The sequence below is a fragment of the Ranitomeya variabilis genome, chromosome 4, assembly GCF_051348905.1.
Source record: "Ranitomeya variabilis isolate aRanVar5 chromosome 4, aRanVar5.hap1, whole genome shotgun sequence".
Lineage (NCBI taxonomy): Eukaryota > Metazoa > Chordata > Amphibia > Anura > Dendrobatidae > Ranitomeya > Ranitomeya variabilis.
The window spans coordinates 457145441-457289619 of record NC_135235.1 but is presented as its reverse complement, the minus strand read 5'-3'; the positions used below and the strand labels follow the sequence as shown (position 1 = coordinate 457289619).

The 144179-nt window shown below is 46.9% G+C and overlaps 2 protein-coding genes across 3 annotated transcripts; one reads left to right on the top strand and one right to left on the bottom strand.

Annotated features, from left to right (window-relative positions):
• Positions 1-73891: 73891 nt before the first annotated feature.
• On the top strand, positions 73892-139842 carry LOC143765194 (bactericidal permeability-increasing protein-like). Of its 2 annotated transcripts, XM_077251625.1 has the most exons (15): positions 73894-74095; positions 95974-96088; positions 97219-97347; positions 98113-98268; positions 100132-100195; positions 102548-102611; positions 106424-106515; positions 107553-107729; positions 108610-108669; positions 109052-109219; positions 123250-123317; positions 126856-126898; positions 129606-129669; positions 136882-136958; positions 139452-139842. In XM_077251625.1, the coding sequence occupies exons 1-15, from the start codon at positions 73984-73986 to the stop codon at positions 139488-139490; spliced, it is 1428 nt and encodes a 475-aa protein (XP_077107740.1). In that variant the 5' UTR covers positions 73894-73983; the 3' UTR covers positions 139491-139842. The 2 variants fall into 2 exon arrangements, 1 of the variants encoding a protein (XP_077107740.1); XR_013213338.1 differs by lacking the exon at positions 129606-129669 and having other exon boundaries at positions 73892-74095; positions 139452-139498.
• LOC143765193 (uncharacterized) lies at positions 117614-120552 on the bottom strand. Its single transcript, XM_077251624.1, has 3 exons — positions 120200-120552; positions 119883-120045; positions 117614-119106 (listed from the first exon to the last, which is right to left on the bottom strand). The coding sequence occupies exons 1-3, from the start codon at positions 120294-120296 to the stop codon at positions 118083-118085; spliced, it is 1284 nt and encodes a 427-aa protein (XP_077107739.1). The 5' UTR covers positions 120297-120552; the 3' UTR covers positions 117614-118082.
• Positions 139843-144179: the final 4337 nt, after the last annotated feature.

Here is a 144179-nt window from a genome sequence, read left to right as displayed (position 1 = left end):
AAACCAGGAGAGGCACACACCGTTACTAGGCCTGTTGTGAAGTTGGATTTTGGGCTCCCCCGGTGGCCACTGGTGGAATTGAACTGGTGTGCATCATCCCCTCTGTTCACCTGTTTCCATCAGGATGTGGGAGTCGCTATTTAACCTTGCTCCTCTGTCACTTCCATGCCGGTCAACATTGTAATCAGAAGCCTTTCTGTGCATGTTCCTGCTGCTAGACAACTCCCAGCTAAGTTGGACTTTAGTCCTCGTTTGTTTTTGCATTTTGTTCCAGTTCACTGCTGTAGTTTCGTTTCTGTGTCTGGAAAGCTCTTGTGATCTGAAATTGCCACTCTGATGTTATGAGTTAATACTAGAGTCTTAAAGTAATTTCAGGATGGTATTTTGATAGGGTTTTCAGCTGACCATGAAAGTGCCCTTTCTGTCTTCCTGCTATCTAGTAAGCGGACCTCAATTTTGCTAAACCTATTTTCATACTACGTTTGTCATTTCATCTAAAATCACCGCCAATATATGTGGGGGCCTCTGTCTGCCTATCGGGGAAACTTCTCTAGAGGTGAGCCAGGACTATATTTTCCTCTGCCAGGATTAGTTAGTCCTCCGGCCGGCGCTGGGCGTCTAGGGATAAAACGCAGGCTACGCTACCCGGCTACTGTTAGTTGTGCGGCAGGTTAGTTCATGGTCAGTTTAGTTTCCATCCTTCCAAGAGCTAGTACGTATGTTTGCTGGGCTATGTTCTCTTGCCATTGAGAACCATAACAGTTTGACCGGCCCAAAAAAGGGTTAAATTAATTGACAGAGAAAGGAGAGAAAAGAGAAGTCTGCTGAAGATTTTTTTTTTTTTTTTTTTTAAAAGGAAAAACCTATTTATTTAGATACAGATTACGGATCTGATCCACAGAACAGAGACTTAAAACAAGCTAACAAAAGGTTAAAAAAAAAAAAGTTGGTGTTGGCTACAGGGAATCCCAGGTATTTTGGTATTTTTATTAAACTTTTTTTGCATCCTGTATGATGAAGGGGATAAAACATTCTTTGTCTGGGTCAACAGTGAAAACTTCTCCCTTCCGATTTATCTGGGTCCGGCGGGCGGAGGTCTATCTGCGGATCATGTAGGAGGCCAACATGAAGACTCCGGCCAGCGTCACTCCAGTGAGCAGCCACTTCCCGAAGCGATCCTGGCTTTTTCTGGATTTGGCTGCGGCGTCGCTCCCATAAAGGCTGACAAAAGCTTCACAACAGTACCCCCCCCTCAAGGAGGGGGCACCGAACCCTCACCAGAACCACCAGGGCGATCAGGATGAGCCCTATGAAAGGCACGGACCAGATCGGAGGCATGAACATCAGAGGCAGTCACCCAAGAATTATCCTCCTGACCGTATCCCTTCCATTTGACCAGATACTGGAGTTTCCGTCTGGAAACACGGGAGTCCAAGATTTTTTTTTTTTTTTTTTTTCCCCTTCCCTTCAGTTCTGAGTGTGCTTGTAATTGAATCTCTTGCAAGTCTGCCTATATTGCAGCCTTTCTCTCTCTCTCTCTCCTTCTAATCCTGGAATGGCTCTGTGTTCACCTGTTTAAAATGGATATTCAGAGTTTAGCTGCAGGTTTGAATAATCTCACCACGAAAGTTCAAAATTTACAAGATTTTGTTGTTCATGTTCCTATATCTGAACCTAGAATTCCTTTGCCTGAATTTTTCTCGGGGAATAGATCTTGCTTTCAAAATTTCAAAAATAATTGCAAGTTGTTTTTGTCCCTGAAATCTCGCTCTGCTGGAGATCCTGCTCAGCAGGTCAGGATTGTGATTTCCTTGCTCCGGGGCGACCCTCAGGATTGGGCTTTTGCATTGGCTCCAGGGGATCCTGCGTTGCTCAATGTGGATGCGTTTTTTCTGGCCTTGGGGTTGCTTTATGAGGAACCTCAGTTAGAGCTTCAGGCGGAAAAGGCCTTGATGTCCCTATCTCAGGGGCAAGACGAAGCTGAAATATACTGCCAGAAATTCCGTAAATGGGCTGTGCTTACTCAGTGGAATGAGTGCGCCCTGGCGGCGAATTTCAGAGAGGGTCTCTCTGATGCCATTAAGGATGTTATGGTGGGGTTCCCTGTGCCTGCGGGTCTGAATGAGTCCATGACAATGGCTATCCAGATCGATAGGCGTCTGCGGGAGCGCAAACCTGTGCACCATTTGGCGGTGTCTACTGAGAAGACGCCAGAGAATATGCAATGTGATAGAATTTTGTCCAGAAGTGAACGGCAGAATTTAAGACGAAAAAATGGGTTGTGCTTCTATTGCGGTGATTCAACTCATGTTATATCAGCATGCTCTAAGCGTACTAAGAAGCTTGATAAGTCTGTTTCAATTGGCACTTTACAGTCTAAGTTTATTCTATCTGTGACCCTGATTTGTTCTTTATCATCTATTACCGCGGATGCCTATGTCGACTCTGGCGCCGCTTTGAGTCTTATGGATTGGTCCTTTGCCAAACGCTGTGGGTATGATTTGGAGCCTCTTGAAACTCCTATGCCCCTGAAGGGGATTGACTCCACCCCATTGGCTAGTAATAAACCACAATACTGGACACAAGTAACTATGCGGATTAATCCGGATCATCAGGAGATTATTCGCTTTCTTGTGCTGTATAACCTACATGATGTGTTGGTGCTTGGATTGCCATGGCTGCAATCTCATAACCCAGTCCTTGACTGGAAAGCTATGTCTGTGTTAAGCTGGGGATGTAAGGGGAAGCATGGGGACGTACCTGTGGTTTCCATTTCATCATCTATTCCCTCTGAGATTCCTGAATTCTTGACTGAATATCGTGACGTTTTTGAAGAACCTAAGCTTGGTTCATTACCTCCGCACCGGGAGTGCGATTGTGCCATAGATTTGATTCCGGGTAGTAAATACCCTAAGGGTCGTTTATTTAATCTGTCTGTGCCTGAACATGCTGCTATGCGAGAATATATAAAGGAGTCCTTGGAAAAGGGACATATTCGTCCTTCGTCATCTCCCTTAGGAGCCGGTTTTTTCTTTGTGGCTAAGAAAGATGGCTCTTTGAGACCGTGTATTGATTATCGGCTTTTGAATAAAATCACGGTTAAATATCAATATCCGTTGCCACTGCTGACTGATTTGTTTGCTCGCATAAAGGGGGCCAAGTGGTTCTCTAAGATAGATCTCCGTGGGGCGTATAATTTGGTGCGAATTAAGCAGGGGGATGAGTGGAAGACCGCATTTAATACGCCCGAGGGCCACTTTGAGTATTTGGTGATGCCTTTTGGTCTTTCAAATGCCCCTTCAGTCTTTCAGTCCTTTATGCATGACATTTTCCGTGATTATTGGGATAAATTTATGATTGTGTATCTGGATGATATTTTGATTTTTTCGGATGACTGGGACTCTCATGTCCAGCAGGTCAGGAGGGTTTTTCAGGTTTTGCGGTCTAATTCCTTGTGTGTGAAGGGTTCTAAGTGCGTTTTTGGGGTTCAAAAGATTTCCTTTTTGGGATATATTTTTTCCCCCTCTTCCATCGAGATGGATCCTGTCAAGGTTCAGGCTATTTGTGATTGGACGCAACCCTCTTCTCTTAAGAGTCTTCAGAAATTTTTGGGCTTTGCTAACTTTTATCGTCGATTTATTGCTGGTTTTTCTGATGTTGTTAAACCATTGACTGATTTGACTAAGAAGGGTGCTGATGTTGCTGATTGGTCCCCTGCTGCTGTGGAGGCCTTTCGGGAGCTTAAGCGCCGCTTTTCTTCCGCCCCTGTGTTGCGTCAGCCTGATGTTGCTCTTCCTTTTCAGGTTGAGGTCGATGCTTCTGAAATCGGAGCTGGGGCAGTTTTGTCGCAGAGAAGTTCCGATTGTTCCGTGATGAGACCTTGTGCCTTTTTCTCGCGTAAATTTTCGCCCGCCGAGCGGAATTATGATGTTGGGAATCGGGAGCTTTTGGCCATGAAGTGGGCTTTTGAGGAGTGGCGTCATTGGCTTGAGGGGGCTAGACATCAGGTGGTGGTATTGACTGACCACAAAAATCTAATTTATCTTGAGTCCGCCAGACGCCTGAATCCTAGACAGGCGCGCTGGTCGTTGTTTTTCTCTCGGTTTAATTTTGTGGTGTCCTACCTGCCGGGTTCTAAGAATGTTAAGGCGGATGCCCTTTCTAGGAGTTTTGAGCCTGACTCCCCTGGTAACTCTGAACCTACAGGTATCCTTAAGGATGGAGTGATATTGTCTGCCGTTTCTCCAGACCTGCGGCGGGCCTTGCAGGAGTTTCAGGCGGATAGACCTGATCGTTGCCCACCTGGTAGACTGTTTGTTCCTGATGATTGGACCAGTAAAGTCATTTCTGAGGTTCATTCTTCTGCGTTGACAGGTCATCCTGGAATCTTTGGTACCAGGGATTTGGTGGCAAGGTCCTTCTGGTGGCCTTCCCTGTCTCGAGATGTGCGAGGCTTTGTGCAGTCTTGTGACGTTTGTGCTCGGGCCAAGCCTTGTTGTTCTCGGGCTAGTGGATTGTTGTTGCCCTTGCCTATCCCGAAGAGGCCCTGGACGCACATCTCGATGGATTTTATTTCGGATCTTCCTGTTTCTCAGAAGATGTCTGTCATCTGGGTGGTGTGTGACCGTTTCTCTAAGATGGTCCATTTGGTTCCCCTGCCTAAGTTGCCTTCTTCTTCCGAGTTGGTTCCTCTGTTTTTTCAAAATGTGGTCCGTTTGCATGGTATTCCGGAGAATATCGTTTCTGACAGAGGAACCCAATTCGTGTCTAGATTTTGGCGAGCATTCTGTGCTAGGATGGGCATAGATTTGTCTTTCTCGTCTGCTTTCCATCCTCAGACTAATGGCCAGACCGAGCGGACGAATCAGACCTTGGAGACATATTTGAGGTGTTTTGTGTCTGCAGATCAGGATGATTGGGTTGCTTTTTTGCCTTTAGCGGAGTTTGCCCTCAATAATCGGGCCAGCTCTGCCACCTTGGTGTCTCCTTTTTTCTGTAATTCGGGGTTTCATCCTCGATTTTCTTCTGGTCAGGTGGAATCTTCGGATTGTCCTGGAGTGGATGCTGTGGTGGAGAGGTTGCATCAGATTTGGGGGCAGGTAGTGGACAATTTGAAGTTGTCCCAGGAGAAGACTCAGCTTTTTGCCAACCGCCGGCGTCGGGTTGGTCCTCGGCTTTGTGTTGGGGACTTGGTGTGGTTGTCTTCTCGTTTTGTCCCTATGAGGGTTTCTTCTCCTAAGTTTAAGCCTCGGTTCATCGGCCCGTACAAGATATTGGAGATTCTTAACCCTGTGTCCTTCCGTTTGGACCTCCCTGCATCTTTTTCTATTCATAATGTTTTTCATCGGTCATTGTTGCGCAGGTATGAGGTACCGGTTGTGCCTTCCGCTGAGCCTCCTGCTCCGGTGTTGGTTGAGGGCGAGTTGGAGTACGTTGTGGAAAAAATCTTGGACTCCCGTGTTTCCAGACGGAAACTCCAGTATCTGGTCAAATGGAAGGGATACAGTCAGGAGGATAATTCTTGGGTGACTGCCTCTGATGTTCATGCCTCCGATCTGGTCCGTGCCTTTCATAGGGCTCATCCTGATCGCCCTGGTGGTTCTGGTGAGGGTTCGGTGCCCCCTCCTTGAGGGGGGGGTACTGTTGTGAAGTTGGATTTTGGGCTCCCCCGGTGGCCACTGGTGGAATTGAACTGGTGTGCATCATCCCCTCTGTTCACCTGTTTCCATCAGGATGTGGGAGTCGCTATTTAACCTTGCTCCTCTGTCACTTCCATGCCGGTCAACATTGTAATCAGAAGCCTTTCTGTGCATGTTCCTGCTGCTAGACAACTCCCAGCTAAGTTGGACTTTAGTCCTCGTTTGTTTTTGCATTTTGTTCCAGTTCACTGCTGTAGTTTCGTTTCTGTGTCTGGAAAGCTCTTGTCATCTGAAATTGCTACTCTGATGTTATGAGTTAATACTAGAGTCTTAAAGTAATTTCAGGATGGTATTTTGATAGGGTTTTCAGCTGACCATGAAAGTGCCCTTTCTGTCTTCCTGCTATCTAGTAAGCGGACCTCAATTTTGCTAAACCTATTTTCATACTACGTTTGTCATTTCATCTAAAATCACCGCCAATATATGTGGGGGCCTCTGTCTGCCTATCGGGGAAACTTCTCTAGAGGTGAGCCAGGACTATATTTTCCTCTGCCAGGATTAGTTAGTCCTCCGGCCGGCGCTGGGCGTCTAGGGATAAAACGCAGGCTACGCTACCCGGCTACTGTTAGTTGTGCGGCAGGTTAGTTCATGGTCAGTTTAGTTTCCATCCTTCCAAGAGCTAGTATGTATGTTTGCTGGGCTATGTTCTCTTGCCATTGAGAACCATAACATAGGCCCCAACCAAAGTAGTAGGGCAACTGCTGTCTTATATAAACAACTACTTAATGAGAGCCTGGAGGTTGAAGCTCAGACAAGGAAACCTGGAGGAGAACACCAAGGAGGAGGAGAACACCAAGGAGAAGGAGAACACCAAGGAGCGTCAGACACCGTTACTAGGCCCCAACCAAAGTAGTAGGGCAACTGGAGTGTTACATTAGCAACTACTTAATGAGAGCCTGAAGGTTGAAGCTCAGACAAGGAAACCTGGAGAACACCAAGGAGGAGGAGAACACCAAGGAGCATCAGACACCGTTACTTGGCCCCAACCAAAGTAGTAGGGCAACTGCTGTCTTATATAAACAACTACTTAATGAGAGCCTGAAGGTTGAAGCTCAGACAAGGAAACCTGGAGGAGAACACCAAGGAGGAGGAGAACACCACACCAAGGAGGAGGAGAACACCAAGGAGCCGCAGACACCATTACTAGGCCCCAACCAAAGTAGTAGGGCAACTGCAGTGTTACATTAACAACTACTTAATGAGAGCCTGAAGGTTGAAGCTCAGCTTTTTCTGTGGAGGACAGCGTGATAGAGTTGTGCAGACAGACAAAGGTAGTTTGTGTTAAGTAAAAAAAGTTTGGTCTGTGCAGTTTTAAATTGGTTACAGGGGTACAGAGGCAACATTGGTGTGTTCAGCGGGGGACAATTGGAAGGAGGGACTGCAGACAGACTTCCTAGGCCTAAAATAATAAAATAGGCTATATGGAGCTTCCATTATGTGGCAGGGGTACACAGGCAGCATTCGTATGGTCAGTGGAGGACAATTGGAAGGAGGGACCGCAGACAGACTTCCTAGGCCCAAAATAATAAAATAGTCTCTATGCAGCTTAAATTTGGCAACAGGGGGACACAGGCAGCATTGGTGTGTTCAGTGGAGGACAATTGGAAGGAGGGACCGCAGACAGACTTCCTAGGCCTAAAATAATAAAACAGGCTATATGCAGCTTCCATTATAAGGCAGGGGTACACAGGCAGCATTGGTGTGGTCAGTGGAGGACAATTGGAAGGAGGGACCGCACACAGACTTCCTAGGCCTAAAATAATATAATAGGCTATATGCAGCTTCCATTATGTGGCAGGGGTACACAGGCAGCATTGGTGTGGTCAGTGGAGGACAATTGGAAGGAGGGACCGCAGACAGACTTCCTAGGCCCAAAATAATAAAATAGTCTCTATGCAGCTTAAATTTGGCAACAGGGGGACACAGGCAGCATTGGTGTGTTCAGCGGAGGACAATTGGAAGGAGGGACCGCAGACAGACTTCCTAGGCCTAAAATAATAAAATAGGCTATATGCAGCTTCCATTATGTGGCAGGGGTACACAGGCAGCATTGGTGTGGTCAGTGGAGGACAATTGGAAGGAGGGACCGCAGACAGACTTCCTAGGCCCAAAATAATAAAATAGTCTCTATGCAGCTTAAATTTGGCAACAGGGGGACACAGGCAGCATTGGTGTGTTCAGCGGAGGACAACTGGAAGGAGGGACCGCAGAAAGACTTCCTAGGCCTAAAATAATAAAATAGGCTATATGCAGCTTCCATTATGTGGCAGGGGTACACAGGCAGCATTGGTGTGGTCAGTGGAGGACAATTGGAAGGAGGGACCGCACACAGACTTCCTAGGCCCAAAATAATAAAATAGGCTCTATGCAGCTTAAATTTGGCAACAGGGGGACACAGGCAGCATTGGTGTGGTCATCGGAGGACAATTGGAAGGAGTGTCTGACACAGTAAGTACTCACAAAAACAAAATAGATGTTAATGTCTCCCAACCCCCCCCCCCAAAAAAAAAAGGGTGGCATACTTAGGTACAGGGGTGTGCTCCTATGCTGACTTTCAGACATTGTAATTTGGCGCAAAGTATTTACTGGTGTAAATGTAGGACAGGGCCCCTGAGTATTTTAACTATTATCATACATGTCATCAAATTGTTATTGTCTGTGCCAGCCATTGAAGGATTTCAGCACATAGACTAAACAGTGGTGGAGCAGCGAGAGATAATTTTGCAAGTGGTAGAGCAGAGTTTGATCTGGGTGGGGGAAACTCTCTCCTGGACGGCGGTACAAGCCCAGGGCCCCTCATGTTACAACGGTGTGTATGACGTTGGGTGCACACCACCACCACCAGAGACACTTCATTGTACTATGAGGGACCCAGTGCCAGTGCCGTCGACCAAAAGTGGGCACACCCACCTCTTCAGACAAACGGCACTCTGACGGGTGCTTGCGCCAAATGGCAAGACCACGGCCCCGTGGGGGGAGTTAGGCCATTTAGGGAGGTGTAAACATGTCGTATGCTGGACAAACAGCAGCAGCAAATTAAGAGATTGGAACAGTCAGTAATACCAGTCCCAAAGCAAGACCTTTTTACAGGAAAGCTAGGTGTCAGCCGGGAAAGGTGGGGCAAAATAATTTGAAATCCATGAGTGGTTCATTTTAATGAAGGTTAGATCATCAACATTTTGGGTAGCCAGATGAGTCCTTTTTTCGGTCAGTATTGAACAAGCAGCACTGAATACTCTTTCTGATAGCACACTAGCTGCTGGGCAAGCAAGCTCCTGCAATGCATATTCGGCCAATTCAGGCCAGGTGTCTATTTTGGATGCCCAGTAATCAAAGGGGAATGACGGTTGAGGGAGAACATCGGTAATGGAGGAAAAATAGTTAGTAACCATACTGGACAAATGCTGTCTCCTGTCACCTTGAATTGATGCTGCAGTACCTGTCGTGTCTGCGGTCATTGCGAAATCACTCCACAACCTGGTCAGAAAACCCCTCTGTCCTACGCCACTTCTGATTTGTGAACCTCTAACACCTCTGCCCTGTTGCCCCCTGCAGCTCGTGTGAGAACCATCACCGGCGCTGTGTGCTGGGAATGCCTGAATCAAACGGTCTACAAGAGTAGCTTGTTTTGGTTGCCAATATTTGTTCGAGGTTCTCATGTGGCATGATATTTTGCAATTTGCCTTTATAGCGAGGATCAAGGAGGCAGGCCAACCAGTAATCGTCATCGGTCATCATTTTTATAATGCGTGGGTCCCTTTTGAGGATACGCAAGGCATAATCCGCCATGTGGGCCAATGTTCCAGTTGTCAAGTCTGTGCATATGCTGGGTTGAGTAGCACTTTCGGGCAAATCAACGTCACTTGTCTCCCTCAAAAACCCTGAACCCCACCTTGCACCGCCAGCACTTTCTATTGCCCCCTGAGAAGCTTCCTCATCCAAAAAATACTCATCCCCATCATCCTCCTCATCCTCCTCCTCTTCGGCCGCCACCCTCATCCTGTAGACTTCCCTGAGCCGACAATGGCTGACTGTCATCAAGGCTTCCCTCGTCCTCGGCTGCAGACGCTTGCTCCTTTATGTGCGTCAAACTTTGCATCAGCAGACGCATTAGGGGGATGCTCATGCTTATTACGGCGTTGTCTGCACTAACTAGCCGTGTGCATTCCTCAAAACACTGAAGGACTTGACACAGGTCTTGGAGCTTCGACCACTGCACAGCTGACAACTCCATGTCTGCCATCCAACTGCCTGCCCGTGTATGTGTATCCTCCCACAAACACATAACAGCACGCCTCTGTTCGCACAGTCTATGAAGCACCTTGTCGCAACGTCGATGATTAGGCGATGCTGGGGAAGGTTTAAAGACCGCTGATGGTTCTGCATACGGATGGAGTGTATGGGCGAACAGCGGATGTGAGAGCAAAGTCTGCGCACTTTCAGCAGCAGGTCGGGTAACCCCGGATAACTTTTCAGGAAGCACTGCACCACCAGGTTTAAGGTGTGAGCCAGGCAAGGAATGTGTTTCAGTTGTGAAAGGGCTATGGCAGCCATAAAATTCCTTCCGTTGTCACTCACTACCTTGCCTGCCTCAAGATGTACAGTGCCCAGCCATGACTGAGTTTCTTGCTGCAAGAACTCGGACAGAACTACCGCGGTGTGTCTGTTGTCGCCCAAACACTTCATTGCCAATACAGCCTGCTGACGCTTGCCACAAGCTGTTCCATAATTGGACACCTCGTGTGCAACAGTGGCAGCTGCGGATGGAGTGGTCGTGCGACTGCGGTCTGTGGACGAGCTCTTGCTTCTGCTAGAGGATGAGGAGGAGGAGGGACGACGAACGCCTACAGCCAACTGTTTCCTAGACCGTGGGCTAGGCAGAACTGTCCCAATATTACTGTCCCCTCTGGACCCTGCATCCACCACATTAACCCAGTGTGCCGTGATGGAGACGTAACGCCCCTGGCCATGCCTACTGGTCCATGCATCTGTTGTCAGGTGCACCTTTCTACTCACAGATTGCCTGAGCGCATGGACAATGCGGTCTTTTACATGCTGGTGGAGGGCTGGGATGGCTTTTCTCGAAAAGAAGTGTCGACTGGGTAGCTCGTAGCGTGGTACAGCGTAGTCCATCAGGGCTTTGAAAGCTTCGGTTTCAACTAACCTGTAGGGCTTCATCTCTAACGAGATTAGTCTAGCAATGTGGGTGTTCAAACCCTGTGTACACAGATGCGAGGATGAGTACTTCCTTTTCCTAACGAGAGTCTCATGTAGGGTGAGCTGGCCTGGAGAGCTGCATACGGTGGAACTAGCGGGGGTGCCGGTGGACATGGGTGACTGAGAGAGGGTTGGTGATGGTGTTCTTCATGGCACCCTACATACAGTTTTTCCGACCACGAACCTGGTAATTCCCTGACTGCTTTGGCCTTGCGACGAAACCGCCACTTTACCTGCAGGTGGTGTGGTAAACGGTGGGCTTACAGTGAGGGAAGGGATGTCGCGTTGCTGACTAGCTTCATTGTGAGAGGGTGCTACAACTTTAAGGGACGTTTGGTAGTTTGTCCAGGCTTGTCCAGGCTTGCAAGTGCATGGTGGTTAAATGTCTATGCATGCAACTTGTATTTAAATGTTTTACATTCTGACCTCTGCTGAAGGTCCTTGAGCATTTCTTACAGATGACTTTGCGCTGATCATTGGGATCTTGGTTAAAAAAATTCCAGACTGCACTCTTCCTATCGGATACCTTTTCAGGCATTGCACACTGAGCTACTTTAACCTGATGGCCATGCTGTCCTACAACTGGTTTTGGTTTTGCCACAGGGTTTTTGACCAGATACGGGCCTGCCAGATGGAACCTGTTGTGATATTGATGCCTGCTGCGGCTCCTCCTCCTCCGCTTCAGAGCTACTGCTGCCTGCACCCTGTTCCCCCAATGGCTGCCAATCGGGGTCAACAACTGGGTCATCTATGACCTCCTCTTCTATGTTCTGTGCACCTTCCTCTGGGTCACCATGAAAGCCGGTGCTATAGCATTCGTGACGGGGCTCCATAGTCTCATCGGGGTCAGATTCTGGATCAGTACACTGCGAGGGCAATGTTCTGATCTGAGTCAAAGGAACAGCATAATAATCTGGCTGTGGCTGTGCATCTGTGCACTCCATGTCCGATTCATCTTGTAATGGGCATGGCCTGTTTACAATTTCCCTTTCTAACCCAGGCACGGCATGTGTAAAGAGCTCCATGGAGTAACCAGTTGTGTCGCCTGACGCATCCTTCACTGTTGTTCTGGGTGAAGGACACAAGGAAGCGACTTGTTCCTGACTGGGAGCATCCACTGACGACGCACTGCTCTGACATTTGGCACTTTCCGAGGAGGAGGCGAAAGAGCTAGAGGCAGAGTCAGCAATGAAAGCCAATACTTGTTTCTGCTGCTCCGGCTTCAAAAGCGGTTTTCCTACTCCCAGAAAAGGGAGCCTTCGAGGCCTTGTGTAGCCAGACGATGACGCTGGCTCAGCAACTCGAGACTTAGGGGCTAGATTGCTTTTCCCACGACCACCACCACTACCATCATTACCAGCTGGCAATGAACGCCCACGGCCACGACCTCTTCCACCAGACTTCCTCATTATTGAAAAAATGTAACCTAACTAACAACCGTTAGGTGGTCCTGTAAAACCAGGTAGAAGGTGTACGTGAACTTGTTGTGAATGTAAATCTCCCTTTTTTATGTGTGGGAGAATGCAGGGAAAAATCAGGCCCACTGTTATACAGTAGGTTTTCTGTGGCAGAAAAACAAAGACAGATGCCACACACAGGACTGGCACTAATGCAGATTTGCCAATCTTAATCTCCCACTTGTTTTATTTTTTATGGGAGAATTAGGAAGAAATCAGGCCCACTGTTATACAGTAGGTTTTCTGTGGCAGAAAAACAAAGACAGATGCCACACACAGGTGTTGTGAATTCTGCTCTAGGGCTCCCGCCGGTGGTTTTAATGGTAGTGCAGTTGTCTCTGGATTGTAATCCAGGGCATGTGTTTCTGCTGATTGCAGCTCTATTAGGTATTTAGGTGTGTAGGATCCATTAGTCCCTGCCAGTTGTCCATTGTTCTTGGAGGGATTGCATCTCTGTCTGGCTCCTCATGCCCTGCTGTCAATTCAGCTAAGATAAGTGTCTGGTTTTTGGTCTCTGTAGCACGCATGCAGTGTGCTTTTCTGTGCAGTGCAATTTATTGTGTTTTTGTCCATCTTAGACTTTGTTTGGATTTTTCTGTCATGCTGGATTCTCTGGAGATGCAGATATACATTCTATGTCTTTAGTTAGATGTAGAATATTAGTATATCCTGCTGTGGATATTTTTAGGGTTTTAATACTGACCGCTTAGAATTCTGTCCTATCCTTTTCTATTTAGCTAGAAGTGCCTCTTTTGCTAAATTCTGTCTTTCTGCCTGCGTACGTATTTCCTCTTAACTCACAGTCAATATTTGTGGGGGGCTGCCTATCCTTTGAGGATCTGCTCTGAGGCAAGATAGTATTCCCATTTCCAACTTTAGGGGTATTTAGTCCTCCGGCTGTGTCGAGGTGTCTAGGCCGTGTTAGGAACACCCCACGGCTTCTTCTAGTTGCGGTGTCAGTTTAGGATTGCGGTCAGTACAGGTACCACCTACTCCAGAGATAGTCTCATGCGGCTCCAGGGTCACCGGATCATAACACACAGGACTGGCACTAATGCAGATTTGCCAATTTTAATCTGCCCCTTTTTTTTAATGGGAGAATTAGGAAGAAATCAGGCCCACTGTTATACAGTAGGTTTTCTGTGGCAGAAAAACAAAGACAGATGCCACACACAGGACTGGCACTAATGCAGATTTGCCAATCTTAATCTCCCACTTTTTTTTTTTTTATGGGAGAATTAGGAAGAAATCAGGCCCACTGTTATACAGTAGGTTTTCTGTGGCAGAAAAACAAAGACAGATGCCACACACAGGACTGGCACTACTGCAGATTTGCCAATCTTAATCTTTCACTTTTTTTTTTTTTGATGGGAGAATTAGGAAGAAATCAGGCCCACTGTTATACAGTAGGTTTTCTGTGGCAGAAAAACAAAGACAGATGCCACACACAGGACTGGCACTAATGCAGATTTGCCAATCTTAATCTCCCACTTTTCTTGGCTGAGAAATGGTGCTTTAAGCGTCATATGAAACGCGACTTTGGCGCGAAGATCGTGTACCGCATGGCCGATCCCACGCTGGGATAGGATCGGGTTTCATGAAATCCGACTTTGCCAAAATTCGGCGACTTTTGAAAATGACCGATCCATTTCGCTCAACCCTAGTTTAGTTCTCCAATTCCTGTTGTCTATTAGTTTAGTTCCCCATGTTCTGGTGTTAATTTGTTTAGATCTCCAGTCATAGCTGTTTAGTAGTTTAGTTCTCCAACCACTGTTGTCTATTAGTTTAGTTATCCATCGAATGGTGTGTAGTGGTTTAGTTCTACAACCCTAGATGTTTGGTAGTTTAGTTCTCCAACCCCTGTTGTCAGGGGTGGGATTCAGCCGGTACGACCCGGTACGGGGCAGCCGTTTACTAAAATTTCTATCTGCCAGCGTTCCGGTAATTGAAAAATGGTTACCACGCCCCCGGACCGCCTCTGGTAAGTTGCTGTGTGGTCGCTGGGGAGCTGTCACACAGACAGCTCTCTCCAGCGACCAAGCGACTTCGGCATCGCTGAAACTGTCTTCAGCGATGCCGAAGTCCCCATGTAAAAAAAAAAAAACCACTACATACGCACCTTCTGTCGTCCTTCATGTCCCTCGGCGCTTGCCGCACTGACTGTGTCTCAGCGCCGACCGGCCGTAACAGCGGTGCCCAGCGATGAACCGCTGTTACTGCAGGTTCACCGCTGGGCTCTGCTTTACGGCCGGACGGCGCTGAGACAGTCAGTACGGCAAGCTCCAGGGGACGTGACGGACAACAGACGGTGAGTATGTAGTGTTTTTTTTTTTTACTTTTAGGAGGGGGCAGAACGCTGGACACAGGAGGGGGCAGAACGCTGGACACAGGGGGGGCAGAACGCTGGACACAGGAGGGGGCAGAACGCTGGACACAGGAGGGGGGCAGAACGCTGGACACAGGAGGGGGCAGAACGCTGGACACAGGGGGGGCAGAACGCTGGACACAGGAGGGGGCAGAACGCTGGACACAGGAGGGGGGCAGAACGCTGGACACAGGAGGGGGCAGAACGCTGGACACGGGGGGGGCAGAACGCTGGACACAGGAGGGGGCAGAACGCTGGACACAGGAGGGGGCAGAACGCTGGACACAGGAGGGGGCAGAACGCTGGACACAGGAGGGGGCAGAACGCTGGACACAGGAGGGGGCAGAACGCTGGACACAGGGGGGGCAGAACGCTGGACACAGGAGGGGGCAGAACGCTGGACACAGGAGGGGGGCAGAACGCAGGACACAGGAGGGGGGCAGAACGCTGGACACAGGAGGGGGCAGAACGCTGGACACGGGGGGGGCAGAGCGCTGGACACAGGAGGGGGGCAGAACGCTGGACACAGGAGGGGGGCAGAACGCTGGACACAGGAGGGGGCAGAGCGCTGGACACAGGAGGGGGCAGAACGCTGGACACAGGAGGGGGCAGAACGCTGGACACAGGAGGGGGCAGAACGCTGGACACAGGAGGGGGCAGAACGCTGGACACAGGAGGGGGCAGAACGCTGGACACAGGAGGGGGCAGAGCGCTAGACACAGGGGGGGCAGAACGCTGGACACAGGAGGGGGGCAGAACGCTGGACACAGGAGGGGGCAGAGCGCTGGACACAGGAGGGGGCAGAGCGCTGGACACAGGAGGGGGCAGAACGCTGGACACAGGAGGGGGCAGAACGCTGGACACGGGGGGGGCAGAACGCTGGACACAGGAGGGGGCAGAACGCTGGACACAGGAGGGGGCAGAACGCTGGACACAGGAGGGGGCAGAACGCTGGACACAGGAGGGGGCAGAACGCTGGACACAGGAGGGGGCAGAACGCTGGACACAGGGGGGGCAGAACGCTGGACACAGGAGGGGGCAGAACGCTGGACACAGGAGGGGGGCAGAACGCAGGACACAGGAGGGGGGCAGAACGCTGGACACAGGAGGGGGCAGAACGCTGGACACGGGGGGGGCAGAGCGCTGGACACAGGAGGGGGGCAGAACGCTGGACACAGGAGGGGGGCAGAACGCTGGACACAGGAGGGGGCAGAGCGCTGGACACAGGAGGGGGCAGAACGCTGGACACAGGAGGGGGCAGAACGCTGGACACAGGAGGGGGCAGAACGCTGGACACAGGAGGGGGCAGAACGCTGGACACAGGAGGGGGCAGAACGCTGGACACAGGAGGGGGCAGAGCGCTAGACACAGAGGGGGCAGAACGCTGGACACAGGAGGGGGGCAGAACGCTGGACACAGGAGGGGGCAGAGCGCTGGACACAGGAGGGGGCAGAGCGCTGGACACAGGAGGGGGCAGAACGCTGGACACAGGGGGGGCAGAACGCTGGACACAGGAGGGGGCAGAACGCTGGACACAGGAGGGGGGCAGAACGCTGGACACAGGAGGGGGCAGAACGCTGGACACAGGGGGGGGCAGAACGCTGGACACAGGAGGGGGGGCAGAACGCTGGACACAGGAGGGGGCAGAACGCTGGACACAGGAGGGGGCAGAACGCTGGACACAGGGGGGGGCAGAACGCTGGACACAGGAGGGGGCAGAATGCTGGACACAGGAGGGGGCAGAACGCTGGACACAGGAGGGGGCAGAACGCTGGACACAGGAGGGGGCAGAACGCTGGACACAGGAGGGGGCAGAACGCTGGACACAGGAGGGGGCAGAACGCTGGACACAGGAGGGGGGCAGAACGCTGGACACAGGAGGGGGCAGAACGCTGGACACAGGAGGGGGCAGAACGCTGGACACAGGAGGGGGCAGAACGCTGGACACAGGAGGGGGCAGAACGCTGGACACAGGAGGGGGCAGAACGCTGGACACAGGAGGGGGCAGAACGCTGGACACAGGAGGGGGCAGAGCGCTGGACACGGGGGCAGAAAGCTGGACACGGGGGCAGAAAGCTGGACACGGGGGCAGAAAGGTGGACACGGGGGCAGAAAGGTGAAACGGCATGATTGGAGACACGGGGCAGGATGACAGACATGGCGGCATGACTGGAGACACTGGGGCATGACTGGAGACACTGGGGCAGGAATGGAAACAGATGGGGCAGAATTGAGACACAGGGGGCATGATTGCAGAAATGGGGGCCTGATTGGAGACGGGGCAGAATGGTGATACGGGCATGATTGGAGACACTGGAGGCAGGATTGGAGACAGATGGGGCAGGATCATGGGGCAGGATGGATACGATGGAGACAGATGGGGCAGGATGGGGAGATCATATGGTGCAGAAAGGATACTCATGAGGGCAGGATGGGAGAACATATGGCTGACGCCAGGAATGAGACACACGGGGGCCAGGATGGGGAATATTATTACCATAGGGACTAATTAAGGGATATTATTACTGCAGTGATGTATTTATTTTTTGAGGACACTGTTTTAAATGAGGGGGCGGTCCTGTTACTGTGTAGAGTGACACTATGTCGCCTCTTTTTCTTTATGCGGTGTAATGTAGAAGTTCGGAAAAATTAAGTAATGTGTTCTACAAGCGGAGCGCGAGATAACTCTGTTATTTCCTGCAGAGACGAGTCCTGGCTGGAAGACATGATGGTGGTCTGTGCTGGATGAAAGATGAAGGACTTAACCTAGAGATGTCACTGGTAAGTCAGTGTTACCTATACACTGACACTATACACTGTATACTATATACAGAGCTCCTGTGTATAATCTCACTAGTGATCACTGTATTACCTCTACACAGACACTGCATACTAAGTACAGATCTCCTGTGTATAATGGCACTTATGGTGATAGTGTGGTGCTTTTTTTTTATTACTGATCAGAATTGTAGTATTCAGTCACTATGTGGTGGTAATATGTGGTCTGGACATGGTGTTGCGGTATTTGTCCCTTGTATGTGATATTATTCGATCACTGTGGTGGTAATATGTCATCTGGTCATGGTGTAGCGGTATTTGTTCTTTATATGTGATATTATTCGATCACTGTGGTGGTAATATGTCATCTGGTCATGGTGTAGCGGTATTTGTTCTTTGTATGTGATATTATTCGATCACTGTGGTGGTAATATGTCATCTGGTCATGGTGTAGCGGTATTTGTTCTTTTTATGTGATATTATTGGTCATTTTAAAAATTGAAAAATAAATAAAAATATACCTAAATTGTATTGCATATTTTAACAAATATTTAATAGGTTACAGCAGAGTAGGGCCTCACCAAAAGAGTCTACCGTGTTATGGTGGCGGCTTACAAAATCTTTTGGCCAAAACAAAAGCTGCCGGCTATATGTGTGATCTGGTGATGGGAACGGTTAGGGTATGTGTCCACGTTAAGTAAACGCTGCGTGTTTGACGCTGCGTGGGGCCACAGCGTCAAACACGCAGCGTCCAGATGTTCCAGCATAGTGAAGGGGATTTTATGAAATCCCGTCTCCACTATGCGTGGTAACACGCACCCGGCGGCCCTGCGACTCCGGACATGTGGCGCTTCTTTTAAGATCGCAGCATGTCCGTGTTCCTTGCGGCAGTCTTTGAATGACTTTAATACCGTATGTCACAACGTATTCTTGTCATTAAGGGAGACAAACTGCTTCCAAAAATATGAATCGTGCCACTGGGCGTGGCTTATTAGTATGGGCGGGGTTATTGAAAATGGGCGTGGCCAAAATTCCGGCCGCCGCGACTTAGAGGACCTGTTGTTAAAAATTTGAATCCCACCCCTGCCTGTTGTATAATAGTTTAGTTATCCATCTTATGGTGTGTAGTGGTTTATTTCTACATCCCTAAGTGCCCTCCAAGCCTTGAGGATTGCAAGACTTGTGGAGCACCCTCTTCCCCGACTGCCCCTACAGTCACCAGTTACCCAGTGCCCAGTAATCTAGATGTATTTCTCGTCCAGGTGTCATTGTTAAAATGCACCCTGGCAGAAATAGTATTTTTCAGGGAACGGGTGATGTTGCATGTGAGTTCGACACAATAACATCCCACCTCATTCAAAATTTTACCACAGTCCTCATCACAAGCCTAGCCCACCTCTTCAACCTGTCATTAACAACTGGTGTCTTTCATCCTTATTGAAACATACCTCGATCATAACCATCCTAAAAAAGCCCACCCTTTGTTAGATGTCAAGTTCCCGCAGCTGCACAGGGGGAATCTCGAACCATCTCCGCTGCCGTCTCCCATTCTCCTCCAGCCACAGTGGAGCCAGCTCAGCAGAGATGTCGGTCCCAGCATCTGGCTCAAGCTGATACTGTGCAGCTGGTTACTGCTGTCCTTCCAGGCTCAGACATTAACCAGTAACAGTAACCAGTACTGATCAGCGGCGAGCAGGAGTCCCTGGGACTTAGTCCTGCTTTTCTTCTTCTGAGCATGCCCTAGGGACGACCTCTCATTGAAGGTCAGGGGTCACATGCTCAGGTCCTGTAGCAGCTCCTATTGGATGACTAGGAAGGTCCTGGAGAGCTTCTGCTATAAAAGGTTCGCATGGCCGCACGTCCATGCACTAGTATAAACTTACTAACGTGTGTGTGTGGATGTATGCCTGTTGATGAATGAAAGCTCTGAATCATTCCCCTCCCTAGTGTTGTTGACTGTTCGTGAATGGTGGAAGCTACCTAGCGCCTGACAGTGCTGTTCCGCACTGCTAGCACATGATACAGCGTCTGATAGCAGTGACCACTAGTGCGGTGCCGTGCGGTAATAGAGCACTTTCCTGGCCCAAGTCTGGGTGCTTAGTGGTGTCCACCAGAACGGCACTGCGCGCACTCTTGTGCATTAAAATATTAATTCTGTTAATCTCTGACACCCCAGTAGCGGTGTCGAGCACTCTTTGCGCGGTACCGAAGCCCTGTGACGCAACAGGGTTCGCTTCCTTCATACCGGGTGAAGCTAACCCGTGTTTGTATCCACATTATACTTCCAAATAGTCCGTCATTACTCAGCAGCAAGTTCCATCTCTGCATGGTGGACCCCGAGCTGCGAACGCACCTTATACCATCCTTCTAATTATTTGGTGAGTTCCGCTAGCCCTAATATTATACTAGCGCCAGGGTCTGGCTAGTATTGGCGGACGAACAGCGACTGCAGTGGTACATCAAGCAGCTGGAGGGCAGGTTGGTGGCTCTCGAGCGCACAACCTCGGCTGTGGATGTTACCGCAGTAGCTGTTCAGGCTGCTAGCGTGGCAGCAGCTAGTTTGTCCACTGCCACCCCTGTTCCGACCTTATCCTGTTTCCCACTGCCAGATAAGTACTCTGGCGATATTAGGTCATGCAGGGGATTCGTGAACTAGTGTGCGATACAATCTTGAACTTCTGGCTGCACATTTTCCCTCAGAGCGGGCTAAAGTGAGATTCATAATATATCTCTTGTCGGACAGGGCTTGGAGTGGGCTACACCACTGTGGGAGCGTGACGATCATGTGGTGCAGAGTGCTCTGTGGTTCCTGAGCACTCTGAAACAGGTCTTTTTGGGACCTCAAGTCACCCATGATACGGCGCTCCAACTGTTGGCACTGTCACAGGGCTCATCCTTGGTCAGCCATTTTTCCGTCCATTTCCGGAATTTAGCATCTGAGTTGGAGTGGCCGGATAAAGCCCTCATCCCTGTATTTTGGAGGGGGCTGGCTGACCATGTGAAGGATGATTTGGCCACTAGGGAGATTCCTGCCACATTGGAGGAGCTAATAGCTGTATCAACTTGCACTGACCTTCGTTTTAACGAGCGAAGGTTGGAGCAAGCCCAGTGTAGGCAGAGGTTTCGGTTGGCTCCCACCTTCGCCATACCTCTGGAATCTCCGGTCCAGGCGTCCGAGCCACATGAGGTCATGGAGATGTCAAGAGTGGGTTCTAAGTCCCGGATCACTCATGCACTCAAGGTCTGTCATGTCTGCCGGCGGTCAGGGACAATCACCTTTGGCCCATCCACTCTTACAGTCAAGCTTTGTGTGGATCCAGGGGCAGAGGAGAATTTTATGTCCTCTGCCTTCGCCCAATGCCACGCAATACCTCTGGTGATGCTCGCCAACCGGTCGACTCTGCCCTCACAAACAACACACCAGACCATCCCATTTACTTTATCCATGTCTCCATCCCATCAGGAGATTATCTCCCTGCTAGTCATTCCCGAGGGAATTGATGAGGTTCTGTTAGGGATACCATGGCTATGCTACCACTCTCCTCATATAGAGTGGTCCTCTGGGAGAATTCTAAGATGGAGTGAATCGTGTGAGGGTAGATGTCTGAGGGAGTGCATCCAGGTTGCTACTACTCAAGTACCCGCAGATCTTTCTTCTCTCCCTAAGCACTATTGGCCCTATGTTGACGTGTTCTCCAAGAGGGCTGTGGAGACCCTTCCACACCACTACCCCTATGACTGACCTATTGACCTCTTGCCTGGTGCAGTGCCTCCCCAGGGTCGGGTCTATTCCCTATCTACCCAATACATTCAGGAGAATCTGGCAAGAGGATTCATTAGGAAGTCAGCATCACCTGCAGGGGCGGGGTTCTTCTTCGTGCAGAAGAAGAATGGAGAACTACATCCATGCATAGATTACAGGAGTCTTAATGCAATCACCGTTAAGAAAAAAAAAACCTCTGCCTCTGATATCTGAGCTATTCGATAGGTTGTGGGGAGCAAGGGTATTTACTAAGCTTGATCTGTGGGATGCTTACAACCTGATTTGCATCCATGAGTGGGACGAATGGAAGACGGCATTTAACACCAGGGATGGGCACTATGAATACCTGGTGATGCCCTTCGGGCTCTGTAATGCTCCTGCTATTTTCTAAGACTTTGTGAGTTATATCTTCCGGGATATGCTCACCACCTCGCTCGTAGTCTATCTGGTGATAGTCTCATCTACTCTCCATATATAGACACCCACCGGAAAGATGTTTGCAAAGTCTTTGACCTCCTACGGGCAAACTCCCTCTATGCCAAGTTGGAGAAGTGTGTGTTTGAGCAGGAGTCCTTGACTTTCCTTGGCTATATCATCTCCGCTCAGGGATTGGGTATGGATCTTGCCAAGCTATAGGCTGTGATCGACTGGCAGGAACCCCATTCTCTCAAAGCGGCGCAGCGCTTTATGGGGTTCATTAACTATTATCGCCAGTTCATTCCTCAATTCTCAACTTTGGTAGCTCACTAGGCAGCCCTCACCAAGAAGACATCAAATCCCAAATTGTGGTCGGAGGAGGTCTCCAAGGCCTTCCTCTCTATTAAGTCCCATTTTGCTAGGTCTCCCATCCTACATCACCCCGATGTAGATAAACCATTTATAATGGAGGTGGATGCCTCATCCGTCGGTGCTGGAGCAGTCCTCTTCCAAAAAGATGCTCAAGGTCAGAAGCATCCTTGCTTCTTTTTCTCCAAGACCTTCACACCAGCGGAGAGGAATTATTCCATCGGGGACAGGGAGTTGCTAGCTATGAAGCTGGCCTTCTCGGAGTGGAGACACCTCCTGGAGGGGGCTGGTTTTCACTTCCAAGTGTATACTGACCACAAAAATGTGGTTTATTTACTGACTGCCCAGCGGCTAAACTCTCGCCAGGCTATATGGTCCTTGTTCTTCTCCCACTTCCATTTCACCCTCCATTATCTTGCCGGGGAGAAGAACATCTGTGCCGACGCTCTCTCCTGCTCCATAGTGTCATCAGTAGAGGAGGAGGAGGAGCCTTGGTTAATTGTCCCTTCAGAGAGCCTGAGGACCATGGCCCCGGTTTCGCTAGAGTCTCTGCCCCCTGGCAAGACCTTTATGCCATCTAATTTGCAACTGGAGGTTCTCTCTTGGGCTCACTTGTCCAGGGTGGGTGGACATTTTTGGACCAAGAGGACATGTGAGCTTCTGGCAAGGATGTACTGGTGGCCACATATGGCCCGTGACGTCGGAGACTATATTCGGGTGTGTGTCTCCTGCATGAAGAATAAGTCTCCTCGACAACGGCCTGCTGGGCTACTTTACCCCCTGCCCGTGGCGGACAGGCCCTGGGAAACGATTGGGATGGACTTTGTTCTGGGCTTACCCAAGTCCTGTAGCTGCACCATTATTTGGGTAGTCACCGACCATTTTCCAAAATGGTGCACTTGGTGCCTCTTCCACGACTACCTTCTGCACGGGCCTTGGCGGCATTGTTTATTAAGCACATTTTCCACCTACACGGTATGCCAGACAAAATTGTCAGTGACCGGGGTCCCCAGTTTGCATCTCGCTTCTGGAGAGAGCTTTGTCGTTTTCTCAGCATCGAGCTGAATCTCTCTTCAGCATACCATCCTGAGACGAATGGGTTGGTAGAAGACAGGGACAACCAGACCCTGGTCACATACCTGTGACATTTTGTCTCAGCCAGGCAGGATGACTGGGCATCCTTGCTACCATGGGCGGAGTTTGCACTGAACAACGCCGTAGCCGACTCCACTGGGCAGACCCCATTCCTCCTTAATTACGGCCAGCATCTGCGGGTTCCTGTACCCATGCCGTGTCTTCCGCTGACTCCAGGGTGGAAGACTGGGCTGTGGAGGCACGTGACATTTGGGACTGCACACAAGATGCTATCTGAGCCTCAAAGGAGAGAATTAGGGTCTCTGCCGATGCACATCGGCGCCCCCCGCTCCGACCTTTGCTCCTTCGATTTAGTGTGGCTCTCTGCTCGTAACATCAGGCTGCAAGTTGAGTCTACTAAGTTTGTGCCTCGCTACCTAGGTCCCTTCAAGGAACTCGAGCAGGATAATCCTGTGGTCTACCGTCTGGCCCTTCCTCCACACCTAGGCATCACCGACACCTTTCATGTGTCCCTCCTAAAGCCCATCCACATGTCCTGGCAGATGACTCGGAAAACCATGGGCGAATACGAGGTGAACGCCATCATGGAGTGTAAGGTGGTACGTGGCAAAAAATTCTGTTTGGTGGATTGGAAGGGTCATGGCCCAGAGGACAGGTCCTGGGAGCCTGCTGAGCACATTCGGGCTCCGCAGATCATTGCTGCCTTAGAGCGCAGCAAGGCCCAAGGAGGGGGGGAATCTCAAACCATCTCTGCTGCGATCTCCCATTCTCCTCCAGCCGCAGTGGAGCCTGCTCAGCAGAGACGTTGGTCCCAGTGTGTGGCTCAAGCTGATACTGTGCTGTTGGTTACTGCTGTCCTTCCAGGCTCAGCCATTGTAACCAGTACTGATCAGTGGCGAGCAGGCATCCCTGGGATAAGTCCTGCTTTTCTTCTTCTGAGCATGCCCAAAGGACGACTTCTCATTAGAGGTCGGGGGTCACATTCTCCAGTCCTACAGCAGCTCTTATTGGACAACTAGGAAGGTCCTGGAGAGCTTCCGCTATAAATGGTTCGCATAGCCGCACGGCCATGTGCTAGTATAAACTTATTAATGTGTGTGTGTGGATGTATGCCTGTTGATGGATGAAAGCTCCGAATCATTCCCATCCCTAGTGTTGTTGACTGTTCGCGAATGGTGGAAGCTACCTAGCGCCTGACAGTGCTATTCCACACAGCTAGCACACGATACAGCTTCTGATAGCAGTGACCGCCAGTGCAGCGCTGTGCGCTAATAGAGCGCTTTCCTGGCCCAAGTCTGGGTGGTTAATTGCATCCGCCAGAGTGGCACTGCGCACACTCTTGTGCATTAAAATATTATTTCTGTTAATCTCTGACACCCCAGTAGCGGTGTCGAGCACAAGAGGTCTAGAGGAACTCTTTCCCTGAGTCTTGGGACAGAGTTCTGTGACTCTTTGCTTGCGCTCTTTGTGCAGTACTGCGGCCCTGTGACGCAACAGGATTCACTTCCTTCATACCGGGTGAAGCTAACCCGTGTGTGTATCCACATTATACCGCCATATAGTCCGTCATTACTCAGCAGCAGGTTCCATCTCTGCACGGTGGACCCCGGATTGCGAACGCACCTTATACCATCCTTGTAATTATTTGGTGCTTTCCCCTATCCCTAACACACTTGACCCATCCTCTGTGTCTACCTATCGCCCCATATCATTTCTCCCCTTTGCCACCAAACTACTAGAACAACAAGTCCATTTTGAACTGTCCTCCCACCTCTCCTCTTGCTCCCTCTTTGACCGCTTACAATCTGACTGCCCTGACTAAAGTCACCAACGACCTACTAACCACCAAATGAAAGCCATGCGAGTTTGTCCTCTTTTTTTCTCCTGGACCTGGCATCTATCTTTAACACAGTGGACCATTCCCTCTTACTACAGTCTTTCTGATCAGTTGACATTACAGACTTATGTCTTTGTTGGATCTCCTCGTACCTAACAGACAGGACATTAAGTGACTCCCACTCACACACCACCTTCTTATCTCACCTCCTATGTGTCGGTGTCAAACAAGGTTCAGTTGTAGGACTAGGAACTATGCTTAGAAGCCACATGCGTGTGCTCCGTCCCTCTTAATGGGACCACCTGCATCAACCTAAGGAATTCTCAACCTATAGCTGGCAACACTTTCCATCTAAGGCTTCTCCTCCAATATGGAGGTGCCTGAGCTACATTATTAGTTTGCCTTGCATGCTTGCTAGCTGTCAGGTTCCCCAGGTCCGCAAGTCTGCTTGTCTACCCTGTACCTGTCTGCTCCTACCTGTCTGTGCCCGTCTGCTAGTACCTGTCTGTACTCTTCTGTCCATCAGCAAATCCAGATCGCACCTGCCAGCGCCCACCTGTGTAACATCTAGTCCAGCCCGCAACTGCCAGTGCTTTTCTGTTCGTCAGCCGTTCCCATCTGCACCTGTAGTTCCAGAGTCCCTACAGTGCCTGCCTGCATTTTTCATCCCTCCTTTGGGCTGTAGCAGCTTAACCGCTGTAGGGGGTCAGCTGCCAACCTTCTGAAGGTTAGCTATGGAGTAGCACCTGATGCAACCACTTTGTCCATACTTGGATCACAGTTTTTGCCTGCTGCCAATTGTCCAAGTAGGAATTTAGTAGGCCACCTAGTTGCGCCCCTTCTAGGCTTTCTGATGGATACGGAACAGTGATTCAACCACCTCCCCCATTACAGTCTCCATCTGCTGGGTTGGCTGGAGTGGAAGAGTTGTCGGTCCCCGCTATACTAATTCTACTTTATCACAATTGATGCCTCTTTGTTGGTGTCTGCCACTAATTTTTGTAAATGTGTAGACTCCTGGTTGGGTTTCCTTCATGCCTGTTGCCTGTAGCAGTAGGCGTCCAAAACCGTCAGGCCTCCACTCCCTTGGAGTCAGCAACCCATGTTACTATCCTTAGATTTTTCTGACAATAGTAGTCTACGAAATCTATATATATATATATAAGAGGCATCGTGATTACTCGCTAATCCCGCCCCCTGCACAGTAGCTCCACCCCCACCACATCACCACACACAATCCCGCCCCCCACCTCATTACCGCACACAATCCCGCCCCCACACATCACCACACATAATCCCACCCCCCACCCCATTATTACACACAATCCCACCCCCACCACATTACCACACACAATCCCGCCAACCCACCACATTACCACACATAATCCCGCCCCCCCACCACATCACCACGCATAACCCCGCCCCCCACATCACCACGCATAACCCCGCCCCCCACCACATTACCACACATAATCCCACCCCCCACCACATTACCACACATAATCCTGCTACCACATTACCACACATAATCCCACCCCCCACCACATTACCACACATAATCCCGCCCCCCACCACATTACTACTCATAATCCTGCCCCCACCACATTACCACACATATTCCCGCCCTCCCACCACATCACCACGCATAACCCCGCCCCCCACCACATTACCACACATAATCCCACCCCCCACCACATTACCACACATAATCCCCCTACCACATTACTACTCATAATCCTGCCCCCACCACATTACCAAACATAATCCCACCCCCCACCACATTACCACACATAATCCCCCCACCACATCACCACACATAATCCTGACCCCCACCACATTACCACACATAATCCCGCCCCTCACCAAATTACCACACATAATCCCACCCCCCACCACATTATCACACATAATCCCGCCCCCCACCACATTACCACACACAATCCTGCCCCCAGCACATTACCACACATAATCCCGCCCCCACCACATAACCACACACAATCCCTCCCCCACCCCATTATTACAAACAATCCCGCCCCCCCACCACATCACCACACATAATCCCGCCCCCTACCACATTACCACACATAATTCCACCCCCTGCCCAGTAGCTCCACCCCAACCCCATCGCCACACATAATCCCGCCCCCCACCACATTACCACACATAATCCCGCCCCCCACATTACCACACATAATCCCGCCCCCCACCACATTACCACACAAAATCCCGCCCCCCACCACATTACCACACATAATCCCACCCCCACCACATTACCACACATAATCCTGCCCCCACCACATTACCACACATATTCCCAGCCCCCCCCCCACATCACCACGCATAACCTCGCCCCCCACCACATTACCACACATAATCCCGCCCCCCACCACATTACCACACATAATCCCCCTACCACATTACAACACATAATCCCACCCCCCACCACATTACCACACATAATCCCCCACCACATTACCACACATAATCCTGCCCCCCACCACATTACTACTCATAATCCCGCCCCCACCACATTACCAAACATAATCCCGCCCCCCACCACATTACCACACATAATCCCCCCACCACATCACCACACATAATCCTGCCCCCACCACATTACCACACATAATCCCACCCCTCACCAAATTACCACACATAATCCCCCCCCCCCACCACATTACCACACATAATCCTGCCCCCACCACATTACCACACATAATCCCGCCCCCCACATTACCACACATAATCTTGCCCCCACCACATTACCACACAAAATCCCGCCCCCCACCACATTACCACACATAATCCCACCCCCAGCACATTACCACACATAATCCTGCCCCCACCACATTACCACACATATTCCCAGCCCCCCACCACATCACCATGCATAACCTCGCCCCCCACCACATTACCACACATAATCCCGCCCCCCACCACATTACCACACATAATCCCCCAACCACATTACAACACATAATCCCACCCCCCACCACATTACCACACATAATCCCCCACCACATTACCACACATAATCCCGCCCCCCCACCACATTACTACTCATAATCCCGCCCCACCACATTACCAAACATAATCCCGCCCCCCACCACATTACCACACATAATCCCCCCACCACATCACCACACATAATCCTGCCCCCACCACATTACCACACATAATCCCACCCCTCACCAAATTACCACACATAATCCCACCCCCCCACCACATTACCACACATAATCCCACCCCCACCACATTACCACACATAATCCCGCCCCCACCACATTACCACACATAATCCTGCCCCCCACCACATAACCACACATAATCCCGCCCCCCACCACATTACCACACATAATCCCGCCCCCCCCACCACATTACCACACATAATTCTGCCCCCCACCACTTTACCACACATAATCCCACCCCCCCACCGCTTTACCACACATAATCCTGCCCCCCACCACATTACCACACATAATCCCACCCCTCCACCACATCACAACACATAATCCCGCCCCCCAGCACATTACCACAGATAATCCTGCCTCCTGCACAGAAGCTCTGCCCCCACCCCATCACCACACATAATCCCGCCCCCCACTACATTTTCACACAATCCCACCCCCCACCAGATTACCATGCAAAATCCCGCCCCCACCACATTACCACGCATAATCCCACCCCCCACCACATTACAACACATAATCCCGCCCCCATCACATTACCACACATAATCCAGCCCCCCATCACATTACCACACATAATCCCGCCCCCACCACATTACCCCACATAATACCATCCCCCCACCACATTACCACACATAATGCCACCCCCACCACATCACCACACATAATCCTGCCCCCACCACATTACCACACATAATCCCACCCCCCACCACATTACCACACATAATCCCCCACCACATTACCACACATAATCCCGCCCCCCCACTACATTACTACACATATTCCCGCCCCCCACCACATTACCAAACATAATCCGGCCCCCCACCACATTACCACACATAATCCCCCCCACCACATCACCACACATAATCCCGCCCCTCACCAAATTACCACACATAATCCCACTCCCCACCACATTACCACACATAATCCCGCCCCCCACATTACAACACATAATCCTGCCCTCACCAAATTACCACACATAATCCCACCCCCCCACCACATTATCACACATAATCTCGCCCCCACCACATTACCACACATAATCCCGCCCCCACCACATTACCACACATAATCCTGCCCCCCACCACATAACCACACATAATCCCGCCCCCCACCACATTACCACACATAATCCCGCCCCCCCCACCACATTACCACACATAATTCTGCCCCCCACCACTTTACCACACATAATCCCACCCCCCCACCGCTTTACCACACATAATCCTGCCCCCCACCACATTACCACACATAATCCCACCCCTCCACCACATCACAACACATAATCCCGCCCCCCAGCACATTACCACAGATAATCCTGCCTCCTGCACAGAAGCTCTGCCCCCACCCCATCACCACACATAATCCCGCCCCCCACTACATTTTCACACAATCCCACCCCCCACCAGATTACCATGCAAAATCCCGCCCCCACCACATTACCACGCATAATCCCACCCCCCACCACATTACAACACATAATCCCGCCCCCATCACATTACCACACATAATCCAGCCCCCCATCACATTACCACACATAATACCGCCCCCACCACATTACCCCACATAATACCATCCCCCCACCACATTACCACACATAATGCCACCCCCACCACATCACCACACATAATCCTGCCCCAACCACATTACCACACATAATCCCACCCCCCACCACATTACCACACATAATCCCCCACCACATTACCACACATAATCCCGCCCCCCCACTACATTACTACACATATTCCCGCCCCCCACCACATTACCAAACATAATCCGGCCCCCCACCACATTACCACACATAATCCCCCCCACCACATCACCACACATAATCCCGCCCCTCACCAAATTACCACACATAATCCCACCCCCCACCACATTACCACACATAATCCCGCCCCCCACATTACAACACATAATCCTGCCCCCACCACATTACCACACATAATCCTGCCCCCCACCACATAACCACACATAATCCCGCCCCCCACCACATTACCACACATAATCCCGCCCCCACCACATTACCACACATAATTCTGCCCCCACCACTTTACCACACATAATCCCAACCCCCCACTGCTTTACCACACATAATCCTGCCCCCCACCACATTATCACACAATCCCACCCCCCGCCAGATTACCATGCATAATCCCGCCCCCCACCACATAATCCCACCCCCCACCACATTACCACACATAATCCCGCCCCCATCACATTACCACCCATAATCCAGCCCCCCATCACATTACCACACATAATCCCGCCCCCCACCACATTACCCCACATAATCCCACCCCCCACCACATTACCACACATAATCCTGCCCCCCACCACAGTACCACACATAATCCCGCCCCCCACCACATTACCACACATAATTCCACCCACCCACCATATTACCACACATAATCCCGCCCCCCTACCACATTACCACACATAATCCCACCCCCCACCACATTACCACACATAATCCCCCACCACATTACCACACATAATCCCGCCCCCCCACTACATTACTACACATATTCCCGCCCCCCACCACATTACCACACATAATCCCCCCCACCACATCACCACACAAAATCCTGCCCCTCCCCAAATTACCACACATAATCCCACCCCCCACCACATTACCACACATAATCCCGCCCCCCACATTACCACACATAATCCTGCCCCCACCACATTACCACACATAATCCTGCCCCCCACCACATAACCACACATAATCCCGCCCCCCACCACATTACCACACATAATCCCGCCCCCACCACATTACCACACATAATTCTGCCCCCCACCACTTTACCACACATAATCCCACCCCCCCACCGCTTTACCACACATAATCCCACCCCCCACCACATTACCACACATAATCCCGCCCCCCACCACATTACTACTCATAATCCTGCCCCCACCACATTACCAAACATAATCCCGCCCCCACCACATTACCACACATAATCCCCCCACCACATCACCACACATAATCCTGCCCCCCACCACATTACCACACATAATCCCGCCCCTCACCAAATTACCACACATAATCTCACCCCCCACCACATTATCACACATAATCCCGCCCCCCACCACATTACCACACATAATCCCCCAACCACATTACAACACATAATCCCACCCCCCACCACATTACCACACATAATCCCCCACCACATTACCACACATAATCCCGCCCCCCCACCACATTACTACTCATAATCCCGCCCCCACCACATTACCAAACATAATCCCGCCCCCCACCACATTACCACACATAATCCCCCCACCACATCACCACACATAATCCTGCCCCCACCACATTACCACACATAATCCCACCCCTCACCAAATTACCACACATAATCCCACCCCCCCACCACATTACCACACATAATCCCGCCCCCAACACATTACCACACATAATCCCGCCCCCACCACATTACCACACATAATCCTGCCCCCCACCACATAACCACACATAATCCCGCCCCCCACCACATTACCACACATAATCCCGCCCCCCCACCACATTACCACACATAATTCTGCCCCCCACCACTTTACCACACATAATCCCACCCCCCCACCGCTTTACCACACATAATCCTGCCCCCCACCACATTACCACAAATAATCCCACCCCTCCACCACATCACAACACATAATCCCGCCCCCAGCACATTACCACAGATAATCCTGCCTCCTGCACAGAAGCTCTGCCCCCACCCCATCACCACACATAATCCCGCCCCCCACTACATTTTCACACAATCCCACCCCCCACCAGATTACCATGCAAAATCCCGCCCCCACCACATTACCACGCATAATCCCACCCCCCACCACATTACAACACATAATCCCGCCCCCATCACATTACCACACATAATCCAGCCCCCCATCACATTACCACACATAATCCCGCCCCCACCACATTACCCCACATAATACCATCCCCCCACCACATTACCACACATAATGCCACCCCCACCACATCACCACACATAATCCTGCCCCCACCACATTACCACACATAATCCCACCCCCCACCACATTACCACACATAATCCCCCACCACATTACCACACATAATCCCGCCCCCCCACTACATTACTACACATATTCCCGCCCCCCACCACATTACCAAACATAATCCGGCCCCCCACCACATTACCACACATAATCCCCCCCACCACATCACCACACATAATCCCGCCCCTCACCAAATTACCACACATAATCCCACCCCCCACCACATTACCACACATAATCCCGCCCCCCACATTACAACACATAATCCTGCCCCACCACATTACCACACATAATCCTGCCCCCCACCACATAACCACACATAATCCCGCCCCCCACCACATTACCACACATAATCCCGCCCCCACCACATTACCACACATAATTCTGCCCCCCACCACTTTACCACACATAATCCCAACCCCCACCGCTTTACCACACATAATCCTGCCCCCCACCACATTATCACACAATCCCACCCCCCGCCAGATTACCATGCATAATCCCGCCCCCCACCACATAATCCCACCCCCCACCACATTACCACACATAATCCCGCCCCCATCACATTACCACCCATAATCCAGCCCCCCATCACATTACCACACATAATCCCGCCCCCCACCACATTACCCCACATAATCCCACCCCCCACCACATTACCACACATAATCCTGCCCCCCACCACAGTACCACACATAATCCCGCCCCCCACCACATTACCACATAATTCCACCCACCCACCATATTACCACACATAATCCCGCCCCCCTACCACATTACCACACATAATCCCACCCCCCACCACATTACCACACATAATCCCCCACCACATTACCACACATAATCCCGCCCCCCCACTACATTACTACACATATTCCCGCCCCCCACCACATTACCACACATAATCCCCCCCACCACATCACCACACAAAATCCTGCCCCTCAACAAATTACCACACATAATCCCACCCCCCACCACATTACCACACATAATCCCGCCCCCCACATTACCACACATAATCCTGCCCCCACCACATTACCACACATAATCCTGCCCCCCACCACATAACCACACATAATCCCGCCCCCCACCACATTACCACACATAATCCCGCCCCCACCACATTACCACACATAATCCCCCACCACATTACCACACATAATCCCGCCCCCCCACCACATTACTACTCATAATCCCGCCCCCACCACATTACCAAACATAATCCCGCCCCCCACCACATTACCACACATAATCCCCCCACCACATCACCACACATAATCCTGCCCCCACCACATTACCACACATAATCCCACCCCTCACCAAATTACCACACATAATCCCACCCCCCCACCACATTACCACACATAATCCCGCCCCCAACACATTACCACACATAATCCCGCCCCCACCACATTACCACACATAATCCTGCCCCCCACCACATAACCACACATAATCCCGCCCCCCACCACATTACCACACATAATCCCGCCCCCCCACCACATTACCACACATAATTCTGCCCCCCACCACTTTACCACACATAATCCCACCCCCCCACCGCTTTACCACACATAATCCTGCCCCCCACCACATTACCACACATAATCCCACCCCTCCACCACATCACAACACATAATCCCGCCCCCAGCACATTACCACAGATAATCCTGCCTCCTGCACAGAAGCTCTGCCCCCACCCCATCACCACACATAATCCCGCCCCCCACTACATTTTCACACAATCCCACCCCCCACCAGATTACCATGCAAAATCCCGCCCCCACCACATTACCACGCATAATCCCACCCCCCACCACATTACAACACATAATCCCGCCCCCATCACATTACCACACATAATCCAGCCCCCCATCACATTACCACACATAATCCCGCCCCCACCACATTACCCCACATAATACCATCCCCCCACCACATTACCACACATAATGCCACCCCCACCACATCACCACACATAATCCTGCCCCCACCACATTACCACACATAATCCCACCCCCCACCACATTACCACACATAATCCCCCACCACATTACCACACATAATCCCGCCCCCCCACTACATTACTACACATATTCCCGCCCCCCACCACATTACCAAACATAATCCGGCCCCCCACCACATTACCACACATAATCCCCCCCACCACATCACCACACATAATCCCGCCCCTCACCAAATTACCACACATAATCCCACCCCCCACCACATTACCACACATAATCCCGCCCCCCACATTACAACACATAATCCTGCCCCACCACATTACCACACATAATCCTGCCCCCCACCACATAACCACACATAATCCCGCCCCCCACCACATTACCACACATAATCCCGCCCCCACCACATTACCACACATAATTCTGCCCCCCACCACTTTACCACACATAATCCCAACCCCCACCGCTTTACCACACATAATCCTGCCCCCCACCACATTATCACACAATCCCACCCCCCGCCAGATTACCATGCATAATCCCGCCCCCCACCACATAATCCCACCCCCCACCACATTACCACACATAATCCCGCCCCCATCACATTACCACCCATAATCCAGCCCCCCATCACATTACCACACATAATCCCGCCCCCCACCACATTACCCCACATAATCCCACCCCCCACCACATTACCACACATAATCCTGCCCCCCACCACAGTACCACACATAATCCCGCCCCCCACCACATTACCACACATAATTCCACCCACCCACCATATTACCACACATAATCCCGCCCCCCTACCACATTACCACACATAATCCCACCCCCCACCACATTACCACACATAATCCCCCACCACATTACCACACATAATCCCGCCCCCCCACTACATTACTACACATATTCCCGCCCCCCACCACATTACCACACATAATCCCCCCCACCACATCACCACACAAAATCCTGCCCCTCAACAAATTACCACACATAATCCCACCCCCCACCACATTACCACACATAATCCCGCCCCCCACATTACCACACATAATCCTGCCCCCACCACATTACCACACATAATCCTGCCCCCCACCACATAACCACACATAATCCCGCCCCCCACCACATTACCACACATAATCCCGCCCCCACCACATTACCACACATAATTCTGCCCCCCACCACTTTACCACACATAATCCCACCCCCCCACCGCTTTACCACACATAATCCCACCCCCCACCACATTACCACACATAATCCCGCCCCCCACCACATTACTACTCATAATCCTGCCCCCACCACATTACCAAACATAATCCCGCCCCCCACCACATTACCACACATAATCCCCCCACCACATCACCACACATAATCCTGCCCCCCACCACATTACCACACATAATCCCGCCCCTCACCAAATTACCACACATAATCTCACCCCCCACCACATTATCACACATAATCCCGCCCCCCACCACATTACCACACACAATCCTGCCCCCACCACATTACCACACACAATCCCGCCCCCACCACATAACCACACACAATCCCTCCCCCACCCCATTATTACAAACAATCCCGCCCCCCCACCAAATTACCACACATAATTCCGCCCCCTGCCCAGTAACTCCACCCCAACCCCATCGCCACACATAATCCCGCCCCCCACCACATTACCACACATAATCCCACCCCCCACATTACCACACATAATCCTGCCCCACCACATTACCACACATATTCCCGCCCTCCCACCACATCACCACGCATAACCCCGCCCCCCACCACATTACCACACATAATCCCACCCCCCACCACATTACCACACATAATCCCCCTACCACATTACTACTCATAATCCCGCCCCCACCACATTACCAAACATAATCCCACCCCCCACCACATTACCACACATAATCCCCCCACCACATCACCACACATAATCCTGACCCCCACCACATTACCACACATAATCCCGCCCCTCACCAAATTACCACACATAATCCCACCCCCACCACATTATCACACATAATCCCGCCCCCCACCACATTACCACACACAATCCTGCCCCCAGCACATTACCACACATAATCCCGCCCCCACCACATAACCACACACAATCCCTCCCCCACCCCATTATTACAAACAATCCCGCCCCCCCACCACATCACCACACATAATCCCGCCCCCTACCACATTACCACACATAATTCCACCCCCTGCCCAGTAGCTCCACCCCAACCCCATCACCACACATAATCCCGCCCCCCACCACATTACCACACATAATCCCGCCCCCCACATTACCACACATAATCCCGCCCCCCACCACATTACCACACAAAATCCCGCCCCCCACCACATTACCACACATAATCCCACCCCCACCACATTACCACACATAATCCTGCCCCCACCACATTACCACACATATTCCCAGCCCCCCCCCCACATCACCACGCATAACCTCGCCCCCACCACATTACCACACATAATCCCGCCCCCCACCACATTACCACACATAATCCCCCTACCACATTACAACACATAATCCCACCCCCCACCACATTACCACACATAATCCCCCACCACATTACCACACATAATCCTGCCCCCCCACCACATTACTACTCATAATCCCGCCCCCACCACATTACCAAACATAATCCCGCCCCCCACCACATTACCACACATAATCCCCCCACCACATCACCACACATAATCCTGCCCCCACCACATTACCACACATAATCCCACCCCTCACCAAATTACCACACATAATCCCACCCCCCCACCACATTACCACACATAATCCCGCCCCCACCACATTACCACACATAATCCCGCCCCCCACATTATCACACATAATCCCGCCACCCACCACATTACCACACAAAATCCCGCCCCCCACCACATTACCACACATAATCCCACCCCCAGCACATTACCACACATAATCCTGCCCCCACCACATTACCACACATATTCCCAGCCCCCCCACCACATCACCACGCATAACCTCGCCCCCCACCACATTACCACACATAATCCCGCCCCCCACCACATTACCACACATAATCCCCCAACCACATTACAACACATAATCCCACCCCCCACCACATTACCACACATAATCCCCCACCACATTACCCAACATAATCCCGCCCCCCCACCACTTTACTACTCATAATCCCGCCCCCACCACATTACCAAACATAATCCCGCCCCCCACCACATTACCACACATAATCCCCCCACCACATCACCACACATAATCCTGCCCCCTCCACATTACCACACATAATCCCACCCCTCACCAAATTACCACACATAATCCCACCCCCCCACCACATTACCACACATAATCCCGCCCCCACCACATTCCCACACATAATCCCGCCCCCACCACATTACCACACATAATCCTGCCCCCCACCACATAACCACACATAATCCTGCCCCCCACCACATTACCACACATAATCCCGCCCCCCCACCACATTACCACACATAATTCTGCCCCCCACCACTTTACCACACATAATCCCACCCCCCCACCGCTTTACCACACATAATCCTGCCCCCCACCACATTACCACACATAATCCCACCCCTCCACCACATCACAACACATAATCCCGCCCCCCAGCACATTACCACAGATAATCCTGCCTCCTGCACAGAAGCTCTGCCCCCACCCCATCACCACACATAATCCCGCCCCCCACTACATTTTCACACAATCCCACCCCCCACCAGATTACCATGCAAAATCCCGCCCCCACCACATTACCACGCATAATCCCACCCCCCACCACATTACCACACATAATCCCGCCCCCATCACATTACCACACATAATCCAGCCCCCCATCACATTACCACACATAATCCCGCCCCCACCACATTACCCCACATAATACCATCCCCCCACCATATTACCACACATAATCCCGCCCCCCACCACATTACCACACATAATGCCACCCCCACCACATCACCACACATAATCCTGCCCCCACCACATTACCACACATAATCCCACCCCCAACCGCATTACCACACATAATCCCCCACCACATTACCACACATAATCCCGCCCCCCCACTACATTATTACACATATTCCCGCCCCCCACCACATTACCAAACATAATCCGGCCCCCCACCACATTACCACACATAATCCCCCCCACCACATCACCACACATAATCCCGCCCCTCACCAAATTACCACACATAATCCCACCCCCCACCACATTACCACACATAATCCCGCCCCCCACATTACAACACATAATCCTGCCCCCACCACATTACCACACATAATCCTGCCCCCCACCACATAACCACACATAATCCCGCCCCCCACCACATTACCACACATAATCCCGCCCCCACCACATTACCACACATAATTCTGCCCCCACCACTTTACCACACATAATCCCAACCCCCCACCGCTTTACCACACATAATCCTGCCCCCCACCACATTATCACACAATCCCACCCCCCGCCAGATTACCATGCATAATCCCGCCCCCCACCACATAATCCCACCCCCCACCACATTACCACACATAATCCCGCCCCCATCACATTACCACCCATAATCCAGCCCCCCATCACATTACCACACATAATCCCGCCCCCCACCACATTACCCCACATAATCCCACCCCCCACCACATTACCACACATAATCCTGCCCCCCACCACAGTACCACACATAATCCCGCCCCCCACCACATTACCACACATAATTCCACCCACCCACCATATTACCACACATAATCCCGCCCCCCTACCACATTACCACACATAATCCCACCCCCCACCACATTACCACACATAATCCCCCACCACATTACCACACATAATCCCGCCCCCCCACTACATTACTACACATATTCCCGCCCCCCACCACATTACCAAACATAATCCGGCCCCCCACCACATTACCACACATAATCCCCCCCACCACATCACCACACAAAATCCTGCCCCTCACCAAATTACCACACATAATCCCACCCCCCACCACATTACCACACATAATCCCGCCCCCCACATTACCACACATAATCCTGCCCCCACCACATTACCACACATAATCCTGCCCCCCACCACATAACCACACATAATCCCGCCCCCCACCACATTACCACACACAATCCCGCCCCCACCACATTACCACACATAATTCTGCCCCCCACCACTTTACCACACATAATCCCACCCCCCCACCGCTTTACCACACATAATCCTGCCCCCCACCACATTACCACACATAATCCCACCCCTCCACCACACATAATCCCGCCCCCCAGCACATTATCACACAATCCCACCCCCCACCAGATTACCATGCATAATCCTGCCCCCCACCACATTACCACACATAATCCCACCCCCCACCACATTACCACACATAATCCCGCCCCCCACCACATTACCCCACATAATCCCACCCCCCACCACATTACCACACATAATCCTGCCCCCACCACAGTACCACACATAATCCCGCCCCCCACCACATTACCACACATAATTCCAACCCCCCACCATATTACCACACATAATCCCGCCCCCCCACCACATTACCACACATAATGCCGCCTCCCACCACATCACCACACATAATCCTGCCCCCACCACATTACCACACATAATCCCGCCCCCCACCACATTACCACACATAATCCCACCCCCATCACATTACCACACATAATCCCCCACCACATTACCACACATAATCCCGCCCCCCACTACATTACTACACATATTCCCGCCCCCCCATCACATTACCAAACATAATCCAGCCCCCCACCACATTACCACACATAATCCCCCCCACCACATCACCACACATACTCCTGCCCCCCACCACATTACCACACATAATCCCGCCCCCCCACCACATTACCACACATAATCCTGCCCCACCAAATTACCACACCTAATCCAACCCCCCCACCACATTACCACACATAATCCCACCCCCCACCACATTACCACACATAATCCCGCCCCCCACCACATTACCACATATAATCCTGCCCCCACCACATTACCACACATAATCCCACCCCAACCGAAATACCACACATAATCCCGCCCCCCCACCACATTACCACACATAATCCCACCCCCCACCACATTACCACACATAATCCCACCTCCCACCACATTACCACACATAAACCCGCCCCCCACCACATTACCACACATAATCCCCCAACCACATTACAACACATAATCCCACCCCCCACCACATTACCACACATAATCCCCCACCACATTACCACACATAATCCCGCCCCCCCACCACATTACTACTCATAATCCTGCCCCCACCACATTACCAAACATAATCCCGCCCCCCACCACATTACCACACATAATCCCCCCACCACATCACCACACATAATCCTGCCCCCACCACATTACCACACATAATCCCACCCCTCACCAAATTACCATACATAATCCCACCCCCCCACCACATTACCACACATAATCCCGCCCCCACCACATTACCACACATAATCCCGCCCCCACCACATTACCACACATAATCCTGCCCCCCACCACATAACCACACATAATCCTGCCCCCCACCACATTACCACACATAATCCCGCCCCCCCACCACATTACCACACATAATTCTGCCCCCCACCACTTTACCACACATAATCCCACCCCCCCATTGCTTTACCACACATAATCCTGCCCCCCACCACATTACCACACATAATCCCACCCCTCCACCACATCACAACACATAATCCCGCCCCCCAGCACATTACCACAGATAATCCTGCCTCCTGCACAGAAGCTCTGCCCCCACCCCATCACCACACATAATCCCGCCCCCCACTACATTTTCACACAATCCCACCCCCCACCAGATTACCATGCAAAATCCCGCCCCCACCACATTACCACGCATAATCCCACCCCCCACCACATTACCACACATAATCCCGCCCCCATCACATTACCACACATAATCCAGCCCCCCATCACATTACCACACATAATCCCGCCCCCACCACATTACCCCACATAATACCATCCCCCCACCATATTACCACACATAATCCCGCCCCCCACCACATTACCACACATAATGCCACCCCCACCACATCACCACACATAATCCTGCCCCCACCACATTACCACACATAATCCCACCCCCAACCACATTACCACACATAATCCCCCACCACATTACCACACATAATCCCGCCCCCCCACTACATTATTACACATATTCCCGCCCCCCACCACATTACCAAACATAATCTGGCCCCCCACCACATTACCACACATAATCCCCCCCACCACATCACCACACATAATCCCGCCCCTCACCAAATTACCACACATAATCCCACCCCCCACCACATTACCACACATAATCCCGCCCCCCACATTACAACACATAATCCTGCCCCCACCACATTACCACACATAATCCTGCCCCCCACCACATAACCACACATAATCCCGCCCCCCACCACATTACCACACATAATCCCGCCCCCACCACATTACCACACATAATTCTGCCCCCCACCTATTTACCACACATAATCCCAACCCCCCACCGCTTTACCACACATAATCCTGCCCCCCACCACATTATCACACAATCCCACCCCCCGCCAGATTACCATGCATAATCCCGCCCCCCACCACATAATCCCACCCCCCACCACATTACCACACATAATCCCGCCCCCATCACATTACCACCCATAATCCAGCCCCCCATCACATTACCACACATAATCCCGCCCCCCACCACATTACCCCACATAATCCCACCCCCCACCACATTACCACAAATAATCCTGCCCCCCACCACAGTACCACACATAATCCCGCCCCCCACGACATTACCACACATAATTCCACCCACCCACCATATTACCACACATAATCCCGCCCCCCTACCACATTACCACACATAATCCCACCCCCCACCACATTACCACACATAATCCCCCACCACATTACCACACATAATCCCGCCCCCCCACTACATTACTACACATATTCCCGCCCCCCACCACATTACCAAACATAATCCGGCCCCCCACCACATTACCACACATAATCCCCCCCACCACATCACCACACAAAATCCTGCCCCTCACCAAATTACCACACATAATCCCACCCCCCACCACATTACCACACATAATCCCGCCCCCCACATTACCACACATAATCCTGCCCCCACCACATTACCACACATAATCCTGCCCCCACCACATAACCACACATAATCCCGCCCCCCACCACATTACCACACATAATCCCGCCCCCACCACATTACCACACATAATTCTGCCCCCCACCACTTTACCACACATAATCCCACCCCCCACCGCTTTACCACACATAATCCTGCCCCCCACCACATTACCACACATAATCCCACCCCTCCACCACACATAATCCCGCCCCCCAGCACATTATCACACAATCCCACCCCCCACCAGATTACCATGCATAATCCTGCCCCCCACCACATTACCACACATAATCCCACCCCCCACCACATTAGCACACATAATCCCGCCCCCCACCACATTACCCCACATAATCCCACCCCCCACCACATTACCACACATAATCCTGCCCCCACCACAGTACCACACATAATCCCGCCCCCCACCACATTACCACACATAATTCCAACCCCCCACCATATTACCACACATAATCCCGCCCCCCCACCACATTACCACACATAATGCCGCCTCCCACCACATCACCACACATAATCCTGCCCCCACCACATTACCACACATAATCCCGCCCCCCACCACATTACCACACATAATCCCACCCCCATCACATTACCACACATAATCCCCCACCACATTACCACACATAATCCCGCCCCCCACTACATTACTACACATATTCCCGCCCCCCCTTCACATTACCAAACATAATCCAGCCCCCCACCACATTACCACACATAATCCCCCCCACCACATCACCACACATACTCCTGCCCCCCACCACATTACCACACATAATCCCGCCCCCCACCACATTACCACACATAATCCTGCCCCACCAAATTACCACACCTAATCCAACCCCCCCACCACATTACCACACATAATCCCACCCCCCACCACATTACCACACATAATCCTGCCCCCACCACAGTACCACACATAATCCCGCCCCCCACCACATTACCACACATAATTCCAACCCCCCACCATATTACCACACATAATCCCGCCCCCCCACCACATTACCACACATAATGCCGCCTCCCACCACATCACCACACATAATCCTGCCCCCACCACATTACCACACATAATCCCGCCCCCCACCACATTACCACACATAATCCCACCCCCATCACATTACCACACATAATCCCCCACGACATTACCACACATAATCCCGCCCCCCACTACATTACTACACATATTCCCGCCCCCCCATCACATTACCAAACATAATCCAGCCCCCCACCACATTACCACACATAATCCCCCCCACCACATCACCACACATACTCCTGCCCCCACCACATTACCACACATAATCCCGCCCCCCACCACATTACCACACATATTCCTGCCCCACCAAATTACCACACCTAATCCAACCCCCCCACCACATTACCACACATAATCCCACCCCCCACCACATTACCACACATAATCCCGCCCCCCACCACATTACCACATATAATCCTGCCCCCCACCACATTACCACACATAATCCCGCCCCCCACCACATTACCACACATAATCCCCCTACCACATTACAACACATAATCCCACCCCCCACCACATTACCACACATAATCCCCCACCACATTACCACACATAATCCTGCCCCCCCACCACATTACTACTCATAATCCCGCCCCCACCACATTACCAAACATAATCCCGCCCCCCACCACATTACCACACATAATCCCCCCACCACATCACCACACATAATCCTGCCCCCACCACATTACCACACATAATCCCACCCCTCACCAAATTACCACACATAATCCCACCCCCCCACCACATTACCACACATAATCCCGCCCCCACCACATTACCACACATAATCCCGCCCCCCACATTATCACACATAATCCCGCCACCCACCACATTACCACACAAAATCCCGCCCCCCACCACATTACCACACATAATCCCACCCCCAGCACATTACCACACATAATCCTGCCCCCACCACATTACCACACATATTCCCAGCCCCCCCACCACATCACCACGCATAACCTCGCCCCCCACCACATTACCACACATAATCCCGCCCCCCACCACATTACCACACATAATCCCCCAACCACATTACAACACATAATCCCACCCCCCACCACATTACCACACATAATCCCCCACCACATTACCCAACATAATCCCGCCCCCCCACCACTTTACTACTCATAATCCCGCCCCCACCACATTACCAAACATAATCCCGCCCCCCACCACATTACCACACATAATCCCCCCACCACATCACCACACATAATCCTGCCCCCTCCACATTACCACACATAATCCCACCCCTCACCAAATTACCACACATAATCCCACCCCCCCACCACATTACCACACATAATCCCGCCCCCACCACATTCCCACACATAATCCCGCCCCCACCACATTACCACACATAATCCTGCCCCCCACCACATAACCACACATAATCCTGCCCCCCACCACATTACCACACATAATCCCGCCCCCCCACCACATTACCACACATAATTCTGCCCCCCACCACTTTACCACACATAATCCCACCCCCCCACCGCTTTACCACACATAATCCTGCCCCCCACCACATTACCACACATAATCCCACCCCTCCACCACATCACAACACATAATCCCGCCCCCCAGCACATTACCACAGATAATCCTGCCTCCTGCACAGAAGCTCTGCCCCCACCCCATCACCACACATAATCCCGCCCCCCACTACATTTTCACACAATCCCACCCCCCACCAGATTACCATGCAAAATCCCGCCCCCACCACATTACCACGCATAATCCCACCCCCCACCACATTACCACACATAATCCCGCCCCCATCACATTACCACACATAATCCAGCCCCCCATCACATTACCACACATAATCCCGCCCCCACCACATTACCCCACATAATACCATCCCCCCACCATATTACCACACATAATCCCGCCCCCCACCACATTACCACACATAATGCCACCCCCACCACATCACCACACATAATCCTGCCCCCACCACATTACCACACATAATCCCACCCCCAACCGCATTACCACACATAATCCCCCACCACATTACCACACATAATCCCGCCCCCCCACTACATTATTACACATATTCCCGCCCCCCACCACATTACCAAACATAATCCGGCCCCCCACCACATTACCACACATAATCCCCCCCACCACATCACCACACATAATCCCGCCCCTCACCAAATTACCACACATAATCCCACCCCCCACCACATTACCACACATAATCCCGCCCCCCACATTACAACACATAATCCTGCCCCCACCACATTACCACACATAATCCTGCCCCCCACCACATAACCACACATAATCCCGCCCCCCACCACATTACCACACATAATCCCGCCCCCACCACATTACCACACATAATTCTGCCCCCACCACTTTACCACACATAATCCCAACCCCCCACCGCTTTACCACACATAATCCTGCCCCCCACCACATTATCACACAATCCCACCCCCCGCCAGATTACCATGCATAATCCCGCCCCCCACCACATAATCCCACCCCCCACCACATTACCACACATAATCCCGCCCCCATCACATTACCACCCATAATCCAGCCCCCCATCACATTACCACACATAATCCCGCCCCCCACCACATTACCCCACATAATCCCACCCCCCACCACATTACCACACATAATCCTGCCCCCCACCACAGTACCACACATAATCCCGCCCCCCACCACATTACCACACATAATTCCACCCACCCACCATATTACCACACATAATCCCGCCCCCCTACCACATTACCACACATAATCCCACCCCCCACCACATTACCACACATAATCCCCCACCACATTACCACACATAATCCCGCCCCCCCACTACATTACTACACATATTCCCGCCCCCCACCACATTACCAAACATAATCCGGCCCCCCACCACATTACCACACATAATCCCCCCCACCACATCACCACACAAAATCCTGCCCCTCACCAAATTACCACACATAATCCCACCCCCCACCACATTACCACACATAATCCCGCCCCCCACATTACCACACATAATCCTGCCCCCACCACATTACCACACATAATCCTGCCCCCCACCACATAACCACACATAATCCCGCCCCCCACCACATTACCACACACAATCCCGCCCCCACCACATTACCACACATAATTCTGCCCCCCACCACTTTACCACACATAATCCCACCCCCCCACCGCTTTACCACACATAATCCTGCCCCCCACCACATTACCACACATAATCCCACCCCTCCACCACACATAATCCCGCCCCCCAGCACATTATCACACAATCCCACCCCCCACCAGATTACCATGCATAATCCTGCCCCCCACCACATTACCACACATAATCCCACCCCCCACCACATTACCACACATAATCCCGCCCCCCACCACATTACCCCACATAATCCCACCCCCCACCACATTACCACACATAATCCTGCCCCCACCACAGTACCACACATAATCCCGCCCCCCACCACATTACCACACATAATTCCAACCCCCCACCATATTACCACACATAATCCCGCCCCCCCACCACATTACCACACATAATGCCGCCTCCCACCACATCACCACACATAATCCTGCCCCCACCACATTACCACACATAATCCCGCCCCCCACCACATTACCACACATAATCCCACCCCCATCACATTACCACACATAATCCCCCACCACATTACCACACATAATCCCGCCCCCCACTACATTACTACACATATTCCCGCCCCCCCATCACATTACCAAACATAATCCAGCCCCCCACCACATTACCACACATAATCCCCCCCACCACATCACCACACATACTCCTGCCCCCCACCACATTACCACACATAATCCCGCCCCCCCACCACATTACCACACATAATCCTGCCCCACCAAATTACCACACCTAATCCAACCCCCCCACCACATTACCACACATAATCCCACCCCCCACCACATTACCACACATAATCCCGCCCCCCACCACATTACCACATATAATCCTGCCCCCACCACATTACCACACATAATCCCACCCCAACCGAAATACCACACATAATCCCGCCCCCCCACCACATTACCACACATAATCCCACCCCCCACCACATTACCACACATAATCCCACCTCCCACCACATTACCACACATAAACCCGCCCCCCACCACATTACCACACATAATCCCCCAACCACATTACAACACATAATCCCACCCCCCACCACATTACCACACATAATCCCCCACCACATTACCACACATAATCCCGCCCCCCCACCACATTACTACTCATAATCCTGCCCCCACCACATTACCAAACATAATCCCGCCCCCCACCACATTACCACACATAATCCCCCCACCACATCACCACACATAATCCTGCCCCCACCACATTACCACACATAATCCCACCCCTCACCAAATTACCATACATAATCCCACCCCCCCACCACATTACCACACATAATCCCGCCCCCACCACATTACCACACATAATCCCGCCCCCACCACATTACCACACATAATCCTGCCCCCCACCACATAACCACACATAATCCTGCCCCCCACCACATTACCACACATAATCCCGCCCCCCCACCACATTACCACACATAATTCTGCCCCCCACCACTTTACCACACATAATCCCACCCCCCCATTGCTTTACCACACATAATCCTGCCCCCCACCACATTACCACACATAATCCCACCCCTCCACCACATCACAACACATAATCCCGCCCCCCAGCACATTACCACAGATAATCCTGCCTCCTGCACAGAAGCTCTGCCCCCACCCCATCACCACACATAATCCCGCCCCCCACTACATTTTCACACAATCCCACCCCCCACCAGATTACCATGCAAAATCCCGCCCCCACCACATTACCACGCATAATCCCACCCCCCACCACATTACCACACATAATCCCGCCCCCATCACATTACCACACATAATCCAGCCCCCCATCACATTACCACACATAATCCCGCCCCCACCACATTACCCCACATAATACCATCCCCCCACCATATTACCACACATAATCCCGCCCCCCACCACATTACCACACATAATGCCACCCCCACCACATCACCACACATAATCCTGCCCCCACCACATTACCACACATAATCCCACCCCCAACCACATTACCACACATAATCCCCCACCACATTACCACACATAATCCCGCCCCCCCACTACATTATTACACATATTCCCGCCCCCCACCACATTACCAAACATAATCTGGCCCCCCACCACATTACCACACATAATCCCCCCCACCACATCACCACACATAATCCCGCCCCTCACCAAATTACCACACATAATCCCACCCCCCACCACATTACCACACATAATCCCGCCCCCCACATTACAACACATAATCCTGCCCCCACCACATTACCACACATAATCCTGCCCCCCACCACATAACCACACATAATCCCGCCCCCCACCACATTACCACACATAATCCCGCCCCCACCACATTACCACACATAATTCTGCCCCCCACCTATTTACCACACATAATCCCAACCCCCCACCGCTTTACCACACATAATCCTGCCCCCCACCACATTATCACACAATCCCACCCCCCGCCAGATTACCATGCATAATCCCGCCCCCCACCACATAATCCCACCCCCCACCACATTACCACACATAATCCCGCCCCCATCACATTACCACCCATAATCCAGCCCCCCATCACATTACCACACATAATCCCGCCCCCCACCACATTACCCCACATAATCCCACCCCCCACCACATTACCACAAATAATCCTGCCCCCCACCACAGTACCACACATAATCCCGCCCCCCACGACATTACCACACATAATTCCACCCACCCACCATATTACCACACATAATCCCGCCCCCCTACCACATTACCACACATAATCCCACCCCCCACCACATTACCACACATAATCCCCCACCACATTACCACACATAATCCCGCCCCCCCACTACATTACTACACATATTCCCGCCCCCCACCACATTACCAAACATAATCCGGCCCCCCACCACATTACCACACATAATCCCCCCCACCACATCACCACACAAAATCCTGCCCCTCACCAAATTACCACACATAATCCCACCCCCCACCACATTACCACACATAATCCCGCCCCCCACATTACCACACATAATCCTGCCCCCACCACATTACCACACATAATCCTGCCCCCACCACATAACCACACATAATCCCGCCCCCCACCACATTACCACACATAATCCCGCCCCCACCACATTACCACACATAATTCTGCCCCCCACCACTTTACCACACATAATCCCACCCCCCACCGCTTTACCACACATAATCCTGCCCCCCACCACATTACCACACATAATCCCACCCCTCCACCACACATAATCCCGCCCCCCAGCACATTATCACACAATCCCACCCCCCACCAGATTACCATGCATAATCCTGCCCCCCACCACATTACCACACATAATCCCACCCCCCACCACATTAGCACACATAATCCCGCCCCCCACCACATTACCCCACATAATCCCACCCCCCACCACATTACCACACATAATCCTGCCCCCACCACAGTACCACACATAATCCCGCCCCCCACCACATTACCACACATAATTCCAACCCCCCACCATATTACCACACATAATCCCGCCCCCCCACCACATTACCACACATAATGCCGCCTCCCACCACATCACCACACATAATCCTGCCCCCACCACATTACCACACATAATCCCGCCCCCCACCACATTACCACACATAATCCCACCCCCATCACATTACCACACATAATCCCCCACCACATTACCACACATAATCCCGCCCCCCACTACATTACTACACATATTCCCGCCCCCCCTTCACATTACCAAACATAATCCAGCCCCCCACCACATTACCACACATAATCCCCCCCACCACATCACCACACATACTCCTGCCCCCCACCACATTACCACACATAATCCCGCCCCCCACCACATTACCACACATAATCCTGCCCCACCAAATTACCACACCTAATCCAACCCCCCCACCACATTACCACACATAATCCCACCCCCCACCACATTACCACACATAATCCTGCCCCCACCACAGTACCACACATAATCCCGCCCCCCACCACATTACCACACATAATTCCAACCCCCCACCATATTACCACACATAATCCCGCCCCCCCACCACATTACCACACATAATGCCGCCTCCCACCACATCACCACACATAATCCTGCCCCCACCACATTACCACACATAATCCCGCCCCCCACCACATTACCACACATAATCCCACCCCCATCACATTACCACACATAATCCCCCACGACATTACCACACATAATCCCGCCCCCCACTACATTACTACACATATTCCCGCCCCCCCATCACATTACCAAACATAATCCAGCCCCCCACCACATTACCACACATAATCCCCCCCACCACATCACCACACATACTCCTGCCCCCACCACATTACCACACATAATCCCGCCCCCCACCACATTACCACACATATTCCTGCCCCACCAAATTACCACACCTAATCCAACCCCCCCACCACATTACCACACATAATCCCACCCCCCACCACATTACCACACATAATCCCGCCCCCCACCACATTACCACATATAATCCTGCCCCCACCACATTACCACACATAATCCCACCCCAACCGAAATACCACACATAATCCCGCCCCCCCACCACATTACCACACATAATCCCACCCCCCACCACATTACCACACATAATCCCACCCCCCACCACATTACCACACATAATCCCGCCCCCCACCACATTACCACACATAATCCCCCAACCACATTACAACACATAATCCCACCCCCCACCACATTACCACACATAATCCCCCACCACATTACCACACATAATCCCGCCCCCCCACCACATTACTACTCATAATCCTGCCCCCACCACATTACCAAACATAATCCCGCCCCCCACCACATTACCACACATAATCCCCCCACCACATCACCACACATAATCCTGCCCCCACCACATTACCACACATAATCCCACCCCTCACCAAATTACCACACATAATCCCACCCCCCCCACCACATTACCACACATAATCCCGCCCCCACCACATTACCACACATAATCCCGCCCCCACCACATTACCACACATAATCCTGCCCCCCACCACATAACCACACATAATCCTGCCCCCCACCACATTACCACACATAATCCCGCCCCCCCACCACATTACCACACATAATTCTGCCCCCCACCACTTTACCACACATAATCCCACCCCCCCATTGCTTTACCACACATAATCCTGCCCCCCACCACATTACCACACATAATCCCACCCCTCCACCACATCACAACACATAATCCCGCCCCCCAGCACATTACCACAGATAATCCTGCCTCCTGCACAGAAGCTCTGCCCCCACCCCATCACCACACATAATCCCGCCCCCCACTACATTTTCACACAATCCCACCCCCCACCAGATTACCATGCAAAATCCCGCCCCCACCACATTACCACGCATAATCCCACCCCCCACCACATTACCACACATAATCCCGCCCCCATCACATTACCACACATAATCCAGCCCCCCATCACATTACCACACATAATCCCGCCCCCACCACATTACCCCACATAATACCATCCCCCCACCATATTACCACACATAATCCCGCCCCCCACCACATTACCACACATAATGCCACCCCCACCACATCACCACACATAATCCTGCCCCCACCACATTACCACACATAATCCCACCCCCAACCACATTACCACACATAATCCCCCACCACATTACCACACATAATCCCGCCCCCCCACTACATTATTACACATATTCCCGCCCCCCACCACATTACCAAACATAATCTGGCCCCCCACCACATTACCACACATAATCCCCCCCACCACATCACCACACATAATCCCGCCCCTCACCAAATTACCACACATAATCCCACCCCCCACCACATTACCACACATAATCCCGCCCCCCACATTACAACACATAATCCTGCCCCCACCACATTACCACACATAATCCTGCCCCCCACCACATAACCACACATAATCCCGCCCCCCACCACATTACCACACATAATCCCGCCCCTACCACATTACCACACATAATTCTGCCCCCCACCTATTTACCACACATAATCCCAACCCCTCACCGCTTTACCACACATAATCCTGCCCCCCACCACATTATCACACAATCCCACCCCCCGCCATATTACCATGCATAATCCCGCCCCCCACCACATAATCCCACCCCCCACCACATTACCACACATAATCCCGCCCCCATCACATTACCACCCATAATCCAGCCCCCCATCACATTACCACACATAATCCCGCCCCCCACCACGTTACCCCACATAATCCCACCCCCCACCACATTACCACACATAATCCTGCCCCCCACCACAGTACCACACATAATCCCGCCCCCCACCACATTACCACACATAATTCCACCCACCCACCATATTACCACACATAATCCCGCCCCCCTACCACATTACCACACATAATCCCACCCCCCACCACATTACCACACATAATCCCCCACCACATTACCACACATAATCCCGCCCCCCCACTACATTACTACACATATTCCCGCCCCCCACCACATTACCAAACATAATCCGGCCCCCCACCACATTACCACACATAATCCCCCCCACCACATCACCACACAAAATCCTGCCCCTCACCAAATTACCACACATAATCCCACCCCCCACCACATTACCACACATAATCCCGCCCCCCACATTACCACACATAATCCTGCCCCCACCACATTACCACACATAATCCTGCCCCCCACCACATAACCACACATAATCCCGCCCCCCACCACATTACCACACATAATCCCGCCCCCACCACATTACCACACATAATTCTGCCCCCCACCACTTTACCACACATAATCCCACCCCCCCACCGCTTTACCACACATAATCCTGCCCCCCACCACATTACCACACATAATCCCACCCCTCCACCACACATAATCCCGCCCCCCAGCACATTATCACACAATCCCACCCCCCACCAGATTACCATGCATAATCCTGCCCCCCACCACATTACCACACATAATCCCACCCCCCACCACATTAGCACACATAATCCCGCCCCCCACCACATTACCCCACATAATCCCACCCCCCACCACATTACCACACATAATCCTGCCCCCACCACAGTACCACACATAATCCCGCCCCCCACCACATTACCACACATAATTCCAACCCCCCACCATATTACCACACATAATCCCGCCCCCCCACCACATTACTACACATAATGCCGCCTCCCACCACATCACCACACATAATCCTGCCCCCACCACATTACCACACATAATCCCGCCCCCCACCACATTACCACACATAATCCCACCCCCATCACATTACCACACATAATCCCCCACCACATTACCACACATAATCCCGCCCCCCACTACATTACTACACATATTCCCGCCCCCCCTTCACATTACCAAACATAATCCAGCCCCCCACCACATTACCACACATAATCCCCCCCACCACATCACCACACATACTCCTGCCCCCCACCACATTACCACACATAATCCCGCCCCCCACCACATTACCACACATAATCCTGCCCCACCAAATTACCACACCTAATCCAACCCCCCCACCACATTACCACACATAATCCCACCCCCCACCACATTACCACACATAATCCCGCCCCCCACCACATTACCACATATAATCCTGCCCCCACCATATTACCACACATAATCCCACCCCCACCGAAATACCACACATAATCCCGCCCCCCCACCACATTACCACACATAATCCCACCCCCCACCACATTACCACACATAATCCCACCCCCCACCACATTACCACACATAATCCCGCCCCCCACCACATTACCACACATAATCCCGCCCCCCACCACATTACCGCATATAATTGCGCCCCCCCACCACATACCACACATAATCCCGCCCCCCACCACATTACAGCACATAATCCCGCCCCCACCACATCACCACACATAATCCTGCCCCCCCACATTACCACAGATAATCCCACCCCTCTACCACATCACCACACATAATCCCGCCCCTCACCAAATTACCACACATAATCCCACCCCCCACCACATTACCACACATAATCCCGCCCCCCACATTACCACACATAATCCTGCCCCCACCACATTACCACACATAATCCTGCCCCCCACCACATAACCACACATAATCCCGCCCCCCACCACATTACCACACATAATCCCGCCCCCACCACATTACCACACATAATTCTGCCCCCCACCACTTTACCACACATAATCCCACCCCCCCACCGCTTTACCACACATAATCCTGCCCCCCACCACATTACCACACATAATCCCACCCCTCCACCACACATAATCCCGCCCCCCAGCACATTATCACACAATCCCACCCCCCACCAGATTACCATGCATAATCCCGCCCCACACCACATTACCACACATAATCCCACCCCCCACCACATTACCACACATAATCCTGCCCCCATCACATTACCACCCATAATCCAGCCCCCCATCACATTACCACACATAAACCCGCCCCCCACCACATTACCCCACATAATCCCACCCCCCACCACATTACCACACATAATCCTGCCCCCCACCACAGTACCACACATAATCCCGCCCCCCACCACATTACCACACATAATCCCACCCCCCACCACATTACCACACATAATCCCCCACCACATTACCACACATAATCCCGCCCCCCCACTACATTACTACACATATTCCCGCCCCCCACCACATTACCAAACATAATCCGGCCCCCCACCACATTACCACACATAATCCCCCCCACCACATCACCACACATAATCCCGCCCCTCACCAAATTACCACACATAATCCCACCCCCCACCACATTACCACACATAATCCCGCCCCCTAATTACCACACATAATCCTGCCCCCACCACATTACCACACATAATCCTGCCCCCCACCACATAACCACACATAATCCCGCCCCCCACCACAGTACCACACATAATCCCGCCCCCCACCACATTACCACACATAATTCCACCCCCCCACCATATTACCACACATAATCCCGCCCCCCCACCACATTACCACACATAATCCCACCCCCCACATTACCACACATAATCCCCCACCACATTACCACACATAATCCCGCCCCCCACTACATTACTACACATATTCCTGCCCCCCACCACATTACCAAACATAATCCGGCCCCCCACCACATTACCACACATAATCCCCCCCACCACATCACCACACATAATCCCGCCCCTCACCAAATTACCACACATAATCCCACCCCCCACCACATTACCACACATAATCCCGCCCCCTAATTACCACACATAATCCTGCCCCCACCACATTACCACACATAATCCTGCCCCCCACCACATAACCACACATAATCCTGCCCCCCACCACATTGCCACACATAATCCCGCCCCCACCACATTACCACACATAATTCTGCCCCCCACCACTTTACCACACATAATCCCACCCCCCCACCGCTTTACCACACATAATCCTGCCCCCTACCACATTACCACACATAATCCCACTCCTCCACCACACATAATCCCGCCCCCCAGCACATTATCACACAATCCCACCCCCCACCAGATTACCATGCATAATCCCGCCCCCACCACATTACCACACATAATCCCACCCCCCACCACATTACCACACATAATCCAGCCCCCATCACATTACCACCCATAATCCAGCCCCCATCACATTACCACACATAATCCCGCCCCCCACCACATTACCCCACATAATCCCACCCCCCACCACATTACCACACATAATCCTGCCCCCACCACAGTACCACACATAATCCCGCCCCCCATCACATTACCACACATAATTCCAACCCCCCACCATATTACCACACATAATCCCGCCCCCCCACCACATTACCACACATAATGCCGCCTCCCACCACATCACCACACATAATCCTGCCCCCACCACATTTCCACACATAATCCCGCCCCCCACCACATTACCACAGATAATCCCACCCCCATCACATTACCACACATAATCCCCCACCACATTACCACACATAATCCCGCCCCCCCACTACATTACTACACATATTCCCGCCCCCCCACCACATTACCAAACATAATCCAGCCCCCCACCACATTACTACACATAATCCCCCCCACCACATCACCACACATACTCCTGCCCCCCACCACATTACCACACATAATCCCGCCCCCCACCACATTACCACACATAATCCTGCCCCACCAAATTACCACACATAATCCAACCCCCCCACCACATTACCACACATAATCCCACCCCCCACCACATTACCACACATAATCCCGCCCCCCACCACATTACCACATATAATCCTGCCCCCACCACATTACCACACATAATCCCACCCCCACTGAAATACCACACATAATCCCGCCCCCCCACCACATTACCACACATAATCCCACCCCCCACCACATTACCACACATAATCCCACCCCACACCACATTACCACACATAATCCCGCCCCCCACCACATTACCACACATAATCCCGCCCCCCACCACATTACCGCACATAATTGCGCCCCCCCACCACATTACCACACATAATCCCGCCCCCCACCACATTACAGCACATAATCCCACCCCACCACATTACCACACATAATCCTGCCCCCCCACATTACCACAGATAATCCCACCCCTCTACCACATCACCACACATAATCCCGCCCCCCACCACATTACCACACACAATCCCGCCCCCCACCACATTACCACACATAATCCCACCCCCCACATTACCACATGAGGCTCCGTCCCCACACATTACCACACGAGGCTCCGTCCCCCAACATTACCAGATCAGGCTCCGTACCCACACATTACCACATGAGGCTCCGTCTTCACACATTACCACACGTGGCTCTGTGCCCACATATTACCATACGAGACTCCGTCCTCACACATTACCACACAAGGCTCTGTCTCTACACATTACCATACGAGGCTCCGTCCCTCCACATTACCACACGAGGCTCCGTCCCCACACAATACCACACGAGGCTCTGTCCCCACACATTACCACACGAATCCAGTTTGCTTTTGATTTTAAACTGTGAATAAAATGTATTAGTATTATTCTGATTTTTAATTATTATCATTGTTATTAACTTCATTTTAAGTTAACTTACCACCTGCGTAAGCGCTATTGAATGTTGTCATTATTTACTTTAATTTAATCACTAGCAGCGTTAATTAGATAGCAATGAGCAGGCCGAGCGTTAGCTGGCTGGAAACAGCTAGTTTATATGATATTTGTGCCACCTGAGTGTGGCTGAGAATGAAAGCAGTTTGAGCTGTAGCATGTGGTGTCACGATATGGTATGAAATATCATAAGTTAGTTTTCTTGCTAGCATGCGGGGGCTAAACCCCCCCTGTCTCTGGTTCTCTTTGCTTCCCTGTGAGTTTCTGAATCTAAGGCAGAAGGGGGTTTTATGGCCATGCCATAAATTACCGGCTCTGAAGAAAGTTACTCACCCCCTCCCAACTGCTCTAGCTGGAACTGTTAGAGAAGATTCTAGAACACATGGAAGTCCTTTGTTCCATTTTTGTAAGATATTAGGCAGACGATGTAAGATAGGAAAATGGTAGATATATCTTCTTATTCTCCCTCGGTGGATCTACGCATCACTCTAAACACGGGCATCTAACTCCATCGGGTGAAGAAGTAGGGATTGCTCTGTAAATAATAGGACATATTTGATCTCATTAGAAAGCCCACGGTAATCTGAGATGAATGCTGGGTTTGTCACAACTATGATATGTTCAGTAGCGGAATTACAAGTCTTAGAAAGATTTAGCTTATACTTAGTCAGAATGTAGAGAGAGGAGGGTCTGGATAAGCCAGCCTTTCTGTGATGTCACTAGCTGCAGGTTTTAAGTTTGTGGCAGGATCCCCAGCTCAGTTTTCTTGTGATTTCCTGAGAGCCCTCAGCACGTCCAATGAGCAGGGACGTATGGTTGCCTGCAATGCAATGATCTGAGAAATGTGAGTGTTATCTTTTCCTCATTTAATCCTTTTATTTTCATAATTACCTTGTACATATTTGCAATTGTCTCACTTGTAACATCTTTGTAAAATATTTTTATAAAGCACTGCCTACATTTGGTGGGGTATATTATTTCATGCCAGTTCTTTCTCCCTGCTCTAAAAATGTACCCTAAGTCTCTTGAAGGGAAATTACGCTACTGTTTTGGGTTAGCTTCGGACCCGTTTAATCGGAGCTGGTGGCAGCGACCGTGTGCAGGCTTTTGGGTGGTGTTTCAGCGACTGCGGCTTGATAATTATTGTTCCTGCCTGAGTGGGAATAGTTTATCGTGTCGCTGCAGCGTGCCCAATAGCCAGTACATAGCAGGCAGCCTTTCTGGCGACTAATTACCCTAGTTGCAGTACCTGATCTGACCTGACAGAAAGGGGGGCGCCAGAGAGCTGCAAGGTTTAAGGGGAACTGTAAGCGGGATATACACAAATCCCTGCAGTTCATGGTATATTGAAAAGCAGTGGGATACCTAAAATAAGCCCCTGCTGTAAACTAAGAGGTCAATAGCCTTGTGTGTATTTTGTTCATCACATTGGGGCAGTGGAGGGATAACCAAGATAAGCCCCTCTGCACATGTGATAGTCGTCTGTTGGTCTAAAGTCACCCCAATCCGTGACCTAATGGTGGCAGTGGTCAGGAATCCCTGTGGATTTCGTGACACGCTGCTGGCCGCGGCTAAGGGATCTTGACAGTCACGGTGTGAATCGTGACAATTGGTGGCAAGGTGGTGGGATATTAGAGCATTAGTGATTTGGTTTGAGCAATCATTCCTCTCACTAAAAACTTGCAGAAAGTTCTTGCGAGAACTCTGCGCAAATAAGTTTGGGAGAACGAACTCTTATTAGCTTATTAGTTGTGAGACAATTGTGTACTGGTAATTATCCCCTCCCTTTCTCTTCGTTTTTCTATCCTATCTTTTATTTGGCAACCATGGCTGCGAAAGGAGAAGCCTGGTACGCCCAGCAGAAGAAGGACGCTCTTGCTGGGATATGCACGTACCATGGCCTGAACCCCCAGAGCAAGACCAAGACTCAAATGGTCGCTGAACTGGTGCAATGGGAAGCCGCTCCAGACCACTCCCAGAGCCCAGAAGCCAGCACAATCGAACATGGTGCTGCAGCAGAGGTCCAACCACTGAATACGGGCCCTACTGGCAACCAGGGGGGCGCAGACCTCCGCCTGCAGCTGGCTGTGCAACAATGCTCCGCAGATGACCTAGAGAGACGTCTGCAGCTGATCCAGCAATACCAGGAGCGAGCCGAGCGAGAGGCCCAGCGAGAGGCAGAGAGAGCCAAGCGAGAGGCCCAGGCCCAGCGAGCCGAGCGCCAAGCCCAGCGAGAACATGAACTGGAGATGCTCCGGCAGGGGGGGTATGCCTTCCGCCGCCCAGAGCCGTGAGCCCAGCAGCACTCAGATACCGAAGCCCCGGCCCGACCACTTTCCTGTTATGGAATAGGATGGGGACTTGGACACTTTTCTGCGGGCCTTTGAGAAAGCCTGCAGACAGTACCAGCTGCCTACACAAGAATGGGCACAATACCTGACACCAGGGCTGAGAGGCAAAGCTCTGGAGGCGTTTGCTGCCCTCCCTCAAGAACAAGATGGTGACTATGAGGCCATCAAGCAGGCTCTGATAGCCAAGTACCAGCTTACACCCGAGGTGTACCATAAAAAGTTCCGGACCCTCCAACGTGGCCCACACGACAGTTACAGTGATGTGGTGCATGGACTGGGGACCCACTTTGACCAGTGGACCCAAGGACTGTCAGTGACCACCTTTGCACAGCTGCGAGACCTGATGATCAAAGACCAGTTCTTCCATCTTTGCCCAGCTGAGGTGCAACAGTTCGTGATGGACAGAGAACCCAAAGACGTGACGAAAGCAGCGCAGATTGCCGATGCCTATGAGGCCAACCGTAGATCGGAAGTGCGGAAGCCAGTCACCTCCAGCTGGAGAGGGGGTAAGCCTGCATCCAACGCTAGTACCCCTGCCAGCCAACATACCAGAGGTCCTGTCCCCGTGGCCAACAGCACCAGACCTACCACCGAACTTCGCCAGTGTTACCACTGCAGGCAGACTGGTCATATCAGTCCCCAATGTCCAGCCAAGCAGAAGAACCCCTCATCCAAGGCCCCAGGGCCTAATGCAGCAGTTCTTTTGGTGGGTGGTGTGGCTGGGAGGGGGTGTGATAACGTACAGCATATCATTGTGGGAGGTCATGTTGCTACAGGCCTCAAGGACACCGGGGCTGAACGAACCCTTATCCGACCCGAACTGGCGGCCCCTGAAGAAATCATTCCGGGGAAAACCCTAACTGTCACTGGGATTGGGGGCATCAGCTATCCCTTACCGATGGCCCGGGTTCATATTGATTGGGGTGCCGGGAGCGGGGTGAAGGAAGTGGGGCTGTGTGATAATTTGCCCACTGATGTTTTGTTGGGGACTGATTTGAGGAGGTTGGTGGCACACTTCGTCATTGACACCCCTCCCCAATCTACTAATGAGGGTAAAGTTAACCCTGATGATGATGATGATGATGATGATGGGAAATCGCATGTGTTACCTGACCATGCTTTATCTTGTAATGTTGCATCTGACAACCATTTTTTCCCTAGGATTGATGGTGGAAATGTTGTACCTGTGCCAACTGTATCTGATAATGATGTTTCTGTGAAAGTTGATGTGTCCATAGGTACAAGAGTGCTCAGCCACGTCGCTCTGCGGAGTGAGACGGCTGAGGAACCCCTAGCAGGGGCAAGTGTCGGTGCTACCGGAAATGGGGAGATACATGGGAACCGTGAGGAAGGTGATGCCATGCAATTGACCAGTGCCACCGAGGAAGGTAACTGGCCCATAAGTAGCAATGCTCCTGAGGTAATGGGAGTGGATGGGGAGGTAGAGCCCATAGCAGCACCGGCTGATGGGTCTGTAGAAACCCCCGGGGAGACAGCCTACGTAGCTGCTGTCACCCACAGTCAGAGTGCCCGGAACGCAGATAACTGTCTGCCTCCCGGACCCTCCTCAGTCATCAGTATGACTGAACCAGAGGTGTACCCAGCGCAGGTCCCAGAGGGCTCCCGTGGGGAAGGGACCCTGACGTCGCTTCTGGCTTCCCCTAGCCAGGAGTTTCAGGCCGCTCTGCACACAGATGCGAGCCTAGAGAGTTTGCGACAACTCGCCGGGACGTCATTCTCCGAGACTGATAAGGAGAAGGTGTTCTGGGAAGGAGGAAGGTTGTACCGGGAGACAATACCCGGAGAATCACAAAAGGAGTGGTTGAGGGAAAGACAGCTGGTCGTCCCGCAGCAATTCCGGGGTGAGTTGTTGCGGATTGCCCATGAGATACCGCTAGCTGGACACTTGGGGATCAGCAAAACTAAGGCCCGGCTGTTTCAACACTTCTATTGGCCTAAGATGGGGACAGATGTGTCAAACTACTGCCGCTCCTGTGTCACCTGTCAAAGAGTGGGAAAGGCGGGGCCTGCTCTTAAGGCTCCCCTGATCCCTTTGCCAGTGATAGAGGAGCCTTTCCAGAGGATCGCGGTGGACATTGTGGGCCCACTGGCCGTCCCCAGCAGCTCTGGAAAGCGATATATCCTTACTGTGGTAGACTACGCTACCCGGTACCCAGAGGTAGTAGCTCTGTCGTCAACTAGGGCAGATAAGGTGGCGGATGCCCTGTTGGCCATCTTTTCACATGTAGGATTTCCCAGGGAAATGCTTACTGATCAAGGGACCCAATTTATGTCTCACCTAATGGAGGCTCTCTGTAAGAAAATGCAGGTGAAGCACCTGGTATTGAGTGCGTATCACCCACAGACCAATGACTTGTGTGAACGCTTCAATGGTACCCTCAAACAGATGCTACGCATGCTGGTTGAGACACAAGGGCGCGACTGGGAGCGGTACCTCCCACACCTGCTATTCGCTTACCGAGAGGTTCCGCAGGCCTCGATGGGGTTCTCCCCCTTCGAGCTCCTGTACGGCAGGCGAGTCCGGGGACCCCTTGGGTTGGTAAGAGAATCCTGGGAAGAGGAGCCGAACCCTTCTGAAGTGTCCATAGTGGAGTATGTCATGCACTTCCATGACAAGATGCAGACCTTGACGCAGTTGGTGCATGACAACATGACGCAGGCTCAGGCTGATCAGAAGCACTGGTACGACCAGAACGCCTGGGAGCGGACCTACCACGTGGGTCAAAAGGTGTGGGTGCTGGTTCCTGTACCAACGGATAAGCTTCAGGCAGCCTGGGAGGGCCCGTACGTCATCCACCAACAGCTCAACCCGGTCACCTATGTGGTCACGCTTGACCACACTCGGGGTAGGCGAAAGGCCTTTTACGTCAACATGATGAATGCTCATCACGAACGTGAACCTTTCGTCCTACCGGTCTGCAGCGCACCCGAAGAAGGGGAGGAAGACACCCTCCTGGACATGCTGGCCCAAGCCAAGGCCCGTGGGTCCATTGAGGACGTGGAGGTAAGCGCCTCGCTAGATGAACCACAGCAGTTACAGTTGCAAACCACACTGGAACCCTTCCTGGTCGTGTTCTCCATCCGGCCGGGAAGGACTAAGTTAGCCGTCCACGAGGTGGACACCGGGAATCACGCCCCACTACGGTGAACACCCTATCGAATCTCTGACCAGGTGCAGCAGATTATGCGCCAGGAGATCGATGAGATGTTACAGCTGGGGGTGATTCGACGGTCAAAGAGCGTGTGGGCCTCACCAGTAGTTCTCGTGCCAAAGAAGGACCGGACCACCCGGTTCTGCGTGGACTACAGGGGGCTCAACGCCATTACAGCCTCTGACGCGCACCCAATGCCGTGCATCGAGGAGCTGCTTGAGAAGTTAGCTGGTGCAAAATACCTGACAATAATGGACCTGAGTCGCGGATACTGGCAGATTCCCCTGAGCCCCGAGGCGCAGGAGAAGTCCGCCTTTATCACACCCTTTGGACTGTACGAGTCCACGGTCATGCCCTTCGGCATGAAGAATGCCCCTGCCACTTTCCAGCGGATGGTCAATCTCCTTCTTCAGGGACTGGAGAAGTACGCCGTGGCATACTTAGATGACATTGCCATCTTCAGTCCCTACTGGGATGAACACCTGCAGCATCTCGAGGAGGTGCTCAGGCGAATTCACCGAGCAGGACTGACTATCAAGCCGGGAAAGTGCCAGATGGGCATGAGGGAGGTCCACTACCTGGGGCACCGGGTAGGCGGAGGCACCCTGAAACCGGAGCCTGACAAAGTGGGCGTGATCGTGAACTGGCCCACTCCTGGGACCAAGAAACAGGTGATGTCCTTCCTGGGCACTGCAGGGTACTATAGGCGCTTTGTGCAGCACTACAGTAGCCTGGCAAAACCTTTGACGGACCTCACCAGGAAGAAGCTACCCCACATCATCAACTGGACAGATGGCTGTAAGGGGGCCTTCCAGACGTTGAAAACAGCACTGTGCAACGCCCCTGTGTTGAAAGCAGTCGACAGCAGTCGACCGTTCTTGGTACAGACCGACGCCAGCGAGTTTGGCCTTGGTGCTGTGCTCAGCCAGGTTGACTCAGAGGACCAAGAGCACCCCGTGTTGTACCTGAGCCGGAAACTTTTGCCGAGGGAAGTGGCCTACTCCACCATTGAGAAGGAGTGCCTGGCCATAGTCTGGGCCCTGCAGCGCTTGCAGCCCTACTTGTACGGTCGCACCTTCACTGTGGTGACCGACCACGACCCTCTGCGCTGGCTAAGCACCATGTGTGGAACCAATGGCAGGTTGCTACGCTGGAGCCTTGCCCTTCAGCAATTTGACTTCACCATTAAACACAAAGCGGGCAAAGAGCATGGGAATGCAGATGGACTCTCCCGCCAGGGTGAACCCACGGAGGTGCGCATGGAGGCATACCGAGAGTTTCTGCCACCGTAGCGCACGCCAAAAGGGGGAGGTGTCACGATATGGTATGAAATATCATAAGTTAGTTTTCTTGCTAGCATGCGGGGGCTAAACCCCCCTCTCTCTGGTTCTCTTTGCTTCCCTGTGAGTTTCTGAATCTAAGGCAGAAGGGGGTTTTATGGCCATGCCATAAATTCCCGGCTCTGAAGAAAGTTACTCGCCCCCTCCCAACTGCTCTAGCTGGAACTGTTAGAGAAGATTCTAGAACACATGGAAGTCCTTTGTTCCATTTTTGTAAGATATTAGGCAGACGATGTAAGATAGGAAAATGGTAGATATATCTTCTTATTCTCCCTCGGTGGATCTACGCATCACTCTAAACATGGGCGTCTAACTCCATCGGGTGAAGAAGTAGGGATTGCTCTGTAAATAATAGGACATATTTGATCTCATTAGAAAGCCCACGGTAATCTGAGATGAATGCTGGGTTTGTCACAACTATGATATGTTCAGTAGCGGAATTACAAGTCTTAGAAAGATTTAGCTTATACTTAGTCAGAATGTAGAGAGAGGAGGGTCTGGATAAGCCAGCCTTTCTGTGATGTCACTAGCTGCAGGTTTTAAGTTTGTGGCAGGATCCCCAGCTAAGTTTTCTTGTGATTTCCTGAGAGCCCTCAGCACGTCCAATGAGCTGGGACATATGGTTGCCTGCAATGCAATGATCTGAGAAATGTGAGTGTTATCTTTTCCTCATTTAATCCTTTTATTTTCATAATTACCTTGTACATATTTGCAATTGTCTCACTTGTAACATCTTTGTAAAATATTTTTATAAAGCACTGCCTACATTTGGTGGGGTATATTATTTCATGCCAGTTCTTTCTCCCTGCTCTAAAAACGTACCCTAAGTCTCTTGAAGGGAAATTACGCTACTGTTTTGGGTTAGCTTCGGACCCGTTTAATCGGAGCTGGTGGCAGCGACCGTGTGCAGGCTTTTGGGTGGTGTTTCAGTGACTGCGGCTTGATAATTATTGTTCCTGCCTGAGTGGGAATAGTTTATCGCGTCGCTGCAGCGTTCCCAATAGCCAGTACATAGCAGGCAGCCTTTCTGGCGACTAATTACCCTAGTTGCAGTACCTGATCTGACCTGACAGAAAGGGGGGCGCCAGAGAGCTGCAAGGTTTAAGGGGAACTGTAAGCGGGATATACACAAATCCCTGCAGTTCATGGTATATTGAAGAGCAGTGGGATACCTAAAATAAGCCCCTGCTGTAAACTAAGAGGTCAATAGCCTTGTGTGTATTTTGTTCATCACATTGGGGCAGTGGATGGATAACCAAGATAAGCCCCTCTGCACATGTGATAGCCGTCTGTAGGTCTAAAGTCACCCCAATCCGTGACATAATGGTGGCAGTGGTCAGGAATCCCTGTGGATTTCGTGACACGCTGCTGGCCGCGGCTAAGGGATCTTGACAGTCACGGTGTGAATCGTGACATGTGGTATCAGGGCTCCCAGCACAGGAAGCCTACACCGATCCCTCACCCACCTTGTCTTACTGTGACGTTCAATTGAAAGCTGTGAACACTGTCCCAGACCCCGATACCTCATGCCTGGCTGATTGCTGCAGTGCCATGCTATGATTAGTACTGTGAGTGAATTGAGGCCGCTTTCCTGGTGTCTGCCCCATAATTTGATGTGTTTTGGTAGCATTAGGGGTCATTATAAGGTGCTGTGCATGCACTTGTTTTTGCCTCCTATTGAAATGAATGACATTCGGGAATGTTCGGCGAATATTCGACTAATTAATCGGCGAATGAATATTGCAAATTCGGTGATCATAATCCAATCCGAACATTGAAACATTTGCTCATCTCTAACTGGCAGCTTTTTGTATACAGAGTATATTGATAGAAAGCTGCTAAACAGTAGTGTTGCCGTAACTGAACCAGGAGATACAAGGCACCTAGTCCTCTATTGATAATCTCCTACTGATAGAACTCGGTATAGAAATAGCAAACACAGCCCACTAAGTGACATATCCCTGGAATCAGGGTCTATGCCTTTACATTACGCTGCTGTCAGATTACATAGTAAAAACCTGGTAACAGATTGGCTTTAACCCCTTAACGACCGCCGATACGCCTTTTAACGGCGGCCGCTAAGGGTACTTAAACCACAGCGCCGTTAATTAACGGCGCTGTGGAAAAAGTGAATAGCGCCCCCCAGAGTCGGATTTTCTCTGGGGTCTTGGTTGCCGAGGGTAGCCGAGACCCCAGAGAACATGATTCGGGGGGTTTTTACCGACCCCCGAGTTCCGATCGCCGGTAATTAACCGTTTACCGGCGGTCGCAACAAAAAAAAAAAAAACGCGATTTGCCGTTTAATTTCTCTGTCCTCCGATGTGATCGCACATCGGAGGACAGAGAAATGTGGTCCCCGATGGCCCCCAATAGCCCCCCAATACTTACCTACCTCCCCCGGTGCTCCTCGTGTCTCCCCATGGGCGCCGCCATCTTTTTTCCGGGAAAAAATGGCGGGCGCACGCGCAGTGCGCCCGCCGCCCGGCACCCGGATGTTCTTTGGGGTCTCGGCTGCCGGGGGTAGCCGAGACCCCAAAGAACATGATCGGGGTCGATTTGCACCGACCCCTGCTTTGCGATCGCCGGTAATTAACAGTTTACCGGCGACCGCAAAAAAAAAAAAAAAAAGCGATCAGTTATTTCTCTGTCCTCTGATGTGATCGCACATCAGAGGACAGAGAAATAGGGGGATTCGGGGACCCTATCATACTCACCCGGGGTCCCTGGGTCCTCTTCTGTCTTCTCCTGCCGGCCAGCTTTTTCATCATGGCGGGCGCATGCGCAGTGCGCCCGCCATCTGCTGCCATCTGCCGGCCGGCAGGAGAAGACAAGTTGGGGCTAAAATTAGGGTTAGGGTTAGGGTTAGGGTTAGAGTTAGGGTTAGGGTTAGAGTTAGGGTTAGGGTTGGGGCTAAATTTAGGGTTAGGGCTAGGGTTAGGCTACTTTCACACTAGCGTTTTTTGGCTTCCGTCGCAATGCGTCGTTGGAGAAAAAACGCATCCTGCAAAAGTGCTTGCAGGATGCGTTTTTTCTCCATTGGCTTGCATTAGCGACGCATTGCGACGGATTGCCACATGTCGCATCCGTCGTGCGACGGATGCGTCGTGCTTCGGCGGACCGTCAACACAAAAAAAACTACATGTAACTTTTTTGTGCAACGTGTCCCACATATTTCAGTGCCACGTGCCACGTATTTAAGTGACACGTGCCACGTATCAAAGTGCCACGTGCCACATATTTCAGTGCCACGTATCAAAGTGCCACGTGCCACGTATCAAAGTGCCACGTGCCACGTATCAAAGTGCCACGTGCCACGTATCAAAGTGCCACGTGCCACGTATCAAAGTGCCACGTGCCACATCTTTCAGTGCCACGTGCCACGTATTTAAGAGACACGTGCCACGTATCAAAGTGCCACGTGCCACATATTTCAGTGCCACGTATTTAAGTGACACGTGCCACGTATCAAAGTGCCACGTGCCACATATTTCAGTGCCACGTATCAAAGTGCCACGTGCCACGGATCAAAGTGCCACGTGCCACGTATCAAAGTGCCACGTATCAAAGTGCCACGTGCCACGTATCAAAGTGCCACGTGCCACGTATCAAAGTGCCACGTGCCACGTATCAAAGTGCCACGTGCCACATATTTCAGTGCCACGTGCCACGTATCAAAGTGCCACGTGCCACGTATCAAAGTGCCACGTGCCACATCTTTCAGTGCCACGTGCCACGTATTTAAGAGACACGTGCCACGTATCAAAGTGCCACGTATCACGTATTTCAGTGCCACGTATTTAAGTGACACGTATCACGTATAAGTGCCACGTGTCACGTATTTAATTGCCACATATTTAAGTGCCACGTATCAAGATTTTCCATGGAGAACAGACACATCCAGAGATATGTCAGCTCTCCACGGCTGCAGCAACACACTGACAGGAGCCATAGTTCCTGTCGGTGTGTCACTGCGCATGCGCGAGCGAGTTTACCGGCGGTCATTGACCCCGGCACTCTCGCTTAACGGCAGTGCTGCGTGGGAAAGTTCAACGCAGCTGTACTGCTGTTAACCGAGACGCCGGAGTCATTGAACTCCGGAACAGTACGCGATACACTGCTAGGAGCTTCGCTCCTGGCAGTGTATCGCCGGAGAGCAGCCGATCGGCGTGGGACACTCGTTTTATGGATTCTGCGGACAGGGAGTATGAATTTGGTTTATTATTTTTGGATTTTTTCCTGGAGGATCGAGGGCTTCGCCTACAAGTGTGCTGTTGGTGAGTATATACTCTGTGTTATATGTTGTATGTACTGTGTGTCATGTATGTGTATTGTGTGTAGGTGTTTTGTGTAACTTTACAATTGTGCTAAGTCGCCGGACACAGGGACAACTCTCCCATCCTAATACCGGATGGGAGTAGTAGTCCCATACGGCGACTTAGCACAATGGTGGCACTAGCGTCGCATGGGGACACACACACGCACACACACGCACACACACACACACAGAAGGACTCCATGCTGCTTCACTGGGGGGCGGGGGCTTCCCTCTTCCTGTCCGACGTCACGTCCGGTCCTGGGTGTCAACCCCTCCGTACAAAGACGCCGACACCCAGGACAAAGGTGCTGTGTGTGGAAGGTAATATGGGGCCCTAGGGGGATACGCAGACACGCCGCTGCGTAAAGAATTGACATGTCAATTCTTTTTACGCCGGCGTGTTTGCAGACAAAAGCGCCGCGTTTTTTTGCGGTGTGTCTGAACGGCAAAGTGAATTTCTCATTCACTTTGCCGGCAGACGAAAATGACATTGCGCATTTTTGAAAAGCGCCCGCAAAATAGCGCTCAAAAATGCGCTATGTCTGAAAGTAGCCTAAGGCTTCTTTCACACTTGCGTCGGTACGGGGCGGTCGCAATGCGTCGGCCCGATGTACCGACGCACGTTGTGAAAATTGTGCACAACGTGGGCAGCGGATGCAGTTTTTCAACGCATCCGCTGCCCAGTCTATGTCCTGGGGAGGAGGGGGCAGAGTTACGGCCACGCATCCGCGGAAATGTTTAGGTACATCAGGGGGTCTCCAAACACGACAGCCAATTTTGCGCTAAAAAAGTCAAATGGTACTCCCTCCCTTCTGAGCTCTGCCGTGCGCCCAAACAGTGGTTTACCCCCACATATGGGGCATCAGCGTACTCGGGATAAATTGGACAACAACTTTTGGGGTCCAATTTCTCCTGTTACCCTTGTGAAAATAAAAACTTGGGGGCTAAAAATCTTTTTTGTTGGAAAAAAATATATTTTTTTATTTTCACTACTCTGCATTATAAATTTCTGTGAAGCACTTGAGCTTTCAAAGTTCTCACCACATATCTAGATAAGTTCCTTAGGGGGTCTAGTTTCCAAAATTTGGTCACTTGTGGGGGTTTCTACTGTTTAGGTACATTAGGGGTCTGCAAACGCAACATAACGCCCGCAGACAATTCTATCAAAGTCTGCATTGCAAAATGGCGCTCCTTCCCTTCCGAGCTCTGCCGTGCGCCCAAACAGTGGTTTACCCCCACATATGGGGTACCAGCATACTCAGGACAAATTGGACAACAACTGTTGGGGTCCAATTTCTCTTGTTACCCTTGTGAAAATAAAAACTTGGGGGCTAAAAAATCTTTATTGTTAAAAAATATATATTTTTTATTTTCACGACTCTGCATTATAAACTTCTGTGATGCACTTGGGCATTCAAAGTTCTCACTAAACATCTAGATAAGTTCCATGGGGGGTCTAGTTTCCAAAATGGGGTCACTTTTGGGGGGTTTCTGCTGTTTAGGCACATCAGGGGCTCTCCAAACGCGACATGGCGTCCGATCTCAATTCCAGTCAATTTTGCATTGAAAAGTCAAATGGCGCTCCTTTGCTTCCGAGCTCAGCCATGCGCCCAAACAGTGGTTTACCCCCACATATGGGGTGTCGGCGTACTCAAGACAAATTGTACAACAGCTTCTGGGGTCCATTTTCTCCTGTTACCCTTGGTAAAATAAAAATTTGGAGGCAAAAAGATCATTTTTGTAGAAAAAATGCGATTTTTTTATTTTCACGGCTCTACGTTATAAACTTCTGTGAAGCACCTGGGGGTTTAAAGTGCTCACCACACATCTAGATAAGTTCCTTAAGGGGTCTAGTTTCCAAAATGGTGTCATATGTGGGGGGTCTCTACTGTTTAGGCACATCAGCGGCTCTCCAAACGTGACATGGCGTCCGATCTCAATTCCAGCCAATTCTACATTGAAAAAGTAAAACGACACTCCTTCTCTTCCAAGCTCTGCGGTGCGCCCAAACAGTGGTTTACCCCCATATATGGGGTATCGACGTACTCAGGAGAAATTGCAAAACAACTTTTGTGGTCTAATTTCTCCTGTTACCCTTGTGAAAATAAAAATTTGGGGGCAAAAAGATCATTTTTGTAGAAAAAATGAGATTTTTTATTTTCACGGCTCTACGTTATAAACTTCTGTGAAGCACTTGGGGGTTCAAAGTGCTCACCACACATCTAGATAAGTTCCTTGGGGGGTCTAGTTTCCAAAATGGTATCACTTGTGGGGGGTTTCCACTGTTTAGGCACATCAGGGACTCTCCAAACGCGACATGGCATCCGATCTCAATTCCAGCCAATTCTGCATTGAAAAAGTCAAACGGTGCTCCTTCACGTCCAAGCTCTGCGGTGCGCCCAAACAGTGGTTTACCCCCATATATGGGGTATCGACGTACTCAGGAGAAATTGCACAACAACTTTTGTGGTCTAATTTCTCCCGTTACCCTTGTGAAAATAAAAATTTGGGGGCAAAAAGATCATTTTTGTAGAAAAAATGAGATTTTTTATTTTCACGGCTCTACGTTATAAACTTCTGTGAAGCACTTGGGGGTTCAAAGTGCTCACCACACATCTAGATAAGTTCCTTGGGGGGTCTAGTTTCCAAAATGGTATCACTTGTGGGGGGTTTCCACTGTTTAGGCACATCAGGGACTCTCCAAACGCGACATGGCATCCGATCTCAATTCCAGCCAATTCTGCATTGAAAAAGTCAAACGGTGCTCCTTCACTTCCAAGCTCTGCGGTGCGCCCAAACAGTGGTTTACCTCCACATATGGGGTATCGACGTACTCAGGAGAAATTGCACAACAACTTTTGTGGTCTAATTTCTCCTGTTACCCTTGTGAAAATAAGAATTTGTGGGCGAAAAAATCATTTTTGTGAAAACAAATGCGATTTTTTATTTTCACGGCTCTACGTTATAAACTTCTGTGAAGCACTTGGGGGTTCAAAGTGCTCACCACACATCTAGATAAGTTCCTTGGGGGGTCTAGTTTCCAAAATGGTGTCACTTGTGGGGGGTTTCCACTGTTTAGGCACATTAGGGGCTCTCCAAACGCGACATGGCGTCCGATCTCAATTCCAGCCAATTCTGCATTGAAACAGTCAAACGGTGCTCCTTCACTTCCAAGCTCTGCGGTGCGCCCAAACAGTGGTTTACCTCCACATATGGGGTATCGGCGTACTCAGGAAAAATTGCACAACAAAATTTGTGGTTAAATTTCTGTTTTTACACTTGTGAAAATTAAAAAAAATGGTTCTGAAGTAAAATGTTTGCAAAAAAAAGTTAAATGTTAATTTTTTTCTTCCACATTGTTTTAGTTCCTGTGAAGTACGTAAAGGGTTAATAAACTTCTTGAATGTGGTTTTGAGCAGCTTGAGGGGTGCAGTTTTTAGAATGGTGTCACACTTGGTTATTTTCTATCATATAGACCCCTCAAAATCACTTCAAAGGTGATGTGGTCCCTAAAAAAAACATGGTGTTGTAAAAATGAGAAATTGCTGGTCAACTTTTAACCCTTATAACTCCCTAACAAAAAAAAAAATTGTTTCCAAAATTGTGCTGATGTAAAGTAGACATGTGAGAAATGTTATTTATTAACTATTTTTTGTGACATATCTCTCTGATTTAAGGGCATAAAAATACAAAGTTTGAAAATTGCAAAATTGTAAAAATTTTCGCCATATTTCCATTTTTTTCATAAATAATCGCAAGTAATATCGAAGAAATGTTACCACTAACTTGAAGTACAACATGTCACGAAAAAACAATCTCAGAATCAGCGGGATCCGATAAAGCGTTCCAGAGTTATAACCTCATAAAGTGACACTGGTCAGAATTGTAAAAATTGGCTCGGTCATTAAGTACCAAATTGGCTCTGTCACTAAGGGGTTAAAACATAGACATAGTACACATAATAAACAATGAACATAACCATGTGAGGAATGGAAACACACAAATGTGCAGGTCATCTTATTCCCCTGTTTTGGACTGGCAATAAAATAAAATGGCATGTACACATACAACGCAAGAGAATAACGCAAAATCATGCTCAGTGTAATTACAACCTAAGTGGGAAAATAGTGGCTAGAGTCCCTCTTCATCTTCTTACAGGGGCATCATATGACGGGAGAATGCACTCTGGAGGTACCATAATATGTGCGGAAATGCATAAAATATTGTGTGGTGGATTGCACTGTGGGAACATCACATTATGACTTGGGGTGAATCATAGTGTAGGCATCATGCTGTGTTGGGGCCATAATAATGGTATCGTACTGTGTGGGAACACAAAAGGACTGGTCAAGGTTAGCATTTGGTTTAGCATAATAAAATCGCCTGGCCCACTGCACCCACACCACAGTACATGTTCCTCTTTCCTTTCTTTCAAGGTTCACATCTAAATATAAGGCCACCAATAATGGGAAGATCAATTCTTCCTATTTCAGATGAATGTCAATTCATATATTTTTATTCTTTTATTCTCTTTGCTTATTATGTTTTGGACTATGTTCATTTCTATTTTAATGCATAGCATGCTTTAGTAGATTATAGGAGAGAACAGATGAAACTGACCGCCGGTGGCACTCGCTCGCCATTAGTATAACAACGTACATTGCTCCTGACCCTTGATTCTCTATATTGTATGTGTCTTTGTATATGTTTCCTTGTACATTGTGCTGCACATTTATCTTAGGGACAACCCCAGTAAAATCTGAACCTTCACTTCCTCATTCCATCGTTCTGTATTACATTTCACTTTAGTTTGAAGTTTTCTTCTGTTAGAGCTAATATTTGATAACTGCCAACATTACACAAATCGAAGATGGCAGTGAGCAACACATTACCCTTAGCTTTCTTTATGGTACTTCTTGGAGCAACAGATGCTGTGAATCCTGGTTTGGTTGTGAGAATCACACAGAAAGGGCTGGATTATGGTATGTATCCATGTGTACTATGTGTAAAAAATTGAACAAGTTGTCACTTTCCGAAATGTGAGTCCTCTGGGTAAAGATGGCTGCCTGGACTCACACTTGTAATGGATAACATACTTGTTCAGTCTACCTCAGTAACCTGTAATGTGCCAGATATTAACACTGGTGTCCACACTAGGTTTCTTTGGCTTACTGTTTGTGTGCCTGAGTCCAGGTAACCACCTGCAGTTCTGGAAAAAAATTAAGAGACCACTGCAAAATGTTCACTTAGTCTGATTCTTCTCTTTATAGGTATATTTTTGAATAAAATGTAAATTGTTATTTTATTCTATAAACTTCTGACAACATGTCTCTGAATTCCCAAGTAATACATTTTGTACTTTTATTTTCTGACAAAGAAAAATTGTCAAAATATAAAAAAGCCAGTGCTTTCATACCTCAAATAATGCAAAGAAAACAAGTTCAGAATCATTTCGAAACAACAATACTAATACATTAGGGGTACTATTTCTTTTTACTTGGCCAATACATATCTCTGTCTTTAACCCCTTCACAATGTGGCCAATTTCCATTTTCTCCTCCCCTGCTTCCCAGAGATACTCTTTTATTTTTCTGTCCACGTAGACATGTGAAGGCTTGTTTTTTGTGGGACAAGTTGTACTTTTGAATGACACCATTCATTTTACCACTTAGTTTACTGGAAAACAGGAAAAAAAATCTAAATGGAGAGTGTGAGGCAGTGACCGGTGTCACATGTGAAGGTTGCAGTAGGTTCTCCCCAGGATGCGCATAGAGGCGTATTGAGGCCATGGGAGTGCATTGCAGTCACAGGATGAGCTGTGATTGCAATGCAGAAAAGTGAGTATAGGTCTTGGACAAGCTATTTGTCCAGGGCAGATTTAAGAAAACCTAATGGGCTTTTATTTTTAAAACGGACTACAGGATGGTAGTGAGGCAGTCCGTTTCCTTCCTGGCCGGGTTTTTCATGTGGCTGAAGGCCACAAGTTGCTTGTAAAAGTCCCTGAACCAGATGGTTGGGTGTGTCAGTGTCAGTTTGTGTTTTGCAAGAGTGCAGAGCCGAAGGCTATGCAGAGCTCCACCTGTGTGAGGCAACACAGGCAAGCGGAGCTGAAAGGCCTGGCACCCACAGCGTACACAGCGGTGCAGTTGCCCACGGCAACCGGTCTCAAAGGTGGACTGGCGTGTTTATCAGATGCAATCTGGAGGATATGGTTCCTGGCTGCGATCTTCAGGATATTGTGTACTGTGTATTGCTCTTAGTTGGAGAATAAAACATGTTTTGTTTTTAACTTTGCTCAGTCACTGCTTCATCACTGCATAGTGTGGATACCGCTGCACTACAAGAGAAATTGTAAAAAACCCAGCAATTCTGACAACATTTTTGCAAATAAATTTTGCATTTTGTGGTGATAATAACCTTGCAATATGATTCTGCTCATCAATATGACTGCGGCGATACCCAACATGTCCAGTTTTTGTATTATTTTAATGGTGAAAAAATTCAAAGTGTACGAAAAATATTTTTGGGCTTGTGTTGCCATTTTCCTAAACCCGTAACATGTTCATTTTTAACCCCTTTCTTACATTAGACGTACTATCCCGTCGAGGTGGTATGGGCCCGTATGACCACTGATGGGATAGTACGTCTAACGCGATCAGCTGCGCTCACGGGGGGAGCGTGGCCGATCACGGTCAGGTGTCAGCTGACTATTACAGCTGACATCCGGCACTATGTGCCAGGTGCGGTCACGCACTACTCCTGGCACACAAACCCCCGGAACACTGCGATCAAACATGATCACAGCGTTCCGGGGGCATAGGGAATCATTGCGCAGGGAGGGGGCTCCCTGCGTGCTTTCCTGAGACACTCGGAGCAACGCGATGTGCTCGTGTTGCTCCGAGCCTCTCCTCCGTCCTCCTCCATTCAGGCCCCAGATCTAAAATGGCCACGGAGCTCCTTCCGGGTATTGCCAGGCACCGGCAAGCCTCCTACAGTGCCTGTCAGATCGCTGATCTGACACAGTGCATTGCAAAGTGTCAGACCAGCGATCTGACACTTTACCATGATGTTCCACACTGGGACAAAGTAAATAAGTATAATAAAAAAAATATTTACATGTGTAAAAAAAAAAAAAACCTAAATAAATAAATAAAAAAATATATATTGTTCCAATAAATAAATTTCGTTATGTAAATAAAAAAAAACAATAAAAGTACACATATTTAGTATCGCGGTGTCCGTAACGACCTGACCTATAAAACTGTCTCACTAGTTAACCCCTTCAGTGAACACCGTAAAAAAACCAGGCAAAAAATGCTTTATCATCATACCGCCGAAAAAAAGTGGAATATCACGCGATCAAAAAATGGATATAAATAAACATTGTACCGCTGAAAAAGTCATCTTGTCCCGCAAAAAACGAGCCACCATACAGCATCATCAGCGTAAAAATAAAAAAGTTATAGCCCTCAGAATAAAGCAATGCAAAAATAATTAAAGAATAAAACTGCTTTATCAATTTTACCAAACGCGGAACGGTTTAAACGCCCACCCCCCCAAAAGAAATTCACGAATTGCTGTTTTTTGTTCATTTTGCCTAACAAAAATCGGAATACAAAGCGATCAAAAAATGTCATGTGCCCGAAAATTATGCCAATAAACACGTCAACTCGTCCCGCAAAAAACAAGACCTCACATGACTCTGTAGACCAAAATATGGAAAAATTATAGCTCTCAGAATGTGGTAAAGCAAAAAATATTTTTTGCAATAAAAAGCATCTTTTAATGTGTGACAGCCGCCAAACATAAAACCAGCTATAAAAACCCGCTATAAATAGTAAATCAATCCCCCATTATCACCACCTTAGTTAGGGAAAAATAATAAAATAAAAAATTTATTTCCATTTTCCCTTTAGGGTTAGGGTTAGGGTTGGGGCTAAAGTTAGGGTTGGGGCTAAAGTTAGGGTTAGGGTTGGGGCTAAAGTTAGGGTTGGTGTTGTGAACTCTGTTCTTGGGCTCCCTCTTGTGGTCATGTCTGGTACTGAGTGAGTGCTGTCTTTGGGCTCCCTCTGCTGGCTCTTTTTGTCATTCTGCGGGTCTGTGGCTGGGATCAGCTGTCTTGTCATCTGCTAGTTGGTTCCCTATTTAGCTCACCTGGACTTTCAGTGGTTGCCTGCTGTCAATGTATTCAGTGCTATTCTGATTCCTTCTGACTTCATTCGTTATCAGTCTCTCCAAGAGAAGCTAAGTTTCTGTTTGTTCATATTTTGCTCATCTGCGTTCTATATGTTTCTTTGTTTATGATGAGTTCTGTCCAGCTTGCTAATATGTGATTCCTTGCTTGCTGGTAGCTCTAGGGGGCTGAGTTTCTCCCCTCACACCGTTAGTTGGTGTGGGGGTTCTTGAACTCTCAGCGTGGATATTTTTGAATAAAGGTTTTTTACTGACCGCACAGTTTCCTATCTATCTTCTGCTATCTAGTGATTAGCAGGCCTCATTTGCTAAATCTGTTTCATTCCTACGTTTGTATTTTCCCCTTAACTCACCGTTATTATTTGTGGGGGGTTTTCTATATCTTTGGGGTATTTTCTCTGAGACAAGTGAGGTCTTGTTTTCTCTCTTTAGGGGTAGCTAGTTTATCAGGCCGTGAAGAGACATCTAGGATTTCAGGAAACGTTCCATGGCTACTTTTAGTGTGTATTGGATAGGATCAGGATTGTGGTCAGTCCAGTTACCACCTCCCTAGAGCTCGTTCTATGTTCAGTTACTTAGCTGGTCAGATCTGTGATCCTCAGCCACTAAGGATCATAACAGTACAGCAGGCCAAAAGTGTTTAATGCATCGCAGAAGCGGGATAGGAGAAGTCCGGAGTGCATTTTTTTTTCCTTTGCTGCAGTTTGTCCAGCTTCTCTCTTCCCCTTAATCTCTGGGTGGCTCTGAGTTCAGCTGCAGACATGGATATTCAGAGTCTGACTTCTAGTATGGATCATCTTGCTGCAAGGGTTCAAAGCATTCAGGATTTTGTTGTTCACAGTCCTATGTCAGAGCCAAAAATTCCCATTCCTGAGTTATTTTCTGGAGATAGATCTAGGTTTCTGAATTTTAAGAATAATTGTAAATTATTTCTTTCTTTGAGACCTCGTTCCTCTGGTGATTCCGCTCAGCAAGTTAAAATAATTATCTCCTTATTACGTGGTGACCCTCAAGATTGGGCATTCTCCCTGGCGCCAGGAGACCCTGCATTGCTGAATGTGGATGTGTTTTTTCTGGTGCTTGGAGTGCTTTATGAGGAACCTAATCTTGAGAACCAGGCAGAAAAGGCTTTACTTGCTCTTTTTTAGGGTCAGGATGAAGCAGAGGTGTATTGTCAAAAATTTAGGAAATGGTCGGTGCTTACTCAATGGAATGAGTGTGCTTTGGCTGCAAGTTTCAGAAAAGGTCTTTCTGAAGCCATTATGAATGTCATGGTGGGATTACCCATGCCTGCAGGTCTGAATGAGTCAATGGCTTTGGCCATTCAGATTGATCGGCGTTTGCGGGAGCGCAAATCTGCACACCATCTGGCGGTGTTTTCAGAAACCTGAGTCTATGCAATGTGACAGAATTCTGACCAGAATTGAATGGCAAAATCATAGACGTCAAAATGGGTTGTGCTTTTACTGTGGTGATTCTGCTCATGTTATCTCAGCATGCTCTAAGCGCTTAAAAAAAATCGCTGAATCTGTCACCGTTGGTACTATACAGCCTAAATTCATTTTGTCTGTTACTTTAATTTGCTCTCTGTCATCCTACTCGGTTATGGCTTTTGTGGATTCAGGTGCTGCCCTGAATCTGATGGATTTGTCATTTGCCAGGCGCTGTGGTTTTATTTTGGAGCCTTTAAAAATCCCTATTCCGCTAAGGGGAATTGATGCTACACCATTGGCTAAGAATAAACCTCAGTACTGGACTCAAGTAACCATGTGCATGGCTCCTGTACATCAGGAGGTGATTCGTTTTCTTGTGCTGCATAATTTGCATGATGTTGTCGTGTTGGGTCTGCCATGGTTGCAGATTCACAATCCAGTCCTGGATTGGAAAGCTATGTCTGTGTCAAGTTGGGGTTGCCAGGGAGTTCATGGCGACGCACCTTTGGTGTCGATTGCTTCTTCTACTCCTTCTGAAGTCCCTGAGTTTTTGTCGGACTACCAGGATGTATTTGATGAGCCCAGATCCAGTGCCCTACCTCCTCATAGGGATTGTGATTGTGCTATAAATTTGATTCCTGGTAGTAAGTTCCCTAAGGGACGACTTTTTAATTTGTCTGTGCCAGAGCATGCCGCTATGCGGAGTTATATAAAGGAGTCTTTGGAGAAGGGACATATTCGCCCGTCCTCCTCCCCTCTTGGTGCAGGATTTTTTTTTGTGGCCAATAAGGATGGTTCTCTGAGACCTTGTATAGATTATCGCCTTCTAAATAAACTCACGGTCAAATTTCAGTATCCTTTGCCATTATTGTCTGATCTGTTTGCTCGGATTAGGGGGTCTAGTTGATTCACCAAGATAGATCTTCGTGGTGCGTATAACCTTGTGCGTATTAAGCAGGGTGATGAATGGAAAACTGCATTTAATACGCCCGAAGGCCATTTTGAGTACTTGGTGATGCCTTTTGGACTGTCTAATGCTCCTTCTGTGTTTCAGTCCTTCATGCATGACATCTTCCGAGAATATCTGGAAAAATTTATGATTGTGTATCTGGATGACATTTTGGTCTTTTCTGATGATTGGGAGTCCCATGTGAAGCAGGTCAGGATGGTATTTCAGGTCCTGCGTGCCAATGCCTTATTTGTGAAGGGCTCAAAATGTCTCTTCGGAGTCCAGAAGGTTTCCTTTTTGGGTTTTATTTTTTCTCCTTCTACTATTGAGATGGACCCAGTCAAGGTCCAGGCTATTCATGACTGGACTCAGCCTTCATCTGTTAAGAGTCTTCAGAAGTTCTTGGGTTTTGCTAATTTTTACCGTCGCTTCATCGCTAATTTTTCTGGCGTGGTTAAGCCCTTGACGGATTTGACCAAGAAGGGTTCTGATGTGACTAATTGGTCTCCTGCGGCCGTGGAGGCCTTTCGGGAGCTGAAGCGCCGGTTTTCTTCGGCTCCAGTCTTATGTCAGCCAGATACCTCTCTTCCTTTTCAGGTTGAGGTTGATGCTTCTGAGATTGGAGCAGGGGCTGTTTTGTCGCAGAGAAGCTCTGATGGCTCTGTGATGAAGCCTTGTGCTTTCTTTTCGAGGACGTTTTCGCCTGCGGAGCGGAATTATGATGTTGGTAATCGGGAGTTGGCAATGAAGTGGGCATTTGAGGAGTGGCGACATTGGCTCGAGGGGGCTAAGCATCGTGTGGTGGTCTTGACTGATCACAAAAATCTGATTTATCTCGAGTCTGCCAAGCGGCTGAATCCTAGACAGGCTCGTTGGTCGTTGTTTTTCTCCCGTTTCAATTTCGTGGTCTCGTACCTGCCTGGTTCGAAGAACGTGAAGGCTGATGCTCTTTCTAGGAGTTTTGTGCCTGACTCTCCTGGAGTTTCAGAGCCGGCTGGTATCCTCAGAGAGGGAGTGATTGTGTCAGCCATTTCCCTAGATTTGCGACGAGTGCTGCAGGAATTTCAGGCGGATAGACCTGACCGTTGTCCACCAGAGAGACTGTTTGTCCCAGATAGATGGACCAGCAGAGTTATTTCCGAGGTTCATTCTTCGGTGTTAGCGGGTCATCCTGGGATTTTTGGTACCAGAGATTTGGTGGCTAGGTCCTTCTGGTGGCCTTCCTTGTTGCGGGATGTGCGTTCCTTTGTGCAGTCCTGTGGGATTTGTGCTCGGGCTAAGCCTTGCTGTTCTCGTGCCAGTGGATTGCTTTTGCCTTTGCCGGTCCCGAAGAGGCCTTGGACGCACATTTCCATGGATTTTATTTCGGATCTTCCAGTCTCTCAGAGAATGTCTGTCATCTGGGTGGTGTGTGATCGTTTTTCTAAAATGGTCCATTTGGTGCCCTTGCCTAAGTTGCCTTCCTCCTCCGATTTGGTTCCTCTGTTTTTTCAGAATGTGGTTCGTTTGCACGGCATCCCGGAAAACATTGTGTCTGACAGAGGATCCCAGTTTGTGTCCAGATTTTGGCGGACCTTCTGTGCTAAGATGGGCATTGATTTGTCTTTTTCGTCGGCCTTCCATCCTCAGACGAATGGCCAAACCGAGCGAACTAATCAGACCTTGGAAACTTATTTAAACTTATAAACTTATATGTTTTGTTTCTGCTGATCAGGATGATTGGGTTACTTTTTTACCATTGGCCGAGTTTGCCCTTAATAATCGGGCTAGTTCTGCTACCTTGGTTTCGACGTTTTTTTGTAATTCTGGTTTTCATCCTCGTTTTTCCTCGGGTCAAGTGGAGTCTTCTGACTGTCCTGGGGTGGATTCTGTGGTGGATAGGTTGCAGCAGATTTGGAACCATGTGGTGGACAATTTGAAGTTGTCACAGGAGAAGGCTCAGCGCTTTGCCAACCGCCGTCGCTGTGTGGGTCCCCGACTTCGTGTTGGGGATTTGGTGTGGCTGTCTTCTCGTTCCTATGAAGGTCTCCTCTCCTAAGTTCAAGCATCGTTTCATCGGTCCTTATAAGATTTTGGAAATCCTTAACCCTGTGTCATTTCGCTTGGACCTCCCAGCATCGTTTGCCATTCATAATGTGTTCCATAGGTCTTTGTTGCGGAGGTATGTGGTGCCCGTGGTTCCTTCTGTTGAGCCTCCTGCTCCGGTGCTGGTTGATGGAGAATTGGAGTATGTGGTGGAGAAGATCTTGGATTCTCGTATTTCTAGATGGAGGCTTCAGAATTTGGTTAAGTCGAAGGGCTATGGTCAGGAGGATAATTCTTGGGTGGTCGCCTCTGATGTTCATGGGGCCGATTTGGTTCATGCCTTCCATGTGGCTCATCCTGATCGTCCTGGGGGTTTTGATGAGGGTTCGGTGACCCCTCCTTAAGGGGGGGGGGTACTGTTGTGAACTCTGTTCTTGGGCTCCCTCTTGTGGTCACGTCTGGTACTGAGTGAGTGCTGTCTTTGGGCTCCCTCTGGTGGCTCTTTTTGTCATTCTGCGGGTCTGTGGCTGGGATCAGCTGTCTCGTCATCTGCTAGTTAGTTCCCTATTTAGCTCACCTGGACTTTCAGTGGTTGCCTGCTGTCAATGTATTCAGTGCTATTCTGATTCCTCCTGACTTCATTCGTTATCAGTCTCTCCAAGAGAAGCTAAGTTTCTGTTTGTTCATATTTTGCTCATCTGCGTTCTATATGTTTCTTTGTTTATGATGAGTTCTGTCCAGCTTGCTAATGTGTGATTCCTCGCTTGCTGGTAGCTCTAGGGGGCTGAGTTTCTCCCCTCACACCGTTAGTTGGTGTGGGGGTTCTTGAACTCTCAGCGTGGATATTTTTGTATAAGGGTTTTTTACTGACCGCACAGTTTCCTATCTATCTTCTGCTATCTAGTGATTAGCGGGCCTCATTTGCTAAATCTGTTTCATTCCTACGTTTGTATTTTCCCCTTAACTCACCGTTATTATTTGTGGGGGGCTTTCTATATCTTTGGGGTATTTTCTCTGAGGCAAGTGAGGTCTTGTTTTCTCTCTTTAGGGGTAGCTAGTTTCTCAGGCCGTGAAGAGACGTCTAGGATTTCAGGAAACGTTCCACGGCTACTTTTAGTGTGTATTGGATAGGATCAGGATTGCGGTCAGTCCAGTTACCACCTCCCTAGAGCTCGTTCTATGTTCAGTTACTTAGCTGGTCAGATCTGCGATCCTCAGCCACTAAGGATCATAACAGGTTGGGGCTAAAGTTAGGGTTAAGGTTGGGGCTAAAGTTAGGGTTGGGGCTAAAGTTAGTGTTAGGGTTGGGGCTAAAGTTAGGGATAGGGTTGGGGTGAAAGTTAGGGTTGGGGCTAGAGTTGGGGTTAGGGTTTGGATTACGTTTATGGTTGGGTTAGGAGTGTGTCAGGGTTAGGGGTATGGTTAAGGTTGGGATTAGGGTTAGGGGTGTGTTGGGGTTAGGGGTGTGTTGGGGTTGGGATTAGGGTTAGGGGTGTGTTCAGGTTAGGAGTGTGTTGGGGTTAGGGTTGGGATTAAGCTTAGGGGTGTGCAGGGGTTAGGGTTGGAGTTAGAATTGGGATGTTTCCACTGTTTAGGCACACCAGGGGCTCTGCAAATACAATATGACGTCCGATGTCAATCCATACAATTCTGCGTTGAAAAAGTAAAACAGTGATCCTTCCCTTCCGAGCTCTGCCATGCACCCAAACAGTGGTTTAACCACATATGGGGTATCAGCGTACTCAGTACAAATTGGACAATAACTTTTGGGGTCCAATTTCTCCTGTTACCCATGGGAAAATACAAAACTGGGGGCTAAAAAATCATTTTTGTGGAAAAAAACTTCTGTGAAGCAGTTGGGGGTTCAAAGTGGTCACCACACATCTAGGTAAGTTCCTTAGGGGGTCTACTTTCCAAAATGGTGTGACTTTTGGGGGGTTTCCACTGTTTAGGCACATGAGGGGCTCTCCAAATGCGACATGGCATCCTATCTCAATTCCAGCTAATTTTGCATTGAAAAGTCAAATGGTGCTCCTTCCCTTCCGAGCTCTGCCATGCGCCCAAACAGTGGTTTACCCCCACATATGGGGTATCAGTGTACTCAGGAGAAATTGTTTAACAACTTTTGGGGTCAATTTTCTCCTGTTACCCTAGGTAAAATAAAACAAATTGGATCAGAAGTAATTTATTTGTGAGAAAAAGTTAAATGTTCATTTTGTTTTTTAACATTCTGAAAATTCCTGTGAAACACCTGAAGGGTTAATAAACTCCATGAAAGTGGTTTTGAGAATCTTGAGGGGTGCAGTTTTTAGAATGGTGTCACACTTGGGTATTTTCTATCATATAGACCCCTCAAAGTGACTTCAAATGTGATGTGGTCCCTAAAAAAATGGTGCTGTAAAAATGGGAAATTGCTGGTCAACTTTTAACCCTTATAACTCCCTAACAAAAAAATGTGGTTCCAAAATTGTGCTTATGCAAAGTAGACATGTGAAAAATGTTACTTATTAAGTATTTTGTGTGACATATCTCTGTGATTTAAGGGCATGAAAATTGCAAAATTTTGAAATTTTTTGCCAAATTTCCGTTTTTTTCACAAATAAACTCAAGTAATGTCAAGGAAATTTTACCACTAACATGTAGTGCAATATGTGTCGAGAAAACACTATCATAAAAACCGTGATCCATTGAAGCGTTCCAGAATTATAACCTCATAAATGGACAGTGGTCAGAATTGAAAAAATTGGCCTGGTCATTAACATGCAAACCACCCTTGGGGTAAAGGGGTTAAGTCGATGAAGCTGTGTGATGGCTTATTTTTTACGGGGAAAGACTACACTTTTATTGATACCATTTTGGAATAGATGCAACATTTTGATCACTTGTTACAGCATTTTTATGTGGAATTGCAGGTACCAAAAATCTCTAATTTTGGCATTGTTGAAATTTATTGGTTTACAGAGTTTATCGATCGTGTTACTGTAATTATTTTTATATTTTGATAGATCAGATTTTTCTGAACATGGTGAGACCCTAAATGTGTATATTTCATTTTTTTTATTTTCAATGGGGGTGATTTGAACTTTTTTGTTTTTTTTATATTTTTCATATTTTTTATTTGTATTTGTTAGTTCCTTCAGAGGAACTCAGAGCTGTGTGCTTTATACAGCGATGCCAATCCATCTTTGCATACAGCAGAGATCATGGTCTCCTTTGAAGCCCAGCCATAGAGTGGGTTGTACAGGAGCTCAGTAGTTACAAACACTGAGGTCTTCAGTAAACCCCCTGCTGTCATAGCAACCAATCGGCGACCCATGGTCACGTCGTGGGCACTCCAATGGGTGCAAGGAATGATGCGCATGTATGCCCGCGCATGTTAAATGCTGCTGTCAGAGATTGACAGCAGCATTTATTAGGTCAACAATTGTTATCGGCAGGTCCTGGCTGTACTACATAGCCATCACATGCCAGTTATGGGCCGGGCTTACTCCTAGAGCCTGATCAAAAAACAGTATTACTAAAAACTCTGTGTTATTTAAATGCACTTTTGCTTTTTTACTTAGTTACATCAGGGTTTTTGCTAACTTTTTTCTCTTGTAGGTTTTAATGTTTTGTGGCCAAAGTGAACATGCGTTTAACCTCTGCATGTGTATCAACTCAAGTTAAGCTCAATTTTTGTGTTTTTTTCTTTGTGTTTTTGCATTCTGTGCAAGCAAGGGGTGTGGCCTCCCTGTTTCTGAGCTAGAGATTATATATAAGGCTTCCCCAGTCTGGTGTTTCACTGGTTGGGCCCAGTCCTTTTGTCTGCCCTTATTCACACTGAGGTCAACATTGACACATGGTGAGGTTTCAATATTAGACAGTGTAGGACTGTCCCGATCAGAGTTAACTTAACACGGTGGGATGGCTTTTGTGCTATTTTTTTAAATCAAAAAACAGTATTACTAAAAATTCTGTGTTATTTAAATGCACTTTTGCTTTTTTACTTAGTTACATCAGGGTTTTTGCTTACTTTTTTCTCTTGTAGGATTCAATGTTTTGTGGCCAATGTGAGCATCCGTTTAACCTTTGCATGTGTAACAACTCAAGTTAAGCTCAATTTTTATGTTTTTTTCTGTGTATTGTTGCATTCTGTGGAAGCCGGGGTGTGGCCTCCCTGTTTCTGAGCTACAGATTATATATAAGGCTTCCCTAGTCTGGTGTTTCAGTGGTTGTGCCCAGTCTTTTTGTCTGCCCTTATTCACACTGAGGTCAAGATTGACACATGGTAAGGTTTTAATATTAGACAGTGTAGGACTGTCCCGATCAGAGTTGCCTTGATGCGGTGGGATGGCTTTTGTGCTATTTTTTTTATCAAAAAACAGTATTACTAAAAACTCTGTGTTATTTAAATGCACTTTTGCTTTTTTACTTAGTTACATCAGGGTTTTTGCTTACTTTTTTCTCTTGTAGGTTTTAATGTCAGAAATTGACAGCAGCATTTATTAGGTCAACAACTGTTAACATAGCCATCACCTGCCAGTTATGGGCTGGGCTTACTCCTAGAGCCTGCTCCATACACCCACTTCCTACTTCCGGAAGTTGTTAAGGAGTTAAGAGTTGGGAGGTATGCTCTGCAAACGTACCTATGGGTAGTGACACCGCCTCTGGCACAAATATAAAAATATTTGCACTTAAGCATACGCATATTCCTAATGTACAATGATATATGCAGTATGTGTGTATATAACACACTTGGACTGTGTTAGCCAGAAGGTTTAACATAACATACCATTTATATGCACTTTCTGTATTACTATAAATGTGAACTTTTATAAATGATCACCCTCATGTAAACTGGTTTACTAGATTACCAAAGAGTAAGCTGAAATTAGTAATACATGTTGTATTTTGCTCTGTAGCCTAAGGCGCTGCCTAGCTACCAGCCTGGATAGGTCTACTTAAGAGCTGCCAACCTCAAGATGGCAGCTCTCATGAACTAGGATTTTCTCATAACATAATTCCTCTATTCGCAGTCATTAATTATTCCATGTTTAATTATACATACAGTTTCCTTACAATGATATATCCTAATATGTGTGAAGGTGATCGGTCCTCACAAAGGTTAAACTGACTCAGTCACAAAGGTGTTAGGATTCTAGTGCATAGCAATTTTGTTGGTGCCTGCAAAGTGATACACTGATATGTGGCCAATGTTACATATATAGTTATTATGGTTGAAGGAAGACTTTAAGTCCATCTAGTTCAACCCATAGCCTAACATGCCCTAACATGTTGATCCAGGGGAAGGCAAAAAAACCCCATGTGGTAAGAGTAAGCTCCACCATGGGGAAAAAAATTCCTTCCCGACCCCACATACGGCAATCAGACTAGTTCCGTGGATCAACGCCTTATCAAGGAATCTAATATATATACCCTGTAACATTATACTTTTCCAGAAAGGTATCCAGTCCCCTCTTAAATTTAAGTAATGAATCACTGATTACAACATCATACGGCAGAGAGTTCCATAGTCTCACTGCTCTTACAGTAAAGAATCCGCGTCTGTTATTATGCTTAAACCTTTTTTCCTCCAGACGTAGAGGATGCCCCCTTGTCCCTGTCACTGGTCTATGATTAAAAAGATCATCAGAAAGGTCTTTGTACTGTCCCCTCATATATTTATACATTAACATAAGATCACCCCTTAGCCTTCGTTTTTCCAAACTAAATAGCCCCAAGTGTAATAACCTCTCTTGGTATTGCAGACCCCCCAGCCCTCTAATAACCTTGGTCGCTCTTCTCTGCACCCGCTCTAGTTCAGCTACGTCTTTCTTATACACCGGAGACCAGAACTGTGCACAGTATTCTAAGTGTGGTCGAACTAGTGACTTGTATAGAGGTAAAATTATGTTCTCCTCATGAGCATCTATTCCTCTTTTAATGCATCCCATTATTTCATTTGCCTTTGTAGCAGCTGCCTGACACTGGCCACTGAATATGAGTTTGTCATCCACCCATACACCCAAGTCTTTTTCATTGACGGTTTTGCCCAGAGATTTAGAATTAAGCACATAGTTATACATCTTATTACTTCTACCCAAATGCATGACCTTACATTTATCCCCATTAAAGCTCATTTGCCATTTATCAGCCCAAGCTTCTAGTTTACATAAATCATCCTGTAATATAAAATTGTCCTCCCCTGTATTGATTACCCTGCAGAGTTTAGTGTCATCTGCAAATATTGAAATTCTGCTCTGTATGCCCCCTACAAGGTCATTAATAAATATGTTAAAAAGAAGAGGGCCCAATACTGACCCCTGTGGTACCCCACTGCTAACCACGACCCAGTCCGAGTGTGCTCCATTAATAACCACCCTTTGTTTCCTATCCCCGAGCCAGCTCTCAACCCACTTGCACATATTTTCCCCTATCCCCATTATTCTCATTTTATGTATCAACCTTTTGTGTGGCACCGTATCAAAAGCTTTTGAAAAGTCCATATACACTACATCTACTGGGTTCCCTTGGTCCAGTCCGGAACTTACCTCTTCATAGAAGCTGATCAAATTAGTCTGACATGAACGGTCCCTAGTAAACCCGTGCTGATACTGGGTCATGAGGTTATTCCTCTTCAGATACTCCAGTATAGCATCTCTTAGAATGCCCTCCAGGATTTTACCCACAGTAGAGGTTAAGCTTACTGGCCTATAATTTCCGAGTTCAGTTTTTGTCCCCTTTTTGAATATTGGCACCACATTTGCTATACGCCAGTCCTGTGGTACAGACCCTGTTATTATGGACTCTTTAAAGATTAAAAATAATGGTCTATCAATGACTGTACTTAATTCCTGCAGTACTCGGGGGTGTATCCCATCCGGGCCCGGAGATTTGTCAATTTTAGTGATTTTTAGACGCCGCCGTACTTCCTGCTGGGTTAAGCAGGTAACCTTTAATTGGGAATTTTTATCACTAGTCATATTGGCTGCCATGGGATTTTCTTTTGTAAATACTGATGAAAAAAAGTCATTTAGCATATTGGCTTTTTCCTCATCCTCATCCACCATTTCACCCAGACTATTTTTAAGGGGGCCAACACTATCATTTTTTAGTTTCTTACTATTTATATAGTTAAAGAATATTTTGGGGTTATTTTGCTCTCTCTGGCAATGAGTCTCTCTGTCTCAATCTTTGCTGCCTTGATTTGCTTTTTACAGAATTTATTAAATTTTTTGTATTTCTTTAATGCCTCCTCACTATATACTTCCTTTAATTCTCTAAATGCTTTCTTTTTGTCACTTATTGCGCCCCTTACAGCTCTATTTAGCCATATTGGTTTCCTCCTATTTCTAGTATGTTTATTCCCATACGGTATATACTGTGCACAGGTCCTATCCAGGATGCTAATAAATGTCTCCCATTTTCTTTGTGCACTTTTATGTCTCAGGATATCATCCCAGTTAATTGCACCAAGATCCTCTCTCATCCGTTGGAAATTTGCCCTCCTGAAGTTTAGTGTCCTTGTCACCCCTCTACTACACATCTTATTGAAGGAGACATGAAAACTTATTATTTTGTGATCACTATTCCCCAAGTGACCCCCAACCCTTATATTTGATATGCGGTCTGGCCTGTTGGTTAATATTAGGTCTAGCAGTGCCCCCCTCCTTGTTGGGTCCTGAACCAGTTGTGAAAGGTAATTGTCTCTCATAGTTGTCAAAAACCAATTACCTTTACTGGAACTGCAGGTTTCTGTTCCCCAATCTATTTCAGGGTAGTTGAAGTCCCCCATAATAATGACTTCTCCTTGAGTCGCAGCTTCATCTATTTGCTTTACGAGGATATTCTCCATTGCTTCCATTATTTTTGGAGATTTATAACAAACCCCTATCAGTAATTTATTATTTTTTCCCCCTCCCCTTATCTCCACCCACAGGGACTCTACATTTTCATTAGATTCACTTATATTATCACGCAGGATGGGTTTTAAGGTCGATTTTACATACAGACACCCCCCCCCCTCGCTTATCTGTACGGTCATTTCTGAACAGGCTATAGCCCTGCAAGTTAACAGCCCAGTCATGGCTCTCATCCAGCCATGTTTCAGATATCCCCACCATGTCATAATTATGCTCCAAAAACATTAATTCTAATTTGTCCATTTTGTTGGCGAGGCTTCTGGCATTAGTATACATGCACTTGATGTTCCTCTCTGTACCTCTATTCTTTCTTAAATTACTAACTGTTCTAACCCCACCCCCCATGCCACCGCCACCCCCAACTTCCTTATTTGTGCCCAGGTCTCTATCTGCACTATCTTCCCCTCCTATAAAATGAATAAAATATTACCGAGAGGTTCCCATAAAAGCACAGAAATTTGTCTGATATTATTCAGAGCTTCGAATCAATCTGGACAGTGCAAGTCTACGGATCTGTGAAAAAAATTGGACAGCACTAAGATGCCAATCGGATGTGCTGTCCGATTTTCACAGATTGAAAGGAGAAGCTGGAGAAACTTTTCTTCCCATGTGAGAAAAAGTGATGAAATTTAAATCAAACAAATTCCCTGTTGAAAATCTAATGAAACTCTGATCAAAAGCTCTAATGAAACTTGAAAATAACTCTCATCTGAATAAGCCATAAGGGATGTGACTTGCAGAACCAAATAATCGTGACTTCACCACTACCCCCACAAGAAAAACATACTTGAATTGTTTAAGGCCACTGGTGTAACTGGTTATTCAGGGTATTATTTGTTATCTTATGTTATGCCTCTAGTTTTGCCTTTTTAGCTGCAGAAAAGTAATGTTGGCTCCTACCATAAAAAAAATAAAAATAACTATGACCCTTAACAAGATAGTGGGTCAGGCAGTGTGGCCCTGTGTTATTATAATAAATGTGTTGTAAGACTTTTATAAGAAATATATGTCATATGGACATGCTGCAAACACAGTGCAGAGGCAAATCTAGGTTTTCCTGCACCCAGGGCAAAAATTCAGGTTGGCGAGCCCCCTCATATACACATCTTAAGTGATTTAATTAAATGTCATCACAACACTCCACAACCATTTGCATACAGATACATGGGTCTTCCTAATTTTCTCAGTGTTTGTTCAGTGCAAAACTATAGAAGCAGGCAGGCAAAAGCTGGTAAGCACATGACTGAATGTAAGTATAAAAATCACATATTAGTGATCATGTGATGACCACTGGAACTGCCAAGCAGAACCGAATACTGACACTGAGTATATTAAACATTGTTAATTTTGGGTATGATACATTGCTCAATGTTATCATTAATGCTCCTAATGTAAATACAGATGTAGTAACACTTAATATAATTATTAATTATAATAATCTTTATATAGCGCTGACATATTCCGCAGCGCTTTACAGTTTGTACACATTATCATCACTGTCCCCGATGGGGCTCACAATCTAAATTCCCTATCAGTAGATAGAATGGAATGTGGGAGGAAACCAGAGTGCCAAGAGGAAACCCACGCAAACACAGGGAGAACATACAAACTCTTGCAGATGTTGTCCTTGATGGGATTTGAACCCAGGACTCCAGCGCTGCAAGGCTGCAGTGCTAACCACTGAGCCACTGTGCTGGCGATGGCACAATATTTTTTAAACATAGTCATGTATCACATTATTGTCACGGATGCGTCAGAGGATGCAGACCGTTTCAATGCATCTGGCTGCAGAGGGTCTCAGCAGTTTGCTTTGCAGACTTCTGCCTGTTCCTTCTGATGCTAGGACTCAGTGGCCACCTCCCCTGGCTCTAATGGTCACACCTGGATCTGGGTATTTATAACTGTCAACTTCCTGTTGGGAGTTGCGGGTGATATTTTCTATGTGCACTTGTTGAGGCTTGGAGCTGCAGCTGTCGGCCAGCATCCTCTTTGGAATTTGAAGGACAGCAGTATTTCTCCATGGGTCTACTCAAGCTAAGTTTCCCCTTGTTCTGTGTATCCTAGCTGTCTTTAGCTTTAGTGGGGATTGACTAGTGTTCATACTGTCCTTCTCTGTGCAGGGCTTATCAACAGGATCAGGCAGGAATTCGGTATCCTGCTTGGCGATAGATGCGGAATCTATATAGGGACAATAGGGCAGACAGGGTGACATTAGATCTGTCTCGGGTCTCCACTCCCCCTTTCCATAGTGTTTGGTTTACTTTCCCTTATCCCTTCGTGTTGCACTTAACCTTTCCTACACTGTGCATGACAATTATTTGATATGTTATGAATTATTACATGAAAAATTGCTACAGAACTAATAACAGTATATGAATACATCACTAGAACCACCAACATTACAGACATACATGACCAGAACCACCAACAGTACATAAATATAGTATCATAATCACCATTAGTACAAAATTCATTAGAACGATAATCATTATAGGATTGCATCACAAGAACCATAATCAGTACATTAATACATCACCAAAACCATAATCAGAACAGGAATACATCCCCAGAACCATAATCAGTAAAGAAATAGATCACCAGAACCACAATTTGTACAGAAATACGTCACCAGAACAACCATAAGTATCACATCAGTACATAAATACATAACAAGGGCCACCATCAGTACATAAATACATCACTAGGATCACCATCAGTACATATTGTAAATACATCACCAGAACCACCATCATTACATGAATACATTTTCTGAGTACAGCAATCAATTGCAAGGTCAGGCCCATGTAAAATTGAATTGCATGAATCTACAATTCACAGCATATCCTTAAAAATGGCAAGAAGGTACTGGAAGTTGTGGCTTTCAGCCATCATTAGACTGCAGACCAAAGAGGAACCACAAATAAACATTTACATCCAGGTACCTTATAGATGACATTTTCTCTGATTTGAGCTGTTCTCTTTCTTTTCTTCTCCATCTTGTCCAGATACTTTATTATTATAATACATTTATATAGTGCCATTTATTCCATGGCACTTTACATGTGAAAAGGGGCAAATATAGACAAGCACAATAAACATGAGCAATACAAGGAACACACAGGTACAGAAGGAGAGAGGACCCTGCCCATGAGGGCTCACAGTCTACAGGGGATGGGTGAGGATACACTAGGAGAGGGTAGAGCTGGTCATGCGGCGGTTCAGCAGAATAAGGATCACTGCAGATTGTAGGCTTGTCGGAGGAGGTGGGTCTTCAGGTTCTTTTTGAAGGTTTCCATGGTAGACGAGAGTCTGATGAATTGGGGAAGAGAGTTCCAGAGTATGGGGGGAGCACGGGAGAAGTCTTGTATCTGGTTGTGGGAAGAAGAGATAAGAGGGGAGTAGAGAAGGAGATCTTGAGAGGATCGAAGGTTGCGTGTAAGTAAGTCCGGGAGATCATGTCACAGATGTATGGAGGAGACAGGTTGTGGATGGCTTTGTACGTCATAGTAAGGGTTTTGAACTGGATACCATGACTTTTCACATCCACCGCTCATCTCTGCAGACTTCCACTTTCTCCGTTCTTCTCTGGCACATCCCAACATGGTGACCTTAAAAATAACAGTGCCAATATAATACTCCTGAATAAAACATCTGCCCTACACTGAGCCCCTGAAAAGATAATTTCTCCTCATTATTCTCCATGCACAAAATATGCCCTCCCCTTACAATGGCCCTCTTTTGTTACATGGCGTCCACATTGTTTTTTCCTATAAACTATTGTCTCCACAATGTTTTACAGCTAATAAGGGAGGACAGTGGTGGTTATAGTTCATAACTGCCACACTGTCTGCTTTTCTTAACTATAACATGCCAATCTGTCTCTATCTTAAAGGGGACCTGTTATGTCCCCAAGTGCTATAAACCTGCAGACATGGAGTTAATCTAGAGGTTAGTAGAGTTCTAAAGCTGCCACACCCCAGCACTAGAATTGCAGATCTCAGGAAGAAATGGACTTTAAACACATTTTTCATGTTGAGCTGGACACGGGATGTAATAGTGGCTACAGAGCGGAATAAAATGTTTTTTGTTCTTTTTATTTCGCCTTTCTGTTGCAGAAATATTAGCAATCAAAGTATTGGCTACCTAACCGATAACTTTAGTTAGGTGAAAGCCGGAATTTTCATGGGGTGTGTACTTCTTCTACCAGTATGAAAAACATCTACTTGGACTTGATTAAAGTTAACTTATTAGGCGCCAATACTTTCATTGCTAATATCTCTGCAATGGAGAGCCAAAAAAAAATAGAAATAAAAACAAAAATGATTTATTCCGTTCAGCAACCATTATTACATCGCGCGCGGTTCAACATTAAAAACTTGGTAAAAGTTAATTTCCTTCTGGTAGCTGTGCTATCAGCAGCTGGGCAGCTTTAGAACTTGATGAAAGGTCCCCCTTAAACACTGTGGCGCTCCTGATTAATTCAAAGAATGCTGCAGCTCGTCATAGATTAGACATGCTATAGCATCACGCTCCCTCCGCTCTCCAGTTCATCCCCAGCTTTGCCCATTTTGGCAGGGCTGAGAGAAAATTCAACAGCAAAAGTTGCAAAATTTTGCAACTTTTCAAAGCAATTTATGCCAGAATTTTGGCAAAATTACTTTGATAAATTGGAGCCTGTCTACCTGCATATTATCTGTATACCTGCAGGTAAATAGAGCTTATGGAAGTGGCAGGTTCCCTGTAATTCATAATTGGTTGGTTCTTTTGTTTTCCTGTGTTTTCATGTTGAAAAAAGCACATAGTAAGATCTGAAGATCTTCATGTCGCTAGATAATACTGCTGATATGAAAGGACGAACAATATGTATTTTATAGTTAGATGGTGGGCAAGTGCCCCCTAAAGTGAAAGGGATTGGAGCTTATGATGTTAATTGCTGCTATGGCCTGAGACTGTAATCGCATTTGTGTCCTTTGTAAATGAGCTGTGGTGTGGTCTAATACAGCAAGAAAGACCATGTGGAACCATCAAGCTCTGTACCACCATCAAATAGGTAACCGGCAAGTTTCTGCTGTCATTGAGAGGATGTAATCATGACACTTTCCATCCTGATTTCCTGAAGTATCTGTGTTGGTCACTACATCATTTCCATGTAGGAAGATGGTCTTGGGTCAAAGGGCCACAAATAAAAACTGACCTGTTTATAGGTCTGGGGTAATTGTAACACCTGGACCTCCTATAGTTATGTGACTGATAACCAGGTCACTACTTCACACTAGAAATTGAATTATGGAATCAGCTTGGGAGGTTAACCCCTTAGTGACCACCAGTATGACTTAAAACTAACTGACCTGAGATATAAGTGAATAGCATTGCCTGGTGGAGATGACACCCTGCTGCCTCAGTCATGATTGGTGTTGGCACCAACCATCGCTATTTAACCCCTTAAATTCTGCTGTCAATAGTGACATCCAGATGGTAACAGCGTGTGGGGGCTCTCTCTTTAACCCTAGTGGTACCCTGAGATTTTGATTGTGTGGTCCTGATGGTGGTCTTGGCAATTCATGGCCATAGACTTTACCAGATATAGTGGCCCGTTCGGATGTTAGCAACATTTAGGTGGTAAAAAAATAACATTTTTCTGTCGTGTCACTTTGAATTAATTCCTGAAAGGCACCTGAAGTGTTAATAAACTACCTGGCAGCAGTTTTGAATAGGTTGATTTATGCCATTTTCAAATTATATCACTTTTGTGCGGTTTCCTACATATAGGACCCCCAAAGTCACGTCAAAACTGATTAGGTCCCTAAAAAACTTCCTTTTTCTAAATTTCCTTGAAAAACTGAAAAATTACTGCTGCAAGTTTTAAGCTTCTAGCATCCTAACAAAATAAAAAATTTTTTACAAATTGTGCTGATGTAATCCAGACCTGTGGGAAATGTTGTTTATTAACGCTTTTGTGCGGTATGACTATCTGGTTTAATGACATAATTATTGAAGTATTGGAAATTACTTCTTTTTTTTTTTCAAAATTCTAACTTTTTTTTTATAAATAAATGCAAAATATATTGACCCAAATTTACCATTAACATAAAGTATAATGTCTGTGTAAAATCGCTTGGATATATTGAAACATTCCAGAGTTATTGCCACATAAAGTGACACGTCAGATTTGAAAAATTTGGCCTCGTCACTAAGGGGTTCAACTGTTCTTTTGCACTAGTTTTTTTGCCTCGTGTACACTCATAATAATAATAATGATGATTGTTATTATTATTTTACTTATATAGCACCAATATATCCCGCAGCACTTTACAATTAAACGTACACTCATGTAATATGAGACCTGTGTTTCATTACAGCCCGTCAACAAGGAATTATTGTTCTACAGCAGAAGCTTTCGACTATTCGGCTCCCGGATTATTCAGGATCTTACAGTGTTGGAGCTCTGGGAAATGTAAAGTACAACATCAATAGGTGATCTTTAGTTACCGTATATATACATTTGAGCAATAATTCATGCTCTTGTGTAATGTTTCAAAAAATGCATACACATCAGTAACAATGTCAACAGAAACCATAGATATTTTCACTTCCTTATATAAAGAACGAGTACCCACAAACACCATGAAATATAAGTAGATATATTAGTTAGGTCAGATCCACCAAGCTTCCACCCAAAGACAGCAAGTTAATGCATAAAACTGTTCTCTTCCACCCATTACAACTTGCCTGGGTATAATTTTGGTGTTCTGTAGGTAATCACTATTTACTTTGGCCATTCACGTATTATAGCCTCACATCTAGTGATGGGCAAACGTGCTAGGATAACGTCTTATCCGAGCATGCTCCGGTGTTATCTGAGTATCTTGGGTGTGCTCGTAGATTATGTTTGTGTCCACGTGGCTACATGATTTGCGGCTGTTATACAATCTGAACACATGTGGGAATTCCCTAACAAACAGGCAATCCACACATGTGTTGAAGCTGTTTAAGAACCGTAAATTATGTAGCCGCAGGGACACAAACATAATATATGAGTAGGCCCAGACACTTGGATAACACCTGAGGGTGCTCAGATAAGACGTTATCCGAGCACGTTCGCTCATCACTATTCACAACCAATTCTTAAGAGTTGGCTGCATAATTACAGCCAATAAACAATGGAACCAATGTTCACTCTTTACCTCCTATATCACACAGAACATTGACATGTTGCGGATTTGAAATTCCACAGGTCAGTGTACGTGGAGTAAAAAAAGCACAGTGTGCATGAGATTTCTACAAATCCCTTCCACTTTGCTGAAATTGTAAGACTTAGCGTTTATGATGCATCAAAAACTTATTATGGGCATACAGCCTTAATGTTTATTCCGTCCATGTTCCACTGTGTAATAAAAACCTGTTGGATTCCGCCATTCATTGTTTATACGTAATTAATGATTTACTTTTTGTACAGTTTATGGACTAGAAATGGTACGATGGCCTGTTGCACCAATTGGTTGGGTTTCACTTCAATTAAACCTTAAATCTTGATGTCCAATGTAATATTCTCTATCTAGATTTCTAACCCTATGTAATTAATCCCTTTCACTATTCATTTGCAGCATGGTCATAACCAATTTCCAGTTACCTAATTCACAAGTCACTCTCCTCCCCAATGTTGGCCTGAAACTCTCCATCTCTGGAGCCTACATTGAAGTACATGGAAGATGGGGTGTACGGTATCTGTTCATGTAAGACATAGTGTTCACTATTAGTATTGTAAAAAGGTACTGTAATACCAGTTACAACCTATGGTTAAGTGTGGGATTATCTCTCACTAGGCCAGTGTCCTCCAGACCAACCAACAGGTCATGTTTTCTGGATTTCCTTAGTATTGCATAGGTGATGGAATTAATGCTTGAGCAGATGATGAAATTATCACCTGTGCAATACTAAGGATATCCTGAAACCTTGACCTGTTGGTGGCTCTTGAGGACTAGGGCTGAGAAACACTGCACTAGGAAATCTCCTTCAGTGGCTTCCTTTCTAGGGGACCGGCCTGATTAGGAAGAGTGGTGGCAACAACACTAAGAGAGGACACGGCACAAGGATATCGTCTGCCCATATGTCACCTGTGCATTGCCATAACTACCAACCTGCTCCTATAGCAGTCGTTCATGAAATCAATGACAGTGGCATTATGTACAACTCTAAGACGTTATATTAGATACATGCATAGTAAAATAATTTCCTGCAATGTTCATGGATGCAATGTACAACCAACGAACGTGTGCAAAGTATTTCCCTGGAAGTATACACATTTGAGATTTCCTCTTCTGTGAACTTTTTAAATCTTATGCAGTTTTCAGAAAAGCTGGATGATCATGAATCAAAGCACCAATAGCTTTTGTCACTGTGATTTCCCAGAATGCTAAATTTCTAATTTACCCAGCTTTGACTTTATTTGTTCCGACTCTAATAGTATTGTGAGTACTTTTTCATTTTTTCACAAATAGATCGTCTGATGGTGACTTTGAGTTAAGGGTACTGGGGATCTCAGTTTCTGTGGGCCTGGATTTAGGAAGCGATGGTTCTGGTCGACCCACGATATCTTCATCTGATTGCAGTGCCAACATTGCAGACATGCAAGTGCATTTTTCTGGTGGACTTGAGTAAGTAGTGTGTAATCTTGGCTGAAGGCCTTACAAATATACAAATCTTACTAATATAAAATCTATATATATAAGAGGCATCGTGATTAATTGCTAATCCCGCCCCCTGCACAGTAGCTCCGCCCCCACCACATCACCACACATAATCCCGCTCCCCACCCCATTATCACACACAATCCCGCCCCCACCACATTACCACACATAATCCTGCCCCCCACATTACCACACACAATCCACACCACATCACCACACACAATCCTGCAACCCACAAATCCCGCCCCATCACCCCATCACCACACATAATCCCGCCCCCCCACCCCATCACCACACATAATCCCGCCCCCCCACCCCATCACCACACATAATCCCACCCCCCCACCCCATCACCACACATAATCCCGCCCCCCACCCCATCACCACACATAATCCCGCCCCCACCCCATCACCACACGTAATACCACCCCCCACCACATTACCACACATAATCCCGCCCCCCAACCCCATCACCACGCATAATCCCGCCCCCCAACCCATCACCACATGTAATACCGCCCCCCCACCCCATCACCACACATAATACCACCCCCCCACCACATCACCACACATAATCCCGCCCCCATCTCATCACCACACATAATCCCACCCCCCAACATATCACCACACTATTGTTATTAACTTCATTTTAAGTTAATTTACCACCTGCATAAGTGCTATTGAATGTTGTCATTATTTACTTTTGTTTAATCACCAGCAGCGTTAATTAGATAGCAATGAGCATGCCGAGCGTTAGCTGGCTGGAAACATCTAGTAAGATATATTTGTCTACTTATATGATAAGTTTTGTTCTGTGGCTCGCGGTTAGTGACTGAGAGCTCTGTCAGTGATCTGGTCAAGATATTACAACTACTGCTAACTGCCCCAGAGTTTTCTCAGTACTGCCATCTAGAGGGGACATTAGTAATTACATCCCATTTTAAGGAGGGGTAGCTAGCTGTATGTATACTGCACATGCAAAGACCTAGCACATAGTAGCCTGATCTGGGTAATAGACAAGGGAGGGAGATATCAGCAGTAACAGAATTTATTTAAATTAAAATTAGTGTCTACATGTTTGCTAGGGTATAGCTGATTGAAGGCTGTGTTTGTTATATTTTATAAAGCCGAAAACACCTTAAATGGTGTATAAAATATTTAGAGTCATACAAAAGCTCAAGAATATACTCCATCTTGAAAGGCGTATGGGCCCTAATTCAGCAAGCAGTGGTTGATAGTTTTCTGGTATAAAACTGCTTGACATGTCACAAAACTCAGTGGAGCTCAGCTGGAAGGAGACGAGACAGAGAGACACCAAGAGATTCATCAACTTTACGCCAAAATAGAGGCGTAAATAACCATAGAAGTACTCTGGAGTACATTTCTTGAATTTGAAAGATGTGCCAATTTATTTTGAGAAACACAGTGAATTTGGCACAGATTCATCCAGTGACGGGCAAAAGGTCTGTCTTGATTAAACAGGACCATGGTGTCTTTTCTCAGTATCTAAAGTAGCATTTGCTAGACTTTTGTTCCCAAACCTTCTTTGTGCTTTCTGTGGATCAGGAGCCCAAAGTGCCTCTTAGGTCCACAACATGTTTAGTTATTATGGATGCAAATAGTATTTATCCAGGCATCAGTGACACATTGAATATTTTATTGAAACCTTAAATCCAGCATCTGGGCATATGAAAATATCATGCCAAGAATCTGCTGAGATCTCATTGGTGAAGGGTATTAATATAATTCCGTATATATAAGCCACCATAAGCTTTTTGGGTTGATATAGAAATTAAGTAATTTGACCTTCAATTGTCTTCCATCTTACAGTTGGCTCATTAACCTTTTTGATGATCAAATCGCATCATCCTTAAGAGATACTATGCAAAATCAGGTAAAGTTCCCATTATGGCACAGTATTGGCAATGTTTTGTACTCATGGTGAAATAAAACTCTACAATCTACAAAATCTACAACAATGTTAAACTACCAAAACAATGTTCTCAAGACCTTAACAGCTATATCAGCCTCAGAAAACTATATTGATGCTTTTTAGCTTAGTTAGATTTTCATACATCTACCTATTCACATACCTACATGATCATACCCCTACACCATCCTATACCTATACCATCATATACCTACTGGAATTGTTCATAGGCCTACATAATCATACGACTACACCATCATATGCCTAATTCTTCATATGCCTACATAGTCATATACTGTACCTACATGATCATACGCCTACACCATGATATGCTTACTAGATATGAGCAAAGTTGTTCGGAAAACGTTCGCCAATCTCAAATTCGGCACGATCGTTGCACATTTGAATTCGTGTTGGATTACCAAGCATTTTTCCTATAAATCTGCAAAATTCGGCGAAACTTTGGTAAATGATTGAGTTCACTAAGGGCTCTTTCAGAAGTCAGTGTTTCCGGCAGCAGAATGGATCACAAAATGTTCTACACATGTGCACACTGATGACACATAGATGACATTAGTGTGACACATACTGACGCCTGGGAATCAGCTGTACCTTTCGCGCTGTTCCCTGGCACCAGGTGCTGAAGACAGCTCACATCACTGTCTTGGCTGCGTTTCCAGCTGGTACCTGAACTACAGTGACCTCAGCACAGTGAGAAAAAGTCTGTGGTATGGGACATAATGACAGACAGGTGAGGGATATGGTTGTTTTTTATTTTTGCTTTATTACAGGAGACGAGAGCTTCAATGGAATAGGAGTTATGTGAGCATAACTGTGTTTGTTATTTTTAGATAAAAAAGGAAAAGTGTTATTTGCTTTTATTTCAAATAAAGAACTTTATTCTGGCTGTGTGTTTATTTACAATATAACTATAGGATTAGTAATGGATAGGTGTCTTATAGTCGCCTCTCCATTACTAAGCTGTGGACTTGATGCACGTTTTCTGGGATGGCTGCGGGCTGCTATTTTTAGGCTAGGAAGGCCAAAATCCATGGCCCCTTACCAGCCTAAGAGTGCCAGCCCCCAGCTGTCTGCTCTAGCTTGGCTAGTTGACAAAAATGGGGGGATCCCATGCTGCTTTTTAAATTTTAAAAATAATTAAAAAAAACAGTGTGGTACTCCACTGTTCTTGATAACCAGCCTTGCTAATTCTGACAGCGGAGGGTTGCAGCCCACAGCTGTCAGTTTTGCCTGGCTGTTTATCAAAAATACAGGGGATCCCAAGTCAATTTTTTTATTTATTATTTATTTATAGAGCAATTGACTGGTCAATTTATGACAATTTTCCTTCCTGGTGGCTGCCCCTAATTCAAGCTGTATTGGCAGCTTTTGGGTCCCCTGAAGGTGTTGACTGTGTGTTTGGTTTTGCCTCCCATTAAATTGAATAGTGTTCATTGAATATGGTCGGTGAACATCGGGAAGTTCAGTGAACATAGCCGAACCTTAAAACGTTGGCTCATTTCTAAGACCTACACCTTCATACACCTACTTGTTCATATGCCTACATGATCATACGCCTGCGCCATCATACACCTACTTGTTCATATGCTTACATATTCATACACCTACATGATCATACTCCTACATGTTTACATAACTACACAATGATATGACTACAACATCATAACAACCTACCCAGGATAAATTGATTAATTCTCAATACCCACACTTTTAAGTGTGAGCTAAAAGCACATTTCTTGAGACTAGCCTATCGCCTCACCTCACTTACCCAACTATCCCTATTTTGCTAATACAAAATTTTCTTAAAAATCAGGACCCTCGTAGAATCGAACCTGTCACCAGAAATAACACTGTTAACCTGCAGATATGCAGCTAATCTGCAGGTTAACAGCATTAATATGCTGCCCGGCGTCTGCTCACAGCCGCATGCAGAGGAGAGAAAATTAACTTTATTCTCCCTGCCAGCATTCGGTTTCAATCATGGGGGCGGGGGCGGCGCTGGTGTATTAAGGCTCATGGACCTGATGTTTATGTACGCTGTAATACACTTGAGCTGAATGTGCGTATGAGGATGCATATCCAGCTGAAGTAGGGGCTGGTGTCATCTGGCCCCTCATACACCGGGCCCAGTCGCACCTGCGACTGATGTTGCCGCAGTTGTTACGCCTCTGTTCATATACCTATGTAATCATACACTTACATTATCATACATCCACATGTTTATATGCTTATCCATCATATGCCTACAAGACTGTACCTATAAAGAAAATGTAATCAAAGTTTGTTTTCTGTTAGATTTGCTCACAGGTTAATGAAGCAGTTAAAAATCAATTGGAGCCGGTTTTAAGAAGTCTGCCAGGTACACTAACTGAATAATAAAAGACCAAGACAATTAATATATACTTATAAATATCAATGACAAATGTATTAAAACACATCTAGAGATGACATTGATAAGGGGACATTATAGACATCCATCATTACAAGTGGCCAACATACCATGCCCTGACAAAATAATTTTCCTCCTATTGGATTCCCAGATTCCCCTTCATTGCCCCCATAAAGTTTGTTGCCAAGAAAAGAGCCTCTTCAAATACTGTATGATATCCCCACAGTGAATTCCTCCACAGCACAGTATGATCATCTTACTTTAATCCCCCAGCAAAGTATGGTGACCCCGACACAGTAAGATGACCTCCTCATAGCCCTCCATACAGTATAATGGTTCTCCATATACTATAATGTTCCAGACACTCCTGCAGACATTATGTTGGCCCCAACACAACCACATTGTATATTGATCCCCACTAGACCTCCAAAGAGTATAATGGCCCTCAGACAATATGATGGACCCCGCACAAAACTGCAGACTGTTTAATTGCTTCCTTGTATAATGGCCCCCATATAGTCCAGTATAATGGCCCACAGATAGCCCTCCATATACTATAAAGGCTCTCATGTAGCCCTCTATATAGTATAATGGCCCCCAAATAGCCCTCCAAATTGTATACAGGCCCACACATAGCCCTCCAAATAGTATTATAGCCACCATATAGTCCTCCGAACAGTATAATGGTCCCCAGATAACCCTCTAAACAGTATAGAAGCTCCCGCATAGCCCTCCATATAGTATAAAGGCTCCCACATAGCTCTCCAAATAGTATAGAGGCTCCAAAACAGTCCTCCAAACAGTATAAAGGTCATAACATAGCCCTCCAAATAGTATAAAGGCCCTCACATAGCCATCCAAATAGTATAATGGCCCCTACATTACCTTCCATATAGTATAATGGGCCCCACATAGTCCTCCATACAGTATAATATTCCACACATAGTCGTCCATACAGTATAATGGGCCCACATAGTCCTCCATATAGTATAATGAGCCTTATATAGTCCTCCATATAGTATAATGGCTCATATAGCCCTCCAAACAGTATAATGGTCCCACAATGTTCTCGTTGATATAATAAATAAATACTCACCTATCCCCATTCACCTTCGGATCTTGTCACCTCAGCGAACATTCTGCAACTATGCACTGCTCAGCACAGCAGGCACGTTTCAAAGACATCATCGCGGCCACTAAGCCCTCCCTCATCATTACTTTCAACTATAATGGCATCCAGAATGATAATACAGTTGAAAGTGCGACACCAGGCCGGAGGGGCTGTTCCATCGCTGGCTGGCTTACAGGACCCATAGTGCCCACGTGGTCAGTCGCCATTGGCGGTATATCACTCGATGTATTACTTTCACGACTAAATGCCATCATCATTGTTATGGAGTCCCTGTATCATTCACTGTCATAGCTGTACAGTGACTGAGTGAGTGAGAATCACTGTGGCATCTGGTAGTTTTAGAGGCTGCAGAAGTGACAGTTGCCACCAGGCACTGAGTTCAACTCTCAACAAGAAACCAGTGAGAACCTAGTATTATTCATGGTGCATGGTAGGTTGTGGACACTGTTACAGAATTTGCATTTTGGCTGTGGGATTTTGAATTATGCCTTTAACAGTGGCTGACACTATATGGAGCTATAGACAAAAGGTGAGTTTATCTACCTCCAATGTATGTGGTAAAGGAGAGACTGAGTGCTTATTCTACTAGTGCAGACCACATTGCTCCCTAATTCATCAGAAAATTGAATGTATAAACAGAGGCGTAGATAGGGGTTCAGCTCAGGGCGAGTGAAACATTTGAGTGGAACCCTAACCAATAACCCTAGTTAAAGCTGTGGTGGCACACCCTGATCATATGGACAGGGAAACCTCAGCAGATGACCTTGCCATTACAGTCAGTAAATCTCTACACAAAGACCAACACTGATATTACTGACACATATTAGTGACCATATAGTGATTGATATCAGTCCTGCAGAACATACAAGTGATTACAGTTCGGTTATACATACAGTAGTAATTTACAGATAACGTTCTTTCTGATGAAGTTGTTCATTTTTTCAGTCTTTTCTATCTGGCCCAGACCTCCATGACAATTTCTTCCACTCCCTACTCATCTGCAGATGTTACAACAAAGGCACATTTGACTTTTCACATTTAAAGCAACATCTTCATCTATTCAAAACCTGCACAAACTCCTCATCCTACTGATTCCCCAATACTGAGCCACAGGTGCTGTATGTGTCCCTATTACTGCACCTGCTATTTGGCACAAAAACAGGGCTCCTCTTCCCCACATAGTAATATGCTGAAAAAAAGAGAAAGGACAGCACCTCCAAAAATCATACATAGATCTAATGCCTCTCTGCAAAAATATATATAACTGAACATGAGGTTACGGCAAACCTCGTAGTGGGTCCTACCACCCTAATGGAGCGGAGCCATGCGCCGACCACTGCCACAGTAGCAATGCATCGGCAGGACAGACGGCCCAGGGTCTCCAGACCACGCTGCTCCACCAACACAAAACCATAGCAACAATGGCTGCCACACAGGACCAGCACCAAATTAAAGGAATCCCCATCGCCCTCACGGAGAGGAGCCATGCGCCGACCGCTGCCACAGTGGCAATACAGCAGCAGGGCAGACGGCCTGGTGTCTCACAGCACCCATGGTGCAAGATGGGAGTCCCCATAACTTCAGACCGAGCCTCCCCACCACCACAAAACCAGAGCAACAATGGCCAACGCACAGCACCAACACCAAGTGTAAGGAGCAATGAAACTCACCTCCATCAAGCTCTTCAGTGAGAGCAAAAATGGGCTAGACCCCTTACTTTGCAGTCTCATGCAATTTAAAATCGCCTGTGCCAAATGGGAGGATTGCACATCCAAAGAAAAAAAAAAGGACAGAACATGCAATATGCTGAAAAAAGAGGAAGGACAGCACCTCCAAAGATCAGTCTTGCAGCATGGGTGCTGTGGGGCACCAGGCCGTCCGCCCTGCTGGTGTATTGCTGCTGTGGCAGTGGTCGGCGCACAGCTCTGCTCTGTTAGGGCGGTAGGACCCACTATGAGGTTTGCCGTGACGTGGCAGTGGGTTTCATACAGTCTGATCAGAATGTTAAACTAAGAACCTCATGTTCAGTTATATAAATTTGTGCCTAGCGGCTTTAGATCAACGTATGATTTTTGGATGTGTGTTTCATGCTCTTTTTTGGTGCCCCACATAGTAATGCCCACCACTGTGTTCCTTACATAGTATTAATGCCTTCTTTGTGCCCTCTAGATGGTATAATTGCCTCCTAGAAATGAAAATGCAAATGCCCTAGAAAATAGTGTCCACATTTTGCCCTAAGTTAAAGAACCCTTCATCAGGCTTTGAATGAGATATGTGGAATGTCTTCTTATTTCCCACGGCAGAAGGGATCCACAGAAGGGATCCACAGAAGGGATGTACTACTGGGTCCCTTCTCCCATGTCATAAGGGTTCATAGTTTCCACACTCTCTCTCTGTATTTCTAGACAGCTCAGTGATTCCATCCCCTCATAGACTGGTTATGTGGCTTTTTCTTTATCATGATTGATAATGGCATGGTATTAATACAGGAACAACATATAAAATACATAAAAATATATATATATAAACTTAAAGTGACTATGATGATCACACATATACTTTTACAAACTAACTTGCATAGTGCAGTGTATCATTATTGTGTATATACCGCATAACATCAAATTATATGTAAAGATGATTTATTTTGTAGTTACTTCCAAAATTGATGATGTGGCCTCTATTGATTACTCTTTGACGGGACCTCCTATTGTGAGCGCTGATTTTCTGGATGTACAGCTGAAGGTACAATGTGAAAACAATATCCCTAATTCTGGTAGTCAGTGTTGAGCCCCTAGGACAATCAAGAGACTTTAGAACAAAATCAGTTTGTTCATCTACACATCTACTTGAAGGGAATCTGTCAACAGGTTTTTGCTATGTAATCTGAAGATGGCATGAGGTAGGGGTTAAAACACAGAATTCAACAATGTGTCAATGTGTCGCATATCAAGCTGTGTGCTGTTGTTTACTTACAATGAAGGATTTATCACTATGACATTATCACTGCCAGGTCTGATGTTGGTTGTGTCATAACAGCTGCACCCAGTAAACTGAGAGATAAATCCTTGGACTCAGGGTCTCTTTGCTTATATCATGCTGTTCTCAGATGACGTAACAAAAACCTGATGATAGATTCCCTTTAAGAGTTGTAATACATCATAACTGAAGATGTAGTAAAATGTCCAACTCTCTTTCATCTATACGATTTCTATCTCTATGGTGTATTATGAGAACAAATCTATAGGGATTTGAAGATAGACACAGTGGTTAAAATAAGTATTTGATACACTGCCAATTCTGGAAGTTTTATCAACACAAGGAGAAATTAGCTTACAATGAGAAAAATAAGTATTTGATACATATCAGAGTTTGCACGTTTTCCCACGTTCAAAGAATGGAGATGTCTGTAATTTTTATCATAGGTACACTTCAGCTGTGAGAGACAGAAGCTAAAGAAACAAAATCCTGAATATCACCTTGTATGATTTTTACATACCGCATATACTCTGATATGTATCAAATACTTATTTTTCTCATTGTAAGCTAATTTCTCCTTGTGTTGATAATAAAAAAAAAAGTTAAAGGGGAACCTGTCACCTCGAGAAATGCTATTTTCCTTCCGAGGTGACAAGTTCACTTTAAGAGGAATTTGTCACAAAGCTTTGCTACTGTATCTGAGAGCAGCAAGATGTAGAGATGTTGATTCCAAGATGTATCACTGACTGGGCTACTTGCTGCAGTTTTGATAAGATCACTCTTTTATCTCATTGCACTCATAGGGAGAATTTTTTGAGCAGTCACATCGCACCCCACCCCCATTCTCACCACAGCCTCTGTCCGTACCAGATGACCACAATCTCATGGCGTATTTTGCAGTCTCTGATTACTTATTTAATACTGCTGGATTTGTCTATCAGTCTGCAGGAAAGCTCATCTTTAATGTGACCGATGATATGGTAAGACAAATATCTAAAATACAAGCAAATATAGTTTTATATTTCCAGAGGATCTTTTACATTTTTTGGCCACACTCAATATTCTCATATTGAATAGAAGATTGAACACAACTTGCCTAAAATAAGATATTATACATTTATAGCTATTCACTTAGAAGCACAAGGCTCAAATCAATGAAAGGAACAAAGCTGAACAGGACATATTACCACCAGAAAAAGTTCATAAAGAAAAAGTACCTGAAATATTTACCTTTCTTGAAGATATGTGACAAAAAAATCCTTTCTAATTTAATGATAAAAACTCTGGCACTTAGATTTTTTTTTCTCATTACGCCATTTACCGATCCAATTATCTGATCACTTGTGCTATAAGTAGAAATGGCATAGGGGCGAATAGTTCACAGGATTCTCTAGGGCTGTCTTTAGGCTGCTCTGCATTATATCCCCGTGTAAAGACCATAAAATTAGTACTAAATAAAAAGGCCCATCTCTGGAACCGTATATCAGGGGTGAAAAAAAGAGTGCTCAATGGAGAAGTGGGAAAACAATGAGACCAAAAACTCTTCACTTTTGACCTAGTGGCAGACAGGTACTCTTTAAATCAGTAAATCTGGATACCTACAGGTGTAGCAACTAAAATATAGACCTTGTCGACGTATAACCATGTGAAACCTACCTTACTCTTTTTCTTTGAAGAAATTGACATACTGTACTCCAAAGATTTAACTATGAAGAACCCAAACCAAACATTTCCCCTCTACTCCCATCCTGACATAAATAATTTCATTTCAACCTCATCCAGTATGTAATAGATCAATAGATCATGGTATCTATGCTTGAAGAACCTCATTATTTGTCCTTAAATTATCTCCCTCTGTAGATTCCAAAAGATTTTCCTGTGCGGCTGAATACGTCATCCTTTGGGAAAATGATACCACAGGTAAAGAATATTATTTATGCTCATATACACCAAGGAAATTACCAGCTAACAAGAATATTTCTACTATACCATAGTCAGCTATGATGTAAGAACGTTTTTTGAGAATGGATGGATTTTTGCATATATTACTTGAGATACCCAAAAGCTTGACCCATTTGGACAAACCCATTCTGTGAGCTTTTTTAGGACATACAGGGTGGAGAGGGGCAGCAGTTATGTAAAAGTTAGTTTTTTAGCATCCCAAAAAATATTTTGCCACCAGGTTTCCTATAATACATATTTGTAAGATGCTAAAAATTTGTTAAAGGAAGGCTGTCATCCTATTCATGAAGTCCAGAAGACTAAAGTAATAATTTGTATATTTTATTATTATCCTACTCAGATATCAAAGATGTATCCAGATATGCTGATGAAGCTCAAGATCTCATCACCTTCTGCTCCTTTCCTGACCATGAAGCCTGAAAATGTGACCATTTCACCAGTGTTGGATATTCAGGCCTATGCAATATGTCCAAACTCATCTCTGGCCCCTCTTTTCCTTTTAAACTTGGTAAATCATTCTATTCTAGTAGGAAGGGGGAAGTAGCAGTGTCCAGCGGAGATGTTAAACTGGATCTGAGTTGTTGCCTGAAAGCAGCTTAGTGAGTCGCATTTCCACAGGTTATACCGTCAAACTGACATAGATTTTCAAACTAAATACATTAGCCTCATTAGGTGTAAGAGATGTTTGTAAAAATGCATAGAGTTTGTGCTGTACGATCTGGTAAATCTGGTGCCAGATCTCTCTAGACAAGTCACTATACTCTCTTAAGGGACTGCTAGCTGATAGAGCACTTCATGTTTCATATTTCAGGTCTTTCTCACTCTCCATAAAGGGGTTATTCCCTTTCAAATGTAATTCATCCCTTACTGCACTTTGTTTAAAAAAAATAAACAACACTCAACTTCATTGAGTTCCCCGACGGTCTCTATAGCTGCCCTCCTGCTTTGGCATTGGCTGCAGCACTGATGGCACCTTGAGAGGGCAGCAGCCAATTAGAGAGTTTGGCTTCCAGCGTAGATGAAACACCCAGATCTAAGTCACTGAGATCACTGATTGGCTGCCACAACGTCAGCTCTGCAGCCAATGTCAGACACTGGGACCTGTTGCGAAGACTTGCCAGTGGACTCGAGGAAGGTGAGTACAGGTGGGTTTAAGAAAATAAGAAAATGAGATGCAGTGAGTGATTAATTATACACCGTGTTGCAAATTATTATGCAAATTGGAATTAAGTGTCATAAAGATTTAATTGTTTTGTTTTTCAAATAAACTCATGGATTGTATTGTGTCTGAGGGCTCAATGGATCACTGAAATCAATCTTAAACACATGTGATAATTAGTTTTCCAGGTAATTCTAGTTAAAGGAAAACTACTTAAAATGATGTTCCACATTATTAACAGGCCACTTTTTTCAAGTAACATGGGAAAGAAAAAGGATCTCTCTGCTGCCGAAAAGCATCAAATAGTGCAATGCCCTGGTCAAGGCATCAAAACATTAGATATTTCCCAAAAACTTAAGTGTGATTATCGTACTGTTAAGAGATTTGTGGCTGAATCTGAGCACAGACATGTTCGTGCTGATAAAGACAGAATGAGGAAGGTTTCTGCCAGGCAAGTTCATCGGATTAAGAGAGCAGCTGCTAAAAAGCCATTACAAACCAGCAAACAGATATTTGATGCTGCTGGTGCCTCTGGAGTCCCTCAAACCTCAAGGTGTAGGATCCTTCAAAGGCTTGCTGTGGTTCATAAAACTACTATTTGGCCACCCCTAAACAGTATTCACAAGCAGAAACAGTTGCAGTGGGCCCAAACATACATGAAGACTAATTTTCAAACAGTCTTGTTTACTGATGAGTGTCGAGCAACCCTGGATGGTCCAGATGGATGGAGTAGTGGATGGTTGGTGGATGGCCACCATGTCCCAACAAGGCTGCGACGTCAGCAAGGAGGTGGAGAAGTCATGTTTTGGGCCAAAATCATGGGGAAATAGCTGGTAGGGCCCTTTAAGGTTCCTGAAGGTGTGAAAATGTCCTCTGCAAAGTATATAGAGTTTCTGACTGACAACTTTCTTCCAGGGTATAAAAAGCAGAAGCAAGCCTTGAGGAGCAAAATCATCTTCATGCATGACAATGCACCATCTCATGACAAGAACACGTTACACGGCACTCTATAAAGTTGTGAGAAGAGGTGCTCAAGTAGGGTTTCCAGCCCCTTAAATCAAATGTATCAAAAAGCTTGGCACTCAATAATGCTTGTAGAAAATAAAATCATTTATTATACATCTGGATAGACAGATCAGCTGTAGCTCGTTTCTTGCTAAACGTTTTCGGTCCTTTGTGGACCTTCCTCAGAGCAAGTTTATCTACTGGAGCGTAGAGGGCCTCCCTCAGCATCTCAGCACGCCACCAGCGCTCCAGGCAACAGAACGTACACAGTGTGGGCACATTGCATGCCCAAGCAGCTTATCCTGCTCACAGTCACGGTCTCCATTACTGCCTCTGAAATTTGCCTCCACATATATTGCCAGTATACTCATACATCTGATTATAAGTCCAGATCCTATGCTCCAGTAGATAAACTTGCTCTGAGGAAGGTCCACAAAGGACCGAAAACGTTTAGCAAGAAACGAGCTACCGCTGATCTGTATATCCAGATGTATAATAAATGACTTTATTTTTTACAAGCATTATTTAGTGCCAAGCTTTTTAATGCACCATCTCATGCCACAAAGAATACTTCTGAGTCATTGGCTGCCATGGGCATAAAAGTAGATAAACTCATGGTGTGGCCACCATCTTCCCCTGACCTCAACCCTATAGAGAACCTTTGGAGTATCATCAAGCAAAAGATCTATGAGGGTGGGAGGCAGTTCACATCAAAACAGCAGCTCTGGGAGGCTATTCTGACTTCATGCAAAGAAATACAAGCAGAAACTCTCCAAAAACTCACAAGTTCAATGGATGCAAGAATTGTGAAGGTGATGTCAAAGAAGGGTTCCTATGTTAACATGTAACTTGGCCTGTTAGGATGTTTTGGAGTTAAATAGCTTTTTTGTTCAGTGAATGTGACCTCCTAATGCTGCGAAATTCAACAAATGAGCATTTTCAGTTCTTTACAACATATCAAATGTTTAGAAATTCTACTGTGCCTAATAATTTGGAACAGTGCATTTTGAGTTATGATTCATTTTGGAGATTATACTGTTATCATTGGGAGGTTTCTTCAATAAAATCCAATGTATACGCTAATGGGTGATGACTTTTATTAGGGTATGTTCACACGTTCCTGATTTCCCTCCTTTTTTTCAGGACTAAAAACCGCAGCTCTTGGCAGAAAACGCAGGTGCAGTTTTTGGTGCGTTTTTGGTGCGGTTTTTGGTGCGTTTTTTGATGCGGTTTTTAGTGCGGTTTTTTATGCAGTTTTCTCTGCAGATTGTCTGTGTTTGACACAAATAAAGCTTTAACTGCAGTGGGGGAAAAAAAAAAAAGAAATGATGTCATTTCCTTGTCCAACCCTTTTCTTCTTCCATCCTCCATTTTGGGACTAAACACCAAAATGAGTGGACGTGTTTTGAATGACAGCGCTCCGCAGAGTGCTGAGCGTAGGCCAGATCACAGCCCGCGGATCCAGCTCTATCCAGCTATTTAAGTCTACGTTCACATTTGCGGTCAGCGCCGCAGCGTCGGGCGCCGCAGCGTCGCCGCATGCGTCATGCGCCCCTATATTTAACATGGGGGCGCATGGACATGCGTCGCACTTGCGTTTTGCGCCGCATGCGTCACTGCAGCGCACGCATCCGGGCGCAGAGGACGCAGCAAATTGCATTTTTGCTGCGTCCAAAATCAATCAAAAAAAGGACGCATGCGGCGCAAAACACAGCGTTGTGCATGCGTTTTGCTGCGTTTTTGTTTGCGTTGTGTGTTGCGGCGCCGACGCTGCGGCGCACAACGCAAATGTGAACATAGCCTAAGTGCCACGTATTTAAGTGCCACGTATTTAAGTGCCACGTATTTCAGTGCCACGTATTTAAGTGCCACGCATTTAAGTGCCACGTATTTAAGTGCCACATATCACGTATTTCAGTGCCACGTATCACGTATTTCAGTGCCACGTATTTCAGTGCCACGTATCACGTATTTAAGTGCCACGTATTTAACTGCCACGTATTTCAGTGCCACGTATCACGTATTTAAGTGCCACGTATCACGTATTTAAGTGCCATGTATCACGTATTTAAGTGCCACGTATTTAAGTGCCACGTATTTCAGTGCCACGTATCACGTATTTCAGTGCCACGTATCACGTATTTCAGTGCCACGTATTTAAGTGCCACGTATTTAAGTGCCACGTATCACGTATTTAAGTGCCACGCATTTCAGTGCCACGTATTTCAGTGTCACGTATTTAAGTGCCACGTATTTAACTGCCACGTATTTCAGTTCCACGTATCACGTATTTCAGTGCCACGTATCACGTATTTCAGTGCCACGTATTTAAGTGCCACGTATTTAACTGCCACGTATTTCAGTGCCACGTATCACGTATTTCAGTGCCACGTATTTAAGTGCCACGTATCACGTATTTAAGTGCCACGTATCACGTATTTCAGTGCCACGTATCACACATATATATAACGTATAACGTATAACACACTGACAGGAGCCATAGTTCCTGTCGGTGTGTCACTGCGCATGCGCGAGCGAGTTTACCGGCGGTCATTGACCCCGGCACTCTCGCTTAACGGCAGTGCTGCGTGGGAAAGTTCAACGCAGCTGTACTGCCATTAACCGAGACGCTGGAGCCATTGAACTCCGGAACAGTACGCGATACACTGCTAGGAGCTTCGCTCCTGGCAGTGTATTGCCGGAGAGCAGCCGATCGGCGTGGGACACTCGTTTTATGGATTCTGCGGACAGGGAGTATGAATTTGATTTTTTATTTTGGGATTTTTTTCTAGGGGATCGAGGGCTTCGCCTACCAGTGTGCTGTTGGTGAGTATATACTCTGTGTTATATTTTGTATGTACTGTGTGTCATGTATGTGTATTGTGTGTGTTTTGTGTAACTTTACAACTGTGCTAAGTCGCCGGACACAGGGACAACTCTCCCATCCTAATACCGGATGGGAGTAGTAGTCCCATACGGCGACTTAGCACAATGGTGGCACTAGCGTCACATGGGGACACACACACATACACACATACACACACACACACAAACACACACACACACACACACATATACACACATACACACACATACACACACACACATACCAAATCAATCAAACGGCCGACACGATCCCCATGCGACGGTATGCCTCCATGTCTCTCTGCCCAAGCACTTCCGCCCACGCACTTCCGGCCGCTTCCCCGCTCTTCCTGCTGCAGCGGTTCTGCACCACAAACCGCAATAAAACCCGCAGATATATTTTTGATCTGCGGGTTTTACTGCGGGTTTGACCTCACAATGGAGGTCTATGGGTGCAGAACCGCTGCTGTTTCGGACAAAGAAGTGACATGCTCCTTCTTTTTTCCCGCAGCTATTCAGCGCGGCTTTTTTTTTTAAATTCAGGATCATGTGCACAGTGGTTCCTGTTTTCCATAGGGTACATTGTACTGTACCCTGCATGGAAAAAAGCTGCGGAACCGCAGCGGCAAAACTGCTGCAGTTCCGCGGTAAAAAACGCACTGTGTGAACATGGCCTAAGACTGACTGTCATTTGCACCAACCATTTAGGAAAATCCGAGAAAAATATCATTTGCATAATTATTTGGAACATGGTGTATTTAAAAGGAAAAACACATTTAAGTAGTGTATTTATTTGAATCTCAAATTAAAGGGTAAATCTACATGTGATCACAACAATAGTTATAGTTGATGCAGAGACAGCAGTCATACCTGAGTCCAAAGGACTCTCTGCCATACAGAGAAGATGTAAGCATTATACTACATGGTAGATGGGGTGTCGGTGAAAGATTTTACATTGGGGTGCAGGGTAGTCACTTTACGCCCGTCTTTAAATGAGGTCTGATCACCTATCATAGGTTCTCAAACCTACCAGTTTAGGCTACGTTCACATTTGCGTTGTGCGCCGCAGCGTCGTCGCCGCAACGCACAACGCAAACAAAAACGCAGCAAAACGCATACACAACGCTGCGTTTTGCGCCGCATGCGTTCAACGCATGCGGCGCAAAACGCAGCGTTTTTTGTAAACGCAGTTGCGTTTTCAACAAAAAAACGCAGCGTTTTGCGCCGCATGCGTTTTTTTGAGCAGTGAGTCATTCTTCATCCCACCCCCAAAAAAAAGTGTCTACACAATAGATAAGGACCACCAATGGCTAGAAGAGGGTTGGTGTTTATGTAATTGTGTATATATACCATGGCAGACATGAATTCCTCCCATTTTGCTGGTATTCATGATGGAGCGTCCCATGGACAGTATCGTCATGGATATGGAGATGGAATTTGCCTTGGCTCATGCCTATGCTGTCGCCTGTGCTCATCAAAGAGAAAGAGAAAAACGGAGATGGATTCATCGCCGATTTTGGATACACCCTATCTTGGAAGTCCGGGAGAGCCGTGGAGCATACCATAGCTTGTTTGGCGAACTGAATGAGAACCTGGAGAAATATTTCGAGTACACCAGGATGTCTCAGGAGAGCATCCGGTATCTTCTGCGTCGGGTGGAAGGAGCCATTAGCAGGCAGGACACTCAGCTCCGGAGAGCTATTTCCGCAGAGGAACGGCTGCTGGTGACTCTACGGTACGTAGCTGTTTGAATGACTGAGATATGTTCGGCTACGTTCACATCTTCCCTTTTTTTTTTTTTTTTTTCTTAATTTTTTTTGGGGGTGGTATGGTCAATGTACTTTTAGGCTGTGTTTCTACGGTCAGTAAACGCTGCTTGTTTGACGCTGCAGCGTCAAACAAGCAGCGTCCAGATGTTCCAGCATAGTGGAGGGGATTTTATGAAATCCCGTCTCCACTATGCGTGGAAACCCGCACGCGGAGGCCCTGCGACTCCGGACATGCTGCGCGTCTTTTCAGAACACAGCATGTCCGTACACCTTGCGGGGACGCAGCGTCCCCGCAAGGTATATCACAGGGCCCTACGGCGAGGGGTGCGATGATCCCGGATGTGTACTGTACACATCCGGCACCATCGCGTCCCAGGAAGGGGGCGGGGCTTATCGCCGACCGGCTTCGCCGCTGCAACGATAGCGCCGCGTCTCCGGACAGTGGAGACATACCCTTATAAATTGCAATGTACTAATGTAATTTCTTTATCTTCTTGGCAGTTTCCTGGCTACCGGAGAGACCTTGCGATCCCTTCAATTTCAGTTCCGGATTGGAGTCTCCACTCTCTCGGGAATTATTGCTGAGACCTGCCGCGCTTTGTGGGATAACCTCCGTGAAGAATTTTTACCCGTCCCTACAAGCGATATCTGGTTGGCCAACGCCGAGAAATTTGAGGAAGTGTGTTCGTTTCCAAACTGTATTGGCGTGGTGGATGGCAAGCACATTCGTATTACCAAGCCAGGGAAAAGTGGATCCCTTTTCTATAACTACAAAAAAATATTTTTCCACTGTGCTGATGGCAATTGCCGGTGCGGACTGCCGTTTTCTGGCAGTCGACATTGGTGCTTTTGGCCGGTCAAATGACTCGCGCACATTCAAAGAGTCTGATATGGGCCAAAAATTATATGGCAACAATTTCAATTTCCCCCAGCCACGACCTCTTCCCCACACCGAAGGCCCTGCGATGCCATTTGTTGTGGTTGGGGATGAGGCATTCCAAATGTCTGCCAACCTATTGAAACCCTACTCAAGTCGGGGCTTGGACCACACGAAAAGGGTGTTCAATTACAGACTGTCCAGGGCCAGAAGGACTGTGGAGTGCGCCTTTGGCATCCTTGTCTCTAAATGGCGGATATTAGGATCCGCCATTAATCTGAAAACTGAGACAGTGGATGAGGTGGTGAAGGCGTGTGTGGTTCTCCACAATTTTATTCTGGCCAAAGAGAGACTGAACGTTGATCTGGATGAAACCATAGCCAACCCATTGCCCAATTTCCATGATCATCCTCTGAGGACAAGTGTGGAAATTGCGCAGATGAGGGACCGTTTTGCGGCCTATTTTGTGTCAGATGTTGGCCGTCTGTCATGGCAAGATTCAATGGTGTAATAAACTGTTGGACTGTATTCTGGTGTGACTATGCTAAAAATAGTTCACCAATGTAAATGTGCCTTATCTAAAAAACTTGGAAACCTTTGTTTTTAAAATGTTGTGTTTTAATAAAAAAATTTTCTTACGTTTTCTACCCTGCTTCCAAGACAAAATTTATACCATACCATATTTATTTGTTTGTCAGATCGCCGTGTATCGTTGTGTTTGACAGCAAAATCAACGATACCAGCGATGTTTTACACTGGTAACCAGGGTAAACAACGGGTTACCAAGCGCATGGTCGCGCTTAGTAACCCGATGTTTACCGTGGTTACCAGTGTTAATTGTAAACTAAAAAATAAAAATAAATATACTCATCTTCGCGTCCCCTGGCGTCCACTTCCTGCACTGAGTGAGCGCCGGCCGTAAAGTGAATGCACAGCACAGCGTTGCTGTGAGGGACGTCACTCAGTCAGTGCAGGGAAGCTGACGCCGGGGGATGCGATTGTGAATATTTTTTTTTTTTTCATTTTACACTGGTAACCAGGGTAAACATCGGAAGTGCGCCCTGCGCTTAGCAACCCGATGTTTAACATGGTTACCCGGGGACCTCGGCATCGTTGGTCGCTGGAGAGCGGTCACACAGACCGCTCTCCAGCTCCCAAATAGCGATGCTGCAGTGAATTGCATCGTTGTCTGTTTTGCTGCAGCATTGTTAAGTGTGAAGGTACCTTTACAGTATGTGTCCACGTTCAGGATTGCATCCTGAATTGCTCAGGTTTTTTCATCAATATTTGTAAGCCAAAACCAGGAGTGGAACAATTAGGAAAAGTAGAATAGAAACATATGCTCCACTGCTGTATTTATTACCCACGCCTGGTTTTGGCTACAAATATTGAATTAAAATCCGGACCAAATCCGGATGCAATCCTGAGCGTGGACACATACCCTTTTTCTTTGAAAACAACTCATACACTTTAGTGTTTGGAAACACCTCATACAGCAATGAAAGACACCCAAAGAAACGGTCAAATTAAAAAATCCAAAAATACTGTCTGACATTGCATATATGAGGTGTTTGAAGCACAAATAAACGACGCACGGAGTGAATTACCGAGCAGTGTACTTGAAAAGAAGACCAAATATTGTATACAAAAAAATAAATTTTTATTGAGGGGAAACAGAAAAAAAGGGAAAAGAAAATTAGGGGGTATCAACAGCCGAGGGGGGATCAACATCCGCTACCACCGGTGACCGGTAGCTTCTAGTTCTGGACCTGGGAGTGGGAGTGGTAGAGGAGGAGGAGGAGGAGGAGCCGCCATACTCGAGGAGGCTTGATGGCAGGTCCAAACCCCCCGCAGGGTACACTAGGGAGACCGCCTCGTCAGTAGAGGAGGGAGGAGGCAACACAAGCCGCCTGCGTTTTTGGCTTGGTTGGCCCTGGCTGCTCCTGCTGTGGCTAGAGCCACGACGAGATGGTGTCTGTCCTGGAGCAGCCAGAACCTGTGCCTCTGTGTGTGTGTCTGTGTGCCTCCTCTTATGTGTTTTTTTTTTTCTTTTCCTGCCTTCTGCGGCATCTCCCCCAGAAGCACTCCTACGGGAGGATGAGGGCCTGGCAGGAGCAGGAGTGGGCCGCACACTGGTATGGTGCCTGTGGTGGCGTCGCCCGGCACTTGGACCAGGGTGGGGTGGCTGGAGTGACTCTGCAGCAGTAGTCGGAGTCACGCTAGCCAGCGACGGCACTACGGGCAGTGTCGCTGACTGCGCGACCCGAGACTGCTGCAGAGCCCTCACGTAAGAATTGTTGCAGTCCTGCATCACCGAAATCTGGAGTTCCGGCGTAAGGTTTTCCACCATGCCCTTAGCAATTGTGCTTAAAAAATGTTTTGCCGGATTTGAGAGCTCGGCTTCAATGGCTTCAAGGCGACGTTCGATACTGGACATTTTATCGGTCATCGCCTTGAAACCATTCTGGAACACCGTGCTCAAGTGCAAAAATTCGGGCATGGCTGGCCTGTCCGAGGCCCGCTGGCGCTGTCGGGAATTCCCGAACGAAGGTGCGCCAGAGGCCTCGGGCAGGGGAAAACCTGATGTACCGGCAGCCGGTTCTCCAGATGATGGTGGTGCAAGCCTGCTGCCGCTGTGGGAGGGCTGTGACGGGTCAGATGGCGATCCATGAAGTTCCGCTTCACAGGGGGGAGCTCGCTGGAGGGTGCTGCTGTGTGTCCTGTGAAAAGAAAAGGAAAAAATTAGTCTTCAATTAATAAACTATCACATACGCCAACTCCTGTAAAAAAAATTTACATTACATGACACAACAAAACATTACAATCCCCTGTCTCTCAGTCTGTGTGGCCTATAATAAATTGCTGATTGTTATCGCCAGCTGAGCATTAGGGCTCACGATAACAATCATGGACATACCGACGGCAGATAATGACTGTTAATTCAAGTTGGCAAAGGCAATGCATACCCCTGTCATCTTAAAAAAACAAATCTAGATAATGCCTATGTCAAAAAAAATAGTAGAAAATTTAAAGTCAAGAATAAAATTTAAAAACCAAAAAACTTTAAAAAAAAGACTTTGTTGATCTGATCGCAGGAATGGCCATGACGTTAGGATCATGTGATCGAGACGTCATCATTATTCCTGCAATCAGAACTACCCTGACTCAGAACGTAACCTGTCATGGACTACAATGACTCACGCCTAACCCAAAAAATTACTAATGGGCTATATACCATTCCACTAGGGTTAAAGGATGGCCAAAATGCTACGATGACTACATGGATGGCCAATACACTATGTTCCTGGGAAATATACTATGTGGATACGTGGCTAGAACGTGTACTATGTGGCTGCGATATAGTGGCCTGGCAATATACTATGTGGATGCACAATGTACGTGGCTCGGCAATGTACTATGTGGCTGTGCAATATGCTATGTGTCTGGGCAATGTACAATGTGGCTGTGCAATATGGTATGTTGACAAAATACTTACTGTCGGCGGCCAAGGACCGGTCTTAAGAACTGTAGTGCCCTGTTATATTTATAGGGCACCGACTTGGACGCAGCAGCACCACTCCGAGCTTGCTCCTCCTCAGCACGAATCCCCTTATTGAAACGGTCCTTTATGGATCGCCATCTGGTCCTCAACTTTTTCACTGTTAATGTAAAGACAAAAAAATTGTTACATATTTAGGATTGTAAAAGGATAAAACAACCGTGTGCGATGCAAAGTGTAGGCGTTGATCGCATCACACACGGTTGTGTTTATCCTAGCAAGATGGGTCATAGCAGCGTATCTGCAATACTCACTAAAGGTGCCTTTGTCCTTCGCTGAGGCACTGTCAAAGCCATCCCACAGCGAGTTTGCCACCTCTGCCCACAAACGCCTAGACACCACCTGGTCCATGTGCCGAGGGTCACGGCTGTCCCACAACGGGCCCCACTCCTGGATGCTTGAAATAAGGAGGTCCACATCTACACTCTCTCCTTGGGCCCGTTGTGAAACCTAGAAAAATTAGAAAACAAATAGGTTAAAAATATGCAAATATTAACAACCACCAGCACCTGGCATGATAGGTACCTCTGCCCTATCCTTTGCCATTTGATGTATGTATATTGATGTTTTCTACACCTGTGTTTTGGAATGTTTGTGTGCAGGGAGTTCAACTTTATTTTACCTTCCCCCAATACTTGCTGCCCTGAAAATCTATAATGTATAAAGGCCCCGTCTCACATAGTGATTTAACAACCATCACGACCAGCGATACTGCCTGGCCGTGATCGTTGGTAAGTCGTTGTGTGGTTGCTGGGGAGCTGTCACACAGACAGCTCTCTCCAGCGACCAACGATCAGGGGAACGACTTCGGCATCGTTGAAACTGTCTTCAATGATGCCGAAGTCCCCCTGCAGCACCCGGGTAACCATGGTAAACATCGGGTTACTAAGCGCGGCCCTGCGCTTAGTAACCCGATGTTTATCATGGTTACCAGGGAAGACATCGCTGGATCGGTGTCACACACACCACTTCAGCGATGTCAGCGGGACCTCAACGACCAAAAAACGGCCCAGGCCATTCCAACACGACCAGCGATCTCACAGCAGGGGCCTGATCGCTGGTACGGGTCACACATAGCGAGATCGCTACTGAGGTCGCTGTTGCGTCACAAAACTAGTGACTCAGCAGCGATCTCGCTAGCGATCTTGGTATGTGTGACGGGGGCCTAAGCTTAGTAAACATCCCTAGTGAAAGCAGGATGCTCCTCAAATGTAATGTTCCTCACAGCAGGATGCTACTGAAAAAAAAAAGATAAAAAAAAAAAAATACTCACTCGCCGGCCTGACGCCACATCTTGGCCCCGATCTCTCTGCTCCCGCTGACTGCCTTCCCCCTCACTTGAAGAAGCCTGGAAAAATTGTATACAAAAATTATTGTCAATGCTACAAATGGCAGCTAATAGTAAGCAACTGGACATAATTACTCACCGCACTCCCCCGCGCCGATTGGCTATGTTCTGAAGAACTTGGCATTCTTGCAAGTTTGTGCTGCAATGAAAAAATGAGCAAAAAATCACATCCAATGCCACATACAATAAAATAGGCCCAAAACATTAAAAAACCACAATTGACTGTTGACTGATAGGACAATGCAAACTCAAAAAGCGACACCACAATGCCATACATTGCAAGAGAATAAAATCGAAGAAACAATACAAGAATAGACCCAAACAAAATTAAGCAAAAATAGACACCTATGTAAAATTTTCAAAAGCTACAAAATTATCAAAAAAATAAATACAGAAAAAAAAAGGCACAATGAAATAGCAAACTAATGAACGCCATAATTTACAATTACAACAAGACATGATCCAAAACAACACCATCTGGTGACATCCACAGAAATACATCAGAAAAAGGCGCTAAATACCATTCTAGATAATAAGCAATAAACATTACGGGTCAACCGCTGTTACAATATACAGCAACCCAAAAGATAAAACATAGTCAAATAGAAAAGAAAACACAATAAATTTTTAAAAAAAGGCCCCCAACAAAAAAAAATTATTAATATAAAGGCCATACTACACACTTGTCAATGGAAACATTCAAGAAAGGAGATACATACGGAAGCCATAGGGAAAACGACGTAAAACCATCAGAGTTTAAACCCCCCCAAAAAAAGGTAAAATACAATTGAAAATAGAATGGCATATAGCAGCCCAGAACAATACAATACAAATGAAACATCATAAATGTAGCCCCCCCACCAGCAAGAAAAGACACTCAAGGAAAGAAAAAAAAATGCCCCCAGCATAATAAAACACAGCAAGACATGAGCCAATAAAAACGCCATACGGTTACCCCCAACAATAGAAACCAGAAAAAGACATGCACCAGAAATTTCAAAAAAAAATCTGCCAAATTTAAAGACATTGACCAACTGCATGACACCAGAACAACCCAAAACCAAGCAAGGCCGAAGACAACAAACGCCAGCATATAACGCCAGAAGTACATCAAAACCAGATTAAAAAAAAAAAATTTTCAATACAACCCACAGTGCCATAACCGTACAATAGCACAGAACAAACATTGCACAAATTAAATCAAAATCAATAAATAAAACACAGAATAAAAAATATGCAAAGAGAAATATATACTTACATGTTTGGAAAGCAGATTCCCTTCAGTCAGTCTTCTCTGTAGCTAGCCTTGTGAAAGACAATGCCAAACCCCCTTTTTTTTTATATATATAGTGTTTTTTTAGTGTCTAGACAAAGTCTAGACAATGTTTTGCATTTTTTATTGGAAAACGCATGCGTCGTACAACGCACCACGACGCAAGTACTTGCGTCGTCTGCGTTGTCAATGCAAGTCAATGGGAAAAAAAGCCGCATTGACGACGCAAACACGACGCAAACACGACGCATGCGTTTTTTACGAAGTCTGCGCCGCCCAAAAAATGCAACATGTTGCGTTTGCCGCGCCCTGACAGGTGCGCCCTAACGCCGCATGCGGTGTACAACGCACCAAAACGCATGACAACGCATGTACATGCGGCGCCATGCGGCCCCAATGTTAAATATAGGGCCGCACGCCGCATGCGTTTTGGTGCGGCGACGACGCTGCGGCGCACACCGCAAATGTGAACGTAGCCTTAGAGGGCAAAAATATTTACAGCAATGTTCTACCTAGTAATAAGGAATGAGAACTTCAGATTGTAAATATTAATGTGATATTGTGGAGTCAATATGCAGTTGTTCTGGGTACTTGTGGTGTATTGGTTAGAATTGTGAGTGTGTGGCATACATGTGGAAGTTTTTAAAAGTAATACATTTAATACTTTTTAAATTCTTCAACAGTCAGCTGATGCTGTGGCAAAAGTGGGGGTGAATTCGAGCAGGATTGTAGGGTACCTGGAGCTGAGCAGGTGAATAATAATGAAAATGTATTTTTATTATAATGCTTGATAAAAGTATTGATATCTAGATCAACTACATTTATTTAATTAGAAGTTTTCAGTATTGATGATCAACACATGAAAAAGATATATTATCAGTATCATTAGGTTTATGCACTTTAGGATGGATTGAAGATGTATACTCCCTGTTATAAGGATCCCTGATGATAAATGGATCATCAGTAATGTTGAGCATTCCGATACCGCAAGTATCGGGTATCGGCCGATACTTGCGGTATCGGAATTCCGATACCGAGTTCCGATACTTTTGTGATATCGGGAATCGGTATCGGATCCATATTAATGTGTAAAATAAAGAATTAAAATAAAAAATATTGATATACTCACCTCTCTGGAGGCCCCTGCTCCTTACCGCTGTTAACCGGCAGCCTTCTTTGCTTAAAATGAGCGCGTTTAGGGCCTTCCATGATGTCACGGCTTCTGATTGCTCGCGTGCCGCTCATGTGACCGCCACGCGACCAATCACAAGCCGCGACATCATTCTCAGGTCCTAAATTCCTAATTCTAGGAATTAACAGCGGTATGGTGCAGGGGCCTCCGGAGAGGTGAGTATATCAATATTTTTTATTTTAATTCTTTATTTTACACATTAATATGGATCCCAGGGCCTGAAGGAGAGTTTCCTCTCCTTCAGACCCTGGGAACCATCAGGATACCTTCCGATACTTGGTGTCCCATTGACTTGTATTGGTATCGGGTATCGGTATCGGCGATATCCGATACTTTTCGGGTATCGGCCGATACTATCCAATACCGATACTTTCAAGTATCGGACGGTATCGCTCAACACTAATCATCAGATATCTGTGGTCAGTAAGTCACCTGTAGGGAAATCTAACAGCAATTTTCCTGCTGTGCTGCCAAAAGTGAAATTGGGCATAGAATAATATCCATTGAAATCACTGGACTTTCCATGCTCTACATGGATATTATATGTGCTCTGTAAAAATAATTTTGACACTGTCAAACCAGGATATAGAGGGAGGCCATGATATTTGAAAGTCCAGACAACCCCTTATAATGCATCATCTAATACCAGTCACTCACCAGACTTAAGGATACCAGACTCTTAAAGCTTAATTGTCATTTTAATTTGTATTTCATAAATCAATAATACACATGAAACTAAGCAACTTTTAAAAATACTTTATCAACGAGATATGTTTCTTTCTCCTCCAGGACTGATCATTTATTTTCTAAATTCTCAGTTCACAGGTAAAATCTGTATTCAGTGAAGACAGATTGTTACAATAATGAGATTGAAGATGGCAGTTGGTGCTGCTATGATTCTATGTATAGTGCCTTAAAAAAGTATTCATACCCTGAGAACTTTTCCACATATTTTTCATGTTACACCCAGAAACTTAAACGTATTTTATTGGGATTTATGTGATCTACCAACCCAAAGTAGCAAGTATTTGTGAAGTGTAAAAGCAATGATACATGGTTTTCTAAATATTCAAAAAATCGAAATCTGAACATTTGTATTCAGTTCTCTCTCCCTGAGTCAATACTTTGTAAGACCACCTTTAGCTGCAATTACTGCTGCAAGCCTTTTGTGGTATGTCTCTACCAAATTTGCAAATCCAGATGCTGCAATCTAGCTCTAGGTCAGTGAGATTGGATAGACAGTGTCTGTGAACATCAATTTTCAAGCCTTGCCGCACATTCTCAATGAGACTTAGGTCTGGACTGTGACTGGGTTATTCAAACACGCACAAAAAATATGTTTTGATCTGAACCATTCTATTGAAACACTGGCAATATGTTGTCCTGCTGCAAAGTGAACTCACTCCCCAGTCTCAAATCTTTTGAAGCCACTCATCGGTTTTCCTCCACGATTGCCTGGTGTGTAGCTAAATCTATCTTCCTGTCAACTCTGATCATCTTCCCTGTCCCTGCTGAAGAAAAGCATCCCCACAGCATGATGCCGCTACCACCATGTTTGACTGTGGTGTTTTCAGGATGATGTGCAGCGTTAGTTTTCTGCCAGACATAGCATAGACAAAAGAGTTGTACTTTATTCTCATCTGGCCAAAGCTCCTTTTTCCACATGCTAGCTTTGTCTCCTGCATGGCTTTTTGCAAACTGCAAATGAGACTCTTTATAGCTTGCTTTCAAAAATGGCATTCTTCACGCCACTCTTTCATAAAGACTAGATTTGTGGATTACACAACTAATAGTTGTCCTGTGGACAGATTCTCTCACCTGAACTGTGGATCTCTGTAGCTCCTCTGGAGAGACCATGGGCTTCTTGGATGCTTCTCTAATTAGTGTTCTCTTTTTTTTGGTCTGTCAGATTAGGTGGACAGCCGTGTCTTGGTAGATTTGCAGTTATGCCATACTCCTTCCATTTTTGGATAGTGGATTGAACATTTATCCATGAGATATTCAGAGCTTTTGCAAATATTTTATAACCTGACCCCGCTTTACTCTCCTCTCCACAACTTTATCCTTGACATGTCTGATGTGTTCCTTGGTTTTGATGATGCTGTTTTAGTCCCTAATATTCTCAAACAAATCTCTGAGGCCTTCACAGAACAGCTGTAGTTATACTGACAATAATTTACACACAGGAGGACTCAATTCACTAGCTATGTGACTTCTGGAGGCAATTAGTGACTCAGGATATTATTTTGGGGGTATTAGACTACAGCGGGCTGAATACAAAAGTACTTCACAACTTTCAGAATTATAATTTTAAAATATTTTGAAAACCATGCATCATTTCCTTTATACTTTACAAATACTTGTTGCCTTGTGTTGGTATGTCATATAAATTCCCAATAAAATACTTTTTCATGACACTATAGGGGGGATGAGGAAATACTGTAGAACAGTGAAGAGCTACAAGCTCCTTCTCCTCCTCATCACCCTCTGCTCTGCATAGAACTTTTATGAGCAGCAACTGGACTCATCTCCAATCTTAGTAATGTGAAAATCTGTGCTCACTGAGGACAAATTTGACAGATTTTACCTCTGAATTGAAAGTGAATGATCAGTTCAAGAAGAGAAAGAACATATATAACAAAGTTGCTTATTTCCATATATATGATTGATCAATGAAAACAAAACTAAAACAGTTACTCTCTAACCAAACTCACTGCAGGTCGATTAGTGCTATGGTTTCAATGTTACAATATATATGTGCACATGGTTAAACTTAACCTACAATGCTCCAATTTAATCTGTTAATGGCTATTTTTTGGGTGCATGGAACATGCTTGTGTATTATATGTACATGACTACAATAGGATGTTTCCTTTCCCCTGTGGAGGCAAGGTAGGGGAATCAAACATTTACTGTCAGATTCCCTCATAAATATTGGCTGATCACTGGGCATCCGATAATACAATAATTTTTTTTTGGGGGGGGGGCTTGTAAAACAAAAAGATTTGTGATAATTTTTACAAGTCTTGTGTGTGATGGAGGGCTTTTTAGAATTCAGAGATTTGTCTTCTTGATTTATAAATATTTTGTTTTTCAGTATTAAGATTGATCTGAAACAGTCAGATGTGGGTCCTTTCCCTGTGAGTATTCAAATTATATAGTAAAAACTGCAATAATAACATTTCTAAAATTATATTTCATTTTTATTAGTATAATAGTCCTGGCAGATTTCCTTTTATAAATAGTTTTAAAAAATTAACATAGAAGGTCCAAATACAAAATGCTTTATTATTTCAAAACATTAATACAATCATAAAATATTATTTCTCATATGTGGTCAATGCAATTATTATTCTTATTTTTTTTTTTTAAATCAATGCAATGAAAAAACTATCTACCTATTCCCTGTCTCCTTTTAAATTACAGTACATCAGGGCAATATCTTTTAGTATAGAATAAGGCTGTTGCAATCCTTGGCATGGAGGAAGCCCCTTCTGCCAACCTCGCAAAATGAAGATAGAGATAAGACGCCCTCCAGCCATGTTGTAGACACACATAGAAAGCTTTGTTTCTACGAGATTATAAGGTCCATATAATCAAGTATAACCAAAATGATGCCTCCTGTCCTATGCGTTTCATCTGCAACTCATCCATGAATAAGCACTGAGTTGCAGTCTGAAAAACGTAGGAAAAGGACATGAAATCTTAGATACACTCCAGGATATTTAGCTAATAATCTTGTAGGAATAAAGCTTTCTACTTTTAATCTACAACATGGCTGGAGGACTTCTTATCTGCACACATGCTTTAGGGTACTGTCACACAGTACCATTTTGATCGCTACGACGGCACGATCCGTGACGTCGCAGCGATCGTATGATTATCGCTCCAGCGTCGTAGACTGCTGTCACACTTTGCAATCACGGCGCTGGAGCGATGCCGAAGTCCCCGGGTAACCAGGGTAAACATCGGGTTACTAAGCGCAGGGCCGCGCTTAGTAACCCGATGTTTACCGTGGTTACCAGCGTAAAAGTAAAAAAAACCAAACAGTACATACTTACATTCTGGTGTCTGTCCCCGGCGTTCTGCTTCTCTCCACTGTGTAAGCGCCATAGCCGGCAAGCACAGCGGTGACGTCAGACGTCACCGCTGTGCTCGCTTTCCGGCTGGCAGACGCTCACACAGTGCAGAGAAGCTGAGACGCCGGGAACAGACACCGGAATGTGAGTATGTACTGTTTGTTTGTTTTTTACTTTTACGCTGGTAACCACGGTAAACATCGGGTTACTAAGCGCGGCCCTGCGCTTAGTTACCCGATGTTTACCCTGGTTACAAGCGAACACATCGCTGGATCGCTGTCACACACAACGATCCAGCGATGTCAGCGGGTGATCAAGCGACGAAAGAAAGTTCCACACGATCTGCTACGACGTACGATTCTCAGCAGGGTCCCTGATCGCTGCTGCGTGTCAGACACTGCGATATCGTAACGATATCGCTAGAACGTCACGAATCGTACCGTCGTAGCGATCAAAATGGTACTGTGTGACAGTACCCTTAGCCATATTTTAATACTTCTTACAAGTGGTATTCACTAGATACACCTACAATATAAAACCAATATTTTACAATGTGCGTTAACTGTAAAGATTTTTGTAGCTAAATATGGATGGTGTTATGTCATTAAAATTAATCTGTTAGCAAGTTTTTGCTATTTAATTTGATTGTAGTGAAATGTAGGGACACAAACCCTGATTCCAGTGATTGTCACTGAGCTGCTTGGTGTTGTTTGAATAAAATCAGTGTTTTATCAGCAGGAGATTATCAGTAGAAAACTAATTGTCTCCTGCCATGTAGTACTCCAGCTTGGTTTAACCCTGTCCCCATCAATAATTTGAATATTTTTGGCTATATACAGTGTACACAGAAAGCTGTCAATCAGTGGTGTGGGCGGGGTTATACAGAGCTCAGCATTCAGAGGACTACTACATCTATAAGATCAAAACTGCGCCAAGCGGACCAGTAAATGACACATTGCTGGAATCATCTTCTCTGACCCTATATCATGCTGCCCTCAGATAGCAATGCAAAAAACTGGTGACAGATTCCCTTTAAAACCTCTTAGTTCTAAAGTAGGTCTTCATGGATCAGATTCACAGGCTATGAAGATATGCAGGATTTACCTTGTTGAGAATTTTAGAGGAAGCATATCCTCCAGGTAGTAAGGGGGTGGCAGAAAGACACCTTGTCTCATCAACGCTATTTAATTATAAGGCTGAGGCAGCAAACAGTCCAAATGCAAGGTAAAGGAGTTCATAGCTACGACTTGAGTGTCTGATCACTGATGTGCCGGAGGTAGCTTGCCATACATGGTGCATTTCTACGCCGAGTTGACCATCTAGATTGTTTCATATATGGCAAGGTGAAGAAGAAATAGACCAGCCATACACACTAGATGGCATCTCGGCCGACTCTCTCATACACAGGAGTGTTCGTTCGGCTGAGTGCTGCTGTGGTTGTATGAGATAGCAGCTGCCACCCATGTCTGGCGGTGGCTTATCTCCAGGAGGTAATAAGACTGATGTAATGGATTGAGATTTCCCCTATCTTTACATTTTCCGCAGCCCCCATACACATTGGACTCTATTCCGATATTGGCGGGTTCAGCTGACATTAGTCTAATGTGTATGGGGGCTTAAGAGTAAAGGAAATGAATAAATTACAACTCAACATGAAATGCCACAATAAAAGATAGGAGTAATGAACAAAAATAAAACATACTAAATTAATTATTTAGATTTGTTTCCTGTTTCATCTAAATGCCTTGTCTCAATAACCGTGTTACAGGTGGAGATTCTGAACTTTGCTGTGAACTATTACATCTCACACATTCTTCTTCCTAAAATTAATGGTAATGTACAGATAACGCTCCGTTGTTATTACATTTTTTAGAATACTGTACTTTTTGTATTAAATAAAATAATAAAACAGCCCTTGCCTTGCAGACGTAGAATAATATTTAAGGCTCTTCAGCAGATTACCACGTGTACCACTTACTGCTGTAAATGACAACTTCACACATATGGCACTCCGTGTGCAGGAGAGCAGCTCACTACTATGATTCCATAGGCACTACAAGAACAGTCATAGGACGCTCAATAAGACGCTGTGTTACAGAATGAGGGTGGGTGCAGACGTACGCCGATTCTCTAATCCAAGAGAATGGGGTCGATTGTGCAAATAATCAAACTCTGATTAGAGTATCAGCATAGTGCGATCCGATTCTCTCAAACAAAATGTCTCCATCTTCTCCACTCTGAAAATGGACTGCACTCAGATGTCATCCAAGTGCAGTCCAATGGTTTCCACACCATCATTGACTAACCAATGAATAGATCAAACTCTGACATGCTGCAATGTTTTCTGTCATGATCTCTGCGGGCAGAGATCATAGCAAGCCTATAGAGGGACAAGCTCTCGGAAGATGGAACTATACTGACCATGAACTAAGCCTGCCGCGCAACTAGAAATAGCCAGGTAGCATTTCCTATTTATTGCTAGATGCCCAGCTCTGGCCTAAGACCTAAATAGCTAGCAGAGGGAAATATAAGACCTGGCTCACCTCTAGAGAAATATTCCAAAGAAGACAGTAGCCCCCCACATATAATGACGGTGAGTTCAGATGAAACAACAAACGCAGCAGGAAAATAGTCTTAGCAAATTTGAGGTCCGCTTACTAGATAGCAGAAGACAGATAGTATACTTTCATGGTCAGCAGAAAAACACTAACAAAACACCATCCAGAGATTACCTTAAACTCTGGCATTAACTCATAACGCCAGAGTAGCAATCCCTGATCAACGAGAGCTTTCCAGACACAGTAACAAAACTTCAGCTGTGAACTGGAACAAATAGGCAAAATGAAACATGGACAAAAGTCCAACTTATCTAGTAGTTGTCAGAAGCAGGAACAAGCACTGAGAGGCATCAGATAACATTGTTGACCGGCAAGAAACCACCAGAGAAATGAGCTTAAATAGCGACACCCACTACTGATGGAACCAGGTGAAACAGGAAAGAGGATGACAAGTCCAATTCCACAAGCGGCCACCGGGGGAGCCCAGAATCCAAATTCACAACAGTACCCCCCCCTCAAGGAGGGGGCACCGAACCCTCACCAGATCCACCAGGGCGACCAGGATGAGCCCTATGGAAGGCACGAACAAGATCAGAAGCATGAACATCAGATGCATTGACCCAAGAATTATCCTCCTGGCCGTAACCCTTCCAGTTGACCAGATACTGGAGTCTCCGTCTGGAAACACGAGAGTCCAAAATTTTCTCCACAACGTACTCCAACTCACCCTCAACCAACACCGGAGCAGGAGGCTCAACTGAAGGTACAACAGGTACCTCATACCTGCGCAATAACGACCGATGAAAAACGTTATGAATGGAAAAGGACGCAGGGAGGTCCAAACGGAAAGAAACAGGATTAAGAATCTCCAATATTCTATAAGGGCCGATGAACCGAGGTTTAAACTTAGGAGAAGAGACCCTCATAGGGACAAAACGAGAAGACAACCACACCAAATCTCCAACACAAAGCCGAGAACCAACACGACGATGACGGTTGGCAAAACGCTGAGTCTTCTCCTGGGACAACTTCAAATTGTCCATAACCTGCCCCCAGATGTGATGCAATCTCTCCACCACCGCATCCACTCCAGGACAATCCGAGGATTCCACCTGACCGGAGGAAAATCGAGGGTGAAACCCCGAATTACAGAAAAACGGGGACACCAAGGTGGAAGAGCTGGCCCGATTATTGAGGGCGAACTCTGCCAATGGCAAAAAAGCAACCCAATCATCCTGGTCAGCAGAGACAAAACACCTCAGATATGTCTCCAGGGTCTGATTAGTCCGCTCGGTCTGGCCATTAGTCTGAGGGTGAAAAGCAGATGAAAAAGACAAATCTATGCCCATCCTAGCACAGAATGCCCGCCAAAATCTAGACACAAATTGGGTACCTCTGTCAGAAACAATATTCTCAGGAATACCGTGCAATCGGACAACATTCTGAAAAAACAGAGGAACCAACTCAGAAGAAGAAGGCAACTTGGGCAGAGGAACCAAATGGACCATTTTAGAGAAACGGTCACAGACCACCCAGATGACAGACATCTTCTGGGAAACAGGCAGATCTGAAATAAAATCCATCGAGATGTGTGTCCAAGGCCTCTTAGGAATAGGCAAGGGCAACAGCAGTCCGCTAGCCCGAGAACTACAAGACTTGGCCCGAGCACAAATGTCACATGACTGCACAAAGACTCGCACATCTCGTGACAGGGAAGGCCACCAGAAGGATCTTGCCACCAAATCCCTGGTACCAAAAATTCCGGGATGACCTGCCAATGCAGAAGAATGTACCTCAGAGATGACTCTACTGGTCCAATCATCCGGAACAAACAGTCTATCAGGCGGACAACGATCCGGTCTATCCGCCTGAAACTCTTGCAAGGACCGCCGCAGATCAGGAGAAACGGCCGACAAAATTACTCCCTCCCTAAGGATACCTGTGGGTTCAGCATTACCAGGAGAGTCCGGGTCAAAACTCCTAGAAAGGGCATCTGCCTTAACATTCTTAGAACCCGGTAGGTATGACACCACAAAATTAAAGCGAGAAAAAAATAAAGACCAGCGCGCCTGTCTAGGATTCAGGCGCCTGGCAGTCTCAAGATAAATCAAATTTTTGTGGTCAGTCAATACCACCACCTGATGCTTAGCCCCCTCTAGCCAATGGCGCCACTCCTCAAACGCCCACTTCATGGCCAAAAGCTCCCTATTCCCAACATCATAATTCCGCTCTGCGGGCGAAAATTTGCGAGAAAAGAAAGCACAAGGCCTAATGACGGAGCAGTCGGAACCTTTCTGCGACAACACTGCCCCAGCTCCGATCTCCGAAGCGTCAACCTCAACCTGAAAAGGCAGATTCACATCAGGCTGACGTAACACAGGGGCAGAGGCAAAACGGTGCTTAAGCTCCTGAAAGGCCTCTACAGCATGAGGGGACCAATTAGCAACATCAGCGCCATGTCTGGTCAAATCAGTCAGTGGTTTAACGACATCCGAAAAACCAGCAATAAATCGGCGGTAAAAGTTGGCAAAGCCCAAAAATCTCTGAAGACCCTTAAGAGAGGAGGGCTGAGTCCAGTCACAAATAGCTTGCACCTTGACGGGATCCATCTCAATGGAAGAGGGAGAAAAAATATACCCCAAAAAGGAAATTTTCTGGACCCCAAAAACGCACTTAGACCCCTTCACATATAAAGAATTAGACCGCAGAACCTGAAAAACTCTCCTGACCTGCTGGACATGAGAGTCCCAGTCATCAGAAAAAATCAGAATATCATCCAGATATATTATCATAAATTTATCCAGAAAATCGCGGAAAATATCATGCATAAAAGACTGGAAAACTGAAGGGGCATTAGAAAGACCAAAAGGCATGACCAAATACTCAAAGTGGCCCTCGGGCGTATTAAATGCGGTCTTCCACTCATCCCCCTGCCTGATCCGCACCAAATTATACGCCCCACGAAGATCAATTTTGGAGAACCACTTAGCACCCTCTATACGAGCAAACAAATCAGTAAGCAATGGCAATGGGTATTGGTACTTAACAGTGATCTTATTCAGAAGCCGATAATCAATACATGGTCTCAAAGAGCCGTCCTTTTTTGAGACAAAGAAAAACCCAGCTCCCAAGGGAGAAGAAGATGGACGAATATGTCCCTTTTCCAAAGACTCCTTTATATATTCCCGCATAGCAGCATGTTCCGGCACAGACAGATTAAACAAACGACCCTTTGGATATTTGCAACCCGGTATCAAATCTATGGCACAATCGCACTCACGGTGCGGAGGTAACGACCCAAGCTTGGGTTCGTCAAAGACGTCTTGATAATCAGAGAGGAACTCAGGGACTTCAGAGGGAATGGACGACGAAATAGAAACCAAAGGTAAGTCCCCATGAATACCCTTACATCCCCAGCTCAACACAGACATTGCTCTCCAGTCCAAGACTGGATTGTGAGACTGCAACCATGGCAATCCCAGTACCAAATCGTCATGTAAATTATACAGCACCAGGAAACGAATAATCTCCTGGTGATCCGGATTGATACGCATGGTTACTTGTGTCCAGTATTGTGGTTTATTATTAGCCAATGGGGTGGAGTCAATCCCCACAATAGAAGCACAATCCATTCTTCCGTCTAAAATTCTGTCGCTCGCTCCTGGACAGAATTCTATCACACTGCATACTTTCTGGCGTCTTTTCCATAGACACCGCCAGATGGTGCACCGGTTTGCGCTCCCGCAGACGCCTATCAATCTGAATAGCCATTGTCATGGACTCATTCAGACCTGCAGGCACAGGGAACCCCACCAAAACATCCTTAACGGCATCAGAGAGACCTTCTCTGAAAGTTGCCGCCAAGGCGCACTCATTCCACTGAGTAAGCACAGACCATTTACGGAATTTTTGGCAGTAAACCTCAGCTTCGTCTTGCCCCTGAGATAGTGCCATCAAAGTTTTTTCTGCCTGAAGTTCCAAATGAGGTTCCTCATAAAGCAAGCCCAAGGCCAGAAAAAACGCATCCACATCGCGCAACGCAGGATCCCCTGCTGGCAATGAGAAGGCCCAATCTTGAGGGTCACCCCTGAGCAAGGAAATCACAATCCTAACCTGCTGAGCAGGGTCTCCAGCTGAACGAGACTTCAGGGACAAATAAAGCTTACAATTATTTCGGAAATTCTGGAAGCTAGCTCTATTCCCTGTGAAGAACTCCGGCAAAGGAATTCTCGGCTCAGATACTGGAGCATGTACCACAAAATCTTGTAAATTTTGTACTTTCGTGATGAGATTATTCAAACCCGCAGTTACACTCTGAAGATCCATTATCGTCAGGTGCACACAGAGCAATACAGAGATTAGGAGGAGAGAGAGAAAAAAGACTGCAGCAAGGCAAACTGGAGGAAAAAAAAAAAAAAAAAAAAAAAAAAAAAAAAAATTCCAGCAGACTTCTAATAACTCTCCTTTCTCAACCTGGGTCTTTAACACTTTAGTGGCCGGTCAAACTGTCATGATCTCTGCGGGCAGAGATCATAGCAAGCCTATAGAGGGACAAGCTCTCGGAAGATGGAACTATACTGACCATGAACTAAGCCTGCCGCGCAACTAGAAATAGCCAGGTAGCATTTCCTATTTATTGCTAGATGCCCAGCTCTGGCCTAAGACCTAAATAGCTAGCAGAGGGAAATATAAGACCTGGCTCACCTCTAGAGAAATATTCCAAAGAAGACAGTAGCCCCCCACATATAATGACGGTGAGTTCAGATGAAACAACAAACGCAGCAGGAAAATAGTCTTAGCAAATTTGAGGTCCGCTTACTAGATAGCAGAAGACAGATAGTATACTTTCATGGTCAGCAGAAAAACACTAACAAAACACCATCCAGAGATTACCTTAAACTCTGGCATTAACTCATAACGCCAGAGTAGCAATCCCTGATCAACGAGAGCTTTCCAGACACAGTAACAAAACTTCAGCTGTGAACTGGAACAAATAGGCAAAATGAAACATGGACAAAAGTCCAACTTATCTAGTAGTTGTCAGAAGCAGGAACAAGCACTGAGAGGCATCAGATAACATTGTTGACCGGCAAGAAACCACCAGAGAAATGAGCTTAAATAGCGACACCCACTACTGATGGAACCAGGTGAAACAGGAAAGAGGATGACAAGTCCAATTCCACAAGCGGCCACCGGGGGAGCCCAGAATCCAAATTCACAACAGTTTTCCTGGATCGGATCGATTTGTGGAAAAATTCGGACATGTGTGTGTCCCCATAGACTAACATTGGTCTGAGTGTGATCCTATGTTTTTTCGGATCATTCTTGGACTGATAGTACGGTGGTGTGAACAAGCGAGAACTTCTAGGGAAGCTATGTGGAGCATGGTCTTCAGCCTTGTACGACAGGCAGAGGTAAAGTACCCTAAATGTTGTCAGACTAAGCTTTTACAGCCTCGTTAAACTCCAATAATGCTAATCATTAACTAAGTTACATGTGCTAGACGTGTGTCCTAATTTGTGGCAAAAAGTTGCCTTCCATGTTTTGTGCCCCCTTTTCGCATCAAAAACTGTCTACCAACGTAGACCAACGTAAGCCAACTAACAAGTAACTTGGATTAGTGAGTCTAAAAATGTGCCAGGTTTTTGAGACACTGTTTGGCATAATTTAAGACTGTCTAGTTTAAGTTTGCGCTGTCTAAAAGTTAGAGAACTTTAGTAAAGCAGCCCCATTTGATCGCATTACAAAGAAAACTCTCACTGAACCGGCTAAGAATGTCGGAAACTTCACAGTTGTGGACCATATTCCAAGGTTTAAAGGGAATCTGTCAAGAGGTTTTGGCTGCCCCACTTGAAAGCAGCATGATATAGGGGCACAGACCCTGATTCCAGCAATGTATCATTTACTTTACTGAGGGCTGCAATTTTGATAAAATCACTACTTTATCTGCTGTAGATGTAGCAGTTCTCTAATGCAGAACCCAACATAACCCCACCCACACCACTGATTGGCAGTTTTCTGGCTGTGCAGTTTAAGCAGAAAACTGCCAATCAGTGGAGGGAGTGGGCATAGATGACCTGGCAGTAGGTTTACTAATCCCCTAGTGATAATCTCCTGTTAATAAAATAGTGATTGTATCAAAACTACAGCAAACAGCCCAGGAAGTGACACATCACTGAATTCAGGGTCTCTGTCTCTTCATCGTGCTGCTCTCAGATTAGATAGAAAAAAACTAGTGTTAGTTTTCCTTTATCTGTGAATCAGAAATGTATGAGGTTGCTGTTTTTTTTTCATCTAGAGCAATCCTATATGTAAATTGTATATTTCTATGCATAAATACTATTTTACATGAGTATTTGTGAGGTCTGGTGCTGACATAGCCAGTTATTACGAGAACAAAGGTGTCTAGCTCACTTTTCTTCCAAATAAAGCTTGACGTTTTTATCGGTAGAGTTTACATTCTATCCTCACTTCCTCTTTTTCTAGAAATTCTGAAGAACGGCTATCCACTGCCATTGTTAGATCACATTCAACTTTCCAATGTGATGCTAAAGCTAAATGAGGTATGTCCGTTATTTACTGGTTAGATGTTTATTTAAGTGTATAACTGCTTAGTTTCATAATACAAAACCGTGTACAACATTTAACGTCTATTGTATGAGACAAGAATCTGAAATTGTTTGACTAGTTACTGAGATTTTATTGTTTCAGTAAAGAAGGTTTATTAATTGTATAATGAAAAATATTACAATGTACATGTGTACTGTGTATTAATTATTATTTATTGTGTAGTCGGTGAATAGGAACTTTCATTGTTTGGGGCAATAAGATGAAATCTGTTCTTTTCTTTTGATGTTCACATAAGTGCAGGGTATGTTACAGGGCCGAGCTCTGAGAAGTGTTACAAGGCTTGACAACCTGGATTGGCAATGAACTGGCTATTGCATTCACTGTCAACATGTTATTCATCCTGTATTCACGTGTATGCCCATATAGGCACTGTTACCCTGATTTAATACATACTGTACATTGAGTGAAGAAATCTGCAGCCTGGTTGTTTTAAAATCATCATTAGAAATTTTGAGCTCCGTGCATTGTGGTGGGACTGTTGGTAGGAACTTTGGCCTCAGCCTCTCCGCTGCCTCTGGTGTCTTTATCGTCTTCCTTATTTAAATTTTGTGACAGTACTAACTTAGCCATGGGCAGCGCTCGTGCATATTGATCTTACGGTGGGTGTCACAATAATGTAAGAAATGTCATAATGTGAGATTAGTTCTAGAAAGTACCATGTCAGACACACACTGCAGCTTCCACCCCCCTTTTCTCCCCTCTTCTGCATTTGCTCATACCACAAACAAAGCCCTATGGCAGAGACACTGTTCAACTTGATACTAATGTGTGAGCAGGATGTGGCTTTTAAACTGCAGGCGACCAATCCTGTAAAGCCACTCACCCTCCCTCTCCCCTGCTATATAGTGTAATGGGAGACCAAGGTGCAGCAGCCCCTCCCTCCTCCCAGGAATGTCTTTGTCTGGGGCTCAAGAAACGTAAATAGTTGGAAAAGCAGTGCATATTATTACTCAGCCCACTTAATGATGTCACGACAAGAGGGCATATCTTTACCCCTGCTGGATTGGGAGCTAGTCTTGGCCCAGGAAGTGAGCTAACCACAGCTCGGCAAAGCTGTTCTATGCATCTGGATGTATTTATCCCCCTAAGCCACAAGCCAGCCAAGATGATACCATGACATAACGACCTGTAAGTGTTCTCTTTTCAACATTAATCCTATTTTATTTTGTAATCTAATAATGTACATAAGAATTGTCTCCTTTATAATATCTTTTTACTACTTTGTAAACACTGCCTACCTTTTTATGGAGTAAAATATAAAATTACTAGCTTGTCTCTTCATGCTCTATAAAAGAACTATTGCTTCCTCTGAAGTGAATTACGCTAGTGATTTGGGTTGGCTCCGGACCCGTTAACCCTTGTGGAATCAGAGCTGGTGGCAGCATACTTTGTTCTGTGTGTTTGGGAAGCTTTGTAGCGACGACGGCGTTAATTATTGTTCCTGCCTGAGTGGGAGTAGTTAAATCGCCCTCGCTGCAGTGAGCCTAATAGCCAGTACATAGCAGGCAGCCTCTATGGCGACTAATTACCCTAGGTGCAGTACCTAGTCTGACCTGAGGGTAAGGGGGGCTCCAGAGGGCTGCCAGTTCCAAACCGGAACTGGGAAGTGGGATATAGATAAATCCCCTTCAGAAGGGGACAGAGGGCAACCAAACAACCCCGGTTTGAGACAAATGTGTGTGAGTAGTGGGGATGATGAAGATATCCTCCCCAGGATCCCTGACATATTGTTGGGATCCGTGACATAGTGTTGGCAGCATGGTGTGAACCGTGACAGTGGGCTTTGGTAATATGGCACCTATATTGACGCATGTGCAGGCTGGCCTCTGACGGTCTTCAGGAAAATGGCGCCGGAGCCGCCGCATGCACACATTAAGATCTCAGCTCAATGACTACCCTAACTCTCAATCTGCGCATGCACTGTTCTGGCACCATTTTTACTCAAGATGGCGCCATTTTACTGAAGACTGCCGGGAGATCAATCTGTGCAAGCGCCACCTGCATCTAGGATGGCGCAAAATTTAAATAAGGAAGATGATAAAGACACCAGAGACAGCTGAGGGGCTGTAGCAGAGCCGAAGACCCTACCCACAGTTCCGCTCCATAGACCCGCCTCAATGCACAGAAACCAAAACTTCTAATGATGATTATAAAATCACCAGGCTGCGTATTTCTTAACTCAATGTATGTATTAAATCAGTTTAATGGTGCCAATATGGGCATACCTTTAGTCTAAAATGTCTATCACTGATCACAGGTTGTCTTTAAAACCACTGAGCTATGTCATAAAATTGCCAATATTATGCAATACATGTGTATGCATGGCAAGTAGCACATACATTGTGATAGCCAAAACTGCAGTAGACTCAATAAGTCATCAGATGGCCTAATATATTAATATTTTTATATATTTATTTGTATTCTAGCATTACTTTCTCCTTGGAGCAGATGTCATATATGGATAAATCATCAGCAAATAAGTTTGTCAATTATATAGACACAGCAGACTTCAGAAAAGTAGCAATTGAACAGAGAATAAAATGGACCCGGGTTGTGGCATGACTGTATCATAATACTATATTTCTTGATGAAATGCTACGTTGGAGAATTGTTGCTTTTTTTATTTTTATTTTTTCTGCATTTTGTGACTTTTCTTCTTTCAATAAGGATGACATTGTTGTCAACAATACATCTTTTTTTACAATATTCTAACCTGTCATGACTATCGTGCCTAATGATATAGTGAACTTGATTATTGTATGGATGATGGATGCAGAGTGATTTGTAATATGTCAATAAAGTTGTTTTTTTTCAAAATCAAAACTATTTATATAAAATGATTTTTAGTAATTAGTATTATTGCATTACATGTGAGCTTATTTCCTCATTTGTTATTCTTAAAAATGTATAATAAAATCTACACAGAAATTTTTGCAATGTGGAAGGGAAAAATCAACATTTAACTTTTTCTCATAAAATGTTACTTTAAACACAATTTATTTTATTGTGACAAGTGTAACAGGAGAAAATGGTCCCCAAAATGTGTTGTGCAATTTCTCCTGAGTACGCCTATACATCATGTGTGGGGGAAAACTACTGTTTTGGCGCAAAGCAAGGCTCAGAAGGGAAAAAGCACCATTTGACTTTTTGAATGCAAAATTGTCTGGAATCATTAGCGGACGAAATGTCACATTTGGAGATCCCCAGATGTGCTTAAAGAGTGAAAAAACCCACACGTGACCTCATTTTGGAAACTAGACCATTCAAGGACTTTACCTAGATGTATGGTGAGAGCCTTGTACCCAAAGTGCTTCTTAGAATTTTGCAACATTGATCTGTGAAAATGAAAAAATATATATTTTTCCCACAAAAATGTTTTAGCCCCAATTTTTTCATTTTCACAAGGGTAGCAGGAGAAAATGGACCCCAAAATTTGTTGTGCAATTTGAGTATGCCAATACCCTATATGTGGTTGAAAACTACTTTTTGAGGCACAGTGCAAATCTCAGAAGGGAAGTAGCACCATATTAGAATTCAGATTTTGCTGGAATGGTTACATGTTACATTTGCTGAGGTATTGCCTTCCTCTCAGGGAGGGTGATGCCATGCTTGGAAGTGAGGAAGGCTCCCCTTAGCACATGCAACACTGTTCTGACTCCAGGCCAGAAGGGGGAGCTCTGAACCCAGTTTCAGGGGAGCTTCCTTAGATATATATATATACACTCACTGGCCACTTTATTAGGTACACCTGTCCAACTTCTTGTTAACACTTAATTTCTAATCAGCCAATCACATGGCGGCAACTCAGTGCATTTAGGCATGTAGACATGGTCAAGACAATCTCCTGCAGTTCAAACCGAGCATCAGTATGGGGAAGAAAGGTGATTTGAGTGCCTTTGAACGTGGCATGGTTGTTGGTGCCAGAAGGGCTGGTCTGAGTATTTCAGAAACTGCTGATCTACTGGGATTTTCACGCACAACCATCTCTAGGGTTTACAGAGAATGGTCCGAAAAAGAAAAAAAATCCAGTGAGCGGCAGTTCTGTGGGCGGAAATGCCTTGTTGATGCCAGAGGTCAGAGGAGAATGGGCAGACTGGTTCGAGCTGATAGAAAGGCAACAGTGACTCAAATCGCCACCCGTTACAACCAAGGTAGGCCTAAGAGCATCTCTGAACGCACAGTGCGTCGAACTTTGAGGCAGATGGGCTACAGCAGCAGAAGACCACACCGGGTACCACTCCTTTCAGCTAAGAACAGGAAACTGAGGCTACAATTTGCACAAGCTCATCGAAATTGGACAGTAGAAGATTGGAAAAACGTTGCTTGGTCTGATGAGTCTCGATTTCTGCTGCGACATTCGGATGGTAGGGTCAGAATTTGGCATAAACAACATGAAAGCATGGATCCATCCTGCCTTGTATGGAGCATCTTTGGGATGTGCAGCCAACAAATCTGCGGCAACTGTGTGATGCCATCATGTCAATATGGACCAAAATCTCTGAGGAATGCTTCCAGCACCTTGTTGAATCTATGCCACGAAGAATTGAGGCAGTTCTGAAGGCAAAAGGGGTCCAACCCGTTACTAGCATGGTGTACCTAATAAAGTGGCCGGTGAGTGTATATATATATATATATATATATATATATATATATATATATATATATATATATATATATTCTGGCTGGAGGAGGAGTTAGAGAGCAGTCTGTCAGAGGGACAGAGGAGAGAGGAAGCAGACAGACTCTGAGAAAGGAAAGCTGGGGCTGTGCAGACCAGTAGTGCTGCAGCCCCTGGAAGGAAAGAGAAACAGAGCAGTCTGTAGGAGAGTGAGAGGGGAAGAGAAGCAAAGAAGAGTTAAGAGCTGGAGAGAAGCTGCAACTGAGCTTCCTCCACTCTGAAGCATAGGAACCGGTTGCCGGAAGACCGAGGCTGTGTGGGACTGTATGCCCCACAGCAGAAACCGGCGGACAGCCTATTGAAAGTCGCCTGTCCACCATTAACACCCGAAGGCACAGTAGCAGATAGAGCCCGGAGTCATCTGAGACCCCTGTAAGAAGGCTCGAGTTACCTGCCATGCGGGTAGTGTCCTACTAACAAAGGGGACAAAGAGAACGTGAGGACCTAGTGAGAGGCCTAAGGCAGCAAGGGACTACAACACAGCGCGTAGTGGAAGGCTTCCAACCCCACCTGGTTAGGGGGATTCCTGAACTGCTTCCAAGCCGGCCGGACCATACCAGTACCTGTGATCCGGTATTCTGGACTGTGGCTGCCTTGCACCAGTAAAGAGGTAAAGAGACTGCAATCTTGTGTCCTCTGTTTCTTTCTACACCATCCTTATCTATTACATCGGGAGCCCTGGGGACCCAGCTTTACCTGTGGGAAGCTATACCATCCCTGCTGCAATAACATCACCCAAGTGGACTCCTTTAAGCAGCGTCAGTCATCCCTGACTGAATACCACAGGTGGTGTCACGAACAAACTTTATTCTTTATTTAACAATCCCTGTAAAGACCTTTCCTTTTACATGGACGCCCAGGGCCATGGACCGGGTCACTGCCACCGTGACACATCCCTTTAAGTACCGGCCTGGTACCACGTTCCTCACAGCCCTGGCGGGTGCTCCAGGATTTTATACCATTGGGTGGTGAAGAAACAATGAATTTTTTGTTTTAGCCCCAAGTTTTAAAATTTATAAGTTTAAAAGGAAAAAATGAACCTCTGTTTGTTATTTCTCCTGAGTGCTCCAATACCCTGCTTGTAATCAGGAACTACTTTTCCGGCACAGTGCAAAGCTGAGAAGGGAAGTAACGCCATATTATAGTGCATATTTTACTATTATTTTTTTGCGGGTGCCATGACCCACTTAGAGAGCCTCTGATGTGCCAGAACAGCAGAACCCCCATAAGGCCGGAGACACACTGGTGCGAGAGACGGCTGAGTCTCGCTGGTTAAAAGCAAGCTGTGGCACCTGCATTCCGGAGCTGAGCGTGCAGCTCCATGTATTGCTATGGAGCCGCACGCTCCGCTCCGGAATGCAGGTGCCACAGCTTGCTTTTAACCAGCGAGACTCGGCCGTCTCTCGCACCAGTGTGTCTCCGGCCTAATAGACTCCATTTTACAAACCACCCCTCTCAATTAGTGATGAGCGATTTTCTCGTGCATGCTCGGGTAGTCTCCGAGTATTTTGGCTTGCTCAGAGATTTAGTATTTGTCGACACAGCGCAGGGCCGCGCTTAGTAACCCGATGTTTACCCTGGTTACCAGTGTAAATGTAAAAAAAACCAAACACTACATACTTACATTGCCGTGTCTGTCGCGTCCCTCGCCTTCAGCTTCCCTGCACTGTGTAAGCGCCGGCAGTAGCAGGGCACAGCGATGACGTCACCGCTGTGCTTTGCTTTACGGCCGGCACTGACACATTCAGTGCAGGAAGCTCTGAGCAGCAGCGCGGACGTCGGGGGACGGGACAGACATCAGAGGGTGAGTATGTAGTGTTTTTTTTTTTACTTTTACAATGGTAACCAGGGTAAATATCAGGTTACTAAGCACGGCCCTGCGCTTAGTAACCCGATATTTACCCTGGTTACCATTGTAGAACATTGCTGGCATCGTTGCTTTTGCTGTCAAACACGACGATACACGCCGATCTGACGACCAAATAAAGTTCTGGACTTTCAGCAACGACCAGCGATATCACAGCAGGATCCTGATCGCTGCTGCGTGTCAAACTAAACGATATCGCTATCCAGGACGCTGCAACGTCACGGATCGCTATCGTTATCGTTGTAAAGTCGCTTAGTGTGAAGGTACCTTTAGTTAGATCATGCAGTTCACATGATCTAAATAACTTGCTAGAGCCTAGTGACCCGGATATCATCATGATGACATTGGGTCACCATGGGAAAGATCGGCCCTTGTGATGGGGGCACAAAGCAGAGGGGGCTCTCCCTCTGCGTGTCTTCTAAATGCTGTGATTGATATCCATAAGTACACTATGTTTTTCCATTTATTACTATTTACTTTTAACTTACTGCAGTGAATCTATTGTTTATTATTTTTATTCTAGATTATACTTGCCTGTTAATGGCCACAGTGTGAATGCACAGATTACACTTATACCAACAGGAATGTTAGCCCATGTATTTTGTTCTT

Coding starts and splice junctions, on each gene's coding strand:
- LOC143765193 (XM_077251624.1), bottom strand. CDS start 120,296: ATGGACCAGGTGGTGTCTAGGCGTTTGTGGGCAGAGGTGGCAAACTCG. Junction 120,046..120,199: donor GAAGGACAAAGGCACCTTTA/GTGAGTATTGCA, acceptor TTACATTAACAG/TGAAAAAGTTGAGGACCAGA. Junction 119,107..119,882: donor CCGGTCCTTGGCCGCCGACA/GTAAGTATTTTG, acceptor TTCTTTTCACAG/GACACACAGCAGCACCCTCC.
- LOC143765194 (XM_077251625.1), top strand. CDS start 73,984: ATGGCAGTGAGCAACACATTACCCTTAGCTTTCTTTATGGTACTTCTT. Junction 108,670..109,051: donor TTGGGAAAATGATACCACAG/GTAAAGAATATT, acceptor TATCCTACTCAG/ATATCAAAGATGTATCCAGA. Junction 126,899..129,605: donor CAGATGTGGGTCCTTTCCCT/GTGAGTATTCAA, acceptor ACCGTGTTACAG/GTGGAGATTCTGAACTTTGC.